The sequence below is a fragment of the Phyllobates terribilis genome, unplaced genomic scaffold, assembly GCF_046119375.1.
Source record: "Phyllobates terribilis strain yellow unplaced genomic scaffold, ASM4611937v1 Scaffold_8__6_contigs__length_399053987, whole genome shotgun sequence".
NCBI classification, from domain to species: domain Eukaryota; kingdom Metazoa; phylum Chordata; class Amphibia; order Anura; family Dendrobatidae; genus Phyllobates; species Phyllobates terribilis.
Window position 1 is genome coordinate 28,454,008 of NW_027362768.1, and position 133,971 is coordinate 28,587,978.

At 47.1% G+C, this 133,971-nt stretch overlaps 1 protein-coding gene across 4 annotated transcripts; it reads left to right on the plus strand.

The window, feature by feature from the left end:
• The first annotated feature begins 39,063 nt into the window (after nt 1-39,063).
• On the plus strand, nt 39,064-112,253 carry LOC141156673 (chloride channel CLIC-like protein 1). Of its 4 annotated transcripts, XR_012247700.1 has the most exons (14): nt 43,496-43,561; nt 44,018-44,155; nt 45,167-45,271; nt 49,189-49,293; nt 51,160-51,384; nt 52,990-53,130; nt 55,532-55,625; nt 81,451-81,548; nt 85,542-85,688; nt 95,709-95,963; nt 98,269-98,779; nt 101,609-101,710; nt 108,119-108,165; nt 110,882-112,253. XR_012247700.1 is itself a non-coding variant. In XM_073642906.1 (13 exons), the coding sequence occupies exons 2-13, from the start codon at nt 44,027-44,029 to the stop codon at nt 110,936-110,938; spliced, it is 1,914 nt and encodes a 637-aa protein (XP_073499007.1). In that variant the 5' UTR covers nt 39,064-39,202; nt 44,018-44,026; the 3' UTR covers nt 110,939-112,253. The 4 variants fall into 4 exon arrangements, 3 of the variants coding, with proteins under 3 accessions (XP_073499007.1, XP_073499008.1, XP_073499006.1); XM_073642906.1 differs by lacking the exons at nt 43,496-43,561; nt 101,609-101,710 and adding an exon at nt 39,064-39,202; XM_073642907.1 differs by lacking the exons at nt 43,496-43,561; nt 101,609-101,710 and adding an exon at nt 39,252-39,459.
• Nucleotides 112,254-133,971: the final 21,718 nt, after the last annotated feature.

A 133,971-nucleotide genomic window follows, 5' to 3' on the forward strand; every position in this document is an offset into this window, starting at 1 on the left:
ATCGGCCTATGTCTGCCTGCACGCACACACCCGCACAGACACAGCGCACACCCGCACAGACACCGCGCACACCCGCACACATCGCACAGACACCGCGCACACCCGCACAGACACCGCACACACCGCACAGACACCGCGCACACATCGCACAGACACCGCGCACACCCGCACACATCGCACAGACACCGCGCACAGACACCGCGCTCACCCGCACACACCAATCATGACGGGCTGATGGTCTGGGAGGTGAGGCTGACCTGTGTGGCCGTGGGAAAGTTCATGCGAGTTCATGCAATGCAGTCAAGCATGAACTCACATGAACCCTCTGAGGGCACCACGGCTACTTCAAATGAACAGCTGATCGGCATCACCTGATACCTCAGCTGTTCATTTTAAATAACCGGCGGGAAAGCGCAGCACAGAACGGGAAAGCCGGCGGTGAAGTCTTTTCACTGCCGGCTTCCCCGCCCGGGTCCTTCGCTCCCCGCTCCTTGGTGCTGCGCTCCCCGCCCGGTCCTAACTTACGATTGGGATTGGAGGTGGCGAGAGGAGCGGAGGATCGAGGTGGGAGGCTGCCGGGAAGCAGTATGGGGCCGTGTGATTGTTTAAAAGCCGGCGGCTTTTTACCGCCCGCCGGCTTTTAAACAATCAGGAGAATTCTCCCACGCTGGGATGGCATTCTGATGACAGGCTGGATCTCAGCTGAGCGCTGCCACCCAGCTTGTCATCCTTCAGAGACACTGCAGAGAGCAGGCATTATGGGAACTTCCGATTCTAGTATTCGATATTGTAAAAGTATCGGAATTCCAATACCGCGAATATCGGCCGATACCCAATATTTCAGTATCGGAATGCTCAACACTAGTGACTAGGCATCTGAGTGTAGACGAGTCTGGGACACAGACAGATTTGGTTGTGTTTCTCTCGTCTCCGATCGATCGACTTCCTAATTTGATCAGAACTGGCAAACGTGTGAAACCCTTTGAGTTTCTCCTAAAACTTTCTATATATGTTTCCACATCACTCAATTTTACCACACGCAGAACGGCATAAAAAAAAAGAAACAATTCCTGAATTGCTGGTTTTTGTTCATTCTGCCTCCCAAAAATCAAAAATGTCATGTGCCCGAAAATGTGACCAATAAAAACATCAACTCGTTCTACGAAAAACAAGCCCTCATATGAATCGGTCGGCAGAAATATGTAAAAAATATAGCTCTCAAAATAAGGCAAGGCAAAAACTAGTTTTTGCAAAAAAAAAAAAAAAAAAAAAAAAAAAGGCATCATTTAGTGTGTGACAGCTGTTAATCATAAAAACCTGGTATGAATCTGGAATTGCTGTAATCAAACCGACCCGAAGAATAAAGTCGTCTAATCACTGATACCGCAAGAGGAACAGCGTATAAGATAAAAAACAATTCTTTACCTGCTGCTGATTGGTTCATTCTGCCTCCCAAAGATCGCAGTATGACTCGGCTCACATTTATCCTGCACTCTGCGTTGAGCGCTTACACCGGGGTTTCCATGTAAATCTCTGAACTACGTGATTCAGAGGGAATCCCCGGCAGAAGATTACCTGTAATGAGGCAGATGGAGGCATCAGGGATGCAGTCTGGCCTGTGATCCCACAGTGTCTTTTTAGGTGTGCATAGAAGGACATCGCTGAACAGAGGCCAGACGGAGTCCAGAGTAACTCTGCTGCCTCATTATAGTGAATGGATCCCTCGAGGGTTTCAGCTGAACCACGTCACTCAGAGATTTGGATGGAAACCCTGATGTAAGTGCTGAGGGGAGAGAGCAGGATAAATGTGATCCCAAACGTTATGTAAAATGTTCCCTCAAAAAGAAAGTCCTCACTCAGGTCCATCATCTGATAACGGAACTATAGGGGGCTTCCATGTTACTAGTAGTACAAAGGCACTGGAAAAGCAAAATGGCGCCTCGCCCCCCAAAAGAAATTCAGCAAATTCTGCAGTCCCAAATCCAAATGCTCCCCTCCTTTCTAAGCTCCAGTATGTGTAAACCACATTTAGCATCCATGATAGACATTTCTGTAGTGATGAGAGCCCGCCTAGTTTACAAGTGCATGTCTCCAGAAGAAGAGCTGGGCACAACGTACTGGTCACTGCAATAGCAGATTTGCAATTTTTGCTCGGCGATATCCACTTCTGCTTGTTTCTGGAAAACACCCATGGAGTCCAAATAGTCTCTACACCTGTAGATAAATTCCCAAAGGGGTGTAATTTCCAAAATGGGGTCACTTAAGGGGGCTCTGTATATGGAGTCTGCAAACTATTCTAGGAAAATCTGTGCTTCGTCCCTCCCGAGTCTTGCCGTGTGGCTAAGCAGTACTGTACAGCCACATATGGGGTATTTCTATGTTCAGAAGAAATAGTGTGACAAATTTTGGTGCCATTTTTACCCATTTCCCAGTGTGAAAATGTAAAATCTGGGGCTAAAACAAAATGTTGGTGGTAAAAACGTAATTATATTTCCTTCACTGCCAATGATATAACATTCTGGGACCCACCTGTGGTGTCAATATGATCACTGAACTCTTAGATGAATTCATTGAGAGGTGTGGTTTGCAAAATGGGGTCTCTTATGGGGGGATTCTGCTGTTCTGGCATCTTAGGGGCTCTCCCAGAGCGTCAAGGCACCCGCAAACCATAACAGTAAAATCTGCACCATAAATTGTGTTGACGTAAAGTAGACATGTGGGAAATGTTATTTATTAATTATTTTATGTAACATATCTCTGATTTAAGGACATAAAAATTAAAAGTTTGAAAAAATTGCTACATTTTTTATTTTTTCTCAAACGCCAGTCATATCAAAAAAATTTCACCACTATCAAAGTACAATATGTCACGAAAAAATATTCTCAGAAATACTGGGATCCGTTGAAGCCTTCCAGAGTAATTACTTCATAAAGTGACAGTGGTCAGAATTGTAAAATTTGGCCTGGTCATGAAGGTGAAAGTAGGCTTGGGGGATGAAGGGGTTAACAGTTGTGGGCAGAGCACCATTCCACCTGTGGCTGCTAAAGGCACATAATGACTGATTAAGTCAGTCATCATGTGCGGAGAAAAATGCAGGTTCAGCTTGTGAGCCCGCATCAAAGTCAGGGACACCACATATGAAGTAAATATGTAGTGAAGGGGTTAACAGCACCATATCAAAGGTTAATTACTGATATCGGTGAGAAAACTGATTGTAGCCGTTACAGGAATCATCGCCATGTGTACATGGCTTGATAATTGGTAAGCAGTCGTTTTATGAATGCTCATGCACCAACTCTTCTACTCCGACCAGTGCGACGTAAGGCGTCAGCCGTAGAACTGCCAAGTGAGACATGGAATACTGCTAATCTGTCTCCCAGCCTGTGTCACCGCAGGAGGAGAACAGGGGGTTAATGTAACGTACCTGCGGACAGTAAACAACGCTGTCTATGTTCTCCTGTGACACTATAGGGTATAGGGCACTCCTTCCTGGCCCCCGCTGTCTATACTCTCCTGTGACACTATAGGGTATAGGGCACTCCTCCCTGGCCCCCGCTGTCTATACTCTCCTGTGGCACTATAGGGTATAGGGCATTCCTCCCTGACCCCCGCTGTCTATACTCTCCTGTGGCACTATAGTGTATAGGGCACTCCTCCCTGGCTCCCGCTGTCTATACTCTCCTGTGGCACTATAGTGTATAGGGCACTCCTCCCTGACCCCCGCTGTCTATACTCTCCTGTGGCACTATAGTGTATAGGGCACTCCTCCCTGACCCCCGCTGTCTATACTCTCCTGTGGCACTATAGTGTATAGGGCACTCCTCCCTGGCCCCCGCTGTCTATACTCTCCTGTGGCACTATAGTGTATAGGGCACTCCTCCCTGACCCCCGCTGTCTATACTCTCCTGTGGCACTATAGTGTATAGGGCACTCCTCCCTGGCTCCCGCTGTCTATACTCTCCTGTGACACTATAGGGTATAGGGCACTCCTCCCTGGCCCCCGCTGTCTATACTCTCCTGTGACACTATAGGGTATAGGGCACTCCTCCCTGGCCCCCGCTGTCTATACTCTCCTGTGACACTATAGGGTATAGGGCACTCCTCCCTGGCTCCCGCTGTCTATACTCTCCTGTGACACTATAGGGTATAGGGCACTCCTCCCTGGCCCCCGCTGTCTATACTCTCATGTGGCACTATAGGGTATAGGGCACTCCTCCCTGGCCCCCGCTGTCTATACTCTCCTGTGGCACTATAGTGTATAGGGCACTCCTCCCTGACCCCCGCTGTCTATACTCTCCTGTGGCACTATAGGGTATAGGGCACTCCTCCCTGGACCCCGCTGTCTATACTCTCCTGTGACACTATAGAACACTCCTCCCTGGCCCCCGCTGTCTATACTCTCCTGTGGCACTATAGGGTATAGGGCACTCCTCCCTGGCCCCCGCTGTCTATACTATCCTGTGGCACCATAGGGTATAGAGCACTCCTCCCTGGCCCCAGCTGTCTATACTCTCCTGTGGCACTATAGGGTATAGGGCACTCCTTCCTGGCCCCCGCTGTCTATACTCTCCTGTCACACTATAGGGTATAGGGCACTCCTCCCTGACCCCAGCTGTCTATACTCTCCTGTGACACTATAGGGTATAGGGCACTCCTCCCTGGCCCCCGCTGTCTATACTCTCCTGTGGTACTATAGTGTATAGGGCACTCCTCCCTGACCCCCGCTGTCTATACTCTCCTGTGGCACTATAGTGTATAGGGCACTCTTCCCTGGCCCCCGCTGTCTATACTCTCCTGTGGCACTATAGTGTATAGGGCACTCCTCCCTGGCCCCAGCTGTCTATACTCTCCTGTGGCACTATAGGGTACTAATCCCTGGCCCCAGCTGTCTATACTCTCCTGTGGCACCATAGGGTATAGAGCATTCCTCCCTGGCCCCCGCTGTCTACACTCTCCTGTGACACTATAGTGTATAGGGCACTACTCCCTGGCTCCCGCTGTCTATACTCTCCTGTGACACTATAGGGTATAGGGCACTCCTCCCTGGCCCCCGATGTCTATACTCTCCTGTGGCACTATAGTGTATAGGGCACTCCTCCCTGACCCCCGATGTCTATACTCTCCTGTGGCACTATAGGGTATAGGGCACTCCTCCCTGGCCCCCGCTGTCTATACTCTCCTGTGACACTACAGGGTATAGGGCACTCCTCCCTGGCCCCAGCTGTCTATACTCTCCTGTGACACTATAGGGTATAGGGCACTCCTCCCTGACCCCCGCTGTCTATACTCTCCTGTGACACTATAGTGTATAGGGCACTCCTCCCTGGCCCCAGCTGTCTATACTCTCCTGTGACACTACAGGGTATAGGGCACTCCTCCCTGGCCCCAGCTGTCTATACTCTCCTGTGACACTATAGGGTATAGGGCACTCCTCCCTGACCCCCGCTGTCTATACTCTCCTGTGACACTATAGGGTATAGGGCACTCTCCTGTGACACTGATCAAAAATAGTTCACTAAGTACCCTATATTTATTATGCAACTTTGCTTTACATTTATATATAATGATGGTAGGGTATGAGATATATTTTTGTCTTTTGTAGGTTTTGTTTCTTTTTTGCTAGTGTGAACATGCTCCTATTTCTTGCATGTCTACCATCTTAGACCTCAGTTCACATTACCTGTTTTTTTGTCTTGTTTGCATTCTGTGCAATTTAAGGGTGTGGCATCCCCTTTGTTGAGCTGACTGGTATATATGTAGCTTACCACGGGCCTGGGTGGTCTGGAGTTGGGACCCGGTCCTATTTGTCTACCCTTTTATATGCATTGCTTCAACTTTGATATACAGTAAGGTTTTTAATATAGGCAGTATAGGTACCGTCCCAATTTAGGGTCACCTTGCCGCTGGTGGGACGGCTTGTATACTTTTTTTGATCAAAAATAGTTCACTAAGTACCCTATATTTATTATGCAACTTTGCTTTACATTTATATATAATGATGGTAGGGTATGAGATATATTTTTGTCTTTTGTAGGTTTTGTTTCTTTTTTGCTAGTGTGAACATGCTCCTATTTCTTGCATGTCTACCATCTTAGACCTCAGTTCACATTACCTGGTTTTGTGACACTATAGGGTATAGGGCACTCCTCCCTGGCCCCCGCTGTCTATACTCTCCTGTGGCACTATAGCGTATAGGGCACTCCTCCCTGGCCCCCGCTGTCTATATGCTCCTGTGGCACTATAGGGTATAGGGCACTCCTCCCTGGCGCCCGCTGTCAATACTCTCCTGTGACACTATAGGATATAGGGCACTCCTCCCTGGCCCCCGCTGTCTATACTCTCCTGTGGCACTATAGGGTATAGGGCACTGCTCCCTGGCCCCCGCTGTCTATACTCTCCTGTGGCACTATAGGGTATAGGGCACTCCTCCCTGGCCCCCGCTGTCTATACTCTCCTGTGGCACTATAGGGCACTCCTCCCTGGCCCCCGCTGTCTATACTCTCCTGTGGCACTATAGGGTATAGAGCACTCCTCCCTGGCCCGCGCTGTCTATACTCTCCTGTGGCACTATAGGGCACTCCTCCCTGGCCCGCGCTGTCTATACTCTCCTGTGTCACTATAGGGTACTCCTCCCTGGCCCCCGCTGTCTATACTCTCCTGTGACACTATAGTGTATAGGACACTCCTCCCTGGCCCCGCTGTCTATACTCTCCTGTGGCACTATAGTGTATAGGGCACTCCTCCCTGGCCCCTGCTGTCTATACTCTCCTGTGACACTATAGGGTATAGGGCACTCCTCCCTGACCCCCGCTGTCTATACTCTCCTGTGACACTATAGGGCACTCCTCCCTGGCCCCCGCTGTCTATACTCTCCTGTGTCACTATAGGGTATAAGGCACTCCTCCCTGGCCCCCGCTGTCTATACTCTCCTGTGGCACTATAGGGTACTCCTCCCTGGCCCCCGCTGTCTATACTCTCCTGTGACACTATAGGGTATAGGGCACTCCTCCCTGGCCCCCGCTGTCTATACTCTCCTGTGACACTATAGGGTATAGGGCACTCCTCCCTGGCCCCCGCTGTCTATACTCTCCTGTGACACTATAGGGCACTCCTCCCTGGCCCCCGCTGTCTATACTCTCCTGTGTCACTATAGGGTATAAGGCACTCCTCCCTGGCACCCGCTGTCTATACTCTCTTGTGGCACTATAGGGTACTCCTCCCTGGCCCCCGCTGTCTATACTCTCCTGTGACACTATAGTGTATAGCGCACTCCTCCCTGGCCCCCGCTGTCTATACTCTTCTGTGACACTATAGGGTATAGGGCACTCCTCCCTGGCCCCCGCTGTCTATACTCTCCTGTGATACTATAGGGTATAGGGCACTCCTCCCTGGCCCCCGCTGTCTATACTCTCCTGTGACACTATAGCGTATAGGGCACTCCTCCCTGGCCCCCGCTGTCTATACTCTCCTGTGACACTATAGGGCACTCCTCCCTGGCCCCCGCTGTCTATACTCTCCTGTCACACTATAGGGTATAAGGCACTCCTCTCTGGCCCCCGCTGTCTATACTCTCCTGTGACACTATAGGGCACTCCTCCCTGGCCCCCGCTGTCTATACTCTCCTGTGTCACTATAGGGTATAGGGCACTCCTCCCTGGTCCCCGCTGTCTATACTCTCCTGTGGCACTATAGGGTACTCCTCCCTGGCCCCCGCTGTCTATACTCTCCTGTGACACTATAGGGTATAGGGCACTCCTCCCTGGCCCCCGCTGTCTATACTCTCCTGTGATACTATAGGGTATTGGGCACTCCTCCCTGGCCCCCGCTGTCTATACTCTCCTGTGACACTATAGGGCACTCCTCCCTGGCCCCCGCTGTCTATACTCTCCTGTGACACTATAGTGTATAGGGAACTCCTCCCTGGCCCCCGCTGTCTATACTCTCCTGTGGCACTATAGGGTATAGGGCACTCCTCCCTGGCCCCCGCTGTCTATACTCTCCTGTGGCACTATAGGGTATAGGGCACTCCTCCCTGGCCCCCGCTGTCTATACTCTCCTGTGGCACTATAGGGTATAGGGCACTCCTCCCTGGCCCCCGGTGTCTATACTCTCCTGTGACACTATAGTATATAGGGCACTCCTCCCTGGCCCCCGCTGTCTATACTCTCCTGTGACACTATAGTGTATAGGGCACGCCTCCCTGGCACCCGCTGTCTATACTCTCCTGTGGCACTATAGTGTAAAGCGCACTCTTCCCTGGCCCCCGGTATCTATACTCTCCTGTCACACTATAGGGTATAGGGCACTCCTCCCTGGCCCCCGCTGTCTATACTCTCCTGTGATACTATAGGGTATAGGGCACTCCTCACTGGCCCCCGCTGTCTATACTCTCCTGTGACACTATAGGGCACTCCTCCCTGGCCCCCGCTGTCTAGACTCTCCTGTGGCACTATAGGGTACTCCTCCCTGGCCCCCGCTGTCTATACTCTCCTGTGGCACTATAGTGTATAGGGCACTCCTCCCTGGCCCCCGCTGTCTATACTCTCCTGTGGCACTATAGTGTATAGGGCACTCCTCCCTGACCCCCGCTGTCTATACTCTCCTGTGGCACTATAGGGTATAGGGCACTCCTCCCTGGCCCCCACTGTCTATACTCTCCTGTGACATTATAGGGTATAGGACACTCCTCCCTGGCCCCCACTGTCTATACTCTCCTGTGACATTATAGGGTATAGGGCACTCCTCCCTGGCCCCCGCTGTCTATACTCTCCTGTGACACTATAGGGTATAGGGCACTCCTCCCTGGCCCCCGCTGTCTATACTCTCCTGTGACACTATAGGGTATAGGGCACTCCTCCCTGGCCCCCGCTGTCTATACTCTCCTGTGACACTATAGGGTATAGGGCACTCCTCCCTGGCCCCCGCTGTCTATACTCTCCTGTGACACTATAGGGTACTCCTCCCTGGCCCCCGCTGTCTATACTCTCCTGTGACACTATAATGTATAGGGTACTCCTCCCTGGCCCCCGCTGTCTATACTCTCCTGTGGAACTATAGCGTATACGGCACTCCTCCCTGGCCCCCGCTGTCTATACTCTCCTGTGACACTATAGCGTATAGGGCACTCCTCCCTGGCCCCCGCTGTCTATACTCTCCTGTGACACTATAGGGTATAGGGCACTCCTCCCTGGCCCCCGCTGTCTATACTCTCCTGTGACACTATAGGGCACTCCTCCCTGGCCCCCGCTGTCTATACTCTCCTGTGACACTATAGGGTATAGGGCACTCCTCCCTGGCCCCCGCTGTCTATACTCTCCTGTGACACTATAGGGCACTCCTCCCTGGCCCCCGCTGTCTATACTCTCCTGTGTCACTATAGGGTATAAGGCACTCCTCCCTGGCACCCGCTGTCTATACTCTCTTGTGGCACTATAGGGTACTCCTCCCTGGCCCCCGCTGTCTATACTCTCCTGTGACACTATAGTGTATAGCGCACTCCTCCCTGGCCCCCGCTGTCTATACTCTTCTGTGACACTATAGGGTATAGGGCACTCCTCCCTGGCCCCCGCTGTCTATACTCTCCTGTGATACTATAGGGTATAGGGCACTCCTCCCTGGCCCCCGCTGTCTATACTCTCCTGTGACACTATAGCGTATAGGGCACTCCTCCCTGGCCCCCGCTGTCTATACTCTCCTGTGACACTATAGGGCACTCCTCCCTGGCCCCCGCTGTCTATACTCTCCTGTGACACTATAATGTATAGGGTACTCCTCCCTGGCCCCCGCTGTCTATACTCTCCTGTGGAACTATAGCGTATACGGCACTCCTCCCTGGCCCCCGCTGTCTATACTCTCCTGTGACACTATAGCGTATAGGGCACTCCTCCCTGGCCCCCGCTGTCTATACTCTCCTGTGACACTATAGGGTATAGGGCACTCCTCCCTGGCCCCCGCTGTCTATACTCTCCTGTGACACTATAGGGTATAGGGCACTCCTCCCTGGCCCCCGCTGTCTATACTCTCCTGTGACACTATAGGGTATAGGGCACTCCTCCCTGGCCCCCGCTGTCTATACTCTTCTGTGACACTACAGGGTATAGGGCACTCCTCCCTGGCCCCCGCTGTCTATACTCTCCTGTGACACTATAGGGTATAGGGCACTCCTCCCTGGCCCCCGCTGTCTATACTCTCCTGTGGCACTATAGGGTATAGGGCACTCCTCCCTGGCCCCCGCTGTCTATACTCTCCTGTGGCACTATAGGGTATAGGGCACTCCTCCCTGGCCCCCGCTGTCTATACTCTCCTGTGGCACTATAGGGTATAGGGCACTCCTCCCTGGCCCCCGCTGTCTATACTCTCCTGTGGCACTATAGTGTATAGGGCACTCCTCCCTGGCCCCCGCTGTCTATACTCTCCTGTGACACTATAGGGTATAGGGCACTCCTCCCTGGCCCCCGCAGTCTACACTCTCCTGTGGCACTATAGGGTATAGGGCACTCCTCCCTGGCCCCCGCTGTCTATACTCTCCTGTGGCACTATAGTGTATAGGGCACTCCTCCCTGGCCCCCGCTGTCTATACTCTCCTGTGACACTATAGGGTATAGGGCATTCCTCCCTGACCCCCGCTGTCTATACTCTCCTGTGACACTATAGGGTATAGGGCACTCCTCCCTGGCCCCCGCTGTCTATACTCTCCTGTGACACTATAGGGCACTCCTCCCTGGCCCCCGCTGTCAATACTCTCCTGTGACACTATAGGATATAGGGCACTCCTCCCTGGCCCCCGCTGTCTATACTCTCCTGTGGCACTATAGGGTATAGGGCACTCCTCCCTGGCCCCCGCTGTCTATACTCTCCTGTGGCACTATAGGGTATAGGGCACTCCTCCCTGGCCCCCGCTGTCTATACTCTCCTGTGGCACTATAGGGCACTCCTCCCTGGCCCCCGCTGTCTATACTCTCCTGTGGCACTATAGGGTATAGAGCACTCCTCCCTGGCCCGCGCTGTCTATACTCTCCTGTGGCACTATAGGGCACTCCTCCCTGGCCCCCGCTGTCTATACTCTCCTGTGGCACTATAGTGTATAGGGCACTCCTCCCTGGCCCCTGCTGTCTATACTCTCCTGTGGCACTATAGTGTAAAGCGCACTCTTCCCTGGCCCCCGCTGTCTATACTCTCCTGTCACACTATAGGGTATAGGGCACTCCTCCCTGGTCCCCGCTGTCTATACTTTCCTGTGGCACTATAGGGCACTCCTCCCTGGCCCCCGCTGTCTATACTCTCCTGTGTCACTATAGGGTATAGGGCACTCCTCCCTGGCCCCCGCTGTCTATACTCTCCTGTGGCACTATAGGGTACTCCTCCCTGGCCCCCGCTGTCTATACTCTCCTGTGACACTATAGTGTATAGGGCACTCCTCCCTGGCCCCTGCTGTCTATACTCTCCTGTGGCACTATAGGGTATAGGGCACTCCTCCCTGGCCCCCGCTGTCTATACTCTCCTGTGGCACTATAGGGTATAGGGCACTCCTCCCTGGCCCCCGCTGTCTATACTCTCCTGTGGCACTATAGTGTATAGGGCACTCCTCCCTGGCCCCCGCTGTCTATACTCTCCTGTGACACTATAGGGTATAGGGCACTCCTCCCTGGCCCCCGCAGTCTACACTCTCCTGTGGCACTATAGGGTACTCCTCCCTGGCACCCGCTGTCTATACTCTCCTGTGGCACTATAGTGTATAGGGCACTCCTCCCTGGCCCCTGCTGTCTATACTCTCCTGTGACACTATAGGGTATAGGGCACTCCTCCCTGGCCCCCGCTGTCTATACTCTCCTGTGACACTATAGGGTATAGGGCACTCCTCCCTGGCCCCCGCTGTCTATACTCTCCTGTGACACTATAGGGCACTCCTCCCTGGCCCCCGCTGTCTATACTCTCCTGTGTCACTATAGGGTATAAGGCACTCCTCCCTGGCCCCCGCTGTCTATACTCTCCTGTGGCACTATAGGGTACTCCTCCCTGGCCCCCGCTGTCTATACTCTCCTGTGACACTATAGGGTATAGGGCACTCCTCCCTGGCCCCCGCTGTCTATACTCTCCTGTGGCACTATAGGGTATAAGGCACTCCTCTCTGGCCCCCGCTGTCTATACTCTCCTGTGACACTATAGGGCACTCCTCCCTGGCCCCCGCTGTCTATACTCTCCTGTCACACTATAGGGTATAGGGCACTCCTCCCTGGCCCCCGCTGTCTATACTCTCCTGTGGCACTATAGGGTACTACTCCCTGGCCCCCGCTGTCTATACTCTCCTGTGACACTATAGTGTATAGGGAACTCCTCCCTGGCCCCCGCTGTCTATACTCTCCTGTGGCACTATAGGGTATAGGGCACTCCTCCCTGGCCCCCGCTGTCTATACTCTCCTGTGGCACTATAGGGTATAGGGCACTCCTCCCTGGCCCCCGGTGTCTATACTCTCCTGTGACACTATAGTATATAGGGCACTCCTCCCTGGCCCCCGCTGTCTATACTCTCCTGTGACACTATAGTGTATAGGGCACGCCTCCCTGGCACCCGCTGTCTATACTCTCCTGTGGCACTATAGTGTAAAGCGCACTCTTCCCTGGCCCCCGCTGTCTATACTCTCCTGTCACACTATAGGGTATAGGGCACTCCTCCCTGGCCCCCGCTGTCTATACTCTCCTGTGGCACTATAGGGTACTCCTCCCTGGCCCCCGCTGTCTATACTCTCCTGTGACACTATAGTGTATAGCGCACTCCTCCCTGGCCCCCGCTGTCTATACTCTCCTGTGACACTATAGGGTATAGGGCACTCCTCCCTGGCCCCCGCTGTCTATACTCTCCTGTGATACTATAGGGTATAGGGCACTCCTCCCTGGCCCCCGCTGTCTATACTCTCCTGTGACACTATAGGGCACTCCTCCCTGGCCCCCGCTGTCTATACTCTCCTGTCACACTATAGGGTATAGGGCACTCCTCTCTGGCCCCCGCTGTCTATACTCTCCTGTGACACTATAGGGTATAGGGCACTCCTCCCTGGCCCCCGCTGTCTATACTCTCCTGTGGCACTATAGGGCACTCCTCCCTGACCCCCGCTGTCTATACTCTCCTGTGGCACTATAGGGTATAGGGCACTCCTCCCTGGCCCCCACTGTCTATACTCTCCTGTGACATTATAGGGTATAGGGCACTCCTCCCTGGCCCCCACTGTCTATACTCTCCTGTGACATTATAGGGTATAGGGCACTCCTCCCTGGCCCCCGCTGTCTATACTCTCCTGTGACACTATAGGGTATAGGGTATAGGGCACTCCTCCCTGGCCCCCGCTGTCTATACTCTCCTGTGACACTATAGGGTATAGGGCACTCCTCCCTGGCCCCCGCTGTCTATACTCTCCTGTGACACTATAGGGTATAGGGCACTCCTCCCTGGCCCCCGCTGTCTATACTCTCCTGTGACACTATAGGGTATAGGGCACTCCTCCCTGGCCCCCGCTGTCTACACTCTCCTGTGACACTATAGGGCACTCCTCCCTGGCCCCCGCTGTCTATACTCTCCTGTGACACTATAGGGCACTCCTCCCTGGCCCCCGCTGTCTATACTTCCTGTGGCACTATAGGATATAGGGCACTCCTCCCTGGCCCCCGCTGTCAATACTCTCCTGTGACACTATAGGGCACTCCTCCCTGGCCCCCGATGTCTATACTCTCCTGTGACACTATAGGGTATAGGGCACTCCTCCCTGGCCCCCGCTGTCTATACTCTCCTGTGACACTATAGTGTATAGGGCACTCCTCCCTGGCCCCCGCTGTCTATACTCTCCTGTGACACTATAGGGTATAGGGCACTCCTCCCTGGCCCCCGCTGTCTATACTCTTCTGTGACACTACAGGGTATAGGGCACTCCTCCCTGGCCCCCGCTGTCTACACTCTCCTGTGACACTATAGGGCACTCCTCCCTGGCCCCCGCTGTCTATACTCTCCTGTGACACTATAGGGCACTCCTCCCTGGCCCCCGCTGTCTATACTTCCTGTGGCACTATAGGGTATAGGGCACTCCTCCCTGGCCCCCACTGTCTACACTCTCCTGTGACACTATAGGGTATAGGGCACTCCTCCCTGGCCCCCGCTGTCTACACTCTCCTGTGGCACTATAGGGTATAGGGCTCTCCTCCCTGGCCCCCGCTGTCTATACTCTCCTGTGGCACTATAGGGTATAGGGCTCTCCTCCCTGGCCCCCGCTGTCTATACTCTCCTGTGGCACTATAGGGTATAGGGCACTCCTCCCTGGCCCCCGCTGTCTATACTCTCCTGTGGCACTATAGGGTATAGGGCACTCCTCCCTGGCCCCCGCTGTCTATACTCTCCTGTGACACTATAGGGTATAGGGCATTCCTCCCTGACCCCCGCTGTCTATACTCTCCTGTGACACTATAGGATATAGGGCACTCCTCCCTGGCCCCCGCTGTCAATACTCTCCTGTGACACTATAGGGCACTCCTCCCTGGCCCCCGCTGTCTATACTCTCCTGTGGCACTATAGTGTATAGGGCACTCCTCCCTGGCCCCCGCTGTCTATACTCTCCTGTGGCACTATAGTGTATAGGGCACTCCTCCCTGGCCCCCGCTGTCTATACTCTCCTGTGGCACTATAGGATATAGGGCACTCCTCCCTGGCCCCCGCTGTCTATACTCTCCTGTGACACTATAGTGTATAGGGCATTCCTCCCTGGCCCCCGCTGTCTATACTCTCCTGTGGCACTATAGGGTATAGGGCACTCCTCCCTGGCCCCCGCTGTCTATACTCTCCTGTGGCACTATAGGGTATAGGGCACTACTCCCTAGCCCCCACTGTCTTTACTCTCCTGTGGCACTATAGTGTATAGGGCACTCATCCCTGGCCCCCGCTGTCTATACTCTCCTGTGGCACTATAGGGCAGTCCTCCCTGGCCCCCGCTGTCTATACTCTCAAGTGGCACTATAGTGTATAGGGCACTCCTCCATGGCCCCCGCTGTCTATACTCTCCTGTGACACTATAGTGTATAGGGCACTCCTCCCTGACCCCCGCTGTCTATACTCTCCTGTGGCACTATAGTGTATAGGGCACTCCTCCCTGGCCCCCGCTGTCTACACTCTCCTGTGACACTATAGGGCACTCCTCCCTGGCCCCCGCTGTCTATACTCTCCTGTGGCACTATAGGGCATTCCTCCCTGGCCCCCGCTGTCTACACTCTCCTGTGACACTATAGGGCACTCCTCCCTGGCCCCCGCTGTCTATACTCTCCAGTGGCACTATAGGGTATAGGGCACTCCTCCCTGGCCCCCGCTGTCTATACTCTCCTGTGACACTATAGGGTATAGGGCATTCCTCCCTGGCCCCCGCTGTCTATACTCTCCTGTGGCACTATAGTGTATAGGGCACTCCTCCCTGGCCCCCTTTGTTTAGACTCTCCTGTGACACTTTAGGGCACTCCTCCCTGGCCCCCGCTGTCTATACTCTCCTGTGACACTATAGTGTATAGGGCACTCCTCCCTGGCCCCCGCTGTCTATACTCTCCTGTGGCACTATAGTGTATAGGGCACTCCTCCCTGACCCCCGCTGTCTATACTCTCCTGTGGCACTATAGGGTATAGGGCACTCCTCCCTGACCCCCGCTGTCTATACTCTCCTGTGGCACTATAGGGTATAGGGCACTCCTCCCTGGCCCCCACTGTCTATACTCTCCTGTGACATTATAGGGTATAGGGCACTCCTCCCTGGCCCCCGCTGTCTATACTCTCCTGTGACACTATAGGGTATAGGGCACTTCTCCCTGGCCCCCGCTGTCTATACTCTCCTGTGACACTATAGGGTATAGGGCACTCCTCCCTGGCCCCCGCTGTCTATACTCTCCTATGACACTATAGGGTATAGGGCACTCCTCCCTGGCCCCCGCTGTCTATACTCTCCTGTGACACTATAGGGCACTCCTCCCTGGCCCCCGCTGTCTATACTCTACTGTGGCACTATAGGGTACTCCTCCCTGGCCCCCGCTGTCTATACTCTCCTGTGACACTATAGTGTATAGGGCACTCCTCCCTGGCCCCCGCTGTCTATACTCTCCTGTGACACTATAGTGTATAGGGCACTCCTCCCTGGCCCCAGCTGTCTATACTCTCCAGTGGCACTATAGGGCTCTCCTCCCTGGCCCCCTCTGTCTATACTCTCCAGTGGCACTATAGGGTATAGGGCACTCCTCCCTGGCCCCCGCTGTCTATACTTTCCTGTGACACTATAGGGCACTCCTCCCTGGCCCCCGCTGTCTATACTCTCCTGTGTCACTATAGGGTATAGCGCACTCCTCCCTGGCCCCCGCTGTCTATACTCTCCTGTGGCACTATAGGGTACTCCTCCCTGGCCCCCGCTGTCTATACTCTCCTGTGACACTATAGTGTATAGGGCACTCCTCCCTGGCCCCCGCTGTCTATACTCTCCTGTGACACTATAGGGTATAGGGCACTCCTCCCTGGCCCCCGCTGTCTACACTCTCCTGTGGCACTATAGGGTATAGGGCTCTCCTCCCTGGCCCCCGCTGTCTATACTCTCCTGTGGCACTATAGGGTATAGGGCACTCCTCCCTGGCCCCCGCTGTCTATATTCTCCTGTGACACTATAGGGTATAGGGCATTCCTCCCTGACCCCCGCTGTCTATACTCTCCTGTGACACAATAGGATATAGGGCACTCCTCCCTGGCCCCTGCTGTCAATACTCTCCTGTGACACTATAGGGCACTCCTCCCTGGCCCCCGCTGTCTATACTCTCCTGTGACACTTTAGGGTATAGGGCATTCCTCCCTGACCCGCGCTGTCTATACTCTCCTGTGACACTATAGTGTATAGGGCACTCCTCCCTGGCCCCCGCTGTCTATACTCTCCTGTGGCACTATAGTGTATAGGGCACTCCTCCCTGGCCCCCGCTGTCTATACTCCCCTGTGGCACTATAGTGTATAGGGCACTCCTCCCTGGCCCCCGCTGTCTATACTCTCCTGTGGCACTATAGGGTATAGGGCACTACTCCCTGGCCCCCACTGTCTATACTCTCCTGTGGCACTATAGGGTATAGGGCACTCCTCCCTGGCCCCCGCTGTCTATACTCTCCTGTGGCACTATAGGGTATAGGGCACTCCTCCCTGGCCCCCGCTGTCTATACTCTCATGTGGCACTATAGTGTATAGGGCACTCCTCCCTGGCCCCCGCTGTCTATACTCTCCTGTGACACTATAGTGTATAGGGCACTCCTCCCTGACCCCCGCTGTCTATACTCTCCTGTGGCACTATAGTGTATAGGGCACTCCTCCCTGGCCCCCGCTGTCTACACTCTCCTGTGACACTATAGGGTATAGGGCACTCCTCCCTGGCCCCCGCTGTCTATACTCTCCTGTGGCACTATAGGGTATAGGGCACTCCTCCCTGGCCCCCGCTGTCTACACTCTCCTGTGACACTATAGGGCACTCCTCCCTGGCCCCCGCTGTCTATACTCTCCAGTGGCACTATAGGGTATAGGGCACTCCTCCCTGGCCCCCGCTGTCTATACTCTCCTGTGACACTATAGGGTATAGGGCATTCCTCCCTGGCCCCCGCTGTCTATACTCTCCTGTGGCACTATAGTGTATAGGGCACTCCTCCCTGGCCCCCGCTGTCTATACTCTCCTGTGACACTTTAGGGCACTCCTCCCTGGCCCCCGCTGTCTATACTCTCCTGTCACACTATAGGGTATAGGGCACTCCTCTCTGGCCCCCGCTGTCTATACTCTCCTGTGACACTATAGTGTATAGGGCACTCCTCCCTGGCCCCCGCTGTCTATACTCTCCTGTGGCACTATAGTGTATAGGGCACTCCTCCCTGACCCCCGCTGTCTATACTCTCCTGTGGCACTATAGGGTATAGGGCACTCCTCCCTGACCCCCGCTGTCTATACTCTCCTGTGGCACTATAGGGTATAGGGCACTCCTCCCTGGCCCCCACTGTCTATACTCTCCTGTGACATTATAGGGTATAGGGCACTCCTCCCTGGCCCCCGCTGTCTATACTCTCCTGTGACACTATAGGGTATAGGGCACTCCTCCCTGGCCCCCGCTGTCTATACTCTCCTGTGACACTATAGGGCACTCCTCCCTGGCCCCCGCTGTCTATACTCTACTGTGGCACTATAGGGTACTCCTCCCTGGCCCCCGCTGTCTATACTCTCCTGTGACACTATAGGGTATAGGGCACTCCTCCCTGGCCCCCGCTGTCTATACTCTCCTGTGACACTATAGGGTATAGGGCACTCCTCCCTGGCCCCCGCTGTCTATACTCTCCTGTGACACTATAGGGCACTCCTCCCTGGCCCCCGCTGTCTATACTCTCCTGTGTCACTATAGGGTATAGGGCACTCCTCCCTGGCCCCCGCTGTCTATACTCTCCTGTGGCACTATAGGGTACTCCTCCCTGGCCCCCGCTGTCTATACTCTCCTGTGACACTATAGTGTATAGGGCACTCCTCCCTGGCCCCCGCTGTCTATACTCTCCTGTGGCATTATAGGGTATAGGGCACTCCTCCCTGGCCCCCGCTGTCTATACTCTCCTGTGACACTATAGGGTATAGGGCACTCCTCCCTGGCCCCCGCTGTCTACACTCTCCTGTGACACTATAGGGCACTCCTCCCTGGCCCCCGCTGTCTATACTCTCCAGTGGCACTATAGGGTATAGGGCACTCCTCCCTGGCCCCCGCTGTCTATACTCTCCTGTGACACTATAGGGTATAGGGCATTCCTCCCTGGCTCCCGCTGTCTATACTCTCCTGTGGCACTATAGTGTATAGGGCACTCCTCCCTGGCCCCCGCTGTCTATACTCTCCTGTGACACTATAGGGCACTCCTCCCTGGCCCCCGCTGTCTATACTCTCCTGTGGCACTATAGGGTACTCCTCCCTGGCCCCCGCTGTCTATACTCTCCTGTGACACTATAGTGTATAGCGCACTCCTCCCTGGCCCCCGCTGTCTATACTCTCCTGTGACACTATAGGGTATAGGGCACTCCTCCCTGGCCCCCGCTGTCTATACTCTCCTGTGACACTATAGGGTATAGGGCACTCCTCCCTGGCCCCCGCTGTCTATACTCTCCTGTGACACTTTAGGGCACTCCTCCCTGGCCCCCGCTGTCTATACTCTCCTGTCACACTATAGGGTATAGGGCACTCCTCTCTGGCCCCCGCTGTCTATACTCTCCTGTGACACTATAGGGTATAGGGCACTCCTCCCTGGCCCCCTCTGTTTAGACTCTCCTGTGGCACTATAGGGTACTCCTCCCTGGCCCCTGCTGTCTATACTCTCCTGTGACACTATAGTGTATAGGGCACTCCTCCCTGGCCCCCGCTGTCTATACTCTCCTGTGGCACTATAGTGTATAGGGCACTCCTCCCTGACCCCCGCTGTCTATACTCTCCTGTGGCACTATAAGGTATAGGGCACTCCTCCCTGACCCCCGCTGTCTATACTCTCCTGTGGCACTATAGGGTATAGGGCACTCCTCCCTGGCCCCCACTGTCTATACTCTCCTGTGGCACTATAGGGTATAGGGCACTCCTCCCTGGCCCCCACTGTCTATACTCTCCTGTGACATTATAGGGTATAGGGCACTCCTCCCTGGCCCCCGCTGTCTATACTCTCCTGTGACACTATAGGGTATAGGGCACTTCTCCCTGGCCCCCGCTGTCTATACTCTCCTGTGACACTATAGGGTATAGGGCACTCCTCCCTGGCCCCCGCTGTCTATACTCTCCTGTGACACTATAGGGCACTCCTCCCTGGTCCCCGCTGTCTATACTCTACTGTGGCACTATAGGGCACTCCTCCCTGGTCCCCGCTGTCTATACTCTCCTGTGACACTATAGGGCACTCCTCCCTGGCCCCCGCTGTCTATACTCTCCTGTGACACTATAGGGTATAGGGCACTCCTCCCTGGCCCCCGCTGTCTATACTCTCCTGTGACACTATAGGGTACTCCTCCCTGGCCCCCGCTGTCTATACTCTCCTGTGTCACTATAGGGTATAGGGCACTCCTCCCTGGCCCCCGCTGTCTATACTCTCCTGTGGCACTATAGGTACTCCTCCCTGGCCCCCGCTGTCTATACTCTCCTGTGACACTATAGGGTATAGGGCACTCCTCCCTGGCCCCCGCTGTCTATACTCTTCTGTGACACTACAGGGTATAGGGCACTCCTCCCTGGCCCCCGCTGTCTATACTCTCCTGTGACACTATAGGGTATAGGGCCCTCCTCCCTGGCCCCCGCTGTCTATACTCTCCTGTGACACTATAGGGTATAGGGTACTCCTCCCTGGCCCCCGCTGTCTATACGCTCCTGTGACACTATAGGGTACTCCTCCCTGGCCACCGCTGTCTATACTCTCCTGTGACACTATAGGGTATAGGGCACTCCTTCCTGGCCCCCGCTGTCTATACTCTTCTGTGACACTACAGGGTATAGGGCACTCCTCCCTGGCCCCCGCTGTCTATACTCTCCTGTGACACTATAGGGTATGAGGCACTCCTCCCTGGCCCCCGCTGTCTATACTCTCCTGTGACATTATAGGGTATAGGGCACTCCTCCCTGGCCCCCGCTGTCTATACTCTGATGTGACACTATAGGGTATAGGGCACTCCTCCCTGGCCCCCGCTGTCTATACTGTGATGTGACACTATAGGGTATAGGGCACTCCTCCCTGGCCCCCGCTGTCTATACTCTCCTGTGACACACTAGGGTATAGGGTACTCCTCCCTGGCCCCCGCTGTCTATACTCTCCTGTGACACTATAGGGTATAGGGCACTGCTCCCTGGCCCCCGCGGTCTATACTCTCCTGTGACACTATAGGGTATAGGGCACTCCTCCCTGGCCCCCGCTGTCTATACTCTCCTGTGACACTATAGGGTATAGGGCACTCCTCCCTGGCCCCCGCTGTCTATACTCTCCTGTGACACTATAGGGTATAGGGCACTCCTCCCTGGCCCCCGCTGTCTATACTCTCCTGTGACACTATAGGGTATAGGGCACTCCTCCCTGGCCCCCGCTGTCTATACTCTCCTGTGACACTATAGGGTATAGGGCACTCCTCCCTGGCCCCCGCTGTCTATACTCTCCTGTGACACTATAGGGTATAGGGCACTCCTCCCTGGCCCCCGCTGTCTATACTCTCCTGTGACACTATAGGGTATAGGGCACTCCTCCCTGGCCCCCGCTGTCTATACTCTCCTGTGACACTATAGGGTATAGGGCACTCCTCCTTGGTCCCCGCTGTCTATACTCTCCTGTGGCACTATAGTGTATAGGGCACTCCTCCCTGGCCCCCGCTGTCTATACTCTCCTGTGACACTATAGGGTATAGGGCACTCCTCCCTGGACCCCGCTGTCTATACTCTCCTGTGACACTATAGGGTATAGGGCACTCCTCCCTGGCCCCCGCTGTCTATACTCTTCTGTGACACTACAGGGTATAGGGCACTCCTCCCTGGCCCCCGCTGTCTACACTCTCCTGTGACACTATAGGGCACTCCTCCCTGGCCCCCGCTGTCTATACTCTCCTGTGACACTATAGGGCACTCCTCCATGGCCCCCGCTGTCTATACTCTCCTGTGGCACTATAGGGTATAGGGCACTCCTCCCTGGCCCCCGATGTTTATACTCTCCTGTGGCACTATAGGGTATAGGGTACTCCTCCCTGGCCCCCGCTGTCTATACTCTCCTGTGACACTATAGGGTATAGGGCACTCCTCCCTGGCCCCCGCTGTCTATACTCTCCTGTGACACTATAGTGTATAGGGCACTCCTCCCTGGCCCCCGCTGTCTATACTCCCCTGTGGCACTATAGGGTATAGGGCACTACTCCCTGGCCCCCGCTGTCTATACTCTCATGTGGCACTATAGTGTATAGGGCACTCCTCCCTGGCCCCCGCTGTCTATACTCTCCTGTGACACTATAGTGTATAGGGCACTCCTCCCTGGCCCCCGCTGTCTACACTCTCCTGTGACACTATAGGGTATAGGGCACTCCTCCCTGGCCCCCGCTGTCTACACTCTCCTGTGGCACTATAGGGTATAGGGCTCTCCTCCCTGGCCCCCGCTGTCTATACTCTCCTGTGGCACTATAGGGTATAGGGCACTCCTCCCTGGCCCCCGCTGTCTATACTCTCCTGTGACACTATAGGGTATAGGGCATTCCTCCCTGACCCCCGCTGTCTATACTCTCCTGTGACACTATAGGATATAGGGCACTCCTCCCTGGCCCCCGCTGTCAATACTCTCCTGTGACACTATAGGGCACTCCTCCCTGGCCCCCGCTGTCTATACTCTCCTGTGACACTTTAGGGTATAGGGCATTCCTCCCTGACCCCCGCTGTCTATACTCTCCTGTGACACTATAGTGTATAGGGCACTCCTCCCTGGCCCCCGCTGTCTATACTCTCCTGTGGCACTATAGGATATAGGGCACTCCTCCCTGGCCCCCGGTGTCTATACTCTCCTGTGGCACTATAGGATATAGGGCACTCCTCCCTGGCCCCCGCTGTCTATACTCTCCTGTGGCACTATAGTGTATAGGGCACTCCTCCCTGGCCCCCGCTGTCTATACTCTCCTGTGGCACTATAGTGTATAGGGCACTCCTCCCTGGCCAACGCTGTCTATACTCTCCTGTGGCACTATAGGGTATAGGGCACTACTCCCTGGCCCCCACTGTCTATACTCTCCTGTGGCACTATAGTGTATAGGGCACTCCTCCCTGGCCCCCGCTGTCTATACTCTCCTGTGGCACTATAGGGTATAGGGCACTCCTCCCTGGCCCCCGCTGTCTACACTCTCCTGAGACACTATAGGGCACTCCTCCCTGGCCCCCGCTGTCTATACTCTCCTGTGGCACTATAGTGTATAGGGCACTCCTCCCTGACCCCCGCTGTCTATACTCTCCTGTGGCACTATAGGGTATAGGGCACTCCTCCCTGACCCCCGCTGTCTATACTCTCCTGTGGCACTATAGGGTATAGGGCACTCCTCCCTGGCCCCCACTGTCTATACTCTCCTGTGACATTATAGGGTATAGGGCACTCCTCCCTGGCCCCCGCTGTCTATACTCTCCTGTGGCACTATAGGGTATAGGGCACTCCTCCCTGGCCCCCGCTGTCTACACTCTCCTGAGACACTATAGGGCACTCCTCCCTGGCCCCCGCTGTCTACACTCTCCTGTGACACTATAGGGCACTCCTCCCTGTCCCCCGCTGTCTACACTCTCCTGTGACACTATAGGGCACTCCTCCCTGGCCCCCGCTGTCTATACTCTCCAGTGGCACTATAGGGTATAGGGCACTCCTCCCTGGCCCCCGCTGTCTATACTCTCCTGTGACACTATAGGGTATAGGGCATTCCTCCCTGGCCCCCGCTGTCTATACTCTCCTGTGGCACTATAGTGTATAGGGCACTCCTCCCTGGCCCCCGCTGTCTATACTCTCCTGTGACACTTTAGGGCACTCCTCCCTGGCCCCCGCTGTCTATACTCTCCTGTCACACTATAGGGTATAGGGCACTCCTCTCTGGCCCCCGCTGTCTATACTCTCCTGTGACACTATAGGGTATAGGGCACTCCTCCCTGGCCCCCTCTGTTTAGACTCTCCTGTGGCACTATAGGGTACTCCTCCCTGGCCCCCGCTGTCTATACTCTCCTGTGACACTATAGTGTATAGGGCACTCCTCCCTGGCCCCCGCTGTCTATACTCTCCTGTGGCACTATAGTGTATAGGGCACTCCTCCCTGACCCCCGCTGTCTATACTCTCCTGTGGCACTATAGGGTATAGGGCACTCCTCCCTGACCCCCGCTGTCTATACTCTCCTGTGGCACTATAGGGTATAGGGCACTCCTCCCTGGCCCCCACTGTCTATACTCTCCTGTGACATTATAGGGTATAGGGCACTCCTCCCTGGCCCCCGCTGTCTATACTCTCCTGTGACACTATAGGGTATAGGGCACTTCTCCCTGGCCCCCGCTGTCTATACTCTGCTGTGACGCTATAGGGTATAGGGCACTCCTCCCTGGCCCCCGCTGTCTATACTTTCCTGTGACACTATAGGGTATAGGGCACTCCTCCCTGGCCCCCGCTGTCTATACTCTCCTGTGACACTATAGGGCACTCCTCCCTGGCCCCCGCTGTCTATACTCTACTGTGGCACTATAGGGTACTCCTCCCTGGCCCCCGCTGTCTATACTCTCCTGTGACACTATAGGGCACTCCTCCCTGGCCCCCGCTGTCTATACTCTCCTGTGTCACTATAGGGTATAGGGCACTCCTCCCTGGCCCCCGCTGTCTATACTCTCCTGTGGCACTATAGGGTACTCCTCCCTGGCCCCCGCTGTCTATACTCTCCTGTGACACTATAGTGTATAGGGCACTCCTCCCTGGCCCCCGCTGTCTATACTGTCCTGTGGCACTATAGTGTATAGGGCACTCCTCCCTGGCCCCCGCTGTCTATACTCTCCTGTGACACTATAGGGTATAGGGCACTCCTCCCTGGCCCCCGCTGTCTATACTCTCCTGTGACACTATAGGGTATAGGGCACTCCTCCCTGGCCCCCGCTGTCTATACTCTTCTGTGACACTACAGGGTATAGGGCACTCCTCCCTGGCCCCCGCTGTCTACACTCTCCTGTGACACTATAGGGCACTCCTCCCTGGCCCCCGCTGTCTATACTCTCCTGTGACACTATAGGGCACTCCTCCCTGGCCCCCGCTGTCTATACTCTCCTGTGGCACTATAGGGTATAGGGCACTCCTCCCTGGCCCCCGATGTTTATACTCTCCTGTGGCACTATAGGGTATAGGGTACTCCTCCCTGGCCCCCGCTGTCTATACTCTCCTGTGACACTATAGGGTATAGGGCACTCCTCCCTGGCCCCCGCTGTCTATACTCTCCTGTGACACTATAGTGTATAGGGCACTCCTCCCTGGCCCCCGCTGTCTATACTCCCCTGTGGCACTATAGGGTATAGGGCACTACTCCCTGGCCCCCGCTGTCTATACTCTCATGTGGCACTATAGTGTATAGGGCACTCCTCCCTGGCCCCCGCTGTCTATACTCTCCTGTGACACTATAGTGTATAGGGCACTCCTCCCTGGCCCCCGCTGTCTACACTCTCCTGTGACACTATAGGGTATAGGGCACTCCTCCCTGGCCCCCGCTGTCTACACTCTCCTGTGGCACTATAGGGTATAGGGCTCTCCTCCCTGGCCCCCGCTGTCTATACTCTCCTGTGGCACTATAGGGTATAGGGCACTCCTCCCTGGCCCCCGCTGTCTATACTCTCCTGTGACACTATAGGGTATAGGGCATTCCTCCCTGACCCCCGCTGTCTATACTCTCCTGTGACACTATAGGATATAGGGCACTCCTCCCTGGCCCCCGCTGTCAATACTCTCCTGTGACACTATAGGGCACTCCTCCCTGGCCCCCGCTGTCTATACTCTCCTGTGACACTATAGGGTATAGGGCATTCCTCCCTGACCCCCGCTGTCTATACTCTCCTGTGACACTATAGTGTATAGGGCACTCCTCCCTGGCCCCCGCTGTCTATACTCTCCTGTGGCACTATAGTGTATAGGGCACTCCTCCCTGGCCCCCGCTGTCTATACTCTCCTGTGGCACTATAGTGTATAGGGCACTCCTCCCTGGCCCCCGCTGTCTATACTCTCCTGTGGCACTATAGTGTATAGGGCACTCCTCCCTGGCCAACGCTGTCTATACTCTCCTGTGGCACTATAGGGTATAGGGCACTACTCCCTGGCCCCCACTGTCTATACTCTCCTGTGGCACTATAGTGTATAGGGCACTCCTCCCTGGCCCCCGCTGTCTATACTCTCCTGTGGCACTATAGGGTATAGGGCACTCCTCCCTGGCCCCCGCTGTCTACACTCTCCTGAGACACTATAGGGCACTCCTCCCTGGCCCCCGCTGTCTATACTCTCCTGTGGCACTATAGTGTATAGGGCACTCCTCCCTGACCCCCGCTGTCTATACTCTCCTGTGGCACTATAGGGTATAGGGCACTCCTCCCTGACCCCCGCTGTCTATACTCTCCTGTGGCACTATAGGGTATAGGGCACTCCTCCCTGGCCCCCACTGTCTATACTCTCCTGTGACATTATAGGGTATAGGGCACTCCTCCCTGGCCCCCGCTGTCTATACTCTCCTGTGGCACTATAGGGTATAGGGCACTCCTCCCTGGCCCCCGCTGTCTACACTCTCCTGAGACACTATAGGGCACTCCTCCCTGGCCCCCGCTGTCTACACTCTCCTGTGACACTATAGGGCACTCCTCCCTGGCCCCCGCTGTCTACACTCTCCTGTGACACTATAGGGCACTCCTCCCTGGCCCCCGCTGTCTATACTCTCCAGTGGCACTATAGGGTATAGGGCACTCCTCCCTGGCCCCCGCTGTCTATACTCTCCTGTGACACTATAGGGTATAGGGCATTCCTCCCTGGCCCCCGCTGTCTATACTCTCCTGTGGCACTATAGTGTATAGGGCACTCCTCCCTGGCCCCCGCTGTCTATACTCTCCTGTGACACTTTAGGGCACTCCTCCCTGGCCCCCGCTGTCTATACTCTCCTGTCACACTATAGGGTATAGGGCACTCCTCTCTGGCCCCCGCTGTCTATACTCTCCTGTGACACTATAGTGTATAGGGCACTCCTCCCTGACCCCCGCTGTCTATACTCTCCTGTGGCACTATAGGGTATAGGGCACTCCTCCCTGACCCCCGCTGTCTATACTCTCCTGTGGCACTATAGGGTATAGGGCACTCCTCCCTGGCCCCCACTGTCTATACTCTCCTGTGACATTATAGGGTATAGGGCACTCCTCCCTGGCCCCCGCTGTCTATACTCTCCTGTGACACTATAGGGTATAGGGCACTTCTCCCTGGCCCCCGCTGTCTATACTCTGCTGTGACGCTATAGGGTATAGGGCACTCCTCCCTGGCCCCCGCTGTCTATACTTTCCTGTGACACTATAGGGTATAGGGCACTCCTCCCTGGCCCCCGCTGTCTATACTCTCCTGTGACACTATAGGGCACTCCTCCCTGGCCCCCGCTGTCTATACTCTACTGTGGCACTATAGGGTACTCCTCCCTGGCCCCCGCTGTCTATACTCTCCTGTGACACTATAGGGCACTCCTCCCTGGCCCCCGCTGTCTATACTCTCCTGTGTCACTATAGGGTATAGGGCACTCCTCCCTGGCCCCCGCTGTCTATACTCTCCTGTGGCACTATAGGGTACTCCTCCCTGGCCCCCGCTGTCTATACTCTCCTGTGACACTATAGGGAATAGGGCACTCCTCCCTGGCCCCCGCTGTCTATACTCTCCTGTGGCACTATAGGGTATAGGGCACTCCTCCCTGGCCCCCGCTGTTTACACTCTCCTGTGACACTATAGGGTATAGGGCACTCCTCCCTGGCCCCCGCTGTCTATACTTTCCTGTGACACTATAGGGTATAGGGCACTCCTCCCTGGCCCCCGCTGCCTATACTCTCCTGTGACACTATAGGGCACTCCTCCCTGGCCCCCGCTGTCTATACTCTCCTGTGTCACTATAGGGTATAGGGCACTCCTCCCTGGCCCCCGCTGTCTATACTCTCCTGTGGCACTATAGGGTACTCCTCCCTGGCCCCCGCTGTCTATACTCTCATGTGGCACTATAGTGTATAGGGCACTCCTCCCTGGCCCCCGCTGTCTATACTCTCCTGTGACACTATAGGGTATAGGGCACTCCTCCCTGGCCCCCGCTGTCTACACTCTCCTGTGGCACTATAGGGCATAGGGCTCTCCTCCCTGGCCCCCGCTGTCTATACTCTCCTGTGGCACTATAGGGTATAGGGCACTCCTCCCTGGCCCCCGCTGTCTATACTCTCCTGTGACACTATAGGGTATAGGGCATTCCTCCCTGACCCCCGCTGTCTATACTCTCCTGTGACACTATAGGATATAGGGCACTCCTCCCTGGCCCCCGCTGTCAAAACTCTCCTGTGACACTATAGGGCACTCCTTCCTGGCCCCCGCTGTCTATACTCTCCTGTGACACTTTAGAGTATAGGGCATTCCTCCCTGACCCCCGCTGTCTATACTCTCCTGTGACACTATAGTGTATAGGGCACTCCTCCCTGGCCCCCGCTGTCTATACTCTCCTGTGGCACTATAGTGTATAGGGCACTCCTCCCTGGCCCCCGCTGTCTATACTCTCCTGTGGCACTATAGTGTATAGGGCACTCCTCCCTGGCCCCCGCTGTCTATACTCTCCTGTGACACTATAGTGTATAGGGCACTCCTCCCTTGCCCCCGCTGTCTATACTCTCCTGTGGCACTATAGGATATAGGGCACTCCTCCCTGACCCCCGGTGTCTATACTCTCCTGTGGCACTATAGGATATAGGGCACTCCTCCCTGGCCCCCGGTGTCTATACTCTCCTGTGGCACTATAGTGTATAGGGCACTCCTCCCTGGCCCCCGCTGTCTATACTCTCCTGTGGCACTATAGTGTATAGGGCACTCCTCCCTGGCCCCCGCTGTCTATACTCTCCTGTGGCACTATAGGGTATAGGGCACTACTCCCTGGCCCCCACTGTCTATACTCTCCTGTGGCACTATAGTGTATAGGGCACTCCTCCCTGGCCCCCGCTGTCTATACTCTCCTGTGGCACTATAGGGTATAGGGCACTCCTCCCTGGCCCCCGCTGTCTATACTCTCATGTGGCACTATAGTGTATAGGGCACTCCTCCCTGGCCCCCGCTGTCTATACTCTCCTGTGACACTATAGTGTATAGGGCACTCCTCCCTGACCCCCGCTGTCTATACTCTCCTGTGGCACTATAGTGTATAGGGCACTCCTCCCTGGCCCCCGCTGTCTATACTCTCCTGTGACACTATAGGGTATAGGGCACTCCTCCCTGGCCCCCGCTGTCTATACTCTCCTGTGGCACTATAGGGTATAGGGCACTCCTCCCTGGCCCCCGCTGTCTACACTCTCCTGTGACACTATAGGGCACTCCTCCCTGGCCCCCGCTGTCTATACTCTCCAGTGGCACTATAGGGTATAGGGCACTCCTCCCTGGCCCCCGCTGTCTATACTCTCCTGTGACACTATAGGGTATAGGGCATTCCTCCCTGGCCCCCGCTGTCTATACTCTCCTGTGGCACTATAGTGTATAGGGCACTCCTCCCTGGCCTCCGCTGTCTATACTCTCCTGTGACACTTTAGGGCACTCCTCCCTGGCCCCCGCTGTCTATACTCTCCTGTCACACTATAGGGTATAGGGCACTCCTCCCTGGCCCCCTCTGTTTAGACTCTCCTGTGGCACTATAGGGTACTCCTCCCTGGCCCCCGCTGTCTATACTCTCCTGTGACACTATAGGGTATAGGGCACTCCTCCCTGGCCCCCGCTGTCTATACTTTCCTGTGACACTATAGGGTATAGGGCACTCCTCCCTGGCCCCCGCTGTCTATACTCTCCTGTGACACTATAGGGCACTCCTCCCTGGCCCCCGCTGTCTATACTCTCCTGTGTCACTATAGGGTATAGGGCACTCCTCCCTGGCCCCCGCTGTCTATACTCTCCTGTGGCACTATAGGGTACTCCTCCCTGGCCCCCGCTGTCTATACTCTCCTGTGACACTATAGTGTATAGGGCACTCCTCCCTGGCCCCCGCTGTCTATACTCTCCTGTGGCACTATAGGGTATAGGGCACTCCTCCCTGGCCCCCGCTGTCTACACTCTCCTGTGACACTATAGGGTATAGGGCACTCCTCCCTGGCCCCCGCTGTCTATACTTTCCTGTGACACTATAGGGTATAGGGCACTCCTCCCTGGCCCCCGCTGTCTATACTCTCCTGTGACACTATAGGGCACTCCTCCCTGGCCCCCGCTGTCTATACTCTCCTGTGTCACTATAGGGTATAGGGCACTCCTCCCTGGCCCCCGCTGTCTATACTCTCCTGTGGCACTATAGGGTACTCCTCCCTGGCCCCCGCTGTCTATACTCTCATGTGGCACTATAGTGTATAGGGCACTCCTCCCTGGCCCCCGCTGTCTATACTCTCCTGTGACACTATAGTGTATAGGGCACTCCTCCCTGGCCCCCGCTGTCTACACTCTCCTGTGACACTATAGGGTATAGGGCACTCCTCCCTGGCCCCCGCTGTCTACACTCTCCTGTGGCACTATAGGGCATAGGGCTCTCCTCCCTGGCCCCCGCTGTCTATACTCTCCTGTGGCACTATAGGGTATAGGGCACTCCTCCCTGGCCCCCGCTGTCTATACTCTCCTGTGACACTATAGGGTATAGGGCATTCCTCCCTGACCCCCGCTGTCTATACTCTCCTGTGACACTATAGGATATAGGGCACTCCTCCCTGGCCCCCGCTGTCAAAACTCTCCTGTGACACTATAGGGCACTCCTTCCTGGCCCCCGCTGTCTATACTCTCCTGTGGCACTATAGGATATAGGGCACTCCTCCCTGACCCCCGGTGTCTATACTCTCCTGTGGCACTATAGTGTATAGGGCACTCCTCCCTGGCCCCCGCTGTCTATACTCTCCTGTGACACTATAGTGTATAGGGCACTCCTCCCTTGCCCCCGCTGTCTATACTCTCCTGTGGCACTATAGGATATAGGGCACTCCTCCCTGACCCCCGGTGTCTATACTCTCCTGTGGCACTATAGGATATAGGGCACTCCTCCCTGGCCCCCGGTGTCTATACTCTCCTGTGGCACTATAGTGTATAGGGCACTCCTCCCTGGCCCCCGCTGTCTATACTCTCCTGTGGCACTATAGTGTATAGGGCACTCCTCCCTGGCCCCCGCTGTCTATACTCTCCTGTGGCACTATAGGGTATAGGGCACTACTCCCTGGCCCCCACTGTCTATACTCTCCTGTGGCACTATAGTGTATAGGGCACTCCTCCCTGGCCCCCGCTGTCTATACTCTCCTGTGGCACTATAGGGTATAGGGCACTCCTCCCTGGCCCCCGCTGTCTATACTCTCATGTGGCACTATAGTGTATAGGGCACTCCTCCCTGGCCCCCGCTGTCTATACTCTCCTGTGACACTATAGTGTATAGGGCACTCCTCCCTGACCCCCGCTGTCTATACTCTCCTGTGGCACTATAGTGTATAGGGCACTCCTCCCTGGCCCCCGCTGTCTATACTCTCCTGTGACACTATAGGGTATAGGGCACTCCTCCCTGGCCCCCGCTGTCTATACTCTCCTGTGGCACTATAGGGTATAGGGCACTCCTCCCTGGCCCCCGCTGTCTACACTCTCCTGTGACACTATAGGGCACTCCTCCCTGGCCCCCGCTGTCTATACTCTCCAGTGGCACTATAGGGTATAGGGCACTCCTCCCTGGCCCCCGCTGTCTATACTCTCCTGTGACACTATAGGGTATAGGGCATTCCTCCCTGGCCCCCGCTGTCTATACTCTCCTGTGGCACTATAGTGTATAGGGCACTCCTCCCTGGCCTCCGCTGTCTATACTCTCCTGTGACACTTTAGGGCACTCCTCCCTGGCCCCCGCTGTCTATACTCTCCTGTCACACTATAGGGTATAGGGCACTCCTCCCTGGCCCCCTCTGTTTAGACTCTCCTGTGGCACTATAGGGTACTCCTCCCTGGCCCCCGCTGTCTATACTCTCCTGTGACACTATAGGGTATAGGGCACTCCTCCCTGGCCCCCGCTGTCTATACTTTCCTGTGACACTATAGGGTATAGGGCACTCCTCCCTGGCCCCCGCTGTCTATACTCTCCTGTGACACTATAGGGCACTCCTCCCTGGCCCCCGCTGTCTATACTCTCCTGTGTCACTATAGGGTATAGGGCACTCCTCCCTGGCCCCCGCTGTCTATACTCTCCTGTGGCACTATAGGGTACTCCTCCCTGGCCCCCGCTGTCTATACTCTCCTGTGACACTATAGTGTATAGGGCACTCCTCCCTGGCCCCCGCTGTCTATACTCTCCTGTGGCACTATAGGGTATAGGGCACTCCTCCCTGGCCCCCGCTGTCTACACTCTCCTGTGACACTATAGGGTATAGGGCACTCCTCCCTGGCCCCCGCTGTCTATACTTTCCTGTGACACTATAGGGTATAGGGCACTCCTCCCTGGCCCCCGCTGTCTATACTCTCCTGTGACACTATAGGGCACTCCTCCCTGGCCCCCGCTGTCTATACTCTCCTGTGTCACTATAGGGTATAGGGCACTCCTCCCTGGCCCCCGCTGTCTATACTCTCCTGTGGCACTATAGGGTACTCCTCCCTGGCCCCCGCTGTCTATACTCTCATGTGGCACTATAGTGTATAGGGCACTCCTCCCTGGCCCCCGCTGTCTATACTCTCCTGTGACACTATAGTGTATAGGGCACTCCTCCCTGGCCCCCGCTGTCTACACTCTCCTGTGACACTATAGGGTATAGGGCACTCCTCCCTGGCCCCCGCTGTCTACACTCTCCTGTGGCACTATAGGGCATAGGGCTCTCCTCCCTGGCCCCCGCTGTCTATACTCTCCTGTGGCACTATAGGGTATAGGGCACTCCTCCCTGGCCCCCGCTGTCTATACTCTCCTGTGACACTATAGGGTATAGGGCATTCCTCCCTGACCCCCGCTGTCTATACTCTCCTGTGACACTATAGGATATAGGGCACTCCTCCCTGGCCCCCGCTGTCAAAACTCTCCTGTGACACTATAGGGCACTCCTTCCTGGCCCCCGCTGTCTATACTCTCCTGTGGCACTATAGGATATAGGGCACTCCTCCCTGACCCCCGGTGTCTATACTCTCCTGTGGCACTATAGTGTATAGGGCACTCCTCCCTGGCCCCCGCTGTCTATACTCTCCTGTGACACTATAGTGTATAGGGCACTCCTCCCTTGCCCCCGCTGTCTATACTCTCCTGTGGCACTATAGGATATAGGGCACTCCTCCCTGACCCCCGGTGTCTATACTCTCCTGTGGCACTATAGGATATAGGGCACTCCTCCCTGGCCCCCGGTGTCTATACTCTCCTGTGGCACTATAGTGTATAGGGCACTCCTCCCTGGCCCCCGCTGTCTATACTCTCCTGTGGCACTATAGTGTATAGGGCACTCCTCCCTGGCCCCCGCTGTCTATACTCTCCTGTGGCACTATAGGGTATAGGGCACTACTCCCTGGCCCCCACTGTCTATACTCTCCTGTGGCACTATAGTGTATAGGGCACTCCTCCCTGGCCCCCGCTGTCTATACTCTCCTGTGGCACTATAGGGTATAGGGCACTCCTCCCTGGCCCCCGCTGTCTATACTCTCATGTGGCACTATAGTGTATAGGGCACTCCTCCCTGGCCCCCGCTGTCTATACTCTCCTGTGACACTATAGTGTATAGGGCACTCCTCCCTGACCCCCGCTGTCTATACTCTCCTGTGGCACTATAGTGTATAGGGCACTCCTCCCTGGCCCCCGCTGTCTATACTCTCCTGTGACACTATAGGGTATAGGGCACTCCTCCCTGGCCCCCGCTGTCTATACTCTCCTGTGGCACTATAGGGTATAGGGCACTCCTCCCTGGCCCCCGCTGTCTACACTCTCCTGTGACACTATAGGGCACTCCTCCCTGGCCCCCGCTGTCTATACTCTCCAGTGGCACTATAGGGTATAGGGCACTCCTCCCTGGCCCCCGCTGTCTATACTCTCCTGTGACACTATAGGGTATAGGGCATTCCTCCCTGGCCCCCGCTGTCTATACTCTCCTGTGGCACTATAGTGTATAGGGCACTCCTCCCTGGCCTCCGCTGTCTGTACTCTCCTGTGACACTTTAGGGCACTCCTCCCTGGCCCCCGCTGTCTATACTCTCCTGTCACACTATAGGGTATAGGGCACTCCTCCCTGGCCCCCTCTGTTTAGACTCTCCTGTGGCACTATAGGGTACTCCTCCCTGGCCCCCGCTGTCTATACTCTCCTGTGACACTATAGGGTATAGGGCACTCCTCCCTGGCCCCCGCTGTCTATACTTTCCTGTGACACTATAGGGTATAGGGCACTCCTCCCTGGCCCCCGCTGTCTATACTCTCCTGTGACACTATAGGGCACTCCTCCCTGGCCCCCGCTGTCTATACTCTCCTGTGTCACTATAGGGTATAGGGCACTCCTCCCTGGCCCCCGCTGTCTATACTCTCCTGTGGCACTATAGGGTACTCCTCCCTGGCCCCCGCTGTCTATACTCTCCTGTGACACTATAGTGTATAGGGCACTCCTCCCTGGCCCCCGCTGTCTATACTCTCCTGTGGCACTATAGGGTATAGGGCACTCCTCCCTGGCCCCCGCTGTCTACACTCTCCTGTGACACTATAGGGTATAGGGCACTCCTCCCTGGCCCCCGCTGTCTATACTTTCCTGTGACACTATAGGGTATAGGGCACTCCTCCCTGGCCCCCGCTGTCTATACTCTCCTGTGACACTATAGGGCACTCCTCCCTGGCCCCCGCTGTCTATACTCTCCTGTGTCACTATAGGGTATAGGGCACTCCTCCCTGGCCCCCGCTGTCTATACTCTCCTGTGGCACTATAGGGTACTCCTCCCTGGCCCCCGCTGTCTATACTCTCATGTGGCACTATAGTGTATAGGGCACTCCTCCCTGGCCCCCGCTGTCTATACTCTCCTGTGACACTATAGGGTATAGGGCACTCCTCCCTGGCTCCCGCTGTCTATACTCTCCTGTGACACTATAGGGTATAGGGCACTCCTCCCTGGCCCCCGCTGTCTATACTCTCCTGTGGCACTATAGTGTATAGGGCACTCCTCCCTGACCCCCGCTGTCTATACTCTCCTGTGGCACTATAGGGTATAGGGTACTCCTCCCTGACCCCCGCTGTCTATACTCTCCTGTGGCACTATAGGGTATAGGGCACTCCTCCCTGGCCCCCGCTGTCTATACTCTCCTGTGACATTATAGGGTATAGGGCACTCCTCCCTGGCCCCCGCTGTCTATACTCTCCTGTGACACTATAGGGTATAGGGCACTTCTCCCTGGCCCCCGCTGTCTATACTCTCCTGTGACACTATCGGACACTCCTCCCTGGCCCCCGCTGTCTATACTCTACTGTGGCACTATAGAGTACTCCTCCCTGGCCCCCGCTGTCTATACTCTCCTGTGACACTATAGGGTATAGGGCACTCCTCCCTGGCCCCCTCTGTTTAGACTCTCCTGTGGCAGTATAGGGCACTCCTCCCTGGCCCCCGCTGTCTATACTCTCCTGTGACACTATAGGGTATAGGGCACTCCTCCCTGGCCCCCGCTGTCTATACTCTCCTGTGACACTATAGGGTACTCCTCCCTGGCCCCCGCTGTCTATACTCTCCTGTGTCACTATAGGGTATAGGGCACTCCTCCCTGGCCCCCGCTGTCTATACTCTCCTGTGGCACTATAGGTACTCCTCCCTGGCCCCCGCTGTCTATACTCTCCTGTGACACTATAGGGTATAGGGCACTCCTCCCTGGCCCCCGCTGTCTATACTCTCCTGTGACACTATAGGGTATAGGGCACTCCTCCCTGGCCCCCGCTGTCTATACTCTCCTGTGACACTATAGGGTATAGGGCACTCCTCCCTGGCCCCCGCTGTCTATACTCTCCTGTGACACTATAGGGTATAGGGCACTCCTCCCTGGCCCCCGCTGTCTATACTCTCCTGTGACACTATAGGGTATAGGGCACTCCTCCCTGGCCCCCGCTGTCTATACTCTCCTGTGACACTATAGGGTATAGGGCACTCCTCCCTGGCCCCCGCTGTCTATACTCTCCTGTGACACTATAGGGTATAGGGCACTCCTCCCTGGCCCCCGCTGTCTATACTCTCCTGTGACACTATAGGGTATAGGGCACTCCTCCCTGGCCCCCGCTGTCTATACTCTCCTGTGACACTATAGGGTATAGGGCACTCCTCCCTGGCCCCCGCTGTCTATACTCTCCTGTGACACTATAGGGTATAGGGCACTCCTCCCTGGCCCCCGCTGTCTATACTCTCCTGTGACACTATAGGGTATAGGGCACTCCTCCCTGGCCCCCGCTGTCTATACTCTTCTGTGACACTATAGGGTATAGGGCACTCCTCCCTGGCCCCCGCTGTCTATACTCTCCTGTGACACTATAGGGTATAGGGCACTCCTCCCTAGCCCCCGCTGTCTATACTCTCCTGTGACACTATAGGGTATAGGGCACTCCTCCCTGGCCCCCGCTGTCTATACTCTCCTGTGACACTATAGTGTATAGGGCATTCCTCCCTGGCCCCCGCTGTCTATACTCTCCTGTGACACTATAGGGTATAGGGCACTCCTCCCTGGCCCCCGCTGTCTATACTCTCCTGTGACACTATAGGGTATAGGGCACTCCTCCCTGGCCCCCGCTGTCTATACTCTCCTGTGACACTATAGGGCACTCCTCCCTGGCCCCCGCTGTCTATACTCTCCTGTGTCACTATAGGGTATAGGGCACTCCTCCCTGGCCCCCGCTGTCTATACTCTCCTGTGGCACTATAGGGTACTCCTCCCTGGCCCCCGCTGTCTATACTCTCATGTGGCACTATAGTGTATAGGGCACTCCTCCCTGGCCCCCGCTGTCTATACTCTCCTGTGACACTATAGGGTATAGGGCACTCCTCCCTGGCTCCCGCTGTCTATACTCTCCTGTGACACTATAGGGTATAGGGCACTCCTCCCTGGCCCCCGCTGTCTATACTCTCCTGTGGCACTATAGTGTATAGGGCACTCCTCCCTGACCCCCGCTGTCTATACTCTCCTGTGGCACTATAGGGTATAGGGTACTCCTCCCTGACCCCCGCTGTCTATACTCTCCTGTGGCACTATAGGGTATAGGGCACTCCTCCCTGGCCCCCGCTGTCTATACTCTCCTGTGACATTATAGGGTATAGGGCACTCCTCCCTGGCCCCCGCTGTCTATACTCTCCTGTGACACTATAGGGTATAGGGCACTTCTCCCTGGCCCCCGCTGTCTATACTCTCCTGTGACACTATCGGACACTCCTCCCTGGCCCCCGCTGTCTATACTCTACTGTGGCACTATAGAGTACTCCTCCCTGGCCCCCGCTGTCTATACTCTCCTGTGACACTATAGGGTATAGGGCACTCCTCCCTGGCCCCCTCTGTTTAGACTCTCCTGTGGCAGTATAGGGCACTCCTCCCTGGCCCCCGCTGTCTATACTCTCCTGTGACACTATAGGGTATAGGGCACTCCTCCCTGGCCCCCGCTGTCTATACTCTCCTGTGACACTATAGGGTACTCCTCCCTGGCCCCCGCTGTCTATACTCTCCTGTGTCACTATAGGGTATAGGGCACTCCTCCCTGGCCCCCGCTGTCTATACTCTCCTGTGGCACTATAGGTACTCCTCCCTGGCCCCCGCTGTCTATACTCTCCTGTGACACTATAGGGTATAGGGCACTCCTCCCTGGCCCCCGCTGTCTATACTCTCCTGTGACACTATAGGGTATAGGGCACTCCTCCCTGGCCCCCGCTGTCTATACTCTCCTGTGACACTATAGGGTATAGGGCACTCCTCCCTGGCCCCCGCTGTCTATACTCTCCTGTGACACTATAGGGTATAGGGCACTCCTCCCTGGCCCCCGCTGTCTATACTCTCCTGTGACACTATAGGGTATAGGGCACTCCTCCCTGGCCCCCGCTGTCTATACTCTCCTGTGACACTATAGGGTATAGGGCACTCCTCCCTGGCCCCCGCTGTCTATACTCTCCTGTGACACTATAGGGTATAGGGCACTCCTCCCTGGCCCCCGCTGTCTATACTCTCCTGTGACACTATAGGGTATAGGGCACTCCTCCCTGGCCCCCGCTGTCTATACTCTCCTGTGACACTATAGGGTATAGGGCACTCCTCCCTGGCCCCCGCTGTCTATACTCTCCTGTGACACTATAGGGTATAGGGCACTCCTCCCTGGCCCCCGCTGTCTATACTCTCCTGTGACACTATAGGGTATAGGGCACTCCTCCCTGGCCCCCGCTGTCTATACTCTCCTGTGACACTATAGGGTATAGGGCACTCCTCCCTAGCCCCCGCTGTCTATACTCTCCTGTGACACTATAGGGTATAGGGCACTCCTCCCTGGCCCCCGCTGTCTATACTCTCCTGTGACACTATAGTGTATAGGGCATTCCTCCCTGGCCCCCGCTGTCTATACTCTCCTGTGACACTATAGGGTATAGGGCACTCCTCCCTGGCCCCCGCTGTCTATACTCTCCTGTGACACTATAGGGTATAGGGCACTCCTCCCTGGCCCCCGCTGTCTATACTCTCCTGTGACACTATAGGGTATAGGGCACTCCTCCCTGGCCCCCGCTGTCTATACTCTCCTGTGAGGCTGTGTGCCCACTATGCGTTTTTCAAGCATTTTTTGCAGAGGAATTTCCGCAGCGAAAACGCTTAAAAAACGCTTGGTAATACGCGCCCCATGGTTCCCAATGATAATCCGCATGTGCTGTGCACATGCTGCAGAAATTTCCGCTGCGGATTATTATTGCGGAAAAATCCGCAGCATGTCCATTTTATTTTTGCGGACACGCAGCGTGATTGCCGCCATTGAATCACATAATATCCGCATGAACACATTTGCACAAGCGGATATCATACGGTTCAATGTGCGGATTGTACCAAGGTCTGGAGAAGAGGAGATTCTCATCCAGACTCGGGTATCATAGAACTTGTTAAAAAAAAGAATTTAAAATAAAAAATAAAGATTATACCTACCTTCCGATGGCCCCTGGTCTCCTGTATGATGCGTCCGGTGTGTTGTATGGGTCGCGGTGGTGTGAAAGGACCTGCCATACCGTCATTTAGTCATGTGACAGGTCACGCCACCGCCCACCTCAGTGTTAGGAGCTATGGAGCGGCTCCTCACAGCACCAAGCACAGTGTTTGCCTGTCGCCCCAGGCCCGGCGTGCACCTCTCACTTCCGGCTCCTGCCCCTCTGATGGGCGGGCGGCTGGGACACGTGGTAATGACACGTGATCCCGGATGGGCTCTAGCCTCTAGCAGTGAGCGCTGACACTGTCACACGGAGCTGCAGGTGAGGAGCGGTACCGCTTTTCTGCAGTATCGCATTATCTGCTCTGTGCTCTGCACATTACACGGTGATATCAGCTGCAGCCGGCGCACAGTCTGGCCGGGTCACACAGGAGGAGTGCGAGCTGTGCCGTCCGCTCCGAGCACCGGCTGACGAGAACATTGTAGCTACATTCCCACATCCACTTATAGGGCCACTCCCGGCTCCATACATGGACGGACCTGACTAAACCATCACTTTTGCATTTGCTGCCTGTTAAGGTTTGCAGCCGTTCATTACATCCTGACACTTTTCTTTTGTTTCCATCTTTTTGCCTAGGAGACCGACCACTGCTGCTGTATGAGGTTAGGACTGTGCTGAAGCTGGCCAGGATTAGGGGATAAGAGACATTGACCCTGGCCAGCATCAGAATAGCGCTTACTAGAGAAAAGCGCATCTAAGTGAAGCATGGCATATTCCGCTGGTTAGCTGCGGTGGTCGGTCTCCACGGCAACAGTCTGCTGAAGGTTCACTCCTGTTAATTGTGCATTTTACTGTGGATTTCACCCTTTGCAATATTATATATATAATCTCTTGTTCTCTTATTTGGGCATCAGACGGCCGTACTGCCACCGCACCTGCCGGGACTGAGCAAAATACTACTTACCTCCTCATGCCCGACCACTGCACGGTACGGGGGTCCCTGTTTTCCTGGCTAGATGTAGGTTCCTGGTACCATGTGGGGCGGAAGGCAATAATTTTAAAAGAAGTAAAACAGCAATTCTACGATTGTTTGTGTTTTTGGATTTTCTGTGTTTATGGCATAGACGGCTCCTTCACATTATTCTGGGGTCGCTCCAGTTACAGCAATACTAGATTTCTTTAGTTTTTTTTTTTTCCATTCCTGTACATTAAATCTGTGAATAATTTATTTTTGTATCGTTGCATTCTGAGACCCATAAATTTTAAAAATTAACTTAACTAATTAAACGTGTGTGTGTATGTATATATATATATATATATATAAATTTATTTTTTTGACTATAAGGCGCACCCCAAATTTTGGTGTGGAAAATAGGAAAAAAAATATTTTTATAAGATCGGGTCCGTTTTATAGTCTGAATAGGTATCTCACCTGGGGGTACAGTAAGCAGGGTCCTTCAGGAAGCTGACGGAAGATGAGAAATGCTGTGGACCCTGGATCCTCCATTCCCTTCCTCAGGAACCCGGCGGCTGCAGCAGAAGAGGTGAGATGCTGGAGGCCTGGTACCGGGGCCGGTGTCTTGCTGTGAGTGGCGTGGCAGAGCGTCTTCCGGTGTCCGCAGCCATCTTCCTGAAGCTGTGATGTACAGAAAAATGGCCACTGACGTGGCAGTGAGCTTGCGCCGGCTCCAGCAGCCATTTTCCTGTAGATCACAGCTTCAGGAAGATGGCCGTGACCACCAGAAAGCCACTTGCGCAGCTCTGCCTCACAGCCAGACACCGGCCACAGTACCCGGACTCCAGCCAGATACCGGCCCCCCTCATCTCTTCTGCTGTCACCGCCGCCTTCCTGATGGGGGGAGGGAATGGAGGGCCCTGCGATCCTGCTCCACCACCACCGGTAAGTTACATTCGGACTATAAGACGCACCCCCTATCTTCCTCCCAAATTTGTGGGAAACAAGTGCGTCTTATGGTCCGATAAATACAGTGTGTGTATGTATATGTATATGTATATATATATATATATATATATATATATATATATATATATATATATATATATATATATATATTTCCAGTCAAATAACTATTAGAGTACAATTGAAAGGTTTTTGTAGAAGCTGCCTATGATAACAGTATATTTAAAAAAAAAAAAAAAAAACTCAAACTGCACTCAAAATGCATGTTCCAAATTATTATGCACAGCAGAGTTTTCAACCTTTTTCATTTTAATAAAGAACAAAAAAATGGTCATTTTTGAAATTATAAGCATTAGCAGGTTATTACAAACTGAAATCAAACAGTTTTCAACTCAAAACTTTATTCTAGGTGATGTAACATTTGCACATAGGACCGCTTGTTCGAAAGGAGCTTCTGAACTCTCTCGTCCATTGAATTTGTCAGGTTTTGGATGGTTTCTGCTTTAATTGTTTTGCATGAGGACAGAATACCCTCCCAGAGCTGTTGCTTAGATGTGAACTGCCTCCCGCCATCATAGACACTCCTTTTGATGATGCTCCAGAGGTTCTCAATGGGGTTGAGGTCAGGGCAGCATGGGTGCCACACCATAAGTTTGTCCCCTTTTATGCCCATAGCAGGCAGAGATGCAGATGTGTTATGTGCAGCATGAGACGGGGCATTATCATGCATGAAAATTACAATGACTGCAATTCATATAGGTAATTTGGGAAAATCTGAGAAAATATTATTTGCATAATAATTTGGAACACAGTGTGTGTGTATGTGTGTGTGTGTGTATATATATATATATATATATATATATATATATATATATATATATATATATATATTTATATTATGATAAATGCAGAATTGGTGACTTGTTTCTATTATACCTTTTCTCTGAGTGTTCCTCACTTGGTTTTGGCTCCCAGTGTTCCTGACTGAATACTGATAGTGGGGCCGTGGCCTAAGCTTTCTTTACTGAAACCATGAATTTCTCCATAGGTGTTGTCTAGTGAAATGAATCACCTTATGCTTTCAGTTTTGCTTTATGCATACCTCCCAACTTTTCAAGAACAGAAAGAGGGAAATTTGTGTAGCATGCCTGGGCAAATTTTTGACCACACCGTAATCCTCACCCATTTACCATTTTTTTTTCTACCATGGCAGGAGGAGTTGTCAGAGGGGCGCTGGCAGTGAGGGACATTCAGCAGACTCCGGAGACTGCAGGGCGTAGACCCAAATCTGGGGCTGTCACGCTGTATCTGGGACAGTTGGGACTAGAGATGATTGATTCACAGGTCTCTGGTCTAGATCAGTGTTACCTGGTGGCTAGACAGGAGTCCGTGAATCTCTTACCATCCGGCGTCCCCGGCGGCTTTTGATCACCCAGGGCAGCACGATGTCATCTGTGCATCCTGCTCATCTATAGTTGGGACCTGAGGATCATTTTTTGTTCATTCACAGTCTGAGCCGCCAGAACTCTCTCATCTTTATGTAGCTTCACTGTGTGACATCTGGCTTTTTTGTGTCTGTAAGGCAGTGTTCACACGTGGCAGAAATACTGTGCTTTATGTTTTCTGCAGATGTCTGCACTGAAATACGCAATAACAATCTTCTCCCCCACATTTGGTGCAGATGTGAAGCCGCGTGTTTAATGTGTTTACCTGGATATCTCTCCTGACAGCACCAGACAGTACTCTTTTTGGTAGTAGTAATGAGCAAAAACACCTGTAGTTCTATATTATTTTTTATATACAATACATTTTTTATCTAGCTTTTTTGCTTCTACTTTTTCTAAAAAAAAAAAACAGACAAAAAACTCCCCATTATAAAAATCACTTTTTCTGTGTGTTTGTCATCACTTTCTTAGCCTTGTTGGCTCAGATTCATCAAGACCAGCATTGTTCACAACGGTCTTAATGAGGGGTCATGCTGGAGTCAGAGGCACGTAATTCATTAAGTCCCTTCATGGACTGGCCAAAGTTTCTGGCATAGCTGGCCAAATGCCAGCTTCTTTCAAAGGGAGCTGCCAGCAGAGGATCTTGATGATTTGCCCAAATGCATGCTGCATTGCAGAACATTTCTCAGACAACCATTAATAACCTCATTGATAGCAGCCAATGTGTGTAAGTGCAGGGATTTCTGCACATGGTTCTCATACTTGACAGTGAAAAAAGCAAGATGTTTGGATAATTTTAATGACATTTTTTTGACAATTTGCCTATCATGAGCATGTCTATAAATCCTGTGATATCCGCCGCCTTAGTGTTGTAATTTCAATGTTCAATACTGTAAGTTGATGGTAGAAGCTCCCAGATAGTGTCCCAAGTATACAATGCCTGTAATAGTGGAATTTCTAAGCAAAACTTAAAAAAAAAAATAAGAATGTGTAGCCGTAAACAACATACATGAACTGTATAGTAAGCATAAAAACATCTCATTTTAAATTTATCTTAACAATACTCACTGCAGTGTCTCGGATCTGCTCCTCTGCTGATATCAATTGGCTCATTTTAATATTTTACAGTTTGAGGCAAGGCAAAAGAAGATCAGAAAGAAAATAAAAAGACTGAGGGTCAATTCATCAAGAGGGGATGTGCTGGGGTCAGACGCCCGTGATTTATGAAGAGTTGCATGCCCCTTTCTGAATCTGGAGCGACTGATGAGTGACGTGCACCTCCGTGCTCTACACCAGAAATCCTACTCCAGTCAGGTACCGGAGTGAGATTTCTGGCATAGGGAATGCCGCAGCTCATCTTGAATTAGACCAGCTGTGGTATTTTCTCGTGTTCTTTTAATGTTTAAAATTGGCAATAATTTGTAAAAGCAGGCTACTTTGTAATTTTTTTTTTATTAAAAATTCTCTTGATTTTCAAGAATGAAGGGATTTTTAATTCTAAAGTTAACTGTTGCCTAGGTTATCTGCCACTTCAGAATTGCTGGTTACCTAGACAGAAAGCGGGCGCTAGCAAACACCGCTCTGAAGTTAGCTGGATCCAGACAGCTTCAGTGCCTCTCCTGCCTGTGCTTGGGGTACGAGAGAGCGCCCCCTGCAGACCAGCCATGCCTCAGTCACATTATAAGGAGCAGCAGTATATTCTCTTTCTACGATGAGAGTGGATTTCATTAGTCTTTCTCATTTAACGTATATTGTATTTTTTTTTTTCAGGTCTGTAAAATGTATCGGTTCTTGCTTCTATCGCTGTGTGTGGCACTTTGTGGGGCGCACTATGACAATGAAGACTGGACCGATCCTACAGACATGTTTAATTACGATGCAGCTACTGGCAAAATGATTAACCCCAAGGTACACAGTTCATACACTCTATTAATAAGGTGTTTGTCTATGAAATGTAGCAAATATAATGGTGTGGAAATTCTGTTTTGCTTGACCTCAGTACATTGTCCCCATGTTTCCATAGTAAATGGTCTTCTCTGAGAAAGCATGTGGCTACTGTTTGTCAGCCACTACCTGGGCAACCTCTTTTTAAATAAAGTAGCCCTCCTTATTAAGTATAAATAACAGGTACTCGCCTTCCATACTGGCGCTGTTCCAGTGATGTCGGCACCGGGTCACCCGGGACATTCTCATGACATGTGAGCCCTGCAGCCAGTCATTGGCTAATATAAGGAAGCGGTGCGGTGACTTCCTTTTGTCCAAACAGAAGGTGGTAGTGATTGGCTGCGGTGCTCACATGGCCTAAGAATGCCGACATCGCTGGAATGGCGCCAATATAGGAAGTGAGTATATGTTTTATTTTATAAGGGGGAGAGCGTTATATAAAAGGGGTTGTCTAGTTAGTGGACAACACCTTTTAATTAAAGAAAAATTTAATGTAATGTCGACAATGAAAAGTCTTCTCACCTATTCTTCAGGCAGGACTGTACTGGCCGCTGATCATTATTGGCCTATCTACCCCTCGTCAATTCTCTGTTGCTGGATAAAGTGTCACCAATATTTTCTCCTGCAGCATTTCAGAAGCACGCCTGCTTTCCCAGGAAAACCGCCACACTTGTCTATGGGCTGAGCAGTCGGCTCTATGCAAGTCAATCTGTAAATATGTTTTTGAAAAATAAAAACATCCTGGATAACTCACTGCTGTGAGCAGGCCAGTCCTGCTAACCACCATATTATGAGGGCGTCCGTTCTGCTTACTTCCACCTGTGGCTGCCATGATATTATACTGCTGACACAACTGTAATGACTGGCATAGGTGAAAACTCTGATTTCAACTGTTTAATCTCTTAAATGCAATGTATTGATATTTGGGGTTTACATGAATAACGCCACCAAAACGTTATTTATTCCTTTTCTTAGCCCAGCACGGAGGTAAAAACAGAAGCAGTTTGTGAGCAAGGAGAGGACTCGTGCCCGGGTAACAATAATGCAGAGGTGACGGACACAAAAAGCGCAAAACCAGTGGTAAGAATTGTCCCAGTATTTGAATAAAGTCATGTACATGTTTCCGGAATGTAATGTGCTTGATCACTAATAATTCCTACTGTTCTACCTTATTGTAATAAATGAAAGAAAATACACACAACATTTTATGAATCCCAGCAGTTTCTTTTATGAAGGTGTTATGCAGCCGCCCGGCTCCTGGCAGTTATTGTGCAAGTGTCCTATTCATGACAGTAGGATGTGTGCACCATACCTGCCCGATGTTGGCGGCTGCTTTGGTAACTCTCCTGCCGGCAGGGAAGTCTCAACAAGAGACAGGCATGATATCAGCTGATGGCTGGATAGTTGCCTCATCAGCTTTCCCATCCAGTATGCAGCAGCAGACCCTGATTAACGTCACTATTTTCGTTGTTTAAATCCCACGCCAGCGCAGTTTGTATTGGCCAGCCAAGGCTGCCCGCGCGTGCGCAGTGAAGCTGTGTGTAGTTCCACAGCTTCACTGACTGTGTGCTTGCCCGGGGAGCAGCTCGTCATGCAATACACACTGCGCAAGCCCAGCTCCCTATACAGACTGCGCAAGTGCAGGATTTAAACAAGTCTGTATTGAGAGCCACGCCTGCGCATTGTGTATTGGACAGCCGCGATTGGGCATTGACGATCTGGGAGCCGCACATGCGCTGTGATGAGCTGCTCATAGTCCCTGAAACTACACACAGCTTCACTGCGCACTCGTGGGGTAGCCGCGGCTGGCCAATACAGACTGCACAAGTGTGGGATTTAAACAATGAAAATAGTGACGTTGGCTCAAATCCAGGGGAAAAAATTCAAATGGCATGGGCGGTGACAAGCCTAACTAAACGCCATGAAGCACACCCCTATGACTAAACGAGCAGGTAAGATATAACTATTGTAAGGTAGCGCTATTCATCACGCTGGGGCACTCGCTTCACCGGGTCAATCAAAGCACACATGCAACGTTTTACCGGGATTTCACAGTACAGCAGTTTATTACACATCATAAACCGCTCATAACATAGTCCATCTCAGTGGCTCGCCGACATGTTACACATAATATCCCAGAGCCTTTCTAGTGACAGACATGCCCACTTGGCTCCAGATACAGCCTTCAGCAAGGTAACAATATCAATGTCCACATCAAGCAGCGTTTTTACCTTTGTCGGGTCGTAGCTGCTTCAGTCAGCTCGATTCTGCCACAGCTGTGGCTTTAAGGCTTCCCAGATGGGGCCTCTGGGCCATGTACCTTCAAAGGCTACTGGTATCTCAAACACAGGGGGATCCAGCCTCTGCCTTCCAGGCTAGTGGAGTCCCACACAGGGACCAGGCCTCTCGCCCTCCAAGGCTACTGGTATCCTAAACACAGGGGGATCCAGCCTCTGCCTTCCTGGCTTCACCAGGCCTCTCTTTCTAGGCCTCACCAGGCCACTCTTTCTCTACCTGTTTCAAAACTACCAGGGTTTATATATCCTTTTGTGCACACAGGACCTGTGATGATGTCACAGTCACGTGATCAGTCACCTGAGGGGGAGGTAAATGGTCAGCTAGAGCACACCCCCTGGACATTCTAGCAATGCAGCAAGCCGCTGCATTACACTATACAAAATGCTTATTACAAAGGATAAAAGCGCCGATTTTAATGAAAAAAGTGTGTTAGTGATGCACATTGCATCACTAACAACGCAACAGGGCCAGTTTAGATAGGACAAATGACATGACAAGTTTTCCCTTTAATCCCGCTGAGGGAGGATTGTATATCTCCAGAATGATTTAAGGGATGCAATCAATATAAGCGTGCACAAAGATGTATCTTCCCTCTGGGTCTATTGTTGTCTGAGTTGCTTCCCATGTTATGATTTTTTCAGTGGCATAACTATAGTCTGATGAGCCCTGGTGCACACCCCATCCTGAATAAATTTTATTATACTCACCAGGCACCAGGGTCGTACATAGAAGAAGTATAAATGCATTCCCCATAGTCCTACATATAATACACTGCACAGCTCATAGTCATCCATAAAGTATAATGCACCCCCTTGTTAACAATAGTAGTCTATTGCACCCCCACAGACGTCCACAGTAGTCTATTGCACCTCCACAGTAGTCCGGCCAATGATTTTTAAAAAATAACTAAATGCTCACCGTTTCTTCGCTCCCGTGCTGCGTTCTTTCTCTTGTGAAGCCAGCAGTTGCGGCGTGTGACTGGAGCATGTGACGTCACTGTAATGCGCCCCGTCACATGCTCATCAACGTCAGCTACTGGCTTCTGATTGGCCAGCAGCATGTATTGTGGCGTGCGGACCCGCGCACCACAATACACTTCAGCTGGATGTGTGTCCTCGGATACACATCCAGCTGAAGGTTTTGCTGGCGTCGGTGGTCTTAGCGTAATGGTAATGGTCTTAGCGCAGCTCCTGGAGGAGGCTTTCTGGTTGGGACACAATGTACTCTTTCCACCACAAAGACTGAAGAGAAGTTTTGCATCAGGGAATGTTCTATTGAACCACTTCTCGATGAAATTCACCCGGCTTGAGTCCTCCGCTCTTTCTGGTAATCCAATTATTCTGACGTTGGTCTGGTGAAGCCTGCTCTCCAGATTCGCATTTCTGGTGCCATAGGTCTACATTTTTCTCTAGATTTACCAGCTGATGCGGTATTGGATTATGTATGTCTTTTAAGGTGGAGATGTGCATTTCGGCTTCTTTGACCCAGTCTCTCACTTTTTGAAGGTTGTGCCATAGCAGATCCAAATCCACTTTACCTTCATCTATTTTTCCTGTGAGAGGTTTTGCAAACATCTGTAGTGGAGAGTAGCTTCTCTCAGACTTAACACAAGGTAGGTTCTGGTTCCTGTGAGACGTCCATCATATGATCATATCATCAGAGACCTCTGCAGGAGAGGTGACAAGGTTTTGAGTTTTTGAGCTACTGTCTTTGGCAAACTGCTTTTAATTGAATGGCGGCTGATGTCTGCGAGTTGCATTTCATAATGTCTGCAAAACTGAAATAGATATATTAATTTTTGGTTGTATATTAGCATGATTTTGACTCACGGAAACTGTATGACATTCACTAAGAAAAGCTCATGATACCTTTTGAGGCAGAGCGCGTCTGGCTATTGGGCAGCTTGGTGAAGGCTTTCGAGGTACAGGAGCCCAGAATTAGACTTAATCAGAGTAATCAATATTAGTTTTCCTGATGTACAGGGGAAACTAATAGTTTCAGATGACAAGATGTTGACATTTTAACTGTAAAGCTTTAGCAGTTCACAAATTATGATAATTTATATTGTATTCTTATTATGTAGAAACAAGCTAGTAGTAATACAGTTCTATTGTTGATCAACTGAGGCCTAGTAGCCTCCTTACAGCATTATTTAAGCCTTACAGTCAGATAGTCAAACCTTGTGCCTTTTGTGCTCTAATGGGTCAGAGTCAAAACCGAGACCACAGTTTAACCGGAGCTCCTGTCACAGGGACCTATCCAAGGGAATGGTATCTTAAGTCTGCCTATCTAGGCTGAAGCTCAGGCAAGGAGGGTTGGGAACACCACACGAGTCACACCTACTTTGGTAGCTGATCCAATTTCTCACTAGGCCCCTGAGTCGGAGGTAGGCCAGATGGAAAGTTCCCGGTGTGTGTCTGGGCTGCTCTACAGCATGAGTAGGCCGCAATCCCAGCATATCCAGCCTGGAAGCCCTTTGCAAGTTCCTTCAATTTGTTCCCACTAGTGTTATAGGTGGTGTACAGCACCAAAATCATGAACCTATGCCAGCCAATATTGTTATTAGGCTGAGGAGTTCAGGTTTAGTGCTTCTGCACAGCTCCATGGTTAGCTATACCCCCTGAGTTATTTGACTTCTAATGGTGTGTTCTCAGAATGTCCATCGACAGTGTGTTCTCAGTTCAATTGTTTTCTTTCAGACCGAGAAAGACAAAGAAGATGTAAAATTACCAGAGACCAACAGTAACCCGGTCTTCAGACGCTACCTGCGCAAGGTGCTAAGTGAGGCCAAACGTTTCGGGCTTGTAAGTAGTAAAAGAATTGTTCTTGATATTTACATCAATTATGCAAGCTTTAGAAGTAACCAATGTCCCAAATAGAAGGGATCAATGGTTTACGACGCATCAGTTGAGACTCAGAAAAAAATAAATACTGTAGGAAGTATGAAATGTAACTTTCACTATTCTTTCTAAAAAAAAAAAAAAAAAAAAAAAAAAAAGTCATTCACAAACACAGACAGCGTATCTAAAATTACCCTATATTGGTGGTGTTCCCAGAGGCATGCTCAGGCACTTATTAGTACTGTGTAAGGGTCAATCTGATGCATACTAAATGCAAGGTTCTTGCCCATCTGATGTAGACTAGATCCTCTATCATCCAGTGGTATAGAACCTTAAAATTGGCTCTATTCATCCTCTGGAGGTGCTAAGGAGAGTTAAAATATATGGGATAATTTATAGAGTGCTGACTACAGGCTGGACCAGTAGCACTCTGGCTATTAGTTACTCTTTATATTTTAGTTGATTCCTCTGTTATATCATTTTTGAAAAACGCATCGGGAATGGATATTTCCTCACATATCAAGGTGGATGGATAAGAGTCTTTGGGGGTATGGGTTTTAACCAGAGGAACAGCCCTTCCACTCTTACAGATGTAACTCCTTGGCACCTCCAGAGGACAAATGGGATGTTTTTAAGGTTCTGTACCACTGGATGATAGAGGATCTAGTCTACATCAGATGGGTGAGAACTTTCTATTTAGTATGCATCTGATTGACCCTTACATAGTATTAAGTGTCAAGAGCTTTGCTCTTGGCACACTGCCTATATAGGGTCATTTTCAATATAGGTTTATGTGTGTGCCTTTTTTTTTTTTTTTTTACTTATAAAAGTAAAAATTAAGTTTTATACTTCCTACATTTTTCCTTATTTCTGATATTTCCAACAACCTGAAACTTGCTTACTAACTAGAGCTGAGCTATGTTTGTGGTCTTCTGCTGACAGATCAGTGATGTGAAACTGCAAATACTGCTCTGTTGATGTATATGGCAGAAGATCCAGAGCAGCATTTGCAGTTTCACATCACTGATGTCTCAGTAGCAGGCAACAAAAGCAACTCAGCCCTGCCATGCCCAGTAATTACAAGCTCTGGTGTACAGGAGTGCCTCAGAGTTGAGCTCTTTGAGGAACCAGCTAACAATGATGTAAAAGTACACTGGCAGCTTTACTGATGTAGATGGCAGAAGATTAAATCTGCTATTGTGCTGTACAGGAGCAGAGAGTGCACAGAAGCATAAGGTGAATTCCGCACTTTTATTAGCTTGATGATAACTCAAAGTTGGGGTGGTTAGGAGGACACAGGAGAGGGAGGGGTGTGCAGCACTGAGGTGAAGCAAGTGCTTCTGGGAAATGTACTTTTAAGCTATGTAGGAATAAGACCACCCATTCAGCTATTTAAAGCTGTATTCATCGAGGGCCAGATAGAGATGCAAAAAGACACAAAGATACAAGGAAGAAATGTTTTATTGCCTTAGACTGTATATTAACAATAAGTATGCATTTACACAATTGTGGAATTAACAGTTTAAAAAAATGAGGCATGACCAAAAAAATCTACATTGTGCATCACTTTGTTCCTCCTCCTAAATTTCAGTCCTTGTTTAGCATTTGATCCTGGTAGTTGGGCCCCATTAATATTGTGTTGCAATATTATGAAACTTTTATTATTTCTTTGAACATAATATACTGCTAATAATTTCTCAAAATGCTCTCTGCTCTTTAAATTCTCTAGGATTGTGTTTTACAGATTAATGTAATTGCAGAGCTAGTATGTAACCTTAAACTGGATTGAACATTGGGCAGTTCTTGTACTGAATGACTTTTATTCCTCAGCCAGAAGACTCCAGTACTGAAGTCTATTATAACGCGGAGATGGTCCTTTCAAAACAAATGCTTATTGAGATTCAGAAGTTCATTGATGATGACGACTGGAACCTTGGAGCTTTTGAAGAAGCTTTGATGAAGACATTAGTGCAGTTTAGGTTCCACAATGTGAAAGAATGGTGGGCGGTGATCTTTGAGGACTATATTGGAATTGATCTTGGCACCACTTTTAAGGTAACAATAATGGGATAAAATACATAGCACTGTGTAATACAAAATATATCATGAACATCATAACCTAATGTGACAAATTTATAGATTGTAATAGAAATCAAGGTTGTCATTGAGTTCACAGTCTGCGATTATCTAGTTTGGTTTCAAAGTCTGTACATGCCCCTTTTTTTTTTCTCCAAAATAAGAATGTTACACTCAAAGTGTTTCTTGTATCTATAAATGCTGTAGTTCTGTCCTTGATGTTGTAATATAGAAATCGACATTGGGTCAAGCAATACAACATTGTTTCATTAATTTACCAGCAGTTACTGATTTAAAATTTTAAATAAAAATTGGGTGACAACTTAAAAGGAGTTTGTGAGACCAAACTGACAGTATAACATAAGCACGTAGCCTTGTAGGGGATGTAGCCCCTTTAAAAATCCTTTGAAGTTCTAATCACTGCCTCTATTTTACAGAAACTGAAGTTGAATCAAACATGCTAATTAGGCTGCACGGTGCACTGTTGGTGTGGCTAAGAGGCTCAGTGCACTGTTACACCCACTGGTTTAGTGTGCCCAGCTTCCTGCTCTGGTGATTGACTGTGCAGACCTACCTGAACATTCTCTGCCCTAGACAAGCCAGCACGGTCAGTCATTAGTGAGAGAAGCTGGGGATGCAAGATGTGTGCTGAGCAGGCACTGAGCCTCTTAGTCACTCCAAGGGTGCACTGAGCACCCCTATTAGCAAATTTGGTTAAACTTTTCTTTCAGTCTTAAAGGTTAAAACTGGTTGTGACACTAAGGGGTTATAAAGGAGCAGTTTTTATAGGGGCTATATCTTCTACGAGACTTTGTGCTTGTTTTACACTGACTGACACCCTTTCATAATAGGCTGCTCCAAAAATGGATATAACCGAGGAAAGACCTAATGGGAACCTGTCATTTGATTTATGTTACCAAACTGCAGGCAGCCTGAATCAGAGGCTGGGTGCGTTACTGCAGGCATGTTTGATTTACTCTGAAATGCTAGTGTTTTACAGTGAATGTACTTAGAAATCTCGGCCAGAGACCGTGTGTCTCTTATCACGAGTCCAAGAATGCTGGCCTCAAGCAACTTCTCCCCTAGACTGACAGGTCTCTCCTTACATGTGTGCATAGGACGAGACTGTCAGTCACAAGGACTGTGGGATGGAAGAGCTGAAGGACTAGTCATTCAAGATGCACAGTCCCTGACCGGCTATTCTATTAATGCGTCATGATTTCGGAGTTAAACCTAGACACCAGCAATAATGCAATATCTTATCCATGCTGCCCGTGGTTAGGGAAGCAGGAGTCGGCTGACAGGTTCTCTTTAATATTTCATATCTTTGTTCCATGACACATAGAGACCTTCATCTGAAGGTTTATAAGATGATCTGTGGTAGTAGCCGGCCGTATGTTATCCTGTTCTCCCTTCCATCTAATATACAGGGAAGGAACATGGCAGACTGGCATAGTTATTATTCTGCAATGATGGAAGTGTTAACCATTTGTATTGTTTATTTTACTGCACATAATTAAGCAAATCTACCAGGACGTTTAGCATCAAGTGTTGGATCTCTATTGTGATATTACTTTTCTACAGATTCTACTGTGTATTACGTGCCTTGTGTCAATCATAGCGACGGAGCTGTGGTCACGCATCGGATGGTTTACACAGTTACGGAGACTCTGTATTCTAAGCTTTTTTGTCAGCGTGGCTTGGAACTGGATGTACTTATATAAGGTAAGAGCATATGTGCAGCAATGAAAATAATATAGCCTTTTTATTGTGCAACGTCTAGAGCATAAAGCCTGGGAACTTGGTACAATATTAATTTTCATATAGACCTTTAAGGAATTATAGATTTTTGCGCAGAATCCTTATATCTTGGAAAGAAGAAGAGTGGTTACAAAAAGACTCTGTCCAAGCAGTTACACACACAGTCTATTGGTTGGAATTTGCACTGTGTGATGCTTAACTTTACTTGTGATGGCGCTGCAGGAAAGTGCACCACTTAGATGAATTGTATGTAATCTGTGTATACCTCTAGAAGTTAAGAACAAACTATTACTGCAATATTTCAGAATGTTTGTTTTTTATCAAAGAAGCGCTCCCAAATATATATTTTTTTCTTTAAATGAGTGTATATGTAATGTGATATGAGTGTATTAATATACTCGCCTATCACCTCCTTCTCCAGGATCCAGCGTTGTTCAGCTCCTCTTCTCAGTGACGTCACCATTCTTCAGGCTCTTCGGTTCCCTCTATTCTCTAGGTGTGAGACTGGAAGCCTATTTTACAATATAAGCCTATGAAACCTTGTTCTGATTCTGCATAGGCTTACGTTGTAAAAGCCACTTCTGGGTCACGCTGAGGGGTGACGTCACTGAGGAATAGAGTAAAACTGCGCTGGATCCCGGACAAAGTGGCGGTAGGTGAGTATCTTAATACACTCATGCTACACTACATGCACATATTCAGTGAATAAAAAAACATTAATGGGAGCACTTCTTTAACCAGATAACACCCAAGCGCTGTAAATTTACAGTGATTGGTCCTGGGCTTTAACCCAGTGTCATTGTATATTTACGGCACAGGTTTGAAGTTCTTGTTTCTGTAGTCTAGCAGGAAAAGGTCTGGTCCCCGTCTGTCAGACACAGAAGACAGAAGCTGTTTATTACCACTTCTGTCTTCTCTTTGCTGGTTACATTGTTTTCCATAAGCGCTATGCAGCAAACAGAAGCATTGACCCTGCTGATGCTATTGTAGGACCTTGCGATCACATTATTACTGGGCCACTGCCGGCATAGCAGAAGTGCTCTACAAGTGGTGATTAGCACAGTAGGGAGACGTTTCTCCTAATACCTGGGGCCCCTATGGATGCCCCAGTTATAGTAGGGGAAAAACAAAAGAAAATATTCCCTAGAGCTCTTTTGTGATTTCTTGGTAGACAAATTATGTAAAAAATAAAAACCTGTATAAAACATATGCAAAAATAAAAGTAGTACAAAAAATGAAAGTATATAAAGTATTATACTTTTCATTACATACATGTAACAAGACATTATCAGGGTGTTGGTGTGACAGGAGCTGCTCACCCCTCTGTCTGGGATATTACAGCAGTGTGCAGCTCCCTGCTGTTATTAGCCAGTCTCCTGATAATAGTGGATTCTTTGCAGAGAGCAGGGCGTGGCTCACCCCCTCTTCTCAGGCTGGCTGTTCCTCACAGCAGGGAGCTGCACACTGCTGTGTGACATAATGTCCCAGATGGGAGGGGGGGAGCAGTGAGGAGCAGCTCCTGTCACACGGGATTACAAGGGTTATAAAGATAATAAAATTGCACTGGACATCTCATCTTTATAGCTTGAGGGCAGAGACATTACATAAATATCTTTATCTTCCCCGGAGTACCCCTTTAATCCTTCTGCTTTGTAGTTGATATACAGATCTCCTTCTGCCTTAATAAAGTACAGCCTTTCCCCTTGGTAAGAAAAGTGCTGATCATATTCTCTCTGAAGAGACAATTTGTTCATATTCCAGTGATGCAATGTGCAAAGCTGTCTGTCTATTCACCATTGCAAGGCTCAAAAGTTATGGCGTGCATCCTTTAGGCTAGACTCACACTTGCATTCCTTAACTCCGTTGTTCTGCTCTGTCATAGGAGCAAAACAATGAAATTAACAGCACCAAATCCACTGGGGTTCTTTTGGGGTTTTGCCATGGTGTTCTACATTTTACCCAAACAATAGTTTAATATGCTGCAATATTTTGTCTGTACTTTCTGTGGAACTTGCTCTTATATTAGGGCTGCTATAATGTTTGTGCTCCCCACTATACCGCTGTATACCTCTGACACGCTGAGGTTATTACTGATGGATCTGTAGAGGTCTGGCAGTAGAAGGTATTGGCACACTCCCCATTTGTATGGAAACATGGAAGAATCCCTCTGTACACTGGATCCGACAGAGAACCTGGGAGACCTGGAGGCCCTGCCGTGTGTATGAGCTATAATAGCGCTCTAATGTATCTATTAAGTCTTCAATTTTTAATACATGCATGTACGTACCACCATGTGACATGTCCAGGCTATAGCAAGGTGTAACAAGTGATCCTATTGATTGTGAGGTTTCATCTTCATTTTTAGGTAGCATTTGCAGAACAACAGGCTGAACTGGCAAAGCAGCAAAGGTTTGATGGCAGCTGTGGGGAGAAGATGAGCTGGTCAGAAAGTCTTTTTGGTGAGGCAATAATATGTGTGACTGAGCACTGGATGTCATGTAGCATGCCTTTTCAGTAATATACCTGCTTCTTAGTAGTTTTTAGGTAGAATGAATTTTATAAGATATGATTCCTACAATAACCTGAGCATTGGGACATGGCCAGCAAGGAAGCTCTTCAGCATACTGTAAATTCAGTGATACACTGGTCTCTCGAATAGGCCATGTCCACACGTTGAGTATTTGGTCAGTATTTTACATCAGTATTTGTAAGCCAAAACCAGGAGTGGGTGATAAATACAGAAGTGGTGACGTGTTTCTATTATACTTTTACTCTGATTGTTCCTCTCCTGGCTTTGGCTTACAAATACTGAGGTAAAATACTGATAGTGTGAACGTAGCCTTAATTTAGTTGCTGGTTTACAGGGGTTCATATGATATATAGATACTTCCATGTGAAAGTCAGTAAAGGGTTATTCCAGTTGAGCATGCTGCTTCTTCACAAGTTTAGATGATATAGCAGGAGCTGCAGCTGGCAGATGGGCATCCTCTATCAATGCATGCCTCCTATGCAAAGGCATAAATGGCTGAAGTCACCCTTTAAGCTGTTTATTGGCAACTTGTAGGGTGAAAGTATTTTAAAAAGGTTGGCCATTTTCTAAATAAAGCTATAAGGGTATCTGTACATTTTAAGTATTTTCTGCAGACAAATCTGCATCAAAAACGTGTCTCTTGGCCGGGAAAATGCTCCATAAAAACGCATGTTTTTGCCATGTTTAGTTCTTTTTTTTTTTAATGCGTTTTTTTCCCAGTCGTTAGAATGGATGAGAAACACTGAAATAATTGACATTCTGTACTTCTGCAGATTTGAAACTGCTTCAAATCTGGAAAGAAAAAAGAGACAAGAATGAGAATCTCATTCACTTTGCTAGTAGTAGGAAATGCTTCAGTTTTTCAAATTTGACATATGTCTTTTTATATGGTAATAACTCTGGAATGTTTTAACATATCCCAGGAAAAATAAAACTTTGTACCGTGTTAACCAGTAGATAGAAAAATATTAAAATTTGAGGGTCCTCCATGGTTGATGCATTTTAATACCGAATTGAAAAGATGGTAGTAAATGGCAATCTTGCTAGACTACTCAGGTCTCTTCATCAGGCATAGTATAACACAAAATCTGAAGAGTCACATATTTATACACAACAGGACAGAGGGGTAATGCAGTAATAAGACAAGTGACATGAAGCAGAACTATCAATATGGGAAGGGTAGAAAGGTAACTTCAAATCCCCAGAGAGACAGAAGAGTCTGGGAGTACAAACTTATGATGACCTTTGACACATTCAGAGTAGGAATGAATGTGTCGCATGGATTTATGCCTTCATAAATTAAGGAATGTGCTGCTCAGACCATTTCGGGGCAACACAACTCTGGACCAGACCTCAATCAGGGGACAATAAAACTTTCACACTCCTCATCTATAGTGGGTACGGAAAGTATTCAGACCCCTTTAAATTTTTCACTCTTTGTTTCATTGCAGCCATTTGGTAAATTCTAAAAAGTTCATTTTTTCCCATTAAAGTACACTCTGCAACCCATCTTGACTGAAAAAACCCCCAGAAATGTAGAAATTTTTTAAAATTTATTAAAAAATAAAAACTGAAATATCACATGGTCATAAGTATTCAGACCCTTTGCTCAGACACTCATATTTAAGTCACATGCTGTCCATTTCCTTGTGATCCTCCTTGAGATGGTTCTACTTCTTCATTGGAGTCTAGCTGTGTTTAATTAAACTGATAGGACTTGATTTGGGAAGGCACACACCTGTCTATATAAGACCTCACAGCTCATAGTGCATGTCAGACCAAATGAGAATCATGAGCTCAAAGCAATTGCCCAAGGAGCTCAGAGACAGAATTGTGGCAAGGCTCAGATCTGGCCAAGGTTACAAAAGAATTTCTGCATTACTCAAGGTTCCTAAGAGCACAGTGGCCTCCATAATCCTTAAATGGAAGAAGTTTGGGACCACCAGAAGTCTTCCTATACCTGGCTGTCCAGCCAAACTGGGCAATCGTGGGAGAAGAGCCTTTGTGAGAGAGGTAAAGAAGAACCCCAAGATTACTGTGGCTGAGCTCCAGAGATGCAGTAGGGAGATAGGAGAAAGTTCCACAAAGTCAACTATCACTGCAGCCCTCCACCAGTCGGGCCTTTATGGCAGAGTGGCCCGACGGAAGCCTCTCATCAGTGCAAGACATAGGAAAGCCCGCATAGAGTTTGCTCAAAAACACATGAAGGACTCCCAGACTATGCGAAATAAGATTCTGTGGTCTGATGAGATGAAGATAGAACTTTTTGGTGATAATTCTAAGTGGTATGTGTGGAGAAAACCAGACACTGCTCATCACCTGTCCAATATAATCCCAACAGTGAAACATGGTGGTGGCAACATCATGCTATGGGGGTGTTTTTCAGCAGCAGGGACTGAAGGAAACATGAATGCAGCCAAGTACAGAGATATCCTGGATGAAAACCTCTTCCAGAGTGCTCTGGACCTCAGACTTGGCCGAAGGTTCACCTTCCAACAAGACAATGACTCTAAGCACATAGCTAAAATAACAAAGGAGTGGCTTCAGAACAACTCGGTGACCATTCTTGACTGACCCAGCCAGAGCACTGACCTAAACCCAATTGAGCATCTCTGGAGAGACCTAAAAATGGTTGTCCACCAACGTTCACCATCCAACCTGACGGAACTGGAGAGGATCTGTAAGGAAGAATGGCAGAGGATCCCCAAATCCAAGTGTGAAAACCTTGTTGCATCATTCCCAAGAAGACTCATGGCTGTACTAGCTCAAAAGGGTGCTTCTACTCAATACTGAGCAAAGGGTCTGAATACTTATGACCGTGCTATATTTCAGTTTTTCTTTTTTAATAAATTTGCAAAAATTTCTACATTTCTGTTTTTTTCAGTGAAGATGGGGTGCAGAGTGTACTTTAATGAGAAAAAAAAATGAACTTTTTGGAATTTACCAAATGGCTGCAATGAAGCAAAGAGTGAAAAATTCAAAGGGGTCTGAATACTTTCCGTACCCACTGTATGAACTGCTCCAATGTGTACTGCCACAATTGTTTCTCCCTCTCCCATAATGATAGTTCTTCTTCATGTCACTTGTCTTATTTACTGCACTATTCTATGTCCTGTTGTGTATAAATATGTTACTCTTCAGATTTTGTGTTGCCTGATGAAGCGTAGTCTTAAAAGCTTGCTATTTGATTTTTTACCATCTTTTCAGTTAGCCATTGAAAGATATCAACCACTGAGGACTCTTAAATGTTAATATTTTTCAACATGTACCAGACACTTTTTTTCGTGAAGCATTATATTTTATGATCATGGTAAATTTAGGTTATGTTTTGCATTTATTTATAAAACTATTAGAAATTTGGCATTCTAAAACTTAGCAATTTTCAAACTTTGAATGATTATCCCTTTAGTCCAGATAGTCATACCACACAAAATAGTTAATACCATTTACCCCATGTTTACTTTACATCAGCACCATCTGTAAAATGTTCTTTTATTTTGTTAGAAGCTTTAAAATTGTAGTAGTAATTTTTCATTTTTTTTTCCAAGGAAATTTACAAAACTTATTTTTTAAAGACCTATTCAGTTTGAAGTGACTTTGGGGGGACCTATATATTGCAAAACCCCCAAAGTGATACCAATTTAAAAATAGCGCCCCTCATCATATTCAAAACTGCAGTCAGGTAGTTTATTAACCCTTCAGGCGACTTTCAGGAATTAATGCAAAGTGACATAACAGGAAAGAAAACTGTTACTTTTACCACCTAAATGTTGTTAATGTCGGAACAGACTGCTATAGCCGGCAGACTCTAAGGCCGTTCATTTGGTTGTGAATTGCCATGGCAACTATCAGGACCTTACAATGAAGATCTAAGGGTGCCCATGGGGTTAAAGAGGGAGCCCCCCACACACTCTGTTAACCATCTAGATGTCGTTGTCATTATTGTAGCAGCATCTAAGGGGTTAAACGGCCAAAGTCTGTGCCACCACTGATCATGGCTGATGCAGCAGGGTGTCAGCTATAGTGGACCTGTCATATGATGTTATTCACTTATATCTCAGGTCAGTTTTAAGTCGTATTGATGGTCGCTAAGGGGTTAATTACTTACCATATACCTTATCTTGTTCCCCCTCTGCCATGATGTTCTTAAGGTGGTGGTCACATGATTTACTCACATGATCGTCTTCCCTGACTTGAACGTCTGTGTGTTGGTACTGGAAGCATTTGACTTCCACCATTTTTTTTTTTTTATACGCCAACATCATATGAAATGGGGGGGCCTGGGACTAGTTTGCTGCAGAAAGAAATGAAAGGACTGAGAATCTTCCACGCCAGTACCAACCAGTTCATGTAATTTTAACATTTCCATCAGAAGGTTATCAGCTCGATCTCCTTTGAATCTGGGAGACAGTTGACATTACTATGACTAGTACAAAGAAGAAAACTAAGGAGAAGTCCTCCAATCTGACCAGCCATGTTCATCAGACATTGATTCTAATGCTGGGGATCCCCCTGAATAAGTGACTATTGCTGCAGTCCTTCACTTCAACTAGTTCACTGTTGTACATTAGAGCTGCTGCACCTAAAAAAAAAATTGGGAGAAGTACTCCAGGATCCCAGATGCATTGCAAGGCTCCACAGCTCTCTGTGCCTGCGGAAGATGAATTCTTAACTTCTTCCCAACCGCACTTTCCTCAAAGATCCCCTTGCTCTTCTGCAAACACAGACTAGAAATTTGCCCAGATTCTGTCAGCTATCAATAACTGTCCTGCCATGTTGGTAACTAAAGTGGGCCAACTTCAGCAGGACTTAGTAATTTTTAAAAACACGACTTGAAGAAAATTAGCGAGCACACATCAGAGACCAAATGCAGAATTTCAGATGTGGATGATGCTAAAAAGCCTGTGCCAGCTCACATTGCAGAACTAAAGAAACAAATCAATGCTTCTAGTGAAAGAGCAGATGATCTTTAAAATCGGTTCAGGAGGAATAATATAAGGATAGTGGGCCTACTGGAACAAAAGAAACGGATTGATACTGTACCCTTTATTGTAAACTGGTTGAAAGATCTGTTGGGTGCAGGAGTCTTCTCGCCGTTTTTTTACCATCGAGACAGCACATAGAGTTCCCACACGACCCGGCCCTCCTGGTATCCCTCCTTGGCCATTACTGGCTCGACTATTGCGTTATTGTGATAGAGATGCCATATTCAGGGCTATCCACCTTTAAGGGTGAGGTGCTGTACAACAACAATCGGGTCTACTGTTGCCCTGATTTCTCAGTTGTTGTCAGAAAACAACTTACTCATTTTGCTGAAGTCCACGCCAAGCTGCGAGAGAGAGGGTATAAATACTGTTATTCCCTGCAAAGCTAAGAGTAGTAGATGAGAAATCTACACATTTATTCACTTCTCCTGCCAATGCGCTGGTGTGGTTTGAAGCTGCCCCTCGAACTCAGTATGAGAATGACTGAGGGGGAAACATACCCCACTATTTTGGCTTCTATACCTATGGCTGTATGGACACATGGGTGTTATAAAGAGCCCCAGTGGGTGTACTCATCAGGTTTATCTAACCAAATCCTTATTGCTTTAACAGTTATCTACCTTTAGTCTAGGGTTACAGATTTGGGTCTTTCAATATATATTTGCTCTCAGGTTTTGCTGAAAGACTCTAGTTCTTCAGTTAGTTAGTGTTTAGGGTCTAGGTCTAATCTACTTAGTGTGAGACAGGGTACAGCAGGAATAATGTTATTCCCTGTTACTTGTTGGAGAATTTTATTTCTGATAATTCCACATGGTTTTCTGTATGGTATGATGTGTGTTGGTTGTGCGTATGGTGATTTCTTCGGTCTCTGGTCCTCTCCCAATTTTCCTACTTTCCTGCACTCAGACTGTGGTAGTGTTTGGGTCAGACACTTTTTCAATGTTTTGAGATGTGCTGAGCTGGAATGTGAGGGGGTTTAATTCCAAATTTAAAAGAGCCATTGTAATGTATTTTGTTAATAAACAAGTACCACATATTATTTGCCTACACAGACCAGAAGATTCTAGCCCTAAAAAGAGTCTGGATTTCTAGAGGGTACCATGAAACTTATTGTAACTATTCACAGGGTGTCTCTCTTCTAGTGACTAAATCTTTCTCTCTTGAAATTACACGGGTTGCATGTGATCATTTTGGATGATATGTTATGGTACACTGCACACCAGGTAATTTTTGCTTTTTTTTTTTTTTTTACTGGTTAACATTTACAGTACAGACCAAAAGTTTGGACACACCTTCTCATTTAAAGATTTTTCTGTATTTTCATGTCTTTGAAAATTGTACATTCACACTGAAGGCATCAAAACTATGAATTAACACATGTGGAATTATATACTTAACAAAAAAGTGTGAAACAACTGAAAATATGTCTTATATTCTAGGTTCTTCAAAGTAGCCACCTTTTGCTTTGATGACTGCTTTGCACACTCTTGGCATTCTCTTGATGAGCTTCAAGAGGTAGTCACCGGAAATGGTCTTCCAACAATCTTGAAGGAGTTCCCAGAGATGCTTAGCACTTGTTGGCCCTTTTGCCTTCACTCTGCGGTCCAGCTCACCCCAAACCATCTCGATTGGGTTCAGGTCTGGTGACTGTGGAGGCCAGGTCATCTGGCGTAGCACCCCATCACTCTCCTCCTTGGTCAAATAGCCCTTACACAGCCTGGAGGTGTGTTTGGGGTCATTGTCCTGTTGAAAAATAAATGATGGTCCAACTAAAAGCAAACCGGATGGAATAGCATGCCGCTGCAAGATGCTGTGGTAGCCATGCTGGTTCAGTATGCCTTCAATTTTGAATAAATCCCCAACAGTGTCACCAGCAAAGCCCCCCCACACCATCACACCTCCTCCTCCATCCTTCACGGTGGGAACCAGGCATGTAGAGTCCATCCGTTCACCTTTTCTGCGTCGCACAAAGACACGGTGGTTGGAACCAAAGATCTCAAATTTGGACTCATCAGACCAAAGCACAGATTTCCACTGGTCTAATGTCCATTCCTTGTGTTCTTTAGCCCAAACAAGTCTCTTCTGCTTGTTGCCTGTCCTTAGCAGTAGTTTCCTAGCAGCTATTTTACCATGAAGGCCTGCTGTACAAAGTCTCCTCTTAACAGTTGTTGTAGAGATGTGTCTGCTGCTAGAACTCTGTGTGGCATAGACCTGGTCTCTAATCTGAGCAGCTGTTAACCTGCGATTTCTGAGGCTGGTGACTCGGATAAACTTATCCTCAGAAGCAGAGGTGACTCTTGGTCTTCCTTTCCTGGGGCGGTCCTCATGTGAGCCAGTTTCTTTGTAGCGCTTGATGGTTTTTGCAACTGCACTTGGGGACACTTTCAAAGTTAGCCCAATTTTTCAGACTGACTGACCTTCATTTCTTAAAGTAATGATGGCCACTCATTTTTCTTTACTTAGCTGCTTTTTTCTTGCCATAATACAAATTCTAACAGTCTATTCAATAGGACTATCAGCTGTGTGTCCACCAGACTTCTGCACAACACAACTGATGGTCCCAACCCCATTTATAAGGCAAGAAATCCCACTTATTAAACCTGACAGGGCACACCTGTGAAGTGAAAACCATTTCCAGTGACTACCTCTTGAAGCTCATCAAGAGAATGCCAAGAGTGTGCAAAGCAGTCATCAAAGCAAAAGGTGGCTACTTTGAAGAACCTAAAATATAAGACATATTTTCAGTTGTTTCACACTTTTTTGTTAAGTATATAATTCCACATGTGTTAATTCATAGTTTTGATGCCTTCAGTGTGAATGTACAATTTTCAAAGTCATGAAAATACAGAAAAATCTTTAAATGAGAAGGTGTGTCCAAACTTTTGGTCTGTACTGTATGTACCCCGACCTTTTGACTCGGCTTTTTTGGAATTCATCTCCCAATAGGTTGCGTCCTATCCGGTCAGCCTTATATTATTTGTGGGTGACTTTAATGCAGTTCCTGATGCAACTATAGACCATACAGGTGGTCGGGACATGACTTCTTTACACTTAAATGCCTGGTGTTCAGCTCTTCTTTTAACAGAATTGTGGCATTGGAAGTATGCCGAAAAACAGGTGGTTTCTTATTATTCAACTGTACATAAGTCCTTTTCCAGGACAGATCTGGCCTATGCATCTCCTGTTTTTTTTTTTTTTTACCCTCAGTTTAAGATATTAATTGTGTGCCAAGGGGAATTTCTAATCATTCCGCATTAATAGTTAAAGTGAGGATAGGTCCCCTAATTAGTTCTTAAATCTGGCGTATGCATCCTGCCTGGCTAGATTCTCTGGTGGGTTCTGAGGCAGTTTGTACTGCACATGTTGATTTCTGGGCTCACAATACTGATCACCCAAAGCCGTTAGTCACAAGGCAACAACTACTGAGGACCAAAGAGCTGAGCAGGCATATATTGCTAATTCCCAGCCCTCGTGTAAGTGGCAGTGGACCCAGCTACAGAGGGAATTGCGTTCTGGCCAAGGAGCAGACTCCAAAAGAAGATGCTTTAGAAGAAGGCTGCTATTTTTGAGGTCGATGATAAAAATGGAATGTTATTGGCTTATGCTGAGCTGCCTCCTGTATCCGTTCTGTGTATCAGGAATCCAATTAGGGAATTGTGTAGCGACCCGCATGTGATTGAGATTTTTTGGGATTTTTATCAAGATTTGTACACTCCTAAATGTGACCAGGTCGTAGACTTTTTTTTTTCTTTTTTTCTCCTTTTCTTTTTTTTAAATCAGGTCTTCCCCTTTGGTGCTTGTACCATAAGCAATCAGAGGCGCTAGATGCCCTGATTAGTGAAGAGGAGATTGAAGATTCTATTAAAGCACTACCTTAATCCCCTACCAAACACCTGGAACCAATGGTTTGGTAGGGGATTGGTACAAGACTAATTGTGATTTGTTTAAACATTGTTTGAACTCTGTGAGGCAATTTTTAAGCGTGGGGTTCTCCCTGACTAGGGAGGTACTGGTTGTGGTCTTACTGAAGCCTGGGAAGGATCCCATGTCTCCTGATTCTTATCACCCTATTTCATTACTTAACACAGAATTAGAACAAAGAAACAGAGAACCAGGCTATAAGACCCTTCCACTCAGATGCTTTGAGGATCCAGAGGTATAGATGGATTTAAGATTTTTAATTTTAAAAACCTAACAAAAGGTTACTAGATAAAATATGACAAATTTAAACACATGTTAACACAACACATTTCGGCTGACTAGCCTTCATCAGGTGCTACACCCGATGAAGGCTAGTCAGCCAAAACGCGTTGTGTTTACATTTTATTACGTTTTTAACATTTGTCATATTTTATCTAGCAACCTTTTGTTGGGTTTTTACATTGGATCCTCAATGCATCTGAGTGGAAGCACCTTATAAGCCTGGTCCTCTGTTTCTTTGTTCTACCTTCCACGTTGGAACTATTCCAGGAATTGCCCACAGCAACCATGCTGGCAGCAATCCACCATCAGGGATCCATATTGGAGACGCGTTCATTTCAGAGTAGTGCCTGCTTGAACAACTCCATGAGGTGAGTTTAATCGCTCGCATCCTACTTTGAGGTTACGCTTTTAATACTACACTTAGATAGCGCTCCCGTTTCCCCCCCCTTTTATTAAAATTCTAGCTAAAATTCCTGCTTTAAGATTGAGTTGAGTACGGTCAGCATTAATACATCCTGACCAAACTGGATTAATTCCAGGTAAATTGACAGACATTAACATTCAACGGTTATTCTTAAATATAGCAGCTGCCTGTGAAGATCCCTTTCCCGATTTTGTTATGTCCTTGGGTGTATGTAAAGCCTGTGATTCTGCCGAATGGCAATATTTGCCTTCACTACTATCACACCTCAAGTTTCGTCCCAATTTTGTACTTGGGTTACGACTCTCCTAAAGTAAAAATTTTAACTAACTTGGATGTGTCACAACCTTCTTTTCCAGGACGTCCCTCCTGACAGCACACCAGGAGGTAGTCCTTCATGTCCGACTAGGGGCAGGAACACACGAGAGGTTAAAAGGCCCCTCCCCACCCTCCATCGCCAGTGTTTTTCCTGTCCCTAGTCGGACAGGCACATGAGAGGCGCAGCAGCGCGGAAACTATAGGAGCAGCCCAGGGGACGGAGGGGTTCTCATACCTATCTCCTCCCTCTGTCAAGACAGGCTGCCGGCTGAAACCCGTCCCGGTCCCTCAGCCAGCCCAGTGGAGCAGAGCTCCTGGAAGGCGCCGCTTCCCTCCTCAGAGGGCTCTGGGTGCGCTGCCTCTGCCGGCCGGCGCACTTCCGGTGACGTGGCTGCGGCGTGCGTTCCACCCTGGAACGCACTTCCGGTTCGGAGGTCAGCAGGAAGGAGAGGCCTGGAGAAGATGGCGATGACGGCAGACAGGTAAAAACTGTCCATGTGTGTTTGTCGTGTAGGCACTACACCTGGGTTGAGCTATGGAGGTTAGCCCCGCACAACACATGGATTCCACGGCCACCTCCCTGGGTCACGTAAGTGAGGCAGCTATAAGGCCCCTTTTGTCGCTGAGCTCTTGTAAGTTATCCTGACAGTCTGCCTGTGTCTAATATTGTCCATAGGATAAAGGGACCCCAAAGGGATCAGGTTCTAAGAAGAGGGCTAAGTGCCCAACCTGTAATACCAGGCTGCCGGACACACATAATAAACAGCTGTGCAAGGACTGTATAGCGAAAGTTATGGCAGAGGAGCAGGCCACATTTAGAGCCGAAGTAAAGGCTATGATTAAAGAGGAAGTGCAGTCTTCAGTGTCCACCCTGTTAGCAGCACCGGCCTCTACAGGCGAACCTCCCTGCAAATGACCCAGGCAGGATATCATTGTCTCTTCGGAAGAGGAAGAAGGAGCTTATGGTTCAGACCAGTCCAGGGAGCTGGATTTTGATTTACCTTGTGGTCAGCGGGAAGAAAATAAGATACCTCTTCTCCTCGGCTGACACAGAGGAGCTATTGCAGGCAGTACTCAATACTATGAACATTGAACAGCCGCAGGTAGCTCAGTCCATCCAGGATCAGATGTTTAGTGGGCTACAGGCAAGGAAAAGTAGATGTTTTCCGGTTAATAAGCACATCAGATCCATGATTCTGGAGGAATGGAGGAACGCGGAAAAGCGTTTATCAGTTCCGGGGGAGTTTAGGTCCTGTCTTCCCTTCGAATCGGAGGAATCCAGAATTTGGGAGGAAGTGCCAAAGATTGACGTACCAGTAGCCCGAGTCTCCAAGAAGACAACAATCCCTTTTGAGGATGCGAGTCTAAATGATCCGATGGACAAAAAAGTAGAAGGTCTACTTTAAAAAAGCCTGGGAGGCTTCAGCGGCAATCATCAAGACCAATATTGCGGCCACGTCCGTGGCCAGATCAGCAGGTTTATGGTTGGAGGACCTGTAAGCCAAACTGGCACAGAGTGGTTCCAGGGAAGATATAGCCAAGGTGTTATACATGGTCAGGATGGCAGTAAATTTCATGGCGGATGCGTCAGCAGAATCGGTCCTTTTCGCGTCAAGGAATGATGCGCTGTCAAATTCAGCCCGTAGGGCACTCAGGCTGAGGTCCTGGACAGGCGATATGCAGTCCAAAAACAAACTTTGTGCTATCCCCTTTTCCGGCCTACAGGTTTTTGGGCCGGTACTAGACAGCATTCTGCAAAAGGCGGCCGATAGTAAGATGGGGTTTCCGGAGGAACGACCTAGACGCCCCTTTTCCTTTCGAAGGAGCCTCCCCACCCAGTCCCAGAGTTATAGAGGGAAGGGGAAGGAGGGTAGATGGAGCTACCCGAAGGGTGGTAGAGGCCGCAGAGACTTGCCCGGGCCTAGTCAGAGGCAGACGCGTCAATGACGCCGGACCAGTGGGGGGAAGGCTGCAGCATTTCCTAGGAAGTTGGCAGAGTATAACCCAAAATCAGTGGATTTTACAGCTTATAGAACACGGGTTTTCTCAGTTCCCCCCCCCGACGTTTTCAGATCACGGAAGCCAGTTCAGCAGGGGCCTTCAAAAGGCTGGAAATAGACATCAAGCAACTCCTCCAGGACGGAGCAATAGCACCAGTTCCTTGTTCAGAGAGATACAGGGGCCATTATTCCAGACTGTTCTCCATAAAAAAGCCATCGGGAGAGTACAGGACAATTATAAATCTCAGACCCCTGAACCAGTGGGTAAAGTACAAGAAGTTCAGGATGGAGTCAATAAGATCGGTGATACCTCTGATACCCAAAGACGCGGTGATGTGTACCTTGGATTTGAAGCAGACGTATTATCATATTCCCATACACCCTTCAAGACAGAGATACCTCAGGTTTGCAACAAGAGGGAAAGGTGGCGTAAGCCACTATCAGTTCCAATGTCTTCCGTTCGGCCTGTCATCGGCACCCCGTATCTTCACCAAAATAATGTCGGAAGTAGTCTCCCATCTAAGGAGAGAGGGCATAGTAATAATTCCCTACCTAGACGACTTCCTTCTAGTAGCAGATTCAGACGCGCAATTAATTCTTCGTCGGGTAAGGCGACTATTGTCAGACTTGGGGTGGGTTCTAAATTTAGAGAAATCAGACCTAGCTCCAAGCAACCAGAAAATATTCTTGGGAGTGCTATTAGATTTGCACCAGGGCTTGTCCAGTCTCCCTCCAAATAAATCTCGGGACAAAGTAAAAAAATTTGGTTCCTTTTGTAGAAAGAGGGAAGTAACGGTCAGGGAAGCTATGAGTATTCTGGGGGCCATGACATCGTGCATTCCCTGTGTAAGGTGGTGTCAGGCACATTCCAGAGTTCTTCAGAAGGAAATCAGCTCCGCTTGGGACAAACGTCAGTCAGGCCTGGACAAAAAGATGCCCTTAGCTCCAGTCTTAAAAAGCTCCCTAGCCTGGTGGGTTTCCCCTTTAAATCTGGGAAGAGGAGTCCAGTGGATAGAATCCCCTTATATTACCCTTACCACGGACGCAAGCAAGTGGGGTTGGGGGGCCCATGTAGAGGGCAGATACATACAGGGGGCTTGGTCTCAGAAATCAGACACCGGTCCTCAAATTACAGAGAGCTATGAGCAGTTTGGGAGTCCCTACAGAGGTGTCAGTCACTACTAGGAGGCAAGCACGTAAGGGTTCTCTCGGAAACGACGGATACTGGAAGCCTGTGCTAGCATTTCTTCTGTGGTGTTGCTATTAGTGTGTCAAGAGTGGGAGAAGAGGGTTGCATTGACAATCCAACACAATGGGCAGTGTAACATCCCTGGCGGCGTGCTTGCATGGCTTACCATCTCCTACCATGCAAGACCGCAATCTTACCTTTCAGGCCAGGCTGCACACTTTTGCTCCAGTACCTGCTGTTTGTATGTCTCTTGTCTGCTGGCTTAGGGCGTCGGTGCTGTTGCTTTCTGACTCTTAAAGCTACAGTGTGCGCAGTCCTAATAAGTCCCCAGCCTATTGCTGTGAGTCACTGGATACTTACTCCCCCTCCACCCAGTAGGAGGTGCCTGAGCAACACTTTCTTACAGTCTGTTCTGTGCAACTGTGAGTTGCCAGGTCCTGTCCTGACTCTAGTCTGCCTGCCACCCTGGGGGCTGAGTTCCCAGGCTCGTTCCTGTATCTTGTTCCTGGTTCAGATCCTGTCTGAACAGTGTCCTAGTCCTTTACTTGTTTGTCTCTTTCTGTATCTTCCCTCTTTCCTGCAGTATCTGAACCTGCACCTAACTCCAACTCATTGTCTCTGTACTTCTGTTTGTGAGTCTTGTGTCCACTCGCTACTTCATTGTAAGTACCTTGTGTGTATCTGGTTCTGCTCGTTCTGTTTCCCTCCCTCTGTATCTATCTCCTGTGTTCCAGCTATCTTCTTGTGTTTTCCAGTCTGTTCCATGTGAACAGTGCCCTGTCCTGTCTACTGCATCTGCGGGTTTTGCTTTGCTCTGCTTGCTCACCGCAACTGCGGGTTTTGCTCTGCTTTGCTTGTTCACCGCATCTGCGGGTTTTGCTCTGCTTTGCTTGTTCACCGCATCTGCCGGTTTTGCTCTGCTTTGCTTGTTCACCGCATCTGCGGGTTTTGCTCTGCTTTGCTTGTTCACCGCATCTGCGGGTTTTGCTCTGCTTTGCTTGTTCACCGCATCTGCGGGTTTTGCTCTGCTTTGCTTGTTCACCGCATCTGTGGTTTTGCTCTGCTTTGCTTGTTCACCGCTTCTGCAGGTTTTGCTCTGCTTTGCTTGTTCACCTCATCTGCGGGTTTTGCTCCACTCTGCTTGTCTACCGCACCTGTGGCTTTTGCTCTGCTTTGCTTGTTCACCGCATCTGCGGGTTTTGCTCTGCTTTGCTTGTTCACCGCATCTGTGGTTTTGCTCTGCTTTGCTTGTTCACCGCTTCTGCAGGTTTTGCTCTGCTTTGCTTGTTCACCTCATCTGCGGGTTTTGCTCCACTCTGCTTGTCTACCGCACCTGTGGCTCTGTTCCTGTATCCCAATCTGTACTGGTCCCTATCCTGCCTACGTTTCTACTTGCCAGTACCCGCCTGTTGGCATGTCAGCCGTGCCTCCCTGTGCCCACCTGTCTGCATGCTAGCCATGCCTGCCAGTGCCCACCTGTCTGCATACCAGCTGTGCCTGCCAGTACCCACTAGTCAATATGCCAGTTTAACCTGCCTGTTCCTGCATTCCCCTGTGTGGGTCAACAGCTGTGACCGGGGTCTGACCTGGAGTAGCACCTGGTCCCTCTGCTCGGTTCCTCCCTGGTTCACGGAGTCCACTGAGCCGCCGTGTGACCTTGGTTGGATCGGGTTGATACTTAGTTACGCCCCTCCAGGTACTCCTCGGTTCATAGTACAGTGGGATCACTAATCACGCTCACGCCAGTCTGCCCGGGCGTGTGCTTAACAGGCAGCACTTTGAATACATTTTATAAGTGGTCAAAACTTGTAAAAAACTCATGAAAGAATAAAGTTACGTTAAAACCAAGCACACCATTGTTTTTCTTATGGAATTCTCTAAGTTTAATGTGTCACATGACCATCTTCACATTGAAAAAAAATAAAGTTGGATCCAAAATGGCCTCCATGGTCACCACCTATCTGGAAAAGTTTTCCCCCTCCCATATACTAATGTGCCACAAACAGGAAGTTGATATCACCAACCATTTCCATTTAATTTAGGTGTATCCATATAAATGGTCCACCCTATATATGTGTGTGTGTGTGTGTGTGTGTGTGTGTGTGTATATGCATGCATACATACATACATACATACATAATATATCCAAAAAATGGAGGCAACACTTAGTTGTAAAGTGAAAAAAGGTAGTCCATGTGGCTGTGGCGACGTTTCGGTCCCAAATTGGGGACCTTTCTCAAACAAAAGACAAGTGCAATGTGCAGAGTATTTAAGGCAGCTTAATCACAGTAATTAGCAGCAATTCATAAAGTAATGTTATATATATTACACATCATATCATAAATATTAAATTTCATCAGTGATGCAGTGCATTAACAGTGTAAAGTGCCAAAGTTCATAAAAAGTTCATAAGGTCTGTATTTAGAACAATATAATACATATACACTCATAATTAATTATAAATAGCAACTATGTGTGTTTAATGACATGACTCGCCCCATATCAGAAAAACATATTGCGCCCAAACTCGGCGTCTATGGTATTGGTAGTGCGCATGTCCAGAAGGAATATATCCGTAAATGGATAATTAGCGTGCACTCTGTCACTATAGAGAGGTGCTGATGGAACGGGCCTGTAGTGCCCGGACAATACAGAAGATTAATTAATCGCACATTCGTAAACTAGTTGCAGTGTATATTTATTAACAGGCTAAGAAATAATAGACCAAACCATGGGCGTGAAGGTGGCAATATGTGAAGGTGACAGTAGACCTTTCGGCCACAACATAGGCCTTATTCATTAATTCTCTATTTTGATGAGATGTAACTATATTCCAGGTATTTCGGTAGGTGCCAAGGTATAGCAAGAGACCCAATAGAAAAGCTTCACTATGGTTCCATAGGTTGTCTGCCTGTGGGGATCTGCAATTAGGAGAAGCCAGGCGCTTGTGTAGTTAGATTAGAAGTCCATGTGCTGGTGAGGAGCGGCGTTCCCACGCCTTGCTGCTGTTTGGGGATAGCTCTATAAAAATAGCTCAATAAAAAAAAAAAAAGAGAAATTGTGATTAAAATTCTGTCTTACTAAATACACCATAGTTGACTAGAAAATTCTTCAAGCAAGAATATTGAGCAAACAATCATTCGTGAAGGGTCACACTTAATTTGTAATCCGCATTTAATCCACATGGTCTGAATGTATTAAGTGGAACATCCCTGGTGGCGTGCTGGCATGACTTGCCATCTCCCACCATGCAAGACCGCCAACTTTCCTATCCATCCAGGCTGCACACTATACTCCATTACTTTGTGTGCATGTCTCTTGTCTGATTGCTTAGGGCGGCGGCGCTGTTACTTCCTGATTCTTAAAGTTACAGTGTGCGCAGTCCCCAGCCTATTGCTGTGAGTCACTGGATACTTAAACCCCCTTCACCCAGTAGGAGATGCCTGAGCAACACTTTCTTACAGTCTGTTCTGTGCAACTGTGAGTTGCCAGGTCCTGTCCTGACTCTAGTCTGCCTGCCACCCTGGGGGCTGAGTTCCCAGGCTCGTTCCTGTATCTTGTTCCTGGTTCACTATCCTTCAGTGTGTTCTGTGCAACTGAGTTGCCAGGTCCTGTCCTGTATCTTGTCTGTTTCCGCCACCCTGGGGGCTGAGTACCCAGGCCCATTACCTGTATCTGTGACTTCTAGTCCTTCCGCAACCCTGGGGGCTGAGTACCCAGGCCCGTTACCTGTATCTGTGACTTCTAGTCTTTCCGCCACCCTGGGGGCTGTATGCCCAGGCTCATTCCTGTATCTCGTTCCAGAGTCAGTTCCTGTCTGAACTGTGTCCGATCCTTCCCTTTTCCTGCAGTGTCTGAACCAATACCTAACTCCTACTCGTTGTCTCTGTACTTCTGTTTGTGAGTTTTGTGTCCATTTGCTGCTTCATTGCAAGTACCTTGTGTGTATCTAGTTCTGCTTGTCCCGTTTCCCTGCCTCCGTATCTACCTCCTGTGTTCTAGCTATTTTCCTGTGCTTCCCAGTCTGTTCCATGTGAACAGAGCCCTGTCTTGTCCTCCGCACCTGCGGCTCTGCTCCGCTTGTCCTCCGCACCTGCGGCTCTGCTCCGCTTGTCCTCCGCACCTGCGGCTCTGCTCAGCTTGTCCTCCGCACCTTCTGCGGCTCTGCTCAGCTTGTCCTCCGCACCTTCTGCGGCTCTGCTCAGCTTGTCCTCCGCACCTTCTGCGGCTCTGCTCAGCTTGTCCTCCGCACCTTCTGCGGCTCTGCTCAGCTTGTCCTCCGCACCTTCTGCGGCTCTGCTCAGCTTGTCCTCCGCACCTTCTGCGGCTCTGCTCAGCTTGTCCTCCGCACCTTCTGCGGCTCTGCTCAGCTTGTCCTCCGCACCTTCTGCGGCTCTGCTCAGCTTGTCCTCCGCACCTTCTGCGGCTCTGCTCAGCTTGTCCTCCGCACCTTCTGCGGCTCTGCTCAGCTTGTCCTCCGCACCTTCTGCGGCTCTGCTCAGCTTGTCCTCCGCACCTTCTGCGGCTCTGCTCAGCTTGTCCTCCGCACCTTCTGCGGCTCTGCTCAGCTTGTCCTCCGCACCTTCTGCGGCTCTGCTCAGCTTGTCCTCCGCACCTTCTGCGGCTCTGCTCAGCTTGTCCTCCGCACCTTCTGCGGCTCTGCTCAGCTTGTCCTCCGCACCTTCTGCGGCTCTGCTCAGCTTGTCCTCCGCACCTTCTGCGGCTCTGCTCAGCTTGTCCTCCGCACCTTCTGCGGCTCTGCTCAGCTTGTCCTCCGCACCTTCTGCGGCTCTGCTCAGCTTGTCCTCCGCACCTTCTGCGGCTCTGCTCAGCTTGTCCTCCGCACCTTCTGCGGCTCTGCTCAGCTTGTCCTCCGCACCTTCTGCGGCTCTGCTCAGCGTGTCCTCCGCACCTTCTGCGGCTCTGCTCAGCTTGTCCTCCGCACCTTCTGCGGCTCTGCTCAGCTTGTCCTCCGCACCTTCTGCGGCTCTGCTCAGCTTGTCCTCCGCACCTTCTGCGGCTCTGCTCAGCTTGTCCTCCGCACCTTCTGCGGCTCTGCTCAGCTTGTCCTCCGCACCTTCTGCGGCTCTGCTCAGCTTGTCCTCCGCACCTTCTGCGGCTCTGCTCAGCTTGTCCTCCGCACCTTCTGCGGCTCTGCTCCGCTTGTCCTCCGCACCTTCTGCGGCTCTGCTCCGCTTGTCCTCCGCACCTTCTGCGGCTCTGCTCCGCTTGTCCTCCGCACCTTCTGCGGCTCTGCTCCGCTTGTCCTCCGCACCTTCTGCGGCTCTGCTCCGCTTGTCCTCCGCACCTTCTGCGGCTCTGCTCCGCTTGTCCTCCGCACCTTCTGCGGCTCTGCTCCGCTTGTCCTCCGCACCTTCTGCGGCTCTGCTCCGCTTGTCCTCCGCACCTTCTGCGGCTCTGCTCCGCTTGTCCTCCGCACCTTCTGCGGCTCTGCTCCGCTTGTCCTCCGCACCTTCTGCGGCTCTGCTCCGCTTGTCCTCCGCACCTTCTGCGGCTCTGCTCCGCTTGTCCTCCGCACCTTCTGCGGCTCTGCTCCGCTTGTCCTCCGCACCTTCTGCGGCTCGGCTCCTCTTGTCCTCCGCACTTTCTGCGGCTCGGCTCCGCTTGTCCTCCGCACTTTCTGCGGCTCTGCTCCGCTTGTCCTCCGCACCTTCTGCGGCTCGGCTCCGCTTGTCCTCCGCACCTTCTGCGGCTCGGCTCCGCTTGTCCTCCGCACCTTCTGCGGCTCGGCTCCGCTTGTCCTCCGCACCTTCTGCGGCTCGGCTCCGCTTGTCCTCCGCACCTTCTGCGGCTCGGCTCCGCTTGTCCTCCGCACCTTCTGCGGCTCGGCTCCGCTTGTCCTCCGCACCTTCTGCGGCTCGGCTCCGCTTGTCCTCCGCACCTTCTGCGGCTCGGCTCCGCTTGTCCTCCGCACCTTCTGCGGCTCGGCTCCGCTTGTCCTCCGCACCTTCTGCGGCTCGGCTCCGCTTGTCCTCCGCACCTTCTGCGGCTCGGCTCTGCTCCGCTTGTCCTCCGCACCTTCTGCGGCTCGGCTCTGCTCCGCTTGTCCTCCGCACCTTCTGCGGCTCGGCTCTGCTCCGCTTGTCCTCCGCACCTTCTGCGGCTCGGCTCTGCTCCGCTTGTCCTCCGCACCTTCTGCGGCTCGGCTCTGCTCCGCTCGTCCTCCGCACCTTCTGCGGCTCGGCTCTGCTCCGCTCGTCCTCCGCACCTTCTGCGGCTCGGCTCTGCTCCGCTCGTCCTCCGCACCTTCTGCGGCTCGGCTCTGCTCCGCTCGTCCTCCGCACCTTCTGCGGCTCGGCTCTGCTCCGCTCGTCCTCCGCACCTTCTGCGGCTCGGCTCTGCTCCGCTCGTCCTCCGCACCTTCTGCGGCTCGGCTCTGCTCCGCTCGTCCTCCGCACCTTCTGCGGCTCGGCTCTGCTCCGCTCGTCCTCCGCACCTTCTGCGGCTCGGCTCTGCTCCGCTCGTCCTCCGCACCTTCTGCGGCTCGGCTCTGCTCCGCTCGTCCTCCGCACCTTCTGCGGCTCGGCTCTGCTCCGCTCGTCCTCCGCACCTTCTGCGGCTCGGCTCTGCTCCGCTCGTCCTCCGCACCTTTTGCGGCTCGGCTCTGCTCCGCTCGTCCTCCGCACCTTCTGCGGCTCGGCTCTGCTCCGCTCGTCCTCCGCACCTTCTGCGGCTCGGCTCTGCTCCGCTCGTCCTCCGCACCTTCTGCGGCTCTGCTCCTGTATCCTAGTCTGTACTGGTCCCTATCTAGCCTGTTTTCCTACCTGCCAGTACCCGCCTGTCTGCATACCAGCCAGACCTGCCCGTTCCTGCATTCCCCGGTGTGGGTCAACAGCTGTGACCGGGGTCTGACCTGGAGTAGCACCTGGGCCACCTCCCACGTCCCTCCTCAGACCACGGAGTCGATTAAGCCGCCATGTGTTGTGTTCTGACGAGGCCCCTAGTCACGCCCCTCCAGGCACTCCTCGATTCGTGGCCCAGTGGGACCACTAACCATGCTCATACCAGTCAGTCCGGGCGTGAGCATAACATTAAGTTTTCTAAGCTATTGTAATTCCTGAATTTTCAATAGACGCATTCTGTCCCCACCCAGTCTAAGTGGTGGTATCTGATCAATAATTCTATACTTCAACTCCTTCTCTAAATGTCTCATCTCAACAAAATGTTTGGAAACTGGTAGGTCAAGCCTCTTTTTCCTCACCGTGTATCTATGTTGATTAAACCTAGTTTTAAAATCAAGTGTGGTCTCACCAACATAGAGAAGATTGCATGGGCATTGTAACAGATAAACAACAAACTGATGAACATGTAAGATAATGGTTAATAACAAATCTCTCCCAACTGCTAGGATGTTGAAACTTATTTGCCTGAAGCATACAAGAACAATTGATACAACTGAGACATGGAAAACAACCTGTTCTACATTGTTCTGTCAATGTATCTTGGATCACCTCCTTCTGCGGACCAATATCTGCCCGGATAAGTCTCTTTGATGTTTTTAGCACGTTTATATGAGATTAGAGGAGGATACTTGAATTCATTAATTTCCAGTAAACACTTATTTAGCATAGGCCAATGTCATTTAACAATACTAGTCACCATCTTACTTTCCTCACAAAATGTAGTCGCCATTGGTTTCCTTTCCACAACCTCGCGTCTTCTAGCTGTTTTATTTAGTAGAGTACTACGATCCACTCCCCTCACCTTATCCTTCCATTTTTCAAGAAGCTTTGTGGGATAGTTTCTCATCTTGAATTTTTCAACCATAGAATCCAAGGTTGTGTCTAACTTACATTCATCACTTACGATTCTCCTAACCCGTAGCAGCTGACTATATGGCAAAGATTCTATCGTCCTCCTTGGGTGATGACTATCGTATCTTAATAGGTTATTCTTGTCAGTTAGTTTGACAAATAATTCAGTGCTTAATTTATCATATTTAATTAGTACATCCATGAACTGTATTTCCCTCTCAGAATGTGCCAGGGTAAATCCAATCTCACTATCAAGATTATTTAGATATGTATGGAATTCGAGTAATTCTCCTACTGAACCAGACCATAGGAGGAGGACGTCATCTATGTATCTCCACCACCCACAAACGTGTTTAAATTGGTTTGATATATAGACGAAGTCTTCCTCCATGGCCATCATTGTTAAATTTGCATAGGTGGGCACCACACTGTTACCCATCGCTGTCCCTCTACTCCGCATATAAAAATTGTCACCAAATAGAAAGTAGTTATTCCTCAAGACTGTTTCAAGCAAACTCGATATAAAATCACATTCCTTAGGTGTATGAGTAGTCTCACTGAGTTTTTTGTTCACAGCCGCAAGTCCCACTTCATGGTTAATAGATGTATGTAGAGATATTACATCAAAAGATGCTAGAATGACCTTACCATTTAACATGACTTGTCCCAATTTACATAAAAAATCTGTAGTATCCAATACAAAAGATTTAGCTTCTCTCACCATGGGGCCCAAAATCTTACCCAGGAACGTTCCAATGTGACTAAACAAAGAGTCACTCACAGAAATTATTGGAACGTCCTGACGGATTCAAAAGTGTTTTATGTATTTTGGACAGGACATATATAACCGGTGTAACCGGATTCTCTTTCAATAGGTATTTATATAAATCTTCATCAATTGTCCCTTGACATAAAGCCTTATCAAGAATGATCGTAATATTTGTTTATAATAAGAAATTATATAATAAGAAATTTTTGGGTCCCTTTACCGACCTCAGACATACTGAGAACGTCAAGGTGGTTTTGCGTGCACACAGGCTGTGCGTGCGCGATCGCCGCCGGGTGTCTGCTGATTCTGACAGCTAACACCCGGCACTCAGTGCGATCGGTACTTTTACCCCTTAAATGCGATTGCTTATATATACACTGCTCAAAAAAATAAAGGGAACACTTAAACAACAGAATATAACTCCAAGTACATCAAACTTCTGTGAAATCAAACTGTCCACTTAGGAAGCAACACTGATTGACAATCAATTTTACATGCTGTTGTGCAAATGGAATAGACAATAGATGGAAATGATTGGCAATTATCAAGACACCCTCAATAAAGGAGCGGTTCTGCAGGTGGGGACCACAGACCACATCTCAATACCAATGCTTTATTGCTGATGTTTTGGTCACTTTTGAATGTTGGTTGTGCTTTCACACTCGAGGTAGCATGAGACGGACTCTACAACCCACAGAAGTTGCTCAGGTAGTGCAGCTCATCCAGGATGGCACATCAATGTGAGCTGTGGCAAGAAGGTTTGCTGTGTCTGTCAGCGTAGTGTCCAGAGGCTGGAGGCGCCACCTGGAGACGTGGAGGAGGCCGTAGGAGGGCAACAACCCAGCAGCAGGACCGCTACCTCCGCCTTTGTGCAAGGAGGAACAGGGGGAGCACTGCCAGAGCCCTGCAAAATGACCTCCAGCAGGCCACAAATGTGCATATGTCTGCACAAACGGTTAGAAACCGACTCCATGAGGGTGGTATGAGGGCCTGACGTCCACAGATGGGGATTGTGCTGACAGCCCAACACCGTGCAGGATGCTTGGCATTTGCCACAGAACACCAGGATTGTCAAAGTCGCCACTGGCGCCCTGTGCTCTTCACAGATGAAAGCAGGTTCACACTGAGCACATGTGACAGATGTGACAGAGTCTGGAGACGCCGTGGAGAGCGATCTGCTGCCTGCAACATCCTTCAGTATGACCGGTTTGGTAGTGGGTCAGTAATGGTGTGGCATTTCTTTGGAGGGCCGCACAACCCTCCATGTGCTTGTCAGAGGGTAGCCTGACTGCCATTAGATACCGAGATGAGATCCTCAGACCTCTTGTGTGACCATATGCTGGTGCGGTTGGCCCTTGGTTCCTCCTAATGCAGGACAGTGCCAGACCTCATGTGGTTGGAGTGTGTCAGCAGTTCCTGCAAGATGAAGGCATTTAAGCTATGGACTGGCCCGCCCGTTCCCCAGACCTGAATCCGATTGAGCACATCTGAGACATCATGTCTCGCTCCATCCACCAACGTCATGTTGCACCACAGACTGTCCAGGAGTTGGCGGATGCTTTAATCCAGGTCTGGGAGGAGATCCCACAGGAGACCATCCGCAACCTCATCAAGAGCATGCCCAGGCGTTGTAGGGAGGTCATACAGGCACGTGGAGGCCACACACAATACTGAGCCTCATTTTGACTTGTTTTAAGGACATTACATCAAAGTTGGATCAGCCTGTAGTGTGTTTACACAAGCTGCCATAGAGCTCCATCAGCGTAAAAATCAAAAAGTTATAGCTCCAAATAAAGTGATGCAAAAATAATAATATTTTTCTATAAAATAGTTTTTATTGTGTAAAAGCGCCAAAACATAAGAAAAGAAACATGGTATCGCTGTAATCGCACTGACCCGAAGAATAAAGCTGCCTTATCAATTTTATCTCACGCGGAACTGCATAAAAAAAAAACATTTCTGAATTGCTGGGTTTTGTCCATTTTGCCTACCAAAAATCGGAATAGAAAGCAGGCAAAAAATGTCATGTGCCTGAAAATGGTACCAGAAAAAACAAGCCGCCAAATGACTCTGTTGGCCGAAATATGGAAAAATTGTAGCTCTCAAAATATGGTGATGCAAAAACTAGTTTTTGGAAATAAAAAAGGGTCTTTTAGTGTGTGACAACTGCCAATCATAAAAACCGATATAAATCTGGTATTGCTTTGCACTGTGCCTGAAAAGTATTTCCCGATTACATGTACGGTATTGGCACACTCGGGAATAAATGGACCTCAGTTTGTTGTAAAAAATTCTCCTATTATCCCTTAGCCCAAAGTTTTTTAATTTTTCTAGAACAACATTTTGGTGGTAAAAATGTAGCTTATTCTTTCTTCACCGCCCAGTGGTATAAAATTCTGAGGTACATGTGGTGTAAATATGATCACTGCACCCATTGGGGGATGTAGTTTGTAAAATGAGGTCACATATGGGGGGTTTATGTTCTACCACCTGGGGCACTGCCAATGTGAAATGGTCCCCTCAAACCATTCCAACAAAATCTAAACTCCAATATGGCGCTTCTTCCCTTCTGAGCTTTGCACTGTGCTTCAAAAGTAGTTTTCGTCCACATATGGGCTATCTGTGTACTCAGGACAACAAATTGCACAACAAATTGGTGCAACTTCTGTTACCCTTAAAAAATGCTAAATTTGGGGCTAAAAACATTTTAGTGTGAAAATTTTTTTTTTTCTTTTATTTTTGATTTTACGGCTCAATGTTATAAACTTCTGTGAAGCACCTGGGGGTTCAAGGTGCTCACCACACATCTAGTTAAGTTCCCTGAGGAGTCTTGTTGCCAAAATAGTGTCACTTGTGTGCGATCTCCACTGTTTAGGCACATCAGGGTCTCTCAAAACGTGACATGGCAGCCTCTAATTATTCCAGCAAATTTTACATTCAAAAAGTCAAATGAAGCTCCTTCCCTTCCGAGTTCTGCTGTGCGCCCAAACAGGGGTTTTCCCCTACATATGGTGTATCGGTATGCTCAGGGGAAATTTCACAACAAATTTTGGGGTACAATTTTTTTTCCTGTTACCCTTGCGGAAAAAATAAAAAAATTGGGTCTAAAGTAAAATTTTTGTGAAAAAAAAGTTAAATAAGGGTTAATAAACTTCTGGAATGTGGTTTGAGCACCTTGAGGAGGGTTGCAGTTTTTATAATGGTGTCACTTTGGGTATTTTCTGTCATGTAGACCCCTCAAAGTTATTTCAAATGTGATGTGGTCTCTAAAAAAAAAAAATGTTTTTGTAAATTTTGTTTGAAAAATGAGAAATCGCTGGTCAACTTTTAACCCTAATTACTTCCAAGCAAAAAAAAAAAAATTGTTTCAAAGTTATGCTGATGTAATAATGACATGTGGGAAATGTTATTTATTAACTATTTTGTGTGACATATCTCTCTGATTTAAGGACATAAGAATTCAAAGTTTGAAAATTGCAACATTTTTAACATTTTTGCCAAATTTCCATTTTTTTTCACAAATAAACACATATCAAAGAAATTTTACCACTGTCATGAAGTACCATATGTCACGAAAAAAAACGTCTCAATCAGTGGGATCCATTGAAGCGTTCTAGAGTAATTACCTCATAAAGTGACAGTGGTCAGAATTGTAAAATTTGGCCTAGTCATGAAGGTGCAACCAGCCTTGGGGAGTAAAGGAGTTAAATCATAATTGATATCTACCTATACTGAGAAATGAGGTTATTTTGGCGCCAAGCGCTTCTGTTTACATACTCAGGTAATGTTGCTTTATATAGATTTTTTTTTTTTTTTTTTTTTATATAACTTTTTTTGTTTTTTCGTTTTCTTTCTTTTGTAGGTTTTTTTTTTCTTTCTTTCTTTCTTTCTTTCTTTCTTTCTTTCTTTCTTTCTTTCTTTCTTTCTTTCTTTCTTTCTTTCTTTCTTTCTTTCTTTCTTTCTTTCTTTCTTTCTTTCTTTTCTCACTATTTTATTTTCAGAAGAAAATTGTGTAGGCTTGTAACAATTGTAAGTAAGTTGTTGTACTGTAGTTGAAATTTCTGCATATATAATTTTCATTTCTTTTGCGATAGCATGGTGGAAGGACGCTTCCACTTTCCAAAATGATCCCTGTGAAGAATATTATAAAACTCTTTTGATAAATCCAGCACTCATGGTGCCACCTACAAAGGTGAGTTGTGAAGGAGCAAAGGTATGAGGCCGACCATTGCTTATTTAATTACAATTCATGATGGACATTAAAGGGAATCTCTCAGTAAGATCAACCCCCCCCCCCATACTTCATATACAGGCATGCAGGTCTTTCAAATGTAAAGTTATGAACACCTGTACATCTTCAATCTGTTGTGGTATTACCAAGTAATTAGCCACAACTTGCCGACTTGTTTCACCGCCCAGCACCTGCATTTTTAACTTGACTGACAACACACTGTCTGAGTTCCTTGCCTGGTGTCTGCTGTCTCAAGCTAAACAATTTGGTGCTGGGCAGTGAAACAGCCTCAGAAGGCAGAGGCCCGGGGAGTGCTCTGTCTACCATGCCCAGAGCACTTAACGGCTCAATGCCTCCTTTCTACATGAATGAAAATGCTGATTGTTTAGGAGTGTAGCAACAGAAAGAAGATTTAAAGGTGTTGATGGAATTACATTTCACATATGTGGGTTTTTTTTTTTTTAGAGGAGGTGACTTTACTAACTGATTCCCTTTTACTGTAAGTTATTAGTTTACTAGTATTAGAAAAGCAGGTAACATATTATCAGCAAGTTTAATAAAAGCCTGTTACACTAAGTATAATATGAAATATATCATAATGGTGCCACACTTCCCCTTTGGTTGTGGCTGAAAATATGACTCTCTTCCTTTTTGAAGTCAATGGGTCTAAATTGCTATAATACGTGTAATCTGTAGACATGTATGACACTGTTGTTAGAAGTAAATGTAGCGCCCCGAGGGTTCGGCCGCTACAGAGGTATTGCATCTCACTCAGATGTGCGATATCTCACTTCCAGGTAAGGATGGAGTGTGGATCAGGACCCTGACACCTGCATGCATTACACCACATTTCCGGGGGACAGGGCGACCGATATGCTCCAAGTAGAGCATGACAGTCCCTGTCCCTGTCTGGAGTGGGGGGAGGGAACACCGAGGAAGGGGGGACCCTGTAGTGCATAGGAGGGAGAGGGCAGTTCCTGGGTGCACTTAGAGGGAGGTATAAAAGGTGGGCACCATCTTAGTTCAGTGGTCAGTTTTAGTAAGAGGAGAAGACAGGGAGCAGAGGTTCAGGCCGAGCTCTGCTCCGCAGGCAGGCCTGAGAGAGCGGCCGGGGCCTGGAGGAAGGAGAAGGAAGGAAGAGGAGCGGAGGAGGCTCCAGGAACAGGGAACGAAGGGACCCCAGGGGTGTGGACCGACGAGTCGCCACCGCACGCCCGAATCTACCTGCTTAGGAGGGTCAGGCCAAAGGGGGAGACCGGTCCCCGAACTAGCCTCAGCTAGAAACCGGAGGCTGTGACATTTTATGTGGCGCAGCCCCTCGCTACACCCGCTAGGAAGGCACCACATAGGGTCAGGGAAACGGCACCAAGGTTTACCAGAGAAGGCCCAACGCAGCCGGACAGAAGCGAGGTCACTGGCGGTGTATGACAGGCCTGAGAAAGGACACACAAAAGGGGTCCTGTGAAACGCTCCAAAGTTATCTGGGAGTAGGCCGAGCCCCTCACCTGGTGAACACAGTGCGACGTGGGACGTTATGACCAGCTGTAGTAACGTGGATAAAGAACTGTGAGTAAATACCCTGGACTGCATTACAGGACTCTGTGTCGTTACTGCTGCTCCCGCGCACCATCACCCCCAACATCCGCACTCGCTGCCCTGGGGCTATACTCCTCCCGTGGGGAGTTATACTATCCTCTGCTGCAGCCACAACACCAGCCTCAGCGGTCTGCTCTGCAGCGGCGGTTCACTCTGACCGCAATCCACGGGTGGCGTAGTCGGACATTCAGCATATAGACTGCCATTTGGTTTGACCGCCCTGGGCACGGACCGGGTCGCCGCCACGGAGACTACAACCCCTAGCATCCACAAAAGGTCCGGTTCCGGGTATCCCCACACACACACGGCCCAGGGGGCGCGTCATAAACAGCTATATTTTTTTCTAATTCTGTACACCATCTTTACTTTCTGTATTTTTTACCTGTGTATCCACCTGCTAATCTAACCTTTCCCATCCTCAAAATCCTATTGCTTTGTCCTCATAATATGGGTATTCCCATAGATGTCTCTGACATTATGTTCCTCTTCACCAACATTACCAGAAGCAACTACCCAAACAAAATATATTTGACTTACTTGCTTTCACATGTTTTTTTATAGTAGAGGGTTTATGAGTTGGTCTTATACTTTACAGCATGTTATTTCGATGCTGTATTACTGAAATATTCAGAAAACCCATAGTCTAAGGCTACGTTCACACGTTGCATTTTTGCCGCGTTTTTATGCACATTATAAGTTTCTTTTTATAGTACCAGCAAAAGTTATGAGATTTCAGAAATCTCATGCACGCTTTTTTCCTGACTGAATTGGATAACTGCTGCTTATTTGAAAACTGCAGCAAGTCAATTATTTCAGTGTTTTTGCAGTGTTGTTTCACCCATAGAAAGCAATGAGTAAGTGAAAGAAAAAAAGCAGCAAAAATGCTGCTATCAGTTTTTGATGGAATAAAATGCAAGTCAGAATGTGGAGCCTATTATTTTATTTATGTAATGTTCCCAAGTTTAAACCATAATGTCTTGGTGTCCTCACATAAGCATGGATGTTCTTATTAGTATAGTTTAATTGCATTAGTGATGTGTGAAAATTAAACAATGCCCAACCAACTCAATGCCTTAACAATGTCCGTAAACAATGCCCAACCAACTCAATGCCCTAACAATGTCAGTAAACAATGACTGACCAACTCGGTGCCCTAAAGGCCCCGTCACACTAAGCGATGCTACAGTGATCCCGACAACGATACGACCTGTCACGGATCGTTGCTGCATCGCTATGTGGTCGCTGGTGAGATGTCAAACAGTCAAATCTTCCCAACGACGCAGCAGCGATGCAATGATCCGTAACGATCTGTATACCGATGCACGCCTATGTGTTTGTGTCTGAGTCGTCAACAAGGTCGTTGGTAAGGTGTCAAACACACCGATCACAGCAGGGGCCTGGTCGCTGCTAAGTGTCAAACGTAGCGAGATCGCTACTGAGGTCGCTGTTGCGTCACAAAACTTGTGACTCAGCAGCGATCTCGCTTAGTGTGACGGGGACTTAACAATTTCAGTAAACCATGACTGACCAACTCGGTGCCCTAACAATTTCAGTAAACCATGACTGACCAACTCGGTGCCCTAACAATTTCAGTAAACCATGTCTGACTAACTCGGAGCCCTAACAATTTCAGTAAACAATGCCCGACCAATTCACCTATCCCCTGCTGTTTTTACATAAAAGTGTTTTATGGTGTTACATAGGTCTTGCATTGGTGGCCTAACACCTTGCATTTTTCATACTTGCAAGGTGGAAGCAAAACTGAACGTTGGTATCTTAAAAACTGCAGCAAAAAGGCAGCAAAACCTGTGTTTTGGCTGCAGGTTTTTTACTGCCAAGAGATCAGGTTTTGGTTGCAGAAAAAAAGTATCAAAAAAGAAATGTGTGAACATAGCCTTAGTCTTCATTAAGTGGTCACAAATTGATTTGCATTTTTTCTGAAGGTTAGACTTACAACTAATTCTGGCATCCATTTGTCACGTTGATTCGCTGATTTAGGATTTGTCAATTTTACATTTCTACTCAATAACAGACCATTTGATGCTTGCTAATGAATGAGTCCACAGAGTACTTCTCCGTGCATAATCATGCAGCGCACAGCAAGGAAATGCAAGCAAAGCGAATGGTGCTGTAGTTTCATGCGGTTGCAGGTGACAGTCTCTTTAAGATGGAGACAGAGCTGGATGTTTATAGTATAAAATGTAAAATCCAGAACATGTATTAAAGAAAAAATAAAAACAAACCATAAAAAAAACGTGGGAAATTGCAAAGGTGGTTAGAGAGCAACAAGTTTGATTTTTGCCACTATTTTTCACACTGCATGTTTGATATGTTTCCTGCTTTATCTTCCCTACCCAGGCGTTGGCTCTTACTTTTACAGACTTCATAACAGAACCCTTAAAACATATTGGGAAAGCAATTGGAGAATTTTTAAATGGCCTGCTGGCAGAGATGCCTGTTTTCTATCAGTTGTTTGTACTTATTCTCATAGCAGCTATTTGTTTGGTGAGTGTTACTGTTTTTTAATTTTTATCTTTGATTTTTAAAAGGAAATGACAACTTGGCGTACCTAGAAATCATGGGGCCCCATAGCAGAAGCTCTAATTGGGCCCACCTTCACCACAAAAAATAAATAAATATTTGTCTGTGCCACAGAAAAGCAGATCTCACAATTTTCCAGCCTTTACATAGTAATTTTCCTCCTGCTGAAGTCCTATATTCCTCTTTCATTGCCCCCATAAAGTATGATGCCAGTAAAAGTGCCCCCAAACACAGTATGATACCCCCATGGTGCATTCCTCCACATGCGCAGTATAATGTCCCTACTGTACCCCACCTCAACTCCCAGGGTAAAGTATGGTGACCCCAAAACAGTATGATCCCCTAACTGTGACTCCCATACAGCCCTCCATACAGTATAATGGCCCGCACTAGTCCTCCAAACAGTAAGATGGACCACACACAAACCTTCACACAGTATAATTGCTTTCAAACACTATAATGACCCCCCACATAGACCTCAAAATATTATAATGGCCCCACATAGCTTTCCATATAGTATAATTATCCATATAGTATAATGCGCCCCCCATAATCCTCCATATAGTAAAATGAAGTTCCCATGGTTCTCCATAGAATATAATGCACTCCCCATAGTCCTCCATACAGTATATTGCACACCCTATAGGGTAAAATGCAGCCCCCATATAGTATAAATAACCCCACAGTCCTGCCGTATTATGGGCACCACGTACTCACTGATTTTAAAATACCGTATATTTTAAATAAACCGACCCGAGTATAAGCCGAGGCCCCTAATTTTACCACAAAAAACTGGCAAAACATATTTACTCTATTATAAGCCTAGGGTAAATTTTCCCATCCTGGTACGGATGGCTCCCCTCACCCCCCCCCCCCCAATCCTGGTATGCGTGGCCCCCTCATCCCCCAATCCTGGAATATGTGGCCCCCTCATCCCCCAATCCTGGAATGCGTGTCCCTCTCATCCCCCAATCCTGGTATGTGTGGCCCCCTCATCCCCCAATCCTGGTATGCATGGCCCAATCACCGCACACATAAAAAAAAATAAACTCACCTTCCTTCCTCACCTCTGCTCCAGCGCTGTGTCCTGTCTACCAGCAGCTCTTGTCAGCATCTGAGCAGCGCGCATGTGAGCTTCTGGCATAATCGCTCCTCTCCACGCATGGAGAAGAGTGAATATGGATTCTCTTTAGTAGCGGGCCCTGTCAGCAGGAGCCGTGGCTCAGCGCTCCTCCGTGCCCGCTGCTAAAGAGAATGAATATTCATTCTTCTCCATGCTCATAGGCATGGAGAAGAGTGAATATTCATTTACCTTTAGCAGCGGGCACACGTGGTAGCAGCAGTGACCGCTCCTCCGCCGCCGCAACCTTTCCCCCTCCCCCCCGTAAATGCAATACTCACCTATCCTTCTCGTTCCGCTCACGGGCCCCATAGCTGTGGCGTGGCCTGCCGCCATTGGCGGTATGCCACTGGCTCCAACCCTCGTTTAGTGACCTAAATTGAGATGGCATTAAGTAGGTTGTAAAGAATCAGTCCTTCATGGTGAATTTATATTGTATTTAGCAGATTTGTTTCAGAAATTCATACAACTGAAAATTCAGGCCATTCGTCTGAATAGGTTGTTTCCGTAGGTTGTGAAGAGATTTCTGGAAACTTTGTAAAGATGAATAGGACAGTCGCAGGAATTTGTGCATCAGATCTGCCATGTTGACGTTTAGGATCCTGCACCACAAAGGCATATGAATTAACAATATAGTAAATGTGGATGAGGTTTTAAAAATTCTCATCTACGTGTTATGGAGAAAATTTAGAAAAGTTTTGGGGGCATAAAAAAATTCCATTTTCCACAAGAAGCCCTTTAAGCTCTACTCAGTGGCTAAGAGTGAACTTTATTGGCAGCCTGGTGAAAATGTCTTTTACTCTTAAGGCTGCGTGCCCACTATGCGTTTTTTAAGCGTTTTTGCCGCGGAATTTCCGCAGCGAAAACGCTTGGTAATATGTACCCCATGGTCCCCAATGATAATCCACATGTGCTGTGCACATGCTGCGGAAATTTCCGCTGCGGATTATCATTGCGGAAAAATACGCATTATACCGCAGCAAACTAAGCATGGCTGCCCTTTGGCCTTGAAATAGACGGCTGTAGTCCTCCTTCAAGCCGGACACATAATGGACAGCTTCTGCCCACATCTTACGATGGTGCAGCATGGGAAGCTGAGCTTTACTATCCTGCACAATAAAATTCACATAGTCCGATAGGTGCCTCGGCTGAAAGGGGCCTTCATACGCATTTTTACTTTTGTCAAACAAATATACCATATAGGTGTCCCACCCTCGCACTCCATTGATTACACATTGGGAAGCAGGCTTCCTGGGATCAAGAGATTTTCCCATCTCAAGCAACAATTCTTGGTTGCATGTTGTTGTTCCAGTCTCTTTCTCAATGCGAGACTGCAGGGAGTGCAGACTTTCATCTGGTGGCAGGAGGAAGGACAAAATCTTTGCAGATGTCATGTTCAAAATGTGGACAATCTTTAGATTCAGAATGTGGTCCATTAACAGAAAGCAGTGTGGCCTGCCAGTGTCGTTATCCATACCGCCACCTCTCTGCTGAGGATCCCAGTTTAGAACTAATTGTAACCAAGTCTCCAGCTGATCTACCATGATGCTGCACAAATTGTTGGGCTGTGGCAAGTGTGTGCTGAATCTAAAAAATACGCAGCATGTCCATTAATTTTGCGGACTCGCAGCGTAATCGCCGCCATTGACTTGCATTGGACCGCGTGACATCCGCATCACTGCATCTGCACATGCGGATATCACACGGTTCAATGTGCGGATGGTACCCAGGCCTGGAGAAGAGGAGACTCTCCTCCGGACCCGGGTACCATAGAACCTGTAAAAAAAAAGAATAAAATAAAAAAATATATTATATTTACCTTCTGATGGCCCGGGGTGTGCTTGTCTTCTCTTGCCGGCAGGTCGCGGTGGACTGAAGGACCTGCGCTGACGTCATTTAGTCATGTGACTGGTCACGCGACGCTGACGTCGGCAGGTCCTTCAGTGTACCGCGAGCTGCTGACAAGCCGGGACTGATTGAATAAAGACTCCAGGGGCTATCAGAAGGTAAGTATAGATTTATTTTTTTATTTTTTAACATTCTTTACGGTCACACTATATAAATCCATGCCTTTTGCATGGATTTATATAGTGTGACCAAGTTAACAAGCACTTTCCAAGTGATGCTAACATCGCTTGGAAAGCGCTTGACAACCCGCATGTGGAAATGCAATGAAGAACGCTTCACATCCACATGTCCCTGGCAGGAAAACGCATGTACAATCCGCATGTGTTTTTTCTGCCAGGGAGACGCAGAAACACTCAGGAAAAAATCCGGAGCATTTCTGCATCGTGGACACATAGCCTAAAAGTTCTTCAGAAATGGGGATAAAAATAAGTAAATGTGATTATATATAAAAAATCCTAAGTTGATTTATGCAAGCAAGTCATGCTCATTTTATACAGGCAGGTATTCGCTACAGACTTAAAATTGCAGCTGTCTTGTTACATTGACAGAAACTTGTGCCAGAATGTAATAGTACAGGTGCCTGTGAGCATGTGCAGTAGAAATCTCTGTCCAATTCATGTGCAGAAGATGTGCTTCAATTGGATATAGTGGAGATACCAGGGGTGCTGAGGTAACAAGAGGCTGCACATTATGCTGTCCACCTTGTCTTTCTGATCTAATACTGGAGATACCAGGGGTGCTGAGGTAAGAGGCTGCTCACACTGCTGTCCACCTGCATGTCCTGATCTAGTACTGAAGATTCTAAGGGTGCTGAAGTAAGAGGCTAGTTATATTTCATATAAGTCTTTATATATTTTTTAATTTGTTTAAAAAAAAAATTACTTTTGTGTCCTCATTTTTTTAGGGACTTGAACCTGTTATACAGTCATGGCACCCTTTAAATTGTTACAGAAAATGAAGTATTTCTCCAAGAAAATTATTGCAATTACACATGTTTTGTTATATACGTTTATTTCCTTTATGCGTTTTGGAACAACACAAAAAAACTGAAAAAGGGGCAAATTGGACATAATTTCACACAAAACCCCCAAAATGGACTGTTCAAAATTGTTGGCACCTTTCCAAAATTGTGAGTAAACAGCTTTGTTTCAAGTATGTGATGCTTGTTCAAACTCACCTGTAGCAAGTAACAGGTGTGGGCAATATGAAAATCACACCTGAAACCAGATAAAAAGGGGAGAAGTTGACTGACTCTTTGAATTGTGTGTCTGTGTGTGCCACACTGAGAATGGAGAACAGAAAGAGGAGAAGAGAACTGTCTGTGGACTTGAAAACCAAAATTGTTGAACAATATCAACACTCTCAAGGTTACAAGTCCATCTCCAGAGATCTTAATGTTCCTTTGTCCATGGTGCGCAACATATTTCAGAATTTTATAACCCATGGCACTGTAGCTACTCTCCCTGGACGTGGACGGCAGAGAAAAATTGCTGAAAGGTTGCAACGCATGATAGTTTGGATGGTGGATAAGCAGCCCCAATCAAATTCCAAAGAAATTCAAGCTATCCTGCAGGCTCAAAGTGCATCAGTGACAGCGAGTACCATCATCAACATTTGAATGAAATGAAAGTGTATGGCATGAGACCCAGGATGACTCCACTGCTGACACAGAGACATAAAAAAGCCAGACTGCAGTTTGCCAAAATGTACGTGAGTAAGCCAAAATCCTTCTGGGAAAGCATCTTTTATGGACTGATGAGACCAAGATAGAGCTTTTTGGTAAAGCACATCATTCTACTGTTTACCGAAAATGGAATGAGACCCACAAAGAAAATAACACTGTATCTATAGTTAAATAAGGTGGAGAACCAAAAATGTTTTGGAGTTGTTTCGCTGCCTCTGGCACTGGGTGCTTTGCCTGTGTGCAATGCATCATGAAATTTGAATATTACCAAAGGATTTTGGGTTGCAATTTTTGCCCAGTGTCAGAAACCTGGGTTTGCATCCTAGGTCATGGATCTTCCAGCAGGATAATAACCCCAAACATACTTCAGGAAGCACCCAGAAATAGATGGAAACAAAGTGCTAGAGTTCTGAAGTGTCAAGCAAGGCGTCCGAATCTAAATACCATTGAACACCTGTAGTGATATCTAAAAATTGGGAGAAGGCGTCTTTAAATATGAGAAACCTGGAGCAGTTCGCAAAAGGAAGAGTGGTCCAAAATTCCAGTTTAGCAATTTAAGAAGCTTGTTGATGGTTATAGGAAGCGATTGATTACAGTTATTTATTCCAAAGGATGTGCAAGCAAATATTAAGTTGAGGGTGCCAACAATTTTGTCCGGCACATTTTTGGGGTTTTGTGTGAAATTATGTCCAGTTTGCATATTTTTTTTTTTTTTTAACGTTGTTTAACCCCTTAAGCCCCGAGGGTGGTTTGCACGTTAATGACCAGGCCAATTTTTACAATTCTGACCACTGTCACTTTATGAGGTAATAACTCTGGAACGCTTCAACGGATCCCCCTAATTCTGAGATTGTTTTTTCGGGACATATTGTACTTCATGATTGTGGTAAAATTTCTTCGATATCACTTGCGTTTATTTGTGAAAAAAATGGAAATTTGGCGAAAATTTTGAAAATTTTGCAATTTTCAAAATTTTAATTTTTATGCCCTTAAATCAGAGAGATATGTCACACAAAATACTTAATAAATAACATTTCCCACATGTCTACTTTACATCAGCACAATTTTGGAACCAAAATTTTTTTTTGTTAGGGAGCTATAAGGGTTAAAAGTTGACCAGCGATTTCTAATTTTTCCAACAAAATTTACAAAACCATTTTTTTAGGGACCACATCACATTTGAAGTCACTTTGAGAGGTCTTTCTGACAGAAAATAGCCAAAAGTGACACCATTCTAAAAACTGCACCCCTCATGGTGCTCAAAACCACATTCAGGAACTTTATTAACCCTTCAGGTGCTTCACAGGAATTTTTGGAATGTGGAAGAAAAAAATGAACATTTAACTTTTTTCACAAAAATGTTACTTTAGACCCAATTTTTTTTATTTTCACAGGGGTAACAAGAAAAAATGGACCCCAAAATTTGTTGTGCAATTTCCCCTGGGCACGCAGATACCCAATATGTGGGGAAAAAACACTGTTTGGGCGCACGGCAGGGCTCGGAAGGGAAGGAGCGCCATTTGACTTTTTGATTGTAAAATTTGCTTGAATAATTAGCGGACGCCATGTTGTGTTTGGAGAGCCCCTGTGTGCCCAAACATTGGAGCTCCCCCACAAGTGACCCCATTTTGGAAACTAGACCCCCCCAAGGCACCTATCTAGATGCATAGTGAGCACTTGGAACCCCCAGGTGCTTCACAAATTGATTCGTAAAAATGAAAGTGTTTTTTTTTTTTCACTTTTACGAATCAATTTGTGAAGCACCTAGGGGTTCCAAGTGCTCACTATGCATCTAGATAGGTGCCTTGGGGGGTCTAGTTTCCAAAATGGGGTCACTTGTGGGGGAGCTCCAATGTTTGGGCACACAGGGACTCTCCAAATGCAACATGGTATCCGCTAACAAATTGAATGGAAAATCGGCTCAAATTGTTAGCGGACACCATGTTGCGTTTGGAGAGCCCCTGTGTGCCCAAACATTGGAGCTCCCCCACAAGTGACCCCGTTTTGGAAAGTAGACCCCTCAAGGATTTTATTAAGGTGTATAGTGAACATTTTAAACCCAGAGGTACGACACAGAATTTGTTTACATTAGGTCATCATATTGAATAAGTTGTCATTACTCTTGAGCACAAGTGCTCGCTACTTGAGTTTGCATCGGGTACTCAGGTATGCACCATGTACAGCGTGTGCTCGAGTGACATGCTCGAGTCCCTGCTCCACATGTTTCACGGTAATTAGACACCCAAAAAAAACATGCGGGGATCGCTCGTGCATGGCAGGCAATCCCCGTAAAGTTTTTTTGGCCGCGAAGCATATGGGGCAGAGACTCAAGCATGTCACTCAAATACCCACGATACCCAATGCATACCAGAGCACCCGATGCAAACTCAAGTAGCGAGCACTTGCGCTCAACACTAGTCGCCATATCGTCATCTTTTTTTCTTACTTTTGAAAAAAATCCCAACCCCATCACAACCCTAACCGTAGCACAACCCTAACCGTAGCACAACCCTAACCCTAGCACAACCCTAACCCCAAACCCAGCCCTAACCCTAGCCCAATCCTAACCCAAGAGTTTATTTTTGACGCCGTTCCTCGTGCGGTATAAGTGATTAGACGACTTTATTCTTCGGGTCGGTGTGATTACAGCAATACCAGAATCATATGGGGTTTTTATGACTGACAGCTGTCTCACACTAAAAGACACATTTTTTGTAAAATCTAGTTTTTGCATCGCCATATTTTGAGAGCTATAATTTTTCCTGATTTTGGCAGACAGTCATGTGACGGCTTGTTTTTTGCGGGATGAGTTGACGTTTTTATTGGTGCCATTTTCAGGCACGTGACATTTTTTGATCACTTTCTATTCCGATTTTTGGGAGGCAGAATAAACAAAAACCAACAATTCAGGAATTGTTTTTTTGTTTTTTTTTATTCTGTTCTGCATGTGGTAAAATTGATAAGGTAGCTTTATTCTTCGGGTCAGTACGTTTACAGCGGTACCACATTTATATCGTTTTTCTATGTTTTGCACTTTTACATAATAAAAGCAATTTTATAGAAAAAATTATTTTTTAGCATAGCTTTATTCTGAGAGCTATAACTTTTTTATTTTTCGGCGAATGGAGCTGTATGGCGGCTTGTTTTTTGCAGGACAAGATGACGTTTTCAGCGGTACCATTTTTATTTATATTTGTCTATTTGATCGCGTGTTATTCCATTTTTTGTTTGGCGGTATGGTGATAAAGCATAGTTTTTTGCTTGTTTTTTTTTTCTGTGTTCACTGAAGGGGTTAACTAGTGGGACAGTTTTATAGGTCAGGTTATTCCAGATGCGGCGATACCAAATGTGTACTTTTATTGTTTTTTTTTTTATAATAATATTTATTGATGGGTACATTATATTTTTATTTTTGGTGAATTATTTTTTTTATTTTTTTTTTTTATATTTTTGCAATTTTTATTTTTTTTTTTTCACTTTCTGAAAGTTTATATACTTTATTACTTTGTCCCACTCTGGGACTTTCACTTTTTTTTCTCTGATCGCCTGCATGGCACAGGAATGCAGCACCATCCCTGTGCCATGCAGGCTGTCAGCGCTGCACAGTGAGAAGATTGTTTCAAGATGCACTGCACATGTCCAAACAATCTTCCTGCTGTCTAGTGACCCGGATGTTGTCATGACGACATCGGGTCGTCATGGCAACACCCGGGAAGCCTTTGCAGACAGCGCTGGAAGCCGGAAGAGGAGGTGAGTATCTGCGATCACCTCCCCTTGCCCCCGCAATGCTGCGATCGACTTCGATTGCTGCATCGCGGGGGTTAATGTGCTGGGAGCGGTGCAGGACCGCTCCCTGCACATAGTACCGGGTGTCAGCTGTGACAATCAGCTGACACCCGGCGGCGATCGCGCCCGCACAGCCTGTGTGCGCGCGCGATCGCGATGACGTACTAATACGGGTCTGGCTCTTAAGTCCCAGGGCACAGACGCGTATTAGTGCGTAAAATGTTGTTAAGGGGTTAAATACCCACAAAGGAAATAAATGAGAATAATAAAACGTGTAATTTCAATCATTTTCTGGAACAATTTTAAGGCTGCCAACACTTTCTGCCATGACTGTATAAATACATATAGTTTTAGCATTGCTGTAATATTTTCTTACAGATCTGAAGAATCATATTGCCAAGTCATTTTCATTTTACCAAACAATAAATGCTGTAAAAATAAAAAACAATGGCTGAATTGTGTGGTGGTGTTGTGTTTTTTTTTTTTTTTTTTCTTTTTGCAACTTCACTGTACTTGGTATGTTTTTCCTGTTTCTCCATTGACCTAGCCATATGAGGGCTGGTTTTATGTGGGACGAGTCATAGGTTTAATTGGCACCGTTTATTTTACCGTGTAGTGATATGGTAAAATTAATGGTGTCAATCAAAACTATAAGGCCATGTGCACATATTAAGGTTTGGGTGAGTTTTTTTACCTAATTATTTGTAAGCCAAAACCAGGAGTGGGTGATAAATACAGAAGTGGTGACCTGTTTCTATTATACTTTTCCTCCAATTGTCCCACTCCTGGTTTTGGCTTACAAAACTCACCAAGTACTGAACGTGTGCACGTGACCTAACTTGTCCCACATAAAACAAGTCCTTATACGGTTATGTCGATGAAAAAATAAAAAAGATAGACCCATTTGAACAAGGGGTTTTCCCATCTCCAAGATCCTATCCCAATATGTAGTAAGTGTAGTAATAATAATATTAGCAAATACCTCCAATTAGAAATGTAGTATAATATTTTTGATTCACTATCTCTTTCCTCATGTGTAGGCATCACAGGACCTTAGGTATCCATGGTTACGTCCACTGATAAAGTCACAGTTAGTTAGCTAGTGGTCGTAACCATGGATACCTAAGGTCCTGCGATGCCTACACATGAGGAAAGAGATAGTGAATCAAAAATATTATACTACATTTCTAATTGGAGATATTTGCTAATATTACTATTACTACACCTACTACATATTGGGATAGGATCTTGGAGATGGGAATACCCCTTTAAGGGGCTTAACATGTAGCCATAAGTTGAATGTGAATATTTGCAAACTTAACAGCAAGTAATATTGTCATCCTTATAAATTGGTGCATGGAAACCGTCCCGCCGAACCCCTCTTGTGCAGCTTGGATAGGTGTTACACACTTCTCTAGTGTTTACATCTAATGTTGAAAACTGATTAAAGGGACGCTCATTTTTCCTGACATTTGTCTTCTTGCAGGTTGCATGTTATGTGGCCATTCCAGCAATTGTTCCGGTCCTCATGCTCAGGAACAATCGAGAAGCTCCGCAGCAAAGACTGCCGCCAGCAGAACCACAGAGACCTCCTTATGGAAATAATATTGAATTCCAGCATCCGCCGCCCCCCTACATAGCACCACAATATCCACCAGTTTATCTACAAAATTCACCTTATTCCCCAAATCAGAGGCCAGAGAACCTGCAAGCAATGGATATTTCACATGGCAGACAGAATGTAAGTTTTTACAGTTATTATTAGCACTTCTGCTATTTAGAGTAATATCTCCGACTCTGCTGCATTGTGCGAGATAATGTTTTATGATACAGAGTGTGTGCATGTTATTAGAGTATGTTATGATGGTAAAAGGAGATAGGCTTGTTGGAGAAATTTACGCCACATTTTCTAAAAGACACATGCGTCTTAATACATTTTGGAACACTGATTGCAAAAAATCTTTCTATGCTGTTCTAACCAGATGTAAATTTGTGCCAATAATTTTCTCAATTTTCCTATAATCTGTATATGGTTAGCCTCCGCTACAGCCCCCATACACATTAGATTAATACAACCTAATGTGTGTGGGAGAGCAGGACAGGTGATGGCTGAGGAGAGGAGGATCCTGTCCGATTTTGGACTGCCAATGGCTTTGCTCTTTTGGAGAGAAGTCGCCTCCAGAGGTATCAGTCGAAAGCATTATTTATTTATTTATATTAAACTGTTTTTCAAATATTTACAGTTGACAGCATTCTTATAGAGAACACAGGAGCATTCCGCCAAAAGAGCGCTTTTGTGTATGGGAGAGATGGCCGAAGCAGATGCTGGCCGAACAATTGTCCAAACCCTCATTTGGACGGCAGCCATCTAAGTTGTATCGGGGGTCTTAAAGGGGTATTCCCATCTCCAAGTTCCAATCCTAATATGTAGTAGGTATAATAATATTAGCAAATACCTCCAATTAGAAATGTAGTATAGCTTTTCTGATTCACTGTTTCTTTCCTCATGTGCAGGCATCGCAGGACCTTAGATATCCATGGTTACGACCACTGATATAGTTAGCTAGTTGGCAGTGGTCGTAACCATGGATACCTAAGATCCTGCAATGCCCGCACATGAGGAAAGAAAGATACCGAATCAGAAAAACTATACTACGTTTCTAATTGAAGGTATTTGCTATTATTATTATTATTCTACTTACATGTTGGGATAGGATCTTGGAGATGAGAATACCCCTTTAAGTCTCCACCAAAACTTTTTCTTAAAAGTTTTAACATTTATCAGATCAAAGCAAAAATCACAAGAGAAGATTTGTCACATGTTCTCATGTTTCTTTTGAAACCTCCAAGTTTTACTGCAAAACTTGTGGAAAATTAATTGTACATGTGGGTCTTTCAAGTTTAATGGGAAGAGTACATATTCTAAGGTTAAAGGGGAACTCACTTTTGAGCAACATTTTATACTTCATTAAAGGTGTTTTTCAACATTTATCAGCTATGCACAATAACATAGTAAATGGTCTGATCTCTGTGGGCCCCACCACAGGGGCTATGACCAATCCCTATAATGGGGATCATAAGCCCTTGAACAATAGCGGTGCGGAGGAGCTTGAGTGGAGCTGCAGTTGAGCATGTGCCACGCTGCTTCATTCAGTGTCCATAGGCGTTGACAAATGCAGCAGAGCACTGGCCTGTAAAAAACGTTAGTGCAATGTAGGTGCTCTGATAATAGGTACTTCGTAATAAAGGGGTTGTCCCATAAATAAAAAATATTGATTTTCTCTGACATACAGAACATAACAATTTTTTACATTTAGAATCATTTTATACAAAATGCTCCTTGAACACTGCAGGTAATCTGCTCAGATGAAATGTGGCTGATCAGCGACTTACTGCTTCCTGACTTGTGTTGTAAAAATGGAGGAATACATATTACTATTGTGCATTATGTTTGCCCCTCAGAGAGCTATCAATATATTACAGAAAATGTATTGTATATAAATGCATATGTCTGCCATATAGGCGAAATGTCTTGGGAACAGAGCATAACAGGGTATTGATAAGACCGGGTTCACACCATATTTTTTATTCTGTTGCTACCTCTTGCTTTTTATCTTGTAAAAAAAAAACATGGTCCTCGAGGTTCTATGGACAGGCATTCTGCAAAAAAGTCAGGTCCCAGTTGTTCACCTACACAAAAAAATGCTTCGGTCTTCATTTGTTCATTTGAAAAACTGGATCCTGACGGGAACATATCAGACTGATACAATGGTCATCTTTTACTATGAAACAGCATAGGAACGCCTGTTCAACTGTTCCAGTAGGCCCAGTAATCTGTGCTGGAAAAACTGAAAAAAAAATGCCAGCATCGTCGGCTGTAATCTGTTCCTGTGGTGGTGTTCTCCCCTAGAAACTGTCTGCAATAAGGAAGCATAAAGGCCCTGTGCCAGTGTGTATACCAGTATAAGATCAGGCAATGTCATATAGTTTGTACTCTTTTTATAGGTGGCTGATTTGTAGTTTTGAAACCTTATACTATTTTGTAGTTTACAGACGTGAACTTTCCAGTAAGAGATCAGTACGGTGGACAAGAACGGAGAAGGGAAGAGTTCACAGAGCTGAGCAGGGAAGAAAATGCAGGAGTAGAGCGGAGCTCTCCGGGAGAGCGTCATCGAAAAGAAGAGCAGCCAAAGGAGCGATCTCATAGTCCACAGGTAAGGGGGAAGCCAGTAACGGAAAGTTTTGTTGGTCAGCTACAAAGTAAAGAAGAACCGATGGAGCAGAAATCTGTCGCTGATCAAAAGAAACCTGAATCTACACAGAAAAAAACTACAACGCATTGTAAAACTGAGCCTCCACATGAGAGATCTGATGTTCAAGAACACACAGAAGTGGAGACTGTGGAGCACAATTCTTATGGTGAACATGAAAGCAGAGAAGAGACTGAACCGGATCCATCTTTTCGTCAACCACAAAGTAGAGCTGTGGAGGAGACATCTCATGGAGAAGCAGCATTGAAGGAAGGGACTCCACATGACAAATCTTTGGAGCTGAAAGGTAAAAAAATAACAAATTAAGGTATTCCAGTAATGTAACCTGTTTTTAAAGAGTATTATCATCTCTGTAATTGCTGACATACTGCTAGAATATACAATTGCTCAGAGAACCTGTCAGCAGGTTTTTAGACTCAAAACTAAAATGAAAAGTTTCTGGTTTATGGTGAAATAATGTTCTTTCAACTTCCTAATTATGGCCGCAGCAGTGCTGATTGAAACCTTCAGTAGTTTAGATTCTTTAGTAACCAATGCCATCGGTATGTTTTGCAACAATAAGGTTGTGAATGTCTTGAGATAGCTCACTGGTTTTATCCATCATGAGGTGTTTGTTATGAGATACCTTTTTATAGGCCTCAGTTGAACCAGCTAATATTATTTTTCACTAATTGGCAAGATTGCTTCGTAATTTCTGATAGATTTCAGCTAGTGTGATGACTTTCCATGGCTTTTTGCACCTCTCTTGCTTCATGTGTTCAATACTTTTTCCCTGTCATTTCTCATTATTACATAAAACTTAATTTATGGACATCTCTGGTTCTATTTCTTTTCCTGTGTGGATTGGGTGGGTTACTCCTGACATCTGGTGAGAATTTCATGTTAATACCACCTTTAGAAATATATTTACGGTACTTAGAAAATTAGTGACTGGTTCAATACTTATTTCACCACTGTGTATGTAAGGTATACATACCTCTCTTATACAAGTCCAGTTTTCCATTTTCTAGAAATTGGTCTGCAAATGAGCTTGCAAATGCACTGCACTTCCAGCTCTCTGGCCTCTCTCCCTCTTTGTCCTCCTCGTACCAGCCCCCTGTCAGTGACCGAGAGTTCGCTCTTCTTTGTGACCTGCTCCCTTGCTGAGATCTTTTGCTGGTGGCGTCATTCCCGTCTCATCATTTGTAACACTATTATCTGTGTTGAGCTCCTCAGCTGATTTATGACCACATTCAATTTAACTTTCATGTGGTCTGTGTTCATGAAATACAGGGGTGTTCAGAAAAGGACTGATAAGAGTTACAACTTCTCAGTCAGAAGTAGCTCACTAATGGATTCTCAGTTAACTCATTCTACAGGGAAACAAAGAGCCTTTAAAAGCCAAACTACATAAAATTTTCAACGAAACTGAATTTAATAAAAAAAAAATCCCTGAAGGCGTCGATATCCTTTAAGCTAGGACATGTGATTTAGCTTTATTCTTGTACAATCCTGTGTCAGAACTGTGCTCAGGTATAGCAGTCCCAGCACAACGTCACATATGAAAACCTGCGGGCAAATTCCTGGCTAAATTTGCATTAACAGAATGACAATTGGCCCCATGAAGCACTTTCCATGTTGTACAATAAAGGTGATCCATGAATTATGGATTGATAGTAGGCGTCAAACAAGTAAGACTCAGACTACTTACCTAAGATGTCATTTCTCCTTCACCTGGGTTGCAGATTTCAGTTTTTAGCAGAAACATTTAGCACTCTTTGTGGGAGAATTGAAGGGATTTTTCATTACTTGGACAACTCATTACTTGCTGTAACTCCTCAAGTAAAATGAAAAAAACCCTTATACTCATTTTCCGCACTGGCACCGTTCCAGCAATGTCAGCGCCAAGTCACCTGGTGCTTGTGTGACATGGTTATGCCACATGTGCTCTGCAGCCAGTCAGCTGCTGCTGATGGACTGCTTCATGCGCAATGACCTTAGACAAAACTGGCTGCTGTCACGCACCAGGAGACCTGGTGCTGACATTGCTGGAACAGCGCAGGTATGAGAGGCGCTGACATTGCTGGAACAGCGCAGGTGGGACAGGCGCTGACATTGCTGGAACAGCGCAGGTGGGACAGGCGCTGACATTGCTGGAACAGCGCAGGTGGGACAGGCGCTGACATTGCTGGAACAGCGCAGGTGGGACAGGCGCTGACATTGCTGGAACAGCGCAGGTGGGACAGGCGCTGACATTGCTGGAACAGCGCAGGTGGGACAGGCGCTGACATTGCTGGAACAGCGCAGGTGGGACAGGCGCTGACATTGCTGGAACAGCGCAGGTGGGACAGGCGCTGACATTACAGGTGTGGGAGATGAGCATAAGGTTTCATTTATTTTACTCAGGAGATTAGAGTATTTAGAAGTGGCTGTCCAAATAGTGGACAATCCCTTTTAACTATTTTACTTGAGACATACAGCAACCATTATCTTGTATCATCACCAACATGGAGGATTAGAGGAGAGACTTAGAGGCACAAACCAAAGTGGTCACACGGTACAATCAAGACGACTGTTCACATTAGCGGACTTCAACAGTTCAGATATCGCCAGCTGCTGTTGCTCCAACAGCCTGATGTGAAGATTGTTAATAAGGCATATTAAGGGCGAGGCAGCTAAACTGGTGCAGAGGAAAAGTGGAATCAGGTCATTGCTTTGAAAAATAAGAGCTGAAATGGGATTGGTTGTCATTGATGATTCCACTTTTCCTTTCCCCAGTGTTGTGTTTGTATGCCCATCCTCTTCTTCTGATGTAAAAGTGGGTGGGGCTAAAGTTGATAATCGTATGATGTCAACCTAAATAATTAATAATTCATCTATTATTCTAAAAAAAATCATAAATCTAATACTACCACATATTTACCTCAAAATGAAGCTCAAAAATACAGAAAGCCATCCCACAATTAGGCCTAAAATATTTACATGACCATAAAGGAAGACTCTGGTCAAAGCTGAAACTCTTTCCTACTCACACACTGTTCGGGTTTTGTGCCCCTCTTTATTCCTGTTACTACATTTCTTCCACACTGAAGCATGAAGTGGCTGCCATCCCCATAACTCGGCTCTCTCCATGTAGATGTCAGTGGCGGATGGACACTGCAGACCCCACCCCACAATGGCGGAAATGTAAATCTGGCAGTTAGCACCGCTACGTCATGGAGCCTGACCTAGGACTGAGGTAATTGTACATCTCCCATTATCCAAGCCTCATCATCACTGTTAGCATCCTGCGGGGACGCTTATTATTGTAATCGTATATGATCTAACGACTGCTCTGCCCTGTTATTCAGCGGCGGCCTAGTGGGGGACAGCTGGGGTTCTCTGTAATGGCAATATTAAAGTGAATTAAACTTTGGGAGCTTGTATAGCTCCATGACTTTGGCTAAAGGCCAGATTTTTAGTTTTTGCCTGAACTAACCCTTTAGAAATAAAAATTATCTTTGATGAAATGTGAGGAAGCAAAAATAAAAAAAATAATTTTCTTGGTCCTTTAAAGGGGTTGTCCATCCAGTAAATATTAAAAATGACCACCATTTACCTTTTTTAAGAATAAAAAAATAATTAGGTAAAGAGTTGTGATATTTACTTATATAATATAGCTCCACCTGGTGTTCAAAGTGTGTATCGGTGTGCATGACCTTATTAGTGACAGATGTGCATGGTCTGTGACTCTGCCCAGTGTCAGATCTTTGGGTGGGGATCCTCTGATCACTGACCAGCTGCCTATGCAAATTGCTTCTCCCCTTCACATCAGGGAAGCGCCGCAGCCTTTACAGCAGCACAGCAATATGCCACAAAGCTGAGAAGACAACCATGAACTATTTCTATTCCCTGTGCCAGACTCCATGGTACAATTACTATCTAACTATCTGCAGGGGACCTTACTGAAGATGATATTTATAGGTGGTAAAGAGACTCAGAACTTCAGATTTATCACCTCCTGTGACCAAGATGGAGTTTAATTTATAGATCTTTTTTATTATTTTTTTAAAGACTTTTCTTTGTATTTAAGATATACAGTGCCTTGTGAAAGTATTTGGCCCCCTTGAACTTTTCTACCTTTTGCCACATTTCTGGCTTCAAACATAAAGATATAAAATTCTAATTTTTTTGGGAAGAATCAACAAGTGGAACACAATCGTGAAGTGGAACGAAATTTATTGGATATTTTAAACTTTTTTTAACAAATTAAAAACTGAAAAGTGGGGCTTGCAATATTATTTGGCCCCTTTACTTTCAGTGCAGCAAACTCACTCCAGAAGTTCAGTGAGGATCTATGAATGATTCAATGTTGTCCTAAATGACTGGTAATGATAAATAGAATCCACCTGTGTGTAATCAAGTCTCCATATAAATGCACCTGCTCTGTGATAGTCTCAGGGTTCTGTTTCAAGTGTAGAGAGCATCATGAAGACCAAGGAACACACCAGGCGGGTCCGAGATACTGTTGTGGCGAAGTTTAAATCCGGATTTGGATACAAAAAGATTTCCCAAGTTTTAAACATCTCAAGGAGCACTGTGCAAGTGATCATATTGAAATGGAAGGAGTATCAGACCACTACAAATCTACCAAGACCCGGCCGTCCCTCTAAACTTTCATCTTGAACAAGGAGAAGACTGATCAGAGATGCAACCAAAAGGCCCATGATCACTCTGAATGAACTGCTGAGATCTACAGCTGAGGTGGGAGAGTCTGTCCATAGGACAACAATCAGTCGTACACTGCACAAATCTGGCCTTTATGGAAGTGACAAGAACCAAGCCATTTCTCAAAGATATCCATAAAAAGTCTCATTTGAAGTTTACCACAAGCCACCTGGGAGACACACCAAACATGTGGAATAAGGTGCTCTGGTCAGATGAAACCAAAATCAAACTTTTTGGCCACAATGCAAAACGATATGTTTGGCGTAAAAGCAACACAGCTCATCACCCTCAAAACACCATCCCCATTGTCAAACATGGTGGTGGCAGCATCATGGTTTTGGCCTGCTTTTCTTCAGCAGGGACAGGGAAGATGGTTAAAATTGATGGGAAGATGGACAGAGCCAAATACAGGACCATTCTGGAAGAAAACCTGTTGGAGTCTGCAAAAGACCTGAGACTGGGACAGAGATTTATGTTCCAACAAGACAATGATCCCAAACATAAAGCAAAATCTACAATGGAATGGTTCAAAAATAAACGTATCCAGGTGTTAGAATGGCCAAGTCAAAGTCCAGACCTGAATCCAATCGAGAATCTATGGAAAGGGCTGAAAACTGCTGTTCACAAACGCCCTCCATCCAATCTCACTGAGCTCGAGCTGTTTAGCATGGAAGAATGGGCAAGAATTTCAGCCTCTCGATGTGCAAAACTTATAGAGACATAACCCAAGCGACTTGCAGCTGTAATCGCAGAAAAAGGTGGTGCTACAAATTATTAACTCAAAGGGGCCGAATAATATTGCACGCCCCACTTTTCAGTTTTTAATTTGTTAAAAAAGTTTAAAATATCCAATAAATTTCGTTCCACTTCACGATTGTCCCACTTTTTGTTGATTCTTTCCCCAAAAATTAGAATTTTATATCTTTGTTTGAAGCCACAAATGTGGCAAAAGGTAGAAAAGTTCAAGGAGGCCAAATACTTTCACAATGCACTGTAAATACTCTAGCCATATAAGAAAGGGAGGCTGAAGTCTCTCCACAGGCAGAAGTAAAGTCACGCTACAACTATGAGATATCCGGCCTCTGGGTTGGGAGAGAACACTGTGATGGGGGAAGCTAAACTCCTGATTCATTATTGAAGTATACTTACCTGTGCACCTGTACAGACTTGTGCATATGTATGGTGTCTGCTATTTCTACTATTTTTTGTGCTTACCTTCTCCCCTTCCTCCACTTTGAGGGAATTTTGTCTAGTATATATACTTTGTATACATATTACTATGTGCTGTATTTGGTAATCTATTATCTATTCTATGCTGCCACTTCCAGTGGCTACTTTTATATCTGGTATCTAATAAAGTTATATTGTTTTTATGCCTATATGTACTCGGCTTCTCCTATTATTATATCTAATGTTGAGTAGGCTTGTGGTAACTATTAGCCATGTACTTTCCAATTGGCATTTTGCCACGATTATATAAAATATGAAGGCCTTTTTGTGTATAATTATTGAAGTTGCGCCTGTTTTTGTCTAGTTTTTGGTGGTGTTGTCTGTTTTCCATCTTCTTCTTATTCTTTTTTTCTTTTTCTTTTTGTAAACTCGATTTATTGAAGAATACTTCATAATAAACATTACAAACATACAGAAGAAGAAAAAACAATCAAGATCAGATTTACGTGTATAAGATTATACATCATATACAGTAATGTAGATGATATAGCATCAAATTAGCAAAAAATAATTGTAATACATTAGGATATACAGTGGTTTGCAAAAGTATTCACCCCCTTGACAGTTTTTGTGTTTTGCTACCTAACAACCTGAAATTTCACTGTTTTTTTGAGGGTTTGCATCAGTTCATGTAAAGAACATGCCTACAACTATGAATAATTAAATAAATAAAAATCTCTTTATTGTGAAGAAAACAAATAGGCCAAAATAACTGAAAACTTCAATGTGCAACTATTCACCCCCCTAAAGTCAGTACTTTTTAGAGCCTCCTTTTTGAGGCAATTACAGCTGCAATTCGCTTTGGATAAGTCTCTATGAGCTTTCCACATCTTGCCACTGGCATTTTTTATCCATTTCTCAAGGCAAAACTTCTCCAACTCCTTCAAGTTAGATGTTTTCCTCTGGTGAACAGCAATCTTCAAGTCTGACTACAGATTCTCAATTGGATTAAGGTCTGGGCTTTGACTAGGCCACTACAAAACATTTATCCTTAAACCAGTCGAGTGTTGCTTTAGCAGCATGCTTTGGGTCATTGTCTTGTTGGAAGGTGAAACTCTGTCCCAGTCTCAAATCACTGACAGACTGAAACAGGTTTTGTTCAAGAATATCCCTGTATTTTGCACCCTCCATCTTCACCTCGACTTGGGCCATTTTCCCTGTCCCTGCTGCCGAAAAATATACCCACTGCATGATTCTGCCACCACGTTTCACTGTTTGGATGGTGTTCTTGGGGTGATGAGCTGTGTTGGTTTGGTGCCAGACAGTGTTTACCTTGGTGGCCAAAAAGTAAAATTTTGGTCTCATCTGACCACAGCACCTTCCTCCATACATTTGGGGAGTCTCCCACATGTCTTTTGGCAAACTCAAAACAAGCTTTGTAATTTTTGTGTGTAAGTAAAGGCTTTTTTCTGCCCACTCTTCCATAAAGGCCACCTCTATGAAGTGTACAGCTTATTGTGGTCATAACGACAAATACTCCAGTCTCTGCTTGGGAATTCTCCAGTTCCTTCAGGGTCACCTTTGGTCTCTGTGCTGCCTCTCTGATTAATGCCCTTCTTGCCCGGACTGAGAGTTTTGATGGGCGGCAGTCTCTTGGCTGGTTTGTTGTGGTGCCATGCTCTTTCCATTTAATGATAATGGATTTGATGGTGCTCAGGGGGATCATCCGAGATTTGGACATTTTTTTTTATAACAGAAATTTGAGGGGCTTCATAGCAAAAGGGTGAATACATATGCACATACCAATTTTTATTTATTTGATCGCATAAGTTCAATTTATGCCTATATTTTTCTCACTTCACTTCATCAACTTAGACTGTTTAGTCCTGATGCACCACACACAAATCGGATTGCAAAAATATTTAAACACAGGTTATAATTTAGCAAAATAGGTTAAAAGGCAGGGGGTGAATACATTCGCAAGCCACTGTATATAAAATGAGCACTGCACACAACTGAAACAGCAGAATTACATGAATGTGGCAGAGATCTAAATATATATTTACTCAAAGCAAAGTTTGTGAGAATTGCCATCCTATGTAGTTTGATTCCCGGACCACATCAGGGGATGTAGCGTGAGATTGAGGAGGACAGTGCTTTGGCTGACAGAGGTGAATCACACCACTTTCACCCAATTTTGCGGAATGTTTTAGGGCACCCTCTATTCGTATGTATTATGAATTCGTATAATACTATGTCATTAACTAATTTTTTTCTATTGTGTGATAGTGGGAGGCCTCCCGCTCCATCCATCTTAGTGCTATTGCCTTAGTAGCTAGAAGTCTAGTTTGACAGAGAAATATGTTATCGTACTGGGGCTGCACTTCTTCATCCTCAATTCCCAGAGCACAAGTTCTGGAGCTCCTATTATCTTTGATAACGTGCTGATCACTGCATTTCAATATCGTTGTGTGATTGTACAACTCCAAATATGGTGCCAAAAGTCCGCACCTAAATCACCACATCTAAGACAAATTTCCCTATGGGTTGTCATAAGTCAGAAGACTCGCGATACTCCTGTGAACTCCGGCCTATGGTGGTCGTTCTTAGGAGGATGTGATTTTTTGCTATACATAGCATTGCTGAAACCCTGCTATATATAGCACAGGCGATCGGATGATTGCAGCTTCAAGTTTCCTAAGGAGACTATTGAACACCATAAAAATATTGATAGATCGGGCGATTCTGAATGCTGCGATACCAAATATGTGTGTGTGTTTTTTTTTTTTTATTGTTTTATTTTGAATGGTGAGAAAGGGGAGTGATCTAAACTTTTTTATATTTTTTTTTACTTTTTGCATGCTTCAATAGTCTCCATGGGAGACTAGAAGCTGCACTGGTCTGATCTGCTGTACTACACATAGGAGATGATCAGATCGCCTATGTGTAGCAGATTTGCTCACTTGCTATGAGGGCCGACCACTGGGCGGCGCTCATAGCAATCTGGCAGTGACAAACACGGGTGTCTCCTGCAGACACCGGGTTGTCATGCCAACCCATCTGCGACCCACAATCATGTGACGGGGTCGCTGATGGGCAGGGCCAATGATGTGCTTCCCACAAGCGCGAGTTAAATGCCGCTGTCAGAGATTGACAACAGCATTTAACTGGTTAACAGCCGCGGGTGGATCGCGATTCCCCCAGCGGCTGTTGCGGGCACATATCAGCTGTCATGTGCCCGGAAAGGTGCGGGCTCAGCGCCGGAGCCCGCACCAAACGGGGTTATGACGTGTGTTGTACTATTACGACACGCGTCCTAAAGGGATTAAGGTGGCCATACACATTCGTCTAAAATTGATCAAAGCAAACAATCGTAACCAAAATGATCACTCGTTGGTTAATAGTTTAACAATGAACAATAATTTCTCAGACTGATGACTCAGTCATTGTCTGGATAAGAAAGATACAGTTACTAGTGTAGGAAAAATCAATCCTGAAGGAACGTTCCCAGAAAATTTGATATCAAAGGACATGTATGGCCAGTCTGATTGTAAGACCATCCATCCAGTAACCTACTTTAATTTATGTGGGTCCATTACTTTACTACTTGTACATCAGCTGATGCAGCACTTCTTTTTGATGAGGAAGTGAAAGCTTCATCTCAGTTATGACTGAGAGACCACCATAGTGTCAGGGAGCACTGCCTGCTCTAAATAAGCAATGACCCAAAAAGATTAATCTGCTGCTTGACTTTTTTTTTTTTTTAAAGGTATCTTGAAAGGGGATTCTTCAGATCAGAACGCTGATGGAGAAGAAGTGAGTAATATTCAGTCAACTATAATACTCATTTGTCAACAGTGCAAACTATTTCCTGAAGTGGGCGTAAATTGAAATGATGGTGTCTATGTCGCTACGCCAGTGGTCCACACCATTTCTTTCTTTAGGGCTGGAGTCACACTAGCGTATAAAAAAAAAAAATCTGTCCGATGTTGATCCAGAAAAGAAGGACGAGTGTCATGCGAGTAAGACATCTGTATGCAATGCATTTTTAACATCAGCTTTTACATACAATAATTCTTTGATATTGAAAGCTAGTTTACAAACTAATAAAGCCGTCTTATATACAAATAGATAGACTAAATAGGATAGATGTCCTGTAAATATTTAATGTCACGAGCCCCCTACATATAACAAACTAGCACCCTTTAATGCCTTTCATGTGGCACTAAAGGGTGTTTAGCCTTATTAAACCTATTAAAAAATTAATTGGAAAAAAATGGCGTGGGGTTCACCTTATTTTTACTAAATAGCTGAGGGACAGCTTGGGGCTGGTGTTATTATTCTGGGAATGGGCCACTATCAATGGATCTTCCTAAACTATTAATAACAGCTCACAGCAGTCTGCATAGCCTTTACTGGTTACTTAAAAGGGGGGACTAAAAAAAAAATGCTGTGGGGTCTCCCTTATTTTTAATAACCAGCAAAGGCTAAGAAGACATATGCCGTCAGATATTAATAGGTTAAGGGGCCATGGATATTGGCCCCCTCTCAGACTAATAATACCAGCCCTAGGCAAGCCACAGAAATCGCGCATCAATTAGATGCATCAATTCTGGCGCTTAGCCTCGGCTCTTCCTGAGTGCCCTTGTGCGCTGGCAATTGGGGAGATGGTGTTGGGGTAGATGTCAGCTGTGTAATGTCCACTGAAATCAAACCCAGGGGTTAGTATTGGGGCGGTTTCTATAAGACACCCCCATTTTAAACTCTGTAGTCAAAAGAAATAACACAGAAAAGTCCTTTAATTGTAAAAAGCTCTCGCAGACCCTCTTTATTTATGTTTTAATGGTATTCAATGTGTTAGAGTAAATCCATAAGAAGGTGGTCCCATGACGAGATCCCTGACTCTGCTACATCTGAAGGCTGCGCTGAGGGGTGACATCAGTAATGTGACTACTCAACACGACCGCCGGAACACACTGAGAGTAGCGTGTCAATCCGGCTGCTGTGAAGAGCGGTGACGTTAGTAAGGTTATCACCGTTCACAGGTTCACAGCCAATGAACTGCAGTAACCTTACTGACGTCACTGCTCGCAGCGTGTGAACTTATTGCCCTGCATCAGGGCAATCTGGAAGAGCCGAGACTAAGCACCAGAATTGGCACATCTAATGGATGCTCCATTTCTAGGATGGCTGAGGACTAGTGTTATTAGTCTGGGAGGTCCATGGCCCCTTTCCAGCCAATTAATATCAGCCTGCAGCTGTCTGCTTAGCCTTTGCTGGTTATTAAAAATAGGGGGGACCCCACGTCATTTTTTTTTTAATAACTAGTAAAGGCTAAGCAGACAGCTGTCAGCTGATATTAATAACCCGGGAAGCTCCATGTTTATTGCTTCCTTCCCAGAATAATAACACCAGCCCCCACTGTCTGCTTTCCCTCATCTGGTTATTAAAAATAAGTGGGGACACCACACCCTTTTTTTTTCATTTATTTTTATGTTTATTAGCTAAATACATTTACAGTAAACTACACACGCACTGCACTTATATATTACTGACAGATATATCTATTCTATTTTGATGGTTCGGGCTGTGAATTTACTGTACTTGGCTGATGAAATGTTGGGTTTCCCTTGAGATTGGTGCTCAAAAATCAAGTGGCACACACGTTGTCTGTGTGACATGAATTTTTTTTTTCTCGCACCCATTGATTTGCATTGGCAAATGCGATCGGATTCTAGCACACAATCGCAGCATGCTGCAATTTTTTTTCTCAGTCCGATGTGAGCTGAGTAAATGAATCAATGGTCATCTGTGAGTTTTTTCTACATTTGTCAGAGTGCTATGTGATGTTGTCTCGAATTGCACTCGTCTGATTTATATGTTTGTGTGAGCCATGTTCAGCACTGAGAGATGGTCATGAGCCACATCCAGTGCTTTCAGAGTAGTGACATCCAGCTCCTTCCCCTACACCCTCCCAAGTAGTGACATCCAGCTCCCAACCACCAATAGTGACACCCAGAGCATCCATTACCGGTGTAATGATAGCCAAAGTTCCACCCCAGAAATCACACAGGGGCAGTAGGCTTATATCCAGATGTTCCCACCATCCCACCAATAGTTTTCTCGGATCAGATACTCACACTGCACTATTGCTTCCAGCTTAAAGCACATTTTCTGACTTTTAGTGTCATCCGCTATCGTCACCCCCTACGGTCCGTATATACACATCCAGTTCTGCTCTCCTGTGAGGGGCTACTCACAACAGTCACAATCTGGAGAGCTGCTCTTCATAGCTGCTTGCTAGTCCCGGTCTAGCTGGCAGACAGCCCCGAGCCCCACATCATATGCCCGCGAGCTCCAGGTTGGGGACTTCTACTCTATGCCTTTATTGCATATAAAATTATTTTTAAAAGTATTTTCTACATGTCGTCTATTCTGTTATTTCTACTGGCATGTTCTTAAAGAGGCAGCTGTCACTGCATATAATGGGTATGGGAAGTAATCTTATCCTTATATTCTCTTATTCTTGCAGGAAGTGACTGCGGGCTGTGAACCGCCAACCAGGCGTCTCCTCACAGAGGCGTCATAGTCTTGTCTCAGAGTATAAGGCGGGCACATTCCTGGACACTTGATGCAAAGCCATCACCAACTACTGGCCTGTAAGGACAAGGTGCTGCACTGTGATTGAGGGGAATCGGACTGCTGACAGACTTCTGTTTCTTATTCATTTTAGTATTCTACTATTTGCAACCCCTTTAGATTCAAAGGAACAATTTTATATTGGTGAATTTGGAATATACTCCGTATATAATGACCGCTGACAGTGCTGTCAATGAGAAAGACATCTCAGTCCTTCCATAACTCTGTGACAAATAATATTGAATTCTCTCGTCTGGTGTTACAGCAATTTTTCTCTTTCATAGAGGTGAAATGTAGCGCCTTGTTTATTCCATGTGTTATCCGGATATTTAGAGTTTGGATACTTGTTCCTCACCGCCGTTCAGTGTTGGATAGCTGGTCGGGGTTTATGTCACCATATTAATTGCACATTTGTTTTGTACAGGAGTCATTGGCAATGAGACTAACAGGAAACATGTCTTGAAGAGCAGCAACTGAGTAATGTCATTTTCTAAAGGCTAATTCACATGGCAGTTTTTCTCATACGAATGCTTTTATAGTGGATAGCACTTTTACCTATGAAAACCCATGGGGTAGTTCACATATCTGATTTTTTTTTTTCTCGCACGGAGTGGTCCTCTATTAATCCAAGTAAACTCCAGGCAAGTCTATGGCTCCATGAAAATAATTAGACAGCACTCGGATACCATCTGTGTGCTGTTCGTTTTTCACCAACTGTTTGATAGGAGAAGATAGAGAGATCGCCATCAGTATTTCTTATTCCATCTGAGAAAAAATGAAATGAAATGCTGATGTTTTACCAACCAAACTCTGCAGACGCACTGGTCAAAACACTGATGGAACATGAAACTTTTGCGTATATGAAAAAATACTGATGTGTGAATCAGGGCTGTGGAGTCGGTATAAAATGGACCGACTCCAACTCCTAAAATATAGAATAAATTGGGTACAGTAGTTCAATGCAGTTTGTGTGGAATATTTTTTTCATAAGAATTTGGGAAAGTTATGAAATGTCCTATAAATGTCTGCCCTATTCCTGATCTAAGGGTCTAGACTTTTAGCTGAGATGAATCTGTGCTGCAGTAAATGTATCACTTACACATGAGCCATGTATGAGGGAGTCTGTGTCGTGGAAATTGAGGAGTCGGAGGTTTGGGTGACTGATTCCACAGCCCTGGTGTGAATGAGCCCCAATAGTGAGATTTTATTGTCTTTTGTAACAGTTGAGAGTATTTTTCATTAAAGACACATTGTGTATAAAGCAATCTACAGTGGCATGTAAGAGTTTGGGCACTCCTGGTCAAAATTACTGCTATTGTGAACAGTTAAAAAAGTCATCCACTACGCTAACTCATTTCATTTTCTATTCATTAATCTTGCTATTATGTGCCAGTAAATGCATCCATACACTTATTATAGTAATATATACCTGTACCTTTTATCATGCAGATAGCATCACTTGGTGTCCGCCAGCTGCTGCTCTGATGTTTACAGCGATCACTTCCTGTCTCCAGGCGTACTGTGCTCTAATACTACAAGTTCCATCATGCATTGCAGTGGCCTGTGAGCCAGCACTTATCACCCCTCTCCATTCTCCACCCAAACTCCTCCCTCCCTCCTCACTCTTCAGGATGCATGCTCGAGCTGTCATTCAATCCAAAACGTCTACACCCTCCACCAGGAGCACAGTGACAACTTCCTTTCATTTTGTAGGATTCCTGTGCTGGAAAAGGAAGTATCAGAGAAAACAGAAGAGGAAGAAGAATCTCTGACCATTCAGTACCATGTGATCCCTGCTGAGATGCGCTCATAGAAGCTATGCATCTAATACTAGTATATTACAAAAGGTATTGATTTGAAGAGCTGTGATATATAGTGGGGGTGAAAAGTAGTGGAAAATCCCTTTAAGAAAGTTGAAGATGAAATTATTTCTAAAAGGCCTAAAGTTAAAGATGACATATTTCCTTTGCATTTTAAACAAAAAAAAAAAATCGTCTTTTTTTTTTTTTCACTTTAAAAATTACAAAAAGGAAAATGGGTCGATGCAAAAATTTGGGCACCCCTGGAAATTTGTGTGCTCAGATAACTTTGACCATGGTTTCAAATCTTAATCAGCCTATTAGGGTTATGGCTTGTTCACTATCATTAGGTGATGCAAATCTCATAGCTATTTAAAAACCCAGCCTCCTCTAAAAAAGAAAACAGCAGCCTAGAACTCTGAAAATGGTGGAGGCCCACAAAGCAGGAGAAGGCCATAAGAAGATGGCAAAGCGTTTTCAAGTTGCCCTTTCCTCAGTTCAAAATGTAATTAATTAATGGCAGTTACCAGGAGCAGTGGTTAAGATGAGGTCTGCAAGCACAAGAAAAATTTCAGTGAGAGCTGCTCGTAGGATTTCTAGAGAAGCAAATCGTAACCCCTGCTTGACAGCAAAAGACTTTCAGAAAGATTTAGCAGACTCTGGCGTGGTGATACAGTGTTCTACTGTTCAGAAACACCTGCACAAATACGGCTTTCATGGAAAAATCATCAGAAGTAAACCTCTCCTGCATCCTCCCCATAAAATTCAGCATCAGAAGTATGTAAAGGAACAGCTAAACAAGCCTGATGCTTTTTGGAAACAAGTCTTGTGGAGCGTTGAGGTTAAAATAGAACTCTTTGGTGACCATGATCAAAGGTACAGTACAGACCAAAAGTTTGGACACACCTTCTCATTTAAAGATTTTTCTGTATTTTCATGACTATGAAAATTGTACATTCACACTGAAGGCATCAAAACTATGAATTAACACATGTGGAATTATATACGTAAAAAAAGTGTGAAACAACTGAAAATATGTCTTATATTCTAGGTTCTTCAAAGTAGCCACCTTTTGCTTTGATGACTGCCTTGCACACTCTTGGCATTCCCTTGATGAGCTTCAAGAGGTAGTCACCGGAAATGGTCTTCTAGCAATCTTGAAGGAGTTCCGAGAGATGCTTAGCACTTGTTGGCCCTTTTGCCTTCACTCTGCGGTCCAGCTCACCCCAAACCATCTCAATTGGGTTCAGGTCTGGTGACTGTGGAGGCCAGGTCATCTGGCGTAGCACCCCATCACTCTCCTTCTTGGTCAAATAGCCCTTGCACAGCCTGGAGGTGTGTTTGGGGTAATAAATGATGGTCTCAACTAAACGCAAACCGGATGGAATAGCATGCCGCTGCAAGATGCTGTGGTAGCCATGCTGGTTCAGTATGCCTTCAGTTTTGAATAAATCCCCAACAGTGTCACCAGCAAAGCACCCCCACACCATCACACCTCCTCCTCCATGCTTCACGGTGGGAACCAGGCATGTAGAGTCCATCCGTTCACCTTTTCTGCGTCGCACAAAGACACGGTGGTTGGAACCAAAGATCTCAAATTTGGACTCATCAGACCAAAGCACAGATTTCCACTGGTCTAATGTCCATTCCTTGTGTTCTTTAGCCCAAACAAGTCTCTTCTGCTTGTTGCCTGTTCTTAGCAGTGGTTTCCTAGCAACTATTTTACCATGAAGGCCTGCTGCACAAAGTCTCCTCTTAACAGTTGTTGAAGAGATGTGTCCGCTGCTAGAACTCTGTGTGGCGTTGACCTGGTGTCTAATCTGAGCTTCTGTTAACCTGCGTTTTCTGAGGCTGGTGACTCAGATTAACTTATCCTCAGAAGCAGAGGTGACTCTTGGTCTTCCTTTCCTGGGCGGTCCTCATGTGAGCCAGTTTCTTGTAGCGCTTGATGGTTTTTGCACCTGGGGACACTTTCAAAGTTTTCCCAATTTTTCAGACTGACTGTCCTTCATTTCTTAAAGTAATGATGGTCACTCGTTTTTCTTTACTTAGCTGCATTTTTCTTGCCATAATACAAATTCTAACAGTCTATTCAGTAGGATTATCAGCTGTGTATCCACCAGACTTCTGCACAACACAACTGATGGTCCCAACCCCATTTATAAGGCAAGAAATCCCACTTATTAAACCTGAGAGGGCACACCTGTGAAGTGAAAACCATTTCCGGTGACTACCTCTTGAAGCTCATCAAGAGAATGCCAAGAGTGTGCAAAGCAGTCATCAAAGCAAAAGGTGGCTACTTTGAAGAACCTAGAATATAAGACATATTTTCAGTTGTTTCACACTTTTTTGTTAAGTATATAATTCCACATGTGTTAATTCATAGTTTTGATGCCTTCAGTGTGAATGTACAATTTTCATAGTCATGAAAATACAGAAAAATCTTTAAATGAGAAGGTGTATCCAAACTTTTGGTCTGTACTGTATGTGTGGAAAAAAAAGGGCACAAAATTTCAGGAAAAGAACATCTCGCCAACCATTAAGCATGAGGATATAGCAAGGGTTGTGTTGCAGCCAATGGCACGGGGAACATTTCACGGGTAGAGAGAAGAATGGATTCAATGAAATTTCAACAAATTCTCGATGCAAACACACCATGTGTAAAACAGCAGAAGTTGAAAAAAGGATGGCTTCTCCAACTGGATAATGATCCTAAACACATCAAAAGGTGCAAGCTGAAGGTAGTTCACTGTCCCCTGATCTGAACATCATTGAAAATCTGTGGCTAGACCTCAAAATAGCAGTGCATGCAAGACGACCCAGGAATTTCACAGAACTGGAAGAATTTTCCAAGTAAGAATGGATGAAAATCTCTCAACAAGAATTGAAAGACTCTTGGCTGGCTACAAAAAGCGTTTACAAGCCACAATACTTTCAAAAGGGGGTCCTACTAGGTACTAACCATGACAGAAGCTACAAGAAACAAAATGATCATAAACCCTGCTGTAACTAAAAAAGTAAAAAAAAAAAAAAAAAAGCAAAAGTGTTTTTAAATAACAGGGTTCTTAGTAGACACTGTTTTTGATCAAAATAGCACAAATCTACTAAGAACCCTATGTTGTTTAAATGCCCTTTTGTTTTTTTTACTTATTAATTACAACATGGTTTATGATCATTTTGTTTCTGTCTATTTAATGGCCAATGTGAACATGCGTTTATTTGCTGCATGTATACCAACTGAACTCGAGCTCAATTTTCTTGTTTTTTCTTTTGTATTTATGCATTTTATGCAAGCCAGGAAAGGGTAGGTGCTCAAAATGTACTTGTAATATTACAATAACCAAAGTAATCAGTAGAGGATAGCCCCTCATGGTGGCTGTAGGACTTTTTTTTTTCTATTTTCACCTTCTTAGGGTACAACCAGTTTGTGATGCTGTCATCTTGCAAGTAATACACTGTGTTCCAAATTATTCTGCAAATAATATTTTCTCAGATTTTCCCAAATTACCTATATGAATTGCAGTCATTGTAATTTTCCAGTCAAATAACTATTAGAGTACAATTGAAAGGTTTTTGTACAAACTGCCTATGATAACAGTATATTTTTAAAAAATAAAACACTCAAACTACACTCAAAATGCATGTTCCAAATTATTATGCACAGCAGAGTTTTCAACCTTTTCATTTTAATAAAGAACAAAAAAATGGTCATTTTTGAAATTATAAGCATTAGCAGGTTATTACAAACTGAAATCAAACAGTTTGACACTCAGAACTTTATTCTAGGTGATGTTACATTTGCACATAGGACCGCTTGTTCGAAAGGAGCTTCTGAACTCTCTTGTCCATTGAATTTGTCAGGTTTTGGATGGTTTCTGCTTTAATTGTTTTGCATGAGGACAGAATACCCTCCCAGAGCTGTTGCTTAGATGTGAACTGCCTCCCGCCATCATAGACACGCCTTTTGATGATGCTCCCGAGGTTCTCAATGGGGTTGAGGTCAGGGGAGCATGGGGGCCACACCATAAGTTTGTCCCCTTTTATGCCCATAGCAGCCAGAGATGCAGATGTGTTATGTGCAGCATGAGACGGTGCATTATGATGCATGAAAATGATCTTGCTGCTTAATGCACGGTTCTTCTTGAACCATGGCAGGAAGTGCTGTTTGAGAAACTCAACATACATTATGGAGTTCATCTTTACCCCTTCAGGGATCCTAAAGGGGCCGACAATCTCTCTCCCCATGATTCCAGCCCAAAACATTACTCCACCTCCTCCTTGTTGGCGCCATAGCCGTGTTTGCATGGGGTGTCCATCAACCAGCCATCCTCCACTCCATCCATCTGGACCATCGAGCGTTGCACTTCGCTCATTGGTGAACAAAACAGTTTTGAAGTCAGTCTTCATGTATAGTTTGGCCCACTGGTGCCGTTTCTGCTTGTGTGCAGTGGATAGAGGAGGTCGACAGGATGGCTTACGCACAGCTGCAAACCTCTGAAGGACCCTGCATCTTGTTGTTCGGGGGACGTTGGAGGCACCAGCAGCCGCAAAAACTTGTCTGCTGCTATGACAAGGCTTTTTTGCCGCTGCTCTTTTAACCTGACGTAAATGCCTGTAGGAAAGAGTCCTCTATTTTCCCTTATCAGCACGCACACATGTGTACTGTGAATCAGCTACATACTTCTTGATTGTGCGATGTTCACGATGAAGTGTCTTGGCAATGTTGATTGTAGTCATGCCTTGACCTAAACACTCCACAATTTGTTGCTTCTCAGCAGCCGACACATCCTTTTTCTTTCCCATTTTGGCAGAAAATGTAGGCTGCTTAATAATGTGGGACAGCCTTCTTAAGTAGTCTTGCCTTTCATTGGACACACCTGCCAAACTAATTAGCACAGGTGTCTGCAATTGCTTACAGTGATATAAAGAGCCCTGACACACACCACCATCAATGAGTTTAACTGACAAACAAAAAAATTCTTACCTGATCACTCCTAAACACTTTTTGTATAATAATTTGGAACACAGTGTAGAGTTGAGCCCCAACTAAATAAATACCTTACCAAACTATACAGGCTGACACAGAAAAGAAGCTGGTAAGCGCTGTAGGCACTGAGGATGTAGGGCGCAGAAGCCAAGGCTGCCTGCACAGAGGTAACAGATACTTGGAAAGAAAAAAACAATTTTCACATCAAAGGGGTAGAGACAGCGGCTACAGATCGGGATTACTGGTTTCTTGTAGTGGCCATCAAAGATGCCAAATCTGCAATATTACAGTCTCCTGTGGACAAATATATCACCACCTTTGAACTCCCTACAGTATCCCCCCACATTGGCAGAACCTACCTTATTTGGCAACTTCCATTAGACCAAAGAGGTGAAGATGTGTTTCTACAATCCATAGCAGTGTCTTCTACATTTATGGCCTAATCTCACTTGTTCCTAGTTCTCAGTACAACTAGCAACTTTTTTTCACTTTACGTGGACTATGGTAAGAATAAACTTAGTGAAAAAAACACTTACATTTTTCCCTTCACCCATGACAGCACACCTGAGAGAGGATCCGCCCTTCAAGGACAGGAAACCATCTGAAATAAAAGGGCGGCACCTCTCCCCCGCTTCAGTTGGTTTCCTGTCCTTGATGGGAATCCTCATGAAGTAATCAGGTGGCTGAAGAGACTTACCCAGGCTTGTCCCAGCGCTGGAAGAGCGGGCTTTTTGTCCGTGGCGCCGGCCTTCAGGTGCTGGTAGCGCCGTCCGCAGGTTCCCCAGGGACCTGTTGCACGTGCGGGCGCAGGCGGTGCGGAGGTCCTGGGCTTCCGTACACCACCACGCCGCCCTCCCCCTGCCGCCCATGTGACCGGAAGTGACGCGCAGTCAAGCGCCTCTGGCGCGGGGCACGCTGGGTAGTCACGACCGACGCAAGCAATTCAGGGTGGGGCGCACACCTAGAAAATCACATAATTCAAAGCGAGGAACGCTTTAGAAGGCTTCCTCCCTTTACTCCAGGGTCGTCCTGTTCGGGTTATGTTGGACAACAGAACCACTGTGGCCTACATAAACCACCAGGGAGGAACAAGATTTCATTCTCTTCAGGAAGCAGTAGGCAGGCTTTTTCAAATAGCGGAGCAAAATCTTCTATCTCTTACGGCGCTACATATACGAGGCATAGAAAACACGAGAGCAGACTTCCTAAGCTGCAACAAGTTGAGACGAGGGGAATGGGCCCTGAATCCCAGAATATTCCATCAGATAGTACAGCTGTGGGGTCTACCGGAGATAGATTTGTTCGCCGACAAAAACAACAGGAAAGTGGAGAAGTTCTGCTCACTAGACCCAAGGGGAAACCCATTGGCAATAGATGCTCTCCAGATCCCTTGGAACTTCAAGTTGGCCTATGCCTTCCCTCCAATAACTATGATACCTCTGGTAGTGAGCAAGATCGGGAAGGATCAAGCGAGAGTGATTCTCATAGCCCCCTTCTGGCCAAAGAGACCATGGTTCTCCCTTTTGAGGATGATGTCACGTTCAGACCCATGGATCCTACCAGAGACGCCGGACCTTCTAGTTCAGGGACCAATATTCCACTCTCAAGTGAAAGGTTTCCACCTAGCAGCGTGGAATTTGAGAGGGCAATATTGAGGTGTAAAGGTTTTTCATCAGGTTTAGTGTCTACTCTTAAAAAGTAGAAAGCCCATAACCACCAAAATCTATGGTAGAACATGTAGAAAATTTGTAGATTTCCCAGGAAAGCCATTAAGCCAAAAACCTCCAATTAATTCCATCTTGGAGTTCTTACAGAAAAGGTTTGTGTTAGGTCTGGCTACCAGTACACTTAAGGTCCAGGTTTCTGCCTTGGGTATGCTATATAACCATAACCTTGCAGCCAATAAATGGAATACAAGGTTCATTAAGTCTTGTGGTAGATCTAGGCCAGTCTCAATACCCAAAGTTCCTCCATGGAACCTAAATTTAGTACTTGACACCCTAACTATGGAACCCTTTGAACCAGTTGCGGAGTTGTCTGCAAAATACATTACTCTCAAAACAATTATTTTGTTAGCTTTAACATCCGCCCGTAGGGTAAGTGATTTGCAGGCCCTATCAATAAATCCTCCATATACACAAATATTTGAGGATAGAATAGTATTGAGGCCTGATCCAGCCTACCTTCCTAAGGTTGTGCTCAAGTTTCATAGATCTCAGGAAATTGTTCTGCCCTCCTTTTGTAACAGCCCAAAGACCCCAGGGGAGCAAAAGTTTCATAACCTTGACGTTAGAAGGGCTCTGTTACAATACATAAAAGTAACTAGCCAGTGGAGACGTAGCCAATCCCTGGTTGTAGCCTTCCAGGGGAGTAGGAAGGGTTTTGGGGTGACAAAAGCAACTATAGCCAGGTGGATTAGGGAGGCCATTTGCTTAGCCTACTCGAGTAGTAACACCCCGATCCCTGACTGCATCAATACTCACTCCACCAGGGCCGTGGCTACCTCTTGGGCAGAGGTATCGATAGATCACATCTGTAAGGCCGCTACATGGTTATCACCGTCTACCTTTTCAAAACACTACCGTTTGGATCTATCCTGCCTATCTGACTTTACCTTTTGTAGAAAGGTGCTGCAAGCGGTGGTCCCTCCCTAAGGTGTTTCTTTCTCCAAAATTCTCTCAGGTGTGCTGTCATGGGTGAAGGGAAAACACAAAGGTTACTTACCGGTAGCCGGTTTTTCCAGAACCCATGACCTCACCAGTATATCCCCCCCCCCTTCTTTCTCACCATATGGGTGTGCACGTTTATTGGGTGTTATTTGATGTGGTGTTGGATTTTTGTATATAACTTTTTTTTATGGAGGTCCTCTCAATGCTGTGTAACGAACTGAAGCGGGGAAGAGGTGCCGCCCTTTTATTTCAGATGGTTTCCTGTCCTTGAAAGGCGGATCCTCTCTCAGGTGTGCTGTCATAGGTTCTGGAAAAAACGGCTACTGGTAAGTAACCTTGGTGTTTTGCTACTCTTGACCTATCATATGGGCTAAGGTTTTATACATTATAGTGTGTGTTATTTAATATGTTTCACATAAATAGCTACATTCTGAGCAGCAGTACCCCTAGAAATAGGGTAAATCTGCAGATTAATAGTGTTATGAAACTGCTCAGAAGAAGTCCTTAATTTTCTCCCGGGCTCCGCACTTTAACTTTATTTCTCCCAGGTGCCACACTTTCAGCACTGTGGCCAGCCACCTTTTACAACTCTATTATCCTCCAGATTTACCCTATTTCTGCAGGTTAATAGCGTTATTGGACATGATAGGTTCCCTTTAAACTACGTTCTTCAATTACTATTATGTCCTATATTGTAAAATGCATTCATAAATCTTTCTCCTACACATCTTCACAAGGCTGGCGCTGGCTCTGTTAGTCAGCCGGTACTTGCCTTGAACAGCAACCTTATAGTTTTGGATGGTCAGTGCGATTAAGGAACACCTGAGGAAGCTGGAGAGTTGGGGTGAGAAATGGCAATTGAACCAGTCCCAGGCAGCTGCTGCCAAGGAAAATAAAATCATTGGATGCATTGAGAGGCATAAATGCTCATAAGTCACTTGCTCGTAACAAGAAACTGGTCAAGCCAACCACAGTAGAGGGCTCATTCCCAATTTTTCCATAAATAAAGAATGGGATCTATACATACTCCAAGACCACCATCTCCCCACAATCCAGGAGCAATTTGGTGATGAATAATGCTTGAAGCAAGATGGACATCATATTAGAAGGCAAAGTAAATGGCTTGGTGCACAATACATTACAATTTTGGGTCCAGGGCCAGGAAACTCCCCAGATTTCAATCCTATTTAGAACATGTAGTCAATCCTCAAAAAGTGGGGGACAAAGAAAACAGAAATTGTGATAAACACCAAGTACAGATTAGACAAGAATGGGTTGTCAGGATTTGGCCCAGAAGCTGATATCCAGCAGCCAGGGCGAAAGGCCGTAGTCTTCAAAAAAAGAAGGGTCAACACTGTAAATATTGAGTCTAAGCATAAACTTGATATATTTATCAATAAACATTTAAAAACTTCTGAAATGCTGATAATTGTACTTACATGTGCTTCTCACAAAATTAGAATATCCTCAAAAAGTTAATTTATTTCAGTTCTTCAATACAAAATGTGAAACATGTATTATATAGAGTCATTACAAACAGAGTGATCTATTTCAAGTGTTTATTTCTGTTAATGTTGATGATTATGGCTTACAGCCAATGAAAACACAAAAGTCATTATCTCAGTAAATTAGAATATGTTATAACAGCTTGAAAAATGATTTTAAAATCCGAGATGTTGGCCTTCTGAAATGTATGTTCAGTAAATGCACTCAATACTTGGTCGGGCTCCTTCTGCATCAATTACTGCATCAATGCAGCGTGGCATGGAGGCGATCAGTCTGTGGCACTGCTGAGGTGTTATGGAAGCCCAGGTTGCTTTGATAGAAGCCTTCAGCTCGTCTGCATTGTTGGGTCTGGTGTCTCTCATCTTCCTCTTGACAATACCCCATAGATTCTCTATGGGGTTAAGGTCAGGCGAGTTTGCTGGCCAATCAAGCACAGTGATACTGTTGTTTTTAAACCAGGTATTGGTACTTTTGTCAATGTGGACAGGTGCCAAGTCCTGCTGGAGAATGACATTTCCATCTCCAAAAAGCTTGTCGGCAGAGGGAAGCATGAAGTGCTCTAAAATTTCCTGGTAGACGGCTGCGCTGACTTTGGTCTTGATAAAACACATTGGACCTACACCAGCAGATGTAAGAAAGACTTGGCACTCTCTTCTTCACATAGACTGAAATATTTTATTGTTCATAGAAATTCCAGATTCAAGACGTTTCGGTCAGTAAGGCCACTTGTCTGAGCAGTGGATACTGCAGACACCTTTCCAGTGCTGCCTGCTGCAGTGTAATCAACTCCCAGATGACTGATGAAGGTCTTACTGGCCAAAACGTCTTGCATCTGGAATTTCTATGAACAATAAAATATTTCAGTCTATGTGAAGAAGAGAGTGCCAAGTCTTTCTTACACTGTTTAAAGGATTGGGGTCTTGTGCACTGAAGTATACCCGGAAGTGCAGTGTTTGTTATAACTACACCAGCAGATGACATGGCTCCCCAAACCATCACTGATTGTGGAAACTTCACACTAGACCTCAAGCAGCTTGGATTGTGGCCTCTCCACTCTTCCTCCAGACTCTGGGACCTTGATTTCCAAATAAAATGCAAAATTTACTTTCATCTGAAAACAACATCTTGGACCACTGAGTAACAGTTCTGGTCTTTTCTCCTTGGCTCAGGTAAGATGCTTCTGGCTTGTGCACCTTTTTCTATCACACTTTTTCCTTCCACTAAACTTTCCATTAATATGCTTGGACACAGCACTCTGAACAGCCAGCTTCTTTAGCAATGACCTTTTGTGGCTTACTGTCCTTGTGGAGTGTGTCAGTGACTGCTGACTTGACAGATGTACAGAGGGCAGTCTTCCCCATGATTGTGGAGCCTACTGAAACAGACTAAGGGCCCTTTTAAATGCTTAGGAAGCCTTTGCAGGTGTTTTTTGTTATCTCAGTAAATTAGAATAATTGACTTTTGTGTTTTCATTGGCTGTAAGCCATAATCATCACCATTAACAGAGATAAACACTTGAAATAGATCACTCTGTTTGTAATGACTATATATTATGAGTTTCACTTTTTGTATTGAAGAACTGAAATAAATTAACTTTTTGATGATATTTAAAATTTTGTGAGAAGCACTTGTAAGTAACCATAGAAACTACTGATTTAGGCTATGTGCACTCGATGTCTTTCAGACACAGGAGCAGCCGCCGAGGTTTCCCATGTGAAGCCACTTCAAGAGACCGCTGGTGGTGATCTTCCTGAAGCGGCTTTGCGATTATTCTTGCAGTGGCTCTTAACAGTATAGAGAGTGGGCACAAGCCACACGAAGAATGAGCATGTCACTTCATTCAACAACTTAAGGGTTTCCGAAGCTATTAAAACAAGTGACATAAGACTAGAGATGAGCGTTGTTCTACTCGAACTGTTCGCCAATCTCAAATTCGAGCTGTTTTGGGCGGTGTTCGAGCCGGTCGGCGAACACGAACAATTTGAGAAAAATTCGGCTGTTCGAGGTTATGTTCGATAACTGTTCGTGCACCAAAATCATAACTGGATTTTTTCTCAGTAATGATGAAAATTAATGTTAATACGCAGTTTGAGTGTACAGCGGGGCGGGGGGAGGGGCAGGGGATGGATCTCTGCAGGAGCAATGAAGATCTCCATTTTTTTTTCTCTTTCCCGCATTTGCAGTGGGGAGGTGCAATCTGTCAGCCTATCAGCAGCGCACACACGGAGCGAAGTGCTTTTTTTCACACAAGCAAGGGCATGTGTGATTGGCAGTGTATGTCACATGTCCTTGCCCTATAAGACCAAGCCATTTTCCCCGTCGCCACCATTTTCTCACTGCTGCAGCTGCGTGTTAGACGGCACCGCTGTTGCTGTGTGCGCTATACCTTGTTAATTTCAAGCCAATTTTCGCACAAATATACAGATAGCTTGGGAGTAGGGAATAGTTGTGATTGCAGTCCTTTTAAGGACTAGGTTACAGCATTTCCTACGACTTTTATCAGGCAGGTCTGTGCTCTTAAATAGATAGATTGTGGGAGTAAAGACTAATTGTAATTGGAGTCCTTTTCAGGACTAGGTTACATCAGTTCCTATCAGTTTTTGCCAGGCAGGTCTGTGCCAGTGCTGTGCAAGTTTTTTTCACAGCATTTGGCTGAATCTAGCAAAGCTAATCCTTTTTGGCCTATTGCAGAGTGTGTTAGTCAGTGGAGTAGCCTATCTGTGTTGCAAGATATACCACCTGTGTATAGAATACCAATTTTTTTACTGCACCTAGTGAAGTAAAATCTTTTGGGCATAGCATCATTCTATTAGTCCATCTATACTGACCTCCATCAGGTTGCAAACTGAATATAATTTTTTTCTGCATCTAGCTCTGAAAAAATATTTGGGCTTCTAGCAGTGTGTGGGACTTGGTCTATTAGTCCATCTATACTGACCTCCATCAGGTTGCAAATTGAATAAAAAAATTTTCTGCATCTAGCTCTGAAAAAATATTTGGGCTTCTAGCGGTGTGTGGGACTTGGTCTATTAGTCCATCTATACTGACCTCCATCAGGTTGCAAATTAAAAATAATTTTTTTCTGCATCTAACCCAGCCAATAGTTTTGGCCTAATACCACAGTTTGGCCACTCAGCTCTGCTCGGTTACCATCCATTGTTTTTTTGTGCAAACAACTCCAGAGTTGTGAATTAGTTAACCACCAAAATGAGTGGAAAAAGGCCTGCTGCTGGTGGAAAGGGGAATAGGCGTGTTGGGAAGGGGAAAAAAGGTTGTGTCCGTGGGGTAGGTGCAGAAGAAAGACCATCTTCCAGCCAAACTAAAATGTCTACTTCTTTTAGCGGACAATGTGATAAGATCCCTTTCTTACGGCCACGCCAATCGCTACAAATTCCAGATGAGGCACAAAAACAGCAGGTGCTTCAACGGATATCAAGTGCTCCTTTAAGTGGGCTCTCCTCCACATCAACTTCAACATCACAAATACTCCAGTCCTCAAAGGTGTCACCCAAATCGCACTTGCTTCCTCACAGCTCCCAAATCTCCAGCTGCCCGTCTGAGTATGAGGTAGAACAGATGGTTGAGTCTGCAGAGCTGTTTACTCATACTATAGCCTGGGAATCAGAGGTCGACTCCAGCGCTTCTGTGAATCCAGACGAGGAAATGATCTGCACTGATGCCCAGAATCTTTATGAGTCGGATCCAGGACCAGACGCAGAAGGTTCTGACCATAATGTAGACCCTCATTCCCAAACTGTAACTCCTGTTGGTGGAGACAATGAGGAAGACGATGATAAGACTCAAATACCTGATTGGAGCGACAACTTTAGTTTTTTGTCAGGGCAGGAACAGGTTGGCTCTGAGGACGACGGGTGTGATAACGCACAGGGTGATGATGATGAGGTCGGAGATCCCACTTACTGTCAACCCACAGTCAGCCAAGAGATGAGGTCAGCAGAGGAGGTGGAGGAAGATGCTAGTGACGACGAGGTCAGGTTGCGCCTTCCTGGACAGAGACGTAGTACTGGAAGCACGTCAACAACTGCATCCTCAAACACAACTCTGCCTCTCACCACAAGTCGTGGTGGCTCTTCAGGTCGCATGGGTGCTAAGCCTTGCATAGCCTGGGCATTTTTTCAGATCGATAAAGATGACCCAACTCGTGTTATCTGTAACATTTGTCAGCAAAAGCTAAGTAGAGGCCAAAAAATACATAGCTTGAGTACTTCATGCATGAACCGGCACATGGACATGAAGCATAAGTTGCAGTGGGAAGCTCAGTGTGCTACAATGCGGTCTAGCCGGCCGGGCCAACCACCGTCTGCCATATCTTGTGCATCCACGGCCTCTTCATCCTCTGTGACTGGGGGGACAGCAGTCACACCTGTTTTGGGGCGCAGACCTGCCACCTCTTTACCCGCAACAGCCAGCGTGATTGGCAGGTCATCATTTTCTTTGGAGGTGGTAACACCAGCTGGTCTTGAGCGCTGTCCGACATCGATAGCACCACCTTTGGATCAAGGCAACCTAACATGTCCGCCTGCATCTTCCTCACAGACCGGCAGTTTGCCGGGGACACCCTTATCAACCCCGTCTAAGCACAATAGCCAGCCCTCGGTCCCTCAGATGTGGACAAGTAAAAGACCATTTCCTCCTAGCCATGAGAAAGCTAAGAGGTTGAATTTCACCATCTGCAAGCTCTTGGCTACAGAAATGCTGCCTTTCCGCCTGGTGGACACAGAGGATTTTCGAGACCTTATGTCCGTCGCAGTGCCCCAGTACCAGATGCCCAGTCGGCACTACTTCTCAAAGAAAGGTGTGCCTGCGCTCCACCAGCATGTCGCACACAACATCACCGCTTCTTTGAGAAACTCTGTGTGTGACAGGGTGCATTTCACCACAGACACTTGGACGAGTAGGCATGGACAGGGGCGTTACATGTCGCTGACTGGGCACTGGGTAACTATGGTGACAGCAGGACAAGGGGCTGCTGTCCAAGTCTTGCCGTCCCCACGAGTTGTGCGTCAATCCTCTTTATGTCATTTTTCCTCCACTGCTTCTGCCTCCTCAACCTCCTCTCGGTCTTCCACCTGCACCCAAAGCCTGTCTGGTCATGCCACAAGCTTTCTAACTGCGCAGAAGGGATCCTGCACACCTCCTTACTATGCTGGCAGTAGGGCTCAACGTCATCAGGCGGTTTTTACATTGAAATGTCTGGGAAATGTGAGTCACACAGCTGAGGAGTTGTGGTCAGCTCTGGAGAACCAATTTCATGAATGGTTGTCTCCACTGGACCTGAAACCAGGGAAGGCCGTGTGCGACAATGCTGCAAACCTGGGTGCGGCCCTTCGCCGGGGCAATGTCACACACGTGCCTTGTATGGCTCACGTGTTGAACCTGGTTGTCCAGCAATTTTTAGCCCACTATCCCAGACTAGATGGCCTTCTGCAGAGGGCACGGTCGTTGTGTGCTCACTTCCGCCGTTCGCATCCCGCAGCTCAGCGACTTACATCTCTACAGAAGTCGTTGGGCCTGCCACTTCACCGGCTAAAATGCGATGTGCCTACCCGGTGGAATTCAACTCTGCACATGTTGCAGCGACTGTGGCAGCACCGACAAGCCCTGGTGCAATACGTTCTGACGTATAGCCTGGGCCAACGAGATTCAGAGGTGGGGCAAATCACGCTGGAGGAGTGGTCTCAGATCAGGGACCTATGCACCCTTCTGCACAGTTTTGAAATGGCGACGAAGATGTTTAGTGCTGACGATGCCATTATCAGCATGACTATTCCGGTGATTTACATGCTGGAGCACATGTTAAACAGAATTCGGAGTCAGGTGGTGGCACAAGAGGAGGTGGAGGAAGTAGAGGAGGAGGAGTTGTATGCGGAAGGGCTAACATCTGCAAGGTCCAGACGGTCGGCAGCACCAGGGCGGCAGGCATGTGAGGGTGGGGGAGATGATTTTACCAGGGCGCATGGTAGCAGCCAAACTAGTGAGGAAGGTGCAGGAGCCCAGGAAGAAGTGGAGGACGAACTGATGGAAGACTCATCAGATGAGGGAGACCTTGATCACATTTCTGTTGTGCGAGGTTGGGGGGAGAGGACAGAGGAAGGAAGCATGATTGTTACCTCGCCACCAACACAACAGGGACTTGGTGCTCCTGGATGCGCAACACACATGAGTGCCTTCTTGCTGCACTACCTGCAACATGACCCTCGAATTGTGAGAATTAGAAATAATCCTGACTACTGGGTTGCCACACTGTTAGATCCCCGGTACAAAAGTAAATTTGCAGAAATTATTCCTGCCATAGAAAGGGATGCACGCATGCAGGAGTATCAGCAGAGACTGTTGCAGAATCTTACATGTGCTTTTCCACAAAATACCAGTGGTGCACGTAGTGAATCTCACAGTTCCAACTTGCCAACCGTGGTCTGTATGGAATTGTTCAATAAAGAGCCCAAAATTAAGATAACATAGATGGGAGAGGTCTCTATGAATAGGAATTCCTAAGTATTTGATACCCTGTGAGGGCCAGGCAAAGGGAAAGTTGGACTGGATGGAATCCTATATGGATTTAGGGAGGGAGACATCGAGGGCCTCAGACTTCGCTGCATTGATTTTAAAATTTTACCATGTAACAAAGTGATCTATTTCAGCCATAACAGCATGGATGGATATATGTGATTGAGTGATATATACTAGGACATCATCAGCAAATAGAGAGCACTTGTACTCGGTGCCTCCCACCTCAATCCACCTAATATTGGGGTTATGGCGAATTGATGAGAGCAGGTGCTCCGTCACTAGGATGTATAAGAGAGGGGACAGAGGACATCCCTGCCTTGTCCCATTGGTGATTGTGAAAGGTGATGAAAATGTTCTGACGCACCCCCTGGGCCTTGGGACACCCGGAGCCGGACCCTTTTTGGTGGATGCTGGTGGTTGTAGTCTTCGTGGCGGCGATCCGGTTCCGTGGCTCAGGGCGGTCAAACCAGTGGCGGAACTATTTATGTGGTTTTGATGTTTAAATGTCCGACTACGCCACCCGTGGATTGCGGTCAGAGTGAACCGCCGCTACAGGGCAGACCGCTAAGGCTGGTGTTGTGGGTGCAGCAGAGCGTAGCATAACTCCCCACGGGAGGAGTATAGCCTCAGGGCAGTGTATGCGGAGGATGGGGGTGATGGTGCAGGGCAGCAGCAGTAACGACACGGAGTCAGTGATGCAGTTCAGGGCCTTTACTCACAGTTCTTATTATCCAGACCACGTCTGCAGGTAACGGCTGCCCACGTCGTACTGTGCTCACCAGGTGAGGGGCTCAGACAACTCCCAGATAACTTTGGAGCACTTCACAGGACCCCCTTTGTGTGTCCTTTGTCTGGCCTTTCTTACCAACACTTCTGTCCGGCTGCCTCGGGCCTCCTATTGGTAAACTTGGCGCCAGTTTCCCTGACCCTATGTGGTGCCTTCCTAGCGGGTGGAGCAAGGGGCTGCGCCACATAAAATGTCAGAGCCTCCGGTTTCTAGCTGAGGGTCGTTTCCTGCCTCCACTAGTTCGGGGACCGGTCTCCCCCTTTGGCCTGACCCCTCCACGCAGGTGGATTCGGGCGTGCGGTGGCGACTCGCCCGTCCGCACCCCTGGGATCCCTTCATTCCTCGTTCCTGGAGCCTTCTCCGCTCCTCTTCCTTCCTTCTCCCTCTTGCAGGCCCGGGCCTCTGTTACTAGGCCCGCCTCCGGAGCAGAGCTCATGCAGAGCCCCTGCTCCCTGCCACTTCTGCTCAGACTTCTCTGCACTGAACTAAGATGGTGCCCACCTTTTATACTCCCTTCTCAATGCACCCAGGAACTGCTTCCTCCCTGCTCCTGCACTGCAGGGTTCCCCTTCCTCAGTGTTCCCTCCCCCCACTCCAGCCAGGGACAGGGACTGTCGTGCCCATCTCAGGGGCATATTGGTCGCCCTGCCCCATGGCAATGTGGTGTAATGCATGCAGGTGTCGGGTCCTGATCCACACTCCATCCTTATCTGAGAGTGAGATATCACACCTCTGGGTGAGGTGCAATACGTCTGTAGCAACCGAGCCCTCGGTGCTACAGTTCCATTTATCTTCAGCCTAGGTGACGTATTGTGATACAGGGCCGTGATTTTGGCTATAAAAGGGTCCCCTAGACCCCTACCCCAAGCTTTTTAAGAGAATCATATATGGAATGCTTTCTCAGCATCCAACGAGAGTATCTACTTACAAATTTTTAACTGCATCTAGCCCAGGAAATACTTTGTGCCTAGTAGCAGTGTCTGCTAGTCAGCGGATTATCCCGGCTGTTAAGCAAGCTACACCACCTGTAGTTTGGACACTTAATTTTTTCAAAGGAAATGCTTCGGGACCACGGGATACTTAGTGAAGAGCATCAGGAGGCACCCCAAGGCATAGGGGCTGGGACTGGCAGTAGGATGCCTTGCGGTGGACAGCCGAGCTCGATCCTTATAAAAGCTTTTTAACTGCAGCAGCTTTAGTGGACGCTACTGGAGCTGGAATTACGCGGCTGCTGGCATGAGACTTGCCCTCCAATAGATCCTTGTAAATGGATTTAAAGTGTATTCATTCAAATTGGAGGGACAATTTAAATTAAAAAGCTTAGAGCTGCCTCCACCACAGGGGGGCTCTCTCGACCCACCAGCGGACAGGCACCAGTATTGGGAGAGGGGGGCTGGCCGTCAGGGTTCACCGCGGCTCTGGCACAAACCCGGCGACACGGAGGTGGCACGGGCAGGAGCGGATTGGCCGTCTCGGCTTCTCACTTTTTGGATTTTAGAAGGGCATGACATGCCTATATCTGTGTCTCCCCCTCCTTTTACTCCTCCACCTCTTTTCTTTTCGCATGACTATATGTACTTGTCACTTTTCCATGTGTTAGTTGTGTCTTCTGAGCAGTTTGTCAGCTTTTGGACACCTTTGAAGGTGTTTTCTATGTGTTTCTATGTGTTTTTGTTTGCCTGCCATTGGTTTTAACGGTGTTCGAAGGTGTTCGACGAACAGTTCGGCGAACACACGGGTGTTCGACGAACCGAACCGAACTCGAACACTACGGGGGTGGCTCAACACTACATAAGACAGAACGTGCACATGACTTTTTGATATTGCTGTGCACTATGTTCATTTTATGGTGTGCTTTTTCAGGCAGATTCTGCCTGAAAGATTGTATGTGCACATACCCTAAATGAAAAACAACTTAAGCAGCAAACAGAGAAAAACAAAATGTCAGTTTCAAAACTTTTGGCCACAACTGGAGGGTGCAGAGAAAAGTGACCAATGTCACTAGTGAATGAGTGAACTTTAATACCAAGACAGGTTTTTAAAATGACTTGAAAGCAAGTAGAGGTGCTGTTGTAATTCATAGTGGAGTCAATCATTTAAATATACTTTCCCGCCTCAAACATCACCCCTCAAAGGGCTCAAAACCAGATTCAGTATGTTTATTAACCCTTAAGCTGCTTCACAAGAATTAAAAGCAGTGTGGAAGGAAAAAATGAAAATGTTACTTTTTCCTAGCAAAAAGGTTAATTTAGCAATAACACAATGTAACAGGAGAAAGTAGACAGTATAATTTGTTGTGCAATTTCTCCTGAGTACACAGATACCCCATGTGTGGTGGGAAACTACTGTTTGGGCACTCGGAAGGGAAGAAGCATCATTTGACTTTTGGAACACAAAATTGGCTGGAATAGATAGCAGAATTCATGTAGCATTTGCAGAGCCCCTGATGTTCCTACAGAGTGGAAACTCCTCCCCACCCCCCAAGTGACCCCATTTTGAGAACTACATCCTTCAAAGGAACTTATCTAGAGTTGTGGTGGACACCTTGAACCCACTGCTGCTTCACAGAATTTTACAATGTTGAGCCATGAAAAAATAAATTTTTCCAGCAAAACTGTTGGTTTTGCCCCACATTTTTCATTTTAACAAGGGTAATGAGAAACTGGACCCCACAATTTGTTGTGCAATTTCTCCTGAGCTCACAGATACTCCATATGTGGTGGAAAACTACTGTTTGTGTGTACAGAAAGGCTTGGAAGGGAAGAAGCACCATTTGACTTTGAGTGCAAAATTGGCTGGAATAGATTGCAGATGCCATGTCACGTTTGAAGAGCCCCTGAGGTGCCAGAACAGAAGCTTAACCACATGGCCAGACTCTGGAGAGTGGCAGCACTATTTGACTCCTAGAATAGTTTGTGGACTCCATATACAGAGCCCCTAAGTGCCAGATGAGCAGAATCCCCTCTCTAATGACCCCATTTTAGAGATTACACAATTCTAGGAATTTATCTACAGGTATAGTTACGATTTTGACTCTATGGGTGTTTTCCACAAACAAGCAGCAGTGGATATTGCCGAGTTAAAATTGCAAATCTGCTATTGTTGTGACCGCCGTACATTGTAGTGCCCCATAAATTATGCCCAGCTCGTGCTTCTGGAGACATGGACTCCGTAAATTACTCTGGCTCTCAACGCTATAGAAATGCCAAACATGTGAACGCTAAATGTGGTTTAGGCACACTGTGGGGCTCTGAAGGGAGGAGGATATTTGGAAGCGCAGAATTCGCTGGATCTCTTGTGGGGGGGTGAGGAGCAATAGCACTTTTCCCAAAGCCTTTGTTACCAGTAACGTGGAAGCCCCTATAAATACTAGATTCCTTGATAGGGCGTTGATCCAGGGAACTAGTCTGATTGTCGTATGGAGTCAGGAAGGAAGTTTTTTCCCCAATGTGGAGCTTAGTGTTTGCCACATGTTTTTTTTTTGCTTTCCTCTGGATCAACATGTTAGGCTATGGGTTGAACTAGATGGACATAGTAACATAGTTTTTAAGGTTGAAGGAAGACTATGTTACGTTAACAGATAACAGACCTGAGTGGGGACTTGCTTTCTTTGTGGATTGATTTGAAGCTTTTCATAGGAACATTTTACATAACATTTTGGATCTCGTTTATCCGGCGCTCTACGCTGAGCACTTACATCGGGGTTTCAATCTAAATCTCCGAATGATGTGATTCAGATAAAACCCCCAAGGGATCCATTCACTATAATGAGGCAGCAGTTACCCTGGACTCAGTCTGGCCTCTGTTCAGCGGCGTCCTTTTCATAAGTGCACAAAACGGTCAAGCCACACTTTTATGCATGCTTAAAAAGATGGAAACTGCTGGATCACAGGTCAGACGGCATCCACAGTGCCTCCATCTGCCTCATTATATGGAATATTCCACCAGGGGTTCCGTCTGAATGATGTATTTCAGAGATTTACACAGAAACCCCAGTGTCAGTGCAGAGCACAGAATAAATGTGAGCAGAGCCTTACTGTGATCTTTGGGAGACAAAACGTACAAATCAACAGCAAGTGAAAAATTAGTTTTATTTTTTACACCGTTCCTCGTGCGCTATAAGTGATTAGACGACTTTATTCTTTGGGTCGGCGCAATTACAGCGACACCAGATTTATCTGGTTATGTTTGGCTGCTGTCACACACTAAAAAACGCTTTTTTTTTGCAAAATAAAGTTTTTGCATCACCATATTTTGAGAGCTATAATTTTTCTACAGTTCTGCCAACAAGAGTCATGTAAGGGCTTGTTTTTTGTGGGACGAGCTGACGTTTTTATTAGTACAATTTTCAGGCACATGATATTTTTTGATCTTTCTATTCCGATTTTTCGGAGGCAAAATGAACAAAAACCAACAATCAGGAATTGTTTTATGCAGTTCATCATATGGTAAAAAAAAAGTGATGGCAGCTTTATCCTTCGGGTCAGTACGATTACAAAGATACCACATTTATATAATTTTATGTTTTGCCGCTTTTACACAATAACTTTTATAGAAAAAATAATTGTTTTTGCGTCACTGTATTCTAAGAGATATAGCTTATTTTTTCCACTGATGAAGCTGTATGGTGATTTAAGGGGTTAAATAGTGAGTTTTATAGTTTGGGTTGTTCCAAGAGCAGCGATACCAAATATGTGAATTTTT

Bases quoted from the DNA above. Each gene is read 5' to 3' on its own strand.
- LOC141156673 (XM_073642905.1), top strand. From the start codon at position 43,511: ATGAGTGACGTGCACCTCCGTGCTCTACACCAGAAATCCTACTCCAGT. The intron at 45,272-49,188 runs GTAAGAATTGTC...GTTTTCTTTCAG, and splicing joins CAAAAAGCGCAAAACCAGTG to ACCGAGAAAGACAAAGAAGA. The intron at 51,385-52,989 runs GTAACAATAATG...ACTTTTCTACAG, and splicing joins ATCTTGGCACCACTTTTAAG to ATTCTACTGTGTATTACGTG.